The following is a 144,179-nucleotide window of genomic DNA, read 5'->3' on the forward strand; positions in this document are numbered from 1 at the left end:
CTACCTGGAGATGCCAGGAATTGAATTTTGGACTTTCTGCACCCAAAGTAGATGCTGTGCCATGGCGCTACAGCCCTTCCCCGAGAGAAACTGTGGTCTTCTGTTCTGGGTGTCTTCTGTTGGTTTGGTGTCATTGACGCCTGAAAGGGGCTCATGCCTGACAGATTCCTGATAGCAGTGTCCCCCCCCCAAAAAAAAATGTTTAGGGGTACTCTCATTTTGACTCAAGAAAATCACCATTTTATAGTTCAGATTGGGAAAAATAAATACAGTAAATGGACAAAAGTACAAAGAACATGCATTACCTCATATTACTCAGCTGACAGCTCATAGTAACTTCCATTTTCCAACTCCTACTTCACACAGTAAACACTCGCTTTCCTCTGAGATTCAGGAAACACCATGACAGTAAATGAGTTTGCTATCTGGGGTAGCAATGGAACTGATGATTCACTGGGCTAGAGAAGAAACTATTTTTTTTTTAAAAAAATTATTTTCTTCTGCCGTTAGATTCATAAAAATTTAGGGGTGTGTGTACCCCTGCACCCCCCCCAGAAAAAAGCACTGCCTGACAGAGATGTGGACTGTGAAGGATGTTAACACAAGGGCTGATAGATGTGTGCATTCCCTTGTGACAATTCTATGATCTGAACACTATCGCTGGATTTCTTTTGCTGGATCATGTTATATAGGCCTGACCTAGGACCTCAGAACCCAATGGAACACATTCCTGAGGCTCCCTGTAGGAAGTATATGTTAGCTACGTAACAATTTATAGGCACCCTACAACCTAAGTCTACTATTCTATGCATTGGCATAACGTTTTACTACCTAAATGTATCATATTTAATAAAAATGACTAATTTTTTTGGCATTTCAGCCTGTGCTGTATGTAATTGAATTGTAATTCCTCCCTCCACTGATCCTATTACTGGTGAAGTGGGAAAGCCCTTCTTCTCAAATCCATTAATAACACACTTAATTTTTTGTAAGTGCCAGAACTATGTGTTTCTTTGGCCAGCTGATCCCCCCCCCCCCCCGGGCTTATTCCAATATTAAATCTTTTAGTAAAACATCAAAGATGTGATTTCATTTAACAAGGATGATAAATTAATTACCATAGCTCTGCTTTCCATCTATGGTCTCCTGTAGCCTATAGTGAAAATGCACATATCACAAAAAGAGAGGAAGCCAATGCCCTTTCTCTCGAGGTGTTTTGACTGGATTGCTACAAGGGACTCTCCCTCTTGCCTGGGCAGCAAAATATTGTTAAAATCCTGAGGAAATTCTTTTCAGAGGTGGAGCCTTTCGGGCAAAGGATATAAGATTTCACCTTTGTTAATAATATTTGTGTGCTTACAGAACACTTTCTCCTTGGAATCTAGAAATGGATAATTTCATTTTGGCCCTTAACAGGGTATAAGAGATATTTTCATGCTGGGTTATTGACCTCCTTTTTCCTTTGCCTATTTCATCTTGTAGTCAATATTAATCAATAAGAATATGAACATGCATATTTATCTATTAAAACTTTAAGTCAAAGTGCTGAAGTCTATGCCTGTAACTCACAATAACATTTCACGGGTCTGAGGAACAAGGCTGTATTCTATGAATACCTATGCCATAAAAAAAATGTGTTCCACAAGACTTCTTGTAGCTTTTGGTGAAAATCAAGCACGAATGTGAAAAGGCAAGTTGGCTACTTCTGCAGTAAAGGTGAATCAGGTGCCTGGCAAGGGAAGGGATGGTGTATGGGGGGGGGGACATTTTCCCCTACCCTACATTCTTTGCCGCTGAACAACATCTGGATTTATCTCATTTTTCTTGGGCTGTGCACACACAGCATTTTATTTTAGAATCAATGGGAACTGAGTATTTGCTCTTTCTACATCGCCCACAAACAATCTAGATATATTGCATAAGCACTTCTTGAACAATGGGTTTCATTCTGAAAATAAAAGCTCATTGCAGACTGATTTGTCATCACCCCACAGTGTGTCTGTATGGAAACAGATGCAGGCAGTCTCAGCAATGGGTGGTTTATCTGCACCTGCCCAATGACGTTGTGGGTGGGCATAAACCAATATTACCATTTCCTTCTTTCTTCACTTGGGGCATGTTCAGAGAGGAAAAGGAAAAGGTAACCCAAGCAAGGAGAAGATTTTAAATTGTTGTCAAGTAACCACACCCACCCAAGATCAATGTGGTTCGAAAGCAGCATGTTCAGGGTGAGCAAGAATGACTCCAGACTGAGAAAAAACTACAGTTTTGTGCTAAATGGTTATAAGAGCAACACCTTAATCCTGGGCTGATTCACACATGCACATAGATAATCTCTGTTAAAAAAACAACAACACACCATACCATCATATGGGAAGATCACAGGAATGTTTGTTTTATTGCTGTGTGGAGCAGTATCTACACAACTACCCCCATACTGAATAAAAAAGAATTATAATAAAATAACTCAAACACACAGAAATGCCCCAAGATCTATGTTAAAAGGATTTCTTCTTCCAGTCCTGAAATGCCAAATATAAAGAAGAGCCATGTGAAACATCTCCTGTATTGGTCTATCCAATCATCTAGCTCTGAAATTCTTCACATACTGACCTCCTGACATAGTTCATTTTTGTGGAGAAAATTTCCTTGAATTGGGCTGGTTTTCCCCCTTTCCAAAGCCCAGTGGGTTCCCTCCCGCTTCCAACTGTCCAGTAGTAAATACATTTAAGGGATTTTGCATTTACAATGCGGTCTACCCTGTCTGAATTGTCCTAATTAATCTCAGTCCAAAATCCCATTTTAGGGCACAGCTTCAATCTAATTTATTGCCATATTTGGCTTTTTCCTTCTGAAGATGCACATTTTCTTCCTAGTGAAACAAAGCATGGTTACATCATCCACAAAGCAGTTGATTCAGAAACCTACTTTACCCTGGCTGGTTGTTAAGACAGAACAGTAAACATCTCATTTATTGTAGTGATAGCACAGAGTGATATCAAATGTCACTTTCTCAACAAAAATCCGGAAACGATACCAATAAAGTACATAATTACTCCTTCAGCTTTCTGGGTATCATAAAGAAAAAGTGTTAGAGAAGTTTCGAGAAAGAATCTGTATTGTGAAGGAGTTGGACAAGGCGTTAAAATCCAACCCTCTCTCATTTTAGAAATCAGCAGTCAGCTTATCATTGTTTCAGGCATTGAATGGGGCCTACTTTTGAGTAGACATGTATAGGATTTTCTAAGTGCAGTCTTAGGGCAAGTGTAGAATAAGTCGCGGCAGTTTTCAACCATTTTTCTCAAATGCTGCTATGCAAATTCCTGTTTTATTTCCCATGACTGCAGCACAAAAACACAGTTACATAATTACTGGTAGACTTGAGTGCCTTTGAATGTTCTCCTAGCTGTGTAGGAGTCATCTATCTGTGAGTGGATCTAAAGTGACGGGGGCTTCTTCTTCTGCAGCCTTTGGAGGTTAGGTAGGTATTACACATCCATTGTGGTTTCTGGGGTATATACCTGATACCACCATTATTATATTTCAATATTTTTAATTGCTTTCCCTGTTTTAATGTAGTGATGCTGCTGCCTCAATAATGATAGCAATGTAGGCTCAGCCATTTTTTTAAAAAAATATTTAATAAAATTAAAAATGCTATCTCTTGACAGGATTTTAAATTCTATATTGGGAGCCACCTCAAGAACTTCTCACAGTGGAAAGGTAGGGTGCAGATACTTAAAATAAGTAAATGAATAACTTGGCCATGTAAAGGACCCCTGACAGTTAAGTACAGTCACAGACGACTCTGGGGTTGTGGTGCTCATCTCGCTTTACAGGCTGAGGGAGCCGGCGTTTGTCTGCAGACAGTTTTTCCGGGTCATGTGGCCAGCATGACTAAACGACTTCTGACGCAATGGAACACCGAAACCAGAGCAGCGCACGGAAACAACGTTTACCTTCCTGCCGGAGCGGTACCTATTTATCTACTTGCACTTCTTGGGAGGCTTTCGAACTGCTAGTTTGACAGGAGCTGGGACAGAGCAACGGGAGCTCACCCCGTTGTGGGGATTCGAACCGCTGACCTTCTGATCGGCAAGCCCAAGAGGCCCAGTGGTTTAGACCACAGCGCCACCCGCGTCCCTAACTCGGCCATCAATTGCATGGGTCTTTTCCGTAGCATTGGCACCCCACTGGGAAGGCACTGCCCGTTCCATGGAGAAGAGCCACACAATTGTTTCTGTCATGGCCACTGGTCCCATCACCTCCTGGCAAATAGAAGGGGAAGAAATGGAGGCAGTGAGAGATTTCACTTTCTTGGGTTCCATGATCACTGCAGATGGTGACAGCAGTCACGAAATTAGAAGACGCCTGCTTCTTGGGAGAAAAGCAATGACAAACCTAGACAGCACCTTAAAAAGCAAAGACATCACCTTGCCGACAAAGGTCCGTATAGTTAAAGCTATGGTTTTCCCAGTAGTAATGTACGGAAGTGAGAGCTGGACCATCAAGAAGGCTGATCGCCGAAGAATTGATGCTTTTGAATTATGGTGCTGGAGGAGACTCTTGAGAGTCCCGTGGACTGCAAGAAGATCAAACCTATCCATTCTCAAGGAAATCGGCCCTGAGTGCTCACTAGAAGGACAGATCCTGAAGTTGAAGCTCCAGTACTTTGGCCACCTCATGAGAAGAGAAGACTCCCTGGAAAAGACCCTGATGTTGGGAAAGATGGAGGGCACAAGGAGAAGAGGACGACAGAGGATGAGATGGTTGGACAGTGTTCTCGAAGCTACTAACATGAGTTTGGCCAAACTGCGGGAGGCAGTGAAGGATAGGTGTGCCTTGCGTGCTCTGGTCCATGGGGTCACAAAGAGTCGGACACGACTGAACGACTGAACAACAACAACAACATGTTGGGATCATTTAGGGTGCTGTCCTATAGTCATTAAACTTTGATTAAGTGCCATGGACTCAAAGAACAGAAAAAGATTGCATTGTTAAGACTTCCCCCAGCTGTGTGGGATCTCTTGAGGGCTAAGCTGTTACCTTGTAGCTGGGAGAATGTTAAAAGGGCACCTGGAAGGATTTATGGTAAGAGTTGTGTTCCTTAATAACATGCTGTTCTATAAGGAATTTGTTATAACAAAATCCCTTATCTCTCTGGCTATTTTCTGGCAAAAGAAGAAACACCACCTTCATGAGATTCTCCCACTTTATCACCCTCTCAAAGCATGGTGCTGTAATATTGCCAGCCTAACCTGCAGAGGAAGCCCTGTTTAAAGCAGGACACTTCTTTCTCTGCGACTGTTCCAGGGCTACAGACTTCCTGGTTCAGGAAGACGACCTAATAGGTATATCACTGTTAAGTTTTCATAAGCAGCGTTGAAAGGCTGGTTTGACCTGCTGGGTATTTGGAGGTTCACGTTTTATTTGGCATATGATTTATGTGCCATGCCAACTACCGTTGTTACCATTAGGATTTCATGATTGGACTGTTGTTTTAAGATGTTTATTCTCATGTTTTATGCAGTTAGCCATTCTGAGCCTATGAATGGCAAGCTCTAGCAAACCAAGGAAAGAAACTGTCCTCTCACACCACCAGTTCACATCTTGGTTGTTTGAATGCCTTCTCTCCTGAATCCACAGTATAATTTGATCTTTGTGGCCCACCCATCCCCCCTGCTGCTTTTGTGGAAGTTGTACGCTTCTGAAATTTCACTGCAATAAAGTCAAAATAACTTATTTAAGTTATTTTGACTTTATTGCAGTGAAATTTCAGAAGCGTACAACATTTACAACCTTACTAGCTTAGACCAAGCTCTAGCTATCAAAATATTTGTTTTAGTCCTGTCTTTCTGGCAGATTCCCCAGTGCCTGAAACGGACTTATCTGTAGAAGTAGAAAATGGGGAGGATCAAGGTAATGTGGTAAATAAATAAAAAAAGCTTTTCTCCTCACTTCCTTACATGTGATGGTTCAAAGAAGGACCACTAGGAGAGAACATAAGAATATTTCTTTTTCTTTTGCCATGAAAGCACATTTCAGATGTTTTTGGAAGTTGATGTGAAACCGTGCGTGTTCCATCTTTATTTCTTTGCTGTATCATCCTCTCCTAGCCTTCTTCGGTTTCCCAGGGCAGATGGCATTTTCTGTTACCTGAGCTGCCGCTGGAAGCTTTATCTTCTCATTGGTGTGGAGGCACAACAGCAGGGCTCTGTTATTATCTGGGACTATATTGCTGTCCTTGAAGCTATTGTGAAAGCAGGCAAAATCCAGAACGGAGGCTTTCTGCACAAGCAACATAATTTCACATTTTGCCAGGCTCCTTAAAGAAATAGCACTCTGATAGTGTTTCACTTAATTCTGCATGATCAGTAGGTTTGAATTGTGCATCTGAGTGGATCCCTTTGGGGTAGAGGATGCCAGACTCCAACTCCCATCACCACTGACCACTGACCAAGCCAATGGGAGTTGTAGTTCAACACTTCTGGAGGGCACCAGGTAGTGGAAGGCTGCTGTATAGAGCAGGGCTGGGCGATATTTGGTTTTCAACTTTGTGATCCCTCACCAGCTAAACATTTCAATATACCAATATAGCACAATGTCTGAAATAAGGATGGAACCATGTAGAGCAGGGGTAGTCAACCTTCTTATACCTACCGCCCACTAATGCATCTTTCTGGATGGTAAAATTTCCTTACCTCCCACTAGTGCTTGATGGAAGGAGGATTCAGCTTGTGCCGTAGAACCCCCTACCATCCACCTAGAATCCTGAAACGCCCGCTAGTGGTCGGTAGGGACTAGGTTGACAACCCCTGGTGTAGAGGCATTGGCTGGCTTCACAGTTTTTCCCAAATAGTGATTTTTGCATAGCACACACATACACACATCATGATTCGCGGTATATTGCCAGGTCAAAAATTATGAAACTGAAAGGGTTAATTAGCTAACCTGTATATATTTATCTGAATGTATTGTTAGTCCAGAAGTATAAAAGAACTTTTTAATCTTTTCTTTATGAAACCTCTCTGTAAAGCTGTGAACTTTGATCTGCATTGCACTTCTTTCTGGCAAGCTATGACTGAGAGTCTGGAGATAACAGTAGAAGGTCGACCATGCACAGAGGTACAGAGAGGAACTGTGTAGGTCACAGATAGGATGGCCTTGCTGAAGTGCGCATGAACCAACTCAGGGCTAAATGTCCTTTTGCCTTATATGTACAACAGGAAATGTACAACAGGAAATGTTCCTTATATGGACAAGAGGAAGATCCTGGGGTGGGAAGATGAGCCAGAGAACTGTCTATAAGAACTGTCTGAAATTTGACTTTTTTTGTACTTGCTTGGCTGTCTGAACACTGCAGGTACCTCTGCATGCAGAAAATAAATCTTTCTCTCTCTGAAGCCAGCAGCCTCATGTGTCTTTTCTGCTTCCATGTTTTCTCACCGGGCGCAACCGTGGGAACCCGTAGGGGCAAATAAGGCTCCAAAACCAATACCATGATATGGACTTGAAACTGGTTTTGACAAATATCCCCCCAAAAAACCCTACACCTCATTATTCACAATATATTGCAAGGTCCAAAACTATAAAAGCCGATATCACGATATGGACTTCAAACCGGTTTTGGATGATATATTGATATATCGTCTAGCCCTAGAGTGCCTATGTTTAAACACTAGACCTAGTGAGTGAAAGCATAAACTCGTCCCTCCATCTTTGTGGTATGCTAATGCACATGTGCTAGTGTTCTCTGTATCACGATTGTATCAGTTGATGTGTATACCATTAGATATCAGATTGTTTGGATATACTCCATGTTGAACGGCTGGGACCACCACATCCCTGATTAAAAACAAAAGTTCTTGTCTCCGTTTCTTTTAAATTCAGAGCAGTGCAGTGCAGTAATGATAGCCAGATGTTTGGAGGAAGGCAAGGGCATTTCATGTGCTCCACCCTATATTGGACTGAATGAAAGGAACTATCCCAGTGGGAGTGAGCAAAAGTTAGGGCAGTACCTCTTGCAGAGCCATGAAGGCTGACTGCAGCTTTAAGAATCTGAGGTCAAGAGTGCTTTGAGGATGATAAGGGGTGCGTGCTGATTGCCATAATGTGTGACTGATGTGAGCCAATTGGGTCAATGCCCAGAGTTTGTTAATTGTCTGCCTGCATTATGCAACCTAAGAAAGGATAGTCGATTGCTCCTTAGGGATGTTTGATCTTTTAATGCACTGTCATCAGGCTTTTGTAATTCTGATAGAAAATAATAAGCAAAATACAGTTTACATTATATTCGATTCTCAGAGTACTTCTATACAGAATGTCAATAACCTTTACAGCAATTCTGCAAAGGAGGTCAGTTATTGCCTTATTACAGATTGGGAAGTGAGGCTAAAGCTACACAATGAGTTCATGGCTATGCTCAGATTTCAACTGGAGCCTTCCTGCTTATAGCTTGGCTTCTGCTCTCAAACGTTTTACTGACATGATAGAATGTCAATCATTATGAAGGAGATTGTGGGGTGGAACCTTCAAGTTGCATTCTATTATTTCTGCCACGTGTGGGGCAGAACTACTTGCCTTCAGGGAATTAATGCAGAGCTCAGTACTGACTACACCAATAGTCTCCAACCTTTACTGACTCGTGTTTAACCCAACCATGCATTTGGGGATCCAATTCTGATTCTTTTATCATCTATTTGCATGGTGGTAGTGCTCCTGCTGCGGCTCACCAGTTGATACCGATTGACAATAGCTGTCCAGAGTTCCAGATCAGGGTTTTCCCCACTCCTACCTGGCAATGCAGGAATCGAACCCGCTACCTCCTGCATGCAAAGCAGATGCTCCACCACTGATCAGGTCCAAATTAAAATTTGATTCTTCCAGTCCTGGAGATGATGGCTTGTCACTCCTTTGAGCAGAGGCGGTTCTAGGGTAGTGTGACTGGTGTGCTTGCATGAGGTGCCACACTGCCAGGGGCAACAAAACAATGCTTTATAACGGAGTGCAAGAGGCCGTGTGTTGGGGTTCCAAATTTTAATGTTGCACAGGGTGCCACTGAAATTTGAGTGCCCAAAGTCCACCACTGCTTTGAGCATCAGAGCCAGCGGTTAGAACAAATGCTTGCTGAAGACTGGACAAAGTCTGAGCACCACATAAACTTTGTGTAAGCAGATCAGGATGAATTATGAATCTTCTGGAGGAGCCCTCAGTGTGCAGAGGAGTGCAGCCTTAAGGCATGGGTGAGGGAGATTAGGGAGAACCAAAGCAGACAAGCCACCACATCCAACACCCTGCTAGCCTCTTGTGCTTGGTCCAGATGTTGCAGATAGTACAGACTTCAGCAGCTAGGGTGCTAAGTGAAGCACTCAGCAATGCACATTTTTCACCAGCACTGAAGGAACTGCATGGGCTTCAAATTAGCTAACAAATCATGTTCAAGGTTTGATGATTGATATACAGTGAAACCTTGGTTTTCAAACACCTTGGCGCTCAAACTTTTCGGCTTCTGAACTCCAAAAACCCAGAAGTGTGTGTTCTGATTTTTGAATGTTTTTCGGAACCGGAACATTCGATGCGGTTGTCAGCTATCGTTTCTGGGGCACCTGCGCCAATCGGAAGCTGCGCCTTGGTTTTCAAACGTTTCAGAAGTAGAACGGACTTACGGAATGGATTATGTTGGAGAAGCAAGGTGCCACTGTATAGGGCCCTAAGCATCTTGAGGCTTGGATATCTAGGCGACAACCTTCCCCATTATATACCTAACTGAACATCCTACTCACCATACCACCACTTGTGTATTTCTGTTTCATGATTTCATGAAAACGGGTGTTCCCTGTGGTACCACGGACCCTCCTGACCTCCTTCCTGCAGTACAGAATGATGGGCTCTAAACAACAATGGTAGTTGTCTTCTTTGACTTGGAAGACGTTTTAAAAGCATGCTGCATTGTTTTGGGTTTCTTCTTTTTTTGGTGTCATACAGTGAGCTGTGTTTTAGATGAAATATGTTTATGGTTTATGTCTTGCTTTTTTGGTTATTTTTTGTAAACCACTTAGAAGCTGTTTTGGTATTAAATGGTATATAAATACAGTGGTGCCTCGCAAGACGAAATTAATTCGTTCTGCGAGTGCTGTCGTATAGCGAATTTTTCGTCTTGCGAAGCACCAACGGGGGAATAGCGGTTTGACGGGGGGGGGGGGGGTTTCGTCTTGCGAGGCAAGCCCATTGAAAAATTCGTCTTGCGAGACAGCCTTTCGCTAGCGAATGCCTTTCGTCTAGTGAGTTTTTCGTCTAGCGAGGCATTCGTCTAGCGAGGTACCACTGTATAGTAAAACAAATAAGAAGGCAAAGCTGTCCTTTTCCATATTCAGTTGTTGAGTATGGTCTCCCCTCTTTAACAATTTCCCTCCCCATGGGAAGAGTGAGATGAAAATTCTCCTGGGCTGTTCTCAGGGGCAGACTGTGGAGAACTAGCCTCATGCCAGGTAGGGGTTAACTTTTCTGACAGTTAGAACCCTCAGGGGCGGGCTTAGCCTGAGTATAAAACACCCCTCCCAGTGGACAGTAAGGCAGTTGAAGTATGGGCAGGAGGAGTTAGAGAGTTAAGTGCGGGGAGTTGAAGTGTGAGTCAAGAGATAGAGCTGGGAGTTTAGAGTCTTAGGTGGATGTTAGCAGAGAGGATAAAGAGATTGTGAAACGCGTTGTTATTGATATTTAGTTTACTATTAGAGGTATTAGGCCGGTAACATCTAGAGGTATTAGGCCGGTATAGGACAACTGTTTTAAGCTTATTGAACAACCTTTTATTTATCAGCAACCACAAGCTTTGTACGCAATAAACATCTTTTTAGTTCACAATATCCTCGTCTGTGGTGAATGAAGTAAGCAGGATCCAGCTAGTAGTCTGAAGGGCTGCTGCTGGGAACTGTTTGTCGTTGGTGCAGCACTCATAGACCGTAAAACGTCCGGGGGTGGGCTGTACAGGGCGAAGGGCCCGCGACATTAAAGTGGTGGCAGCGTCGGGACGAAAGATAGTCATAAAGTGGTGGTCACGTTGAGATCCAAGATCTAAAGTGTTGGCAAGAAGTGCCAAGGTACAAGAAGCATTTAAGGGTGACGCATTGTGTGAAGTGTGAGGCTTAAAGAGGATTTAAGCAAACTTCAGTGAGACTCTACAATCTAGTCAGGAAGGGGATCGCATACACCTGGAAAGGGAGAAGGGGAATTCAGAGAGGAATTACCTGGCCCTAGGGTGTGGTGTGATAGCGCCTAAGACTGTGAGATTGTGAGAGAGTTACAAAGATACTTTGCGTTTGAAACTATTTCAGGCAGAAAGGTTTATAGTGAGAGGTCGGAAAAGTACGCTGGACAAAGTGCACTGAGGTAACTTTAGGCGTGACTTTGGACCTAAACTGTGGAAACTAAGCCTGGAGGAATAGTTTAACTGAAACATCCTTGATTTAAGTACAGAAATAATACCACCAAATAAATAGAAAATGCCACCTAGAAAGACTAAAACAGCTCTTAGGGACTCACAAGTAGAAAGCTCTGAAGAAGAAAATGGGGTTTCCCAGATTGAGGAAACCAGTACTGAAACAGTTAACAAAAATCCTGCTGAGGGGACGAGTTTTAAAGCCTCAGAGGAATTTGAGAAATGGAAACTAGAACAAGAATATAAACTGAAGGAATTAGAAATGAGATTGCAAGCTGAGGAAAGAGAAAAAAAATTACAAGCTGAGGCAAAAGAGAGAGAATTAAATATTGAGAGAGAGAGAGAAAGAGAGGCAATGGCACTGAAAGAGAGAGAATTAAAGTTCCAAGCTGAGGCAAAAGAGAGAGAACTGAAAGAGAAAGAAATGACCTTAGCTATTGAGAGAGAAAGAGAAAGGGAGGAAAGAGAATATTTATTAGAAATGAAAAGACTTGAATTATCAGCTGTAGATAATAGAAACAACAACAATAGTTCCACACAAAATCCTAGCAGGGTGGATTTAAAAAGATTCCCTGACTTCAGAGATAAAGACGATCCTGAAGCGTTCATCATTTCTTTTGAGAGGGCTTGCGAAGATTTTGAAGTAAAAGATGAGGAGAAAATGCAAATACTGAGAGCTCGTATTAGTGGAACATTAACAGAGATTTATTCTCAAATGCCATCTGATCAATCCAAAGATTTTGAAGCATTTAAACAGTTGGTTTATGTGAGATTCGGAATTACTGCAGAGCAACTGAGACAAAAGTTTAGAACAATAAAAAAAGTGCGTGAGGAAACATTTGCTCAACTAGGAGCTAAAACTACAAATTATTTAAACAAGTGGCTAGAACAGGAGGGGGCCGATTCTGTGGCGAAAATAAAAGAGGTGATTGCATTAGAACAATTTTATGACACGATTAATAGTCATCTGAAGTATTTAATTAAAGAAAGACGCCCTAAAACCATCCTGGAAGCTGCTAATCTGGCAGATGAAATAAATGAAATCCGAGAACACGCTTATGATGCCCCAAAATATAAGGACAAACAGTGGGAAACAAATAAGTTTAAGAGAATGCAACAGCCCACAAAGTTTACCACAGAAACTGCCAAGAAAATTTTTCCCGCCAATGCAAATGTTCCCCATAACACGCCTATGACAACGGGGGGGACTGAGGGAAAAGTAAATAAATATAGTGAGGGTAAAAGGCCTGAATTAATCTGTTGGCAATGTGGGAGAAAAGGCCATCGACAATTGGACTGTAGAACTGAACTCAGAACTAAGAGTGTAAATAATATCCCTCAGAAGCAGACATATTGTGTCCAAACTGTGGAGACAGAGCCAACTGCCAACATGGTTGCCACGACAACCGAGGCCCAGTCAGAGGCTGATGAGTTACCAGTGGCCCAAGTTGTGAGGTGCTATATAATTCAACAAGATGACATGCTATTACACAAAACAGGAGAAGAAATTTGGGTGAATGGTAAACCATATAAAGGTTTAAAAGACACAGGGTCTCAGATTAGTATTGTACATCCTGATTTATTAAAGCCAGAAGACTTTATTAAAGACAAAACAATCAGTTTAAAAGGAATATCAAAACAGCCAGAAATCTTGCCAGTCGCATTAGTTAATCTGACATATAAACAATGGTCTGGAAAATGGCAAGTAGCAGTTTCACCAGAAATCCCAGCTCCAATGTTAATCGGGTGGGATCTACTCGACCATGTACAGAGTGCATTTGTGATAACTAGGGCACAAAAACTGCGACAGTTACCTCAGGAGGAAAGGCCTGATACAATTGTTGAACTGACACAAGATACAAGTTTAGTGCCAGTTACAAATAGTCAAGCAGCTAGTTTTGCAGCCAAGCAGAAACTAGATACAGATTTACAGAAATATTTTCAAGCCACAGCCTTGAATACAGTATTAACCCCGGAAAGCCCGGAGCGGTTTATAGTCAACAATGGGTTGCTATACAGAGAGATTCTTTTAAAGCCTAATAGAGGGGGTAATGAAATCCACAGGCAACTGATGGTACCTACTGAATTTAGAACCAAGATAATACAACATGCACATGGCAGTATCTTTGGAGGTCACTTGGGAATCACCAGAACCAAACAAAGGGTGTCCCAAAATTTCTTTTGGCCTGGGATGGGCAAGCAAATAAAGTTATTTTGTCGAACGTGCCATAGTTGTCAATTACAAGGACATGGGCAAGATAAAACGAAAGCACGTGTGAGATCTTTTGAACCAGGACAAGATATTTTATTAATCAGATCAGTAAACAGTGACAAGTTACAACTGACATGGGAAGGTCCTTGTAAGAGCATTTCAAAAATGAATGATATAAACAATATAATTCAGCATGGTGAAGGGAGGCGGGTCATGCATAAGAATATGATAAACCCAACCCAGTCACTAAACCATGAACCCAATCTAGACTACAGTAGTCACGTTATTGAAAAAGCCTGTGATATTGGTAAAGGAGTGTCTACCTGCAATGTGACCAGTGACCTATCTGTGAGATCAGTTAGAACAACTAGTCAAATTTATAATAAACCATTCATCAGTTGGAAAGATAGAAAGAAAGACGTGCTAGAAGTTATAGCTGGCATGGGGTCCCATCGACTTTCTATGAAAGTGAAAGTGTTTCCTACACTAGAGATTGTGTGGTGGGAGGATAGGTACCCTGCTGCTCATGCAACACAAATAAATGCCCAAAATGAATGTAGTTACACAGCATTAACAGGGCTACCACGTCAAAGGCATACAAAAGTAATCTTAAAATTGCTCGAAGTGGGAACTAATAAATCACTACAGACCAAAGATGAACTGACAACAAGGGAGATTGCTATGAGCAATAAGCAATCAGAGCTTTTTAGCCTACTTTCATTAAGTGATCACGCTTGCCTAGAAAGCTTCAGCAAGCTGAATAAAACAGAGGATATCCACAAACTTCTGCAAATAGTTCCCAGTGCATTTAAAAGCCAGACAACCAGTGTTTATGCAGCTTATGATGACCTGGAGATGTGTGTACAAGTCTGCGAGCTTAAACATTTAACAGAGATCCTGAAGGAGGGAGAGGTTGAACTAAGAGAGCTTTTGACCCTGAGAAACAAGGACTCTACCCAGCTTGGGATCCACAATCGTTACAGACGCCTCGAGTGCAGAGATCGGAATGGGACTGTGTCATCTGGCCAGGGAAGACAGCTTACATCCCATCACGTTTGGCAGAGAAAAGACTGGTGCCCCGAGAAAGATACTTCTTGCGACGGTTAAGGACGATAAGGAGCGTGAAAGGATCCTAAACATCATCGCAGCCGCCTTATAATGAAGACCCAAAGACAAAGGTTAATGGACAGTTACGGTTTTTCTTGCAATAAAGACCTAATGCTGCATGAACTATTGTATATAATGTTCACAACTATATGTACTTTTACTGAAGATGTAACTGTTTATGCTATAGTTAGGGAAATAAGGATAGAGTTATAAAATGTATTGTTTATGTTAATGTTTAAAAATGTTGTTTGTATCAGAGGGATACTTTGGCTAGTAACTCCTCTGATACAAACCTAAAAGGAGGGAGGTATGTGGAGAACTAGCCTCATGCCAGGTAGGGGTTAACTTTTCTGACAGTTAGAACCCTCAGGGGCGGGCTTAGCCTGAGTATAAAACACCCCTCCCAGTGGACAGTAAGGCAGTTGAAGTATGGGCAGGAGGAGTTAGAGAGTTAAGTGCGGGGAGTTGAAGTGTGAGTCAAGAGATAGAGCTGGGAGTTTAGAGTCTTAGGTGGATGTTAGCAGAGAGGATAAAGAGATTGTGAAACGCGTTGTTATTGATATTTAGTTTACTATTAGAGGTATTAGGCCGGTAACATCTAGAGGTATTAGGCCGGTATAGGACAACTGTTTTAAGCTTATTGAACAACCTTTTATTTATCAGCAACCACAAGCTTTGTACGCAATAAACATCTTTTTAGTTCACAATATCCTCGTCTGTGGTGAATGAAGTAAGCAGGATCCAGCTAGTAGTCTGAAGGGCTGCTGCTGGGAACTGTTTGTCGTTGGTGCAGCACTCATAGACCGTAAAACGTCCGGGGGTGGGCTGTACAGGGCGAAGGGCCCGCGACACAGACGACCCTGGGTGCCACCCTGGGGGAGGGTGACACTTGGTATGACGCCCGTGACTCCCAAGCCTACAGCAAGCGATGGACATGACGGCCCGTCCGGGCTGCTGGCAAAGCTCTCCCCCTTTCCCCAGGCTTGCTGTAGGCTTGGGAGGCGTTGGACGCCGTTACCCCACTGCCCGGTAAAAAGCCTCGCTCCGCAGCTTGCTCACGGTTTGCCGCCGCTGCCAGCAACCCGCTACGTAGCACATGTGCGCAGCATCGCTACATAGCAACGCATGCATCGTACATAGTGACTCTGCGCATGCACGCTACGCAGCAACGCCCCGCCCCCGGGTGCACGTCATGTTTGCTGCTCCGGGTGCCCGAGCGGCTTCCTACACCTCTGGCTGTTCTAGTTTCCTTCCTTTGGATCCATGCCCTCCCCCAATCCTCTACCACCATTCAAGTTCCACTTTTGCTGAAACAAAAGCCATGGAACTCTCAATTGTGGCAGGACATAATGGAGACGGGTCTCCCTCTGGAAAGGCAGACTCCTCTCTCCACTTGAAGCAGGAGATCTCTTCTGTCCTACAGCCCCTTGGGATACCTTCCCGGAGACCACAGGATTACAGGGCGATCCTGTTGCAGATGAATTAAAAACTGTGGCTGAAAGCTGCGAGCTGGCACACCTAACTGACCCATTTTTTATTTCATTAACGAAAGCATGCTTTCCCTTCCCAAGTTAAGACATCTAAGTTTTCATAATATTTATTTTTGTTCTTGGAATCTACTCCAGGGATGTGGGTTTAAGTTATGGGTTATGGAAAAACAACCATGGAAAATCCACGCTCGAGAAGAACAGTGTGGCTTTAATGGAGCAACTCCTACTGCAGGCACATGAAATAAAGCCTTGCTTTGGCCAATGGCTAAATTAAAAGGTTAGAAAACAATAATTTTGTGAGTCTTCTGGTCCATTTGGAGTTGGAGCAGGAGAGCCATACTTTACAAACATAACTGTAGGTCATGCGGTAGCATGTTTATTTGAAGTATTTACTGTTGCAATGAACTTTTGCTAACTTTTTTTTTTTTTAGAGTGCTTTTTATCACTATCTTAGATGTACTGCAGTTTTGCAATTTTGCATGCCAAGGACGGATTAGACCAAGTAGTATAAAACTGTCTCTCTGGCTTTCGGTTAACAGTGTTGGCTGATAAATATCTACTACAACTTTAGTATAACTTCCAAAAACCTGAACATAATTAGCTTTACTTCTAAGAATCAAAACACTGAACCAGACACAATGGGATTTGCATATTTACTTCCCTTGCATAGGAAAAACTGCATATATTGACATGCCCATCACCCACTACACATCCACAAGGCAGCTCTTGAGGATGGGGGTGGGGTGGGGAATCTGATCTGGATATCGCATGCTCAGAAAGGATCGCCTGTCATGTATCTAATGCATGAGGAACCAACCCTTCAGATCCTGTTGGATTGGTGTTCCCATGCTGGCTGTGTTGGCATGGGCTGATGGGAGTTAGCATCATCTAGCACATCTTTTCTTTCCCTAGATTTTGCCCAGCCCTCCAACCCCAACCCCATTGCAGGTAGCCTAGACCTCTGCCCACTTGCCTGTATTTTACCTAAATCCAGTTCAGTCTGTCACCTTTCTCCTCCTTAGTCTCATGTTGCCCTTGCAGAACTCAGCGGGGAAGTGGGTGGGTTGTTGTTGTTCAGTCGTTCAGTCGTGTCCGACTCTTCGTGACCCCATGGACCAGAGCACGCCAGGCACGCCTATCCTTCACTGCCTCTCGCAGTTTGGCCAAACTCATGTTAGTAGCTTCGAGAACACTGTCCAACCATCTCATCCTCTGTCGTCCCCTTCTCCTTGTGCCCTCCATCTTTCCCAACATCAGGGTCTTTTATAGGGAGTCTTCTCTTCTCATGAGGTGGCCAAAGTACTGGAGCCTCAACTTCAGGATCTGTCCTTCTAGTGAGTACTCAGGGCTGATTTCTTTGAGAATGGATAGGTTTGATCTTCTTGCAGTCCATGGGACTCTCAAGAGTCTCCTCCAGCACCATAATTCAAAAGCATCAATTCTACGGCGATCAGCCTTCTTTATGGTCCAGCTCTCAGTGGGTGGGTACAAAACCTGAATTAGTTGGCTCTGTCTGCCATTGGCTCTGCTTCCACCTGCTGTTGGCCTCCTGCCCTGCCAATCACAATGGCACCACCCCCCACTAATTAGCATCCAGAAAGGGCAGGGCCTTTTCTTCACCTGGGCAGGTGGCTATTAATGGCTTTGGGCTTCAAAAACCTTTGGTTACAAGTCCCCACCCTTTTTTCTTATTGGAGCAGCATGGCAGCACACTTACCTTTCATAGTGTTTTCTCCAACTAGATTACATGCATAGTAATCCCACTGAAATTAATGGACCTAAATTGTTCATTAATTTCTACGTGTCTGCTCTGAGTTGGGCTAGCACTGGATACACCTGGCATTTTTTGAAATTGATAAAATTCTTGTAAACCAAACCACTGCTTTTAAATGACAATTCCCTGCAGCACACTTTTCCATGTTCACTTTCCTAGAAATTTTATGCTTTATGTTCAAACACAGTATATTTACAACGGTATCGAGCTCTCCCACTGACACTTCGAGAGCCAGCCATGTTTTACTGAGGATCGGCAGTAACCAAAAGCCTATGAAGAACTCTTTTTAATATTGGGGCTCCAAAATACATTGTTAATCGCAGCTCAGCACAATAAATCATTTCTTGTAAAACCATCAGGCATCAGGTGGAAAACCAAGCACTGTTCTGCTGCTTAATAAAATAATATTTTTTTAAAAATACTTCTAGGTTTTCTGTTAATACCTCCTTGTTTCCACACATTTTAATTACCTGCAGCGAGACCTAAACCAGCCTTTTCTCAATCAGTCAATTCTTCTCACTGTGCAATGAATCTGTCTCACACAGCACCAAAAAAAGGAGTCTGGTTGTAATTCCTGTCTGCAGTGGCCAATATGAAACAGATGAGGGTATTGCATTTCTTTCCTTTGATCAATTTAGCTGTGCCAGTTAGTTTAATTCCCTGCCCCCCCCAGCACAATTTGCCCCAGAGTGCTCCACACTACTGAATAAATCTGTTGTTTGCTTTAGAGTTTTCATTTAGTATGTCCTCCTAACAATTTAGACAATCTGAAACAACCCACTTCCATGATAGGAGTATGCTTTAACCTCATGTGAACTGAAATACACATAATCTAGGGCATGACCTCAATTTTAAGCCTTGGCAAATATCTAAACTGGTCACAGATATCTCTGTACACTGACATGAAAAGTCTCTAAAACAGAGGTAGCTAACAGGTTTTGGCTGCATTCATTCCTGGGCCAAAGCTCTACTGACCACCTGCCATCACTGGTTTGGCCAAAAGTGGATGAGGCCATCCTTCACTCTCACAGGCAGCTCTCCTCACGTGATCCATGGAGGGAGATTATTGATTCCTCCCTGATGGCTGAGGAGGGAGCAGTTTACATCCAGGCAGTTTACATTCTTGGTAGTGGCGCCCACCCTGTGGAACGTCCTCCCATCAGATGTCAATGAGATAAACAACTACCTGACTTTTAGGAGACACCTGAAGGCAGCCCTGTTTAGGGAAGTTTTTAATGACTGATGTTTTAATGATTTTTAATATTTTGCTGTATTTTAGACAGCATCTTAAAAAGCAAAGACATCACCTTGCCGACAAAGGTCTGTATAGTTAAAGCTATGGTTTTCCCAGTAGTAATGTACGGAAGTGAGAGCTGGACCATAAAGAAGGCTGATCGCCGTAGAATTGATGCTTTTGAATTATGGTGCTGGAGGAGACTCTTGAGAGTCCCATGGACTGCAAGAAGATCAAACCTATCCATTCTCAAAGAAATCAGCCCTGAATACTCACTAGAAGGACAGATCCTGAAGTTGAGGCTCCACTACTTTGGCCACCTCATGAGAAGACTCCCTAGAAAAGACCCTGATGTTGGGAAGATGGAGGGCACAAGGAGAAGGGGACGACAGAGGATGAGATGGTTGGACAGTGTTCTTGAAGCTACTAGCATGAGTTTGGCCAAACTGCGAGAGGCAGTGAAGGATAGGCGTGCCTGGCGTGCTCTGGTCCATGGGGTCACGAAGAGTCGGACACGACTGAACGACTGAACAACAACAACAACAATATTTTGTTGGAAGCCGCCCAGAGTGGGTGGGAAATAAATAAATAAATAATAATCCCCGTTGGCATGCTGAGCCAGGTAGATCAAGTATAAGTATATAAGGAAAGATCTCCTGGATAAATCCATAGGCCTGTCTAGTAAAGGACTCCCGTTTTCCACAGTGACTAACCAGATACCTTTGGGAAGCCCAGTTCAGAAGCTAGACTAGAGGCAATCCTCTCCTGCTGTCTCCAGCAGCTGTTATTCAGAAGCATGCTATCTCTCATCCTGGAAGTGGCAGAGAGCCATTAGGACTGGCAGCCATCAATACTTAAGCAGATAGCAAGGACATGCTAGCAGACAGGTAAGTGAAGTACAAAGTACAGAGATGATGGCTATGCCAAAATCTGTCCTTCGGTTTTCTTGCCCTGCAAACAAATCTTCTGTTTTTCTCCCTCATTTGCAGGTTACTTTAGAATTCCTTTAGCATTTTGCTGGGTGCAGTGTGGGGTTTTCCTTCTTACTGTGAGGTGGCAGGTTTTGTGTCTGTTTTAACTTCAATGTTTCCCAGTATTCTGCAGTCCAGTGGCCTTTAATTGAAGTTCAGAAAGCAATGAGGTTGGATACCCAGTGTCTGAGATCTGATGTACTTGCTAATTTGTTTAAGGGAAGTCCCTCCTTTCAATTTTCATTTGAAAAAAATTCTTTATAAGTAAAAAGACTTAAGAAAGCTATGGGGAAATGCACTGGAAAATGTGGTGTAACCATTGTTTGAGAGAACATTGTTTAAGAAGAATTTCCAGTAAGGTTAGTCATATGAGTCCCTTTTTTTTAATAGCCTGAGGACCATTAAAAATGGAGAAAATGGAAAGCCCCCCTTCACAGGGGTAAGTAGCCTTCTTGTGCAGATCTTGCTGTTTATTCTCTTCTATTTTTTTTAAAAAAGTCTAGGGCTCACCTTCTGAGTAATTTAGGATTCTCATCACCATATAACTAATAATCAACAAGAGTTGCTGACAACTGGCCATTAATTTTAATTTTCCATTGTCATAGAAGGAAAAAAAAAAAACAGTAGAATTTCAAACCCAATGGGATAATCAGGTCCAGAGGATTGAAAACAATTTGCAGGGCCTTTTCCTGTCTTCACTATAAAGACCATTTGTTCTGCCTGGCTTTTGGAATATGACTGGCAACATACCAAGTATGTCTGCTTTACAGAAAGGGAGACTTTGTTCACCAAGCTGAAGCAGTGCCCAAGAAAGGTCTGCGAGAATTTTTGCACCTCTCACTCATTCATACACAGCCGGGGTTTTATGTCACAGCTCCTAGAGTGGTTCTGCAGCAGAATATAAAGTAGAATGGCTTATCTTTGAATCTAGGTATAACTACACAGAGAGAACCAGCTGTGAGATGTTATTAAAAACAGGGTTTGTCCCAGAAGTGATCTGTGTATACCACTAACCCTCAGCAACCGTTTGATGGAGGTGAGGGAAGGGAGACTCCCATTTGAGCAGTGCATCTCTTTCCATGCATTCTCTCCATCTTTTCACATCTTCCATGGGATGGGCATATCTACCCATTAGTGTTTCAGTTTCTCATTAGTCCAGCTTTACCTTTGGCTAAGATCAATGACATCTGAAGGCAGTCCTGTTTAGGGAAGCTTTTAATGTGTGATATTTTTGTATTTGATTTTTGTTGGAAGCCGCCCAGAATGGCTGGGGAAATCCAGCCAGATGGGCGGGTTACAAATAATAAATATTATTATTATTATTATTATTATTATTATTATTATTATTATTATTATCAGCTATCCACATTTCCACAGGAGCCTTGAGGTTTTTTTTATTTGCTTTATAGCCTTTGTGAATATGCACCATTTCAATGCAATTTTTTTACCTAATATACATATTTTTGGAAAACAATTCCCCCCAATAATGCATTTTTAAACATTATTTTCACTAGTGAATTCATTTTTATTCACACTTTACCTCAAGTCTATTTTTTTTTTTTGTACAGATTACTTGCTTGGAGAGCTGCAAAAATTCAGAGAAGTGCATATTTTGAAGTACAGCAGTGTTCTGAAAAGTGCAAAGCAGGTAAGTTCACATTTAAAGGCGACTCTAATTGAATCCCACATTCTAATGTGACCAAAAGATGGAGTTTCAAGCACATGCCGCTCATCTATTATTGCTTTCTCTTCTCTCTCAACTATGAGGTGGCAAGATAAGGGCTAAGTCCTGAATTCCAGCCTTCCAAATCTGAGAGTGAAAGCATTGCCAGCATCATCCTTCTCCCCTTTCTGCATAGTAAATTCATTTCAGGAAAAACTTCTTAAAAACATCTTGAGTTGCTTAAATGCCTAGATACAACAGTGATGAAGACGCGTCTCAAAAGGCTTTCATTTCTTTACATTTTATTTTTTCGAATACTTTATATTTAAGCATTTAGAAACATTTTTTCCATGTCTTGTCAGTTAATGTTAGGGGAAGTATTAGATATTTTAAGCTCCACAACTTAAAGAACATGACTATTTCTTTATTATTCACACTATACACATATAAACTACCTGTGCTGAGGTGATGGGCATAATTCTCCAAGTGCTATTTCACCTGCAGTCCCCATTAAAAGAAATAGGGGGATGGATTGTATGGAGGTTAGTTTGGTGAATTCTGTCCCCGTCAAACCGATTGCCCAGACTGTCCAATCAGAACTATGTGATTCGCCTTAAGACATCCTGCCAAATTTATGTGATGGGTTACTCCTTTTAGCACTGTGTTCAGTGGCGGAGCAACATGCTGCAGCCCCCGGAGCAGAGAACAGGTTGGGCGTGGCTTGTGTGCGTCTTGGGGTGCATTGTGTCACCCATGGGGGCGTGGCGAGTGGCGCAGGGGCATTGCATGCGTCAGGGGTTGCGCCGCGTGTGGTGCACATCCCGGGAGGCTGCGGCGTACGGCATGCATCCAGGGGTGGCGGTTGCGATGGCACCCTTTCCCCAAATGGTGCCCTGGTTGGTGCGGTCCCCCCCCTTCGTATACCAGTGACTGTGGTAGTATCCTTTGCAACACAAGTGCAATGGGATTACATGCAAATCTGGTCATACAGTCCCTTGATGCAACCAACTTCTATGTGGCTATGTGGCAGAATGCTACAAAACCATGGATGCCATCTTTACAATCCATTCTGAGGCATTATAGGAAGTCCAGCAGGCTTTAGATGAGGCTATTGGACAGTGTTCTCGAAGCTACCAACATGAGTCTGACCAAACTGCGGGAAGCAGTGGAAGACAGGAGTGCCTGGTCCATGGGGTCATGAAGAGTCGGACACGACTAAACAACAACAATATGGCTCCTTTGACCCATGTACCGCATGGTCCATCTCTCTTCAGCAGAGACGGAGAATCTGCAGCCTTCCAAATACTGTTTGATTGCAATTCCCATCAGCCCAAACCAACCCTGTTAATGGTCGAAAATGTTGATGGGACTAAGAATCAAACAAAATCTGGAAGGTCACAGGTTTTTGGTGCATGTGTGTGTGTGTGTGTTGAACACCCAAATACCATCCCTATAGATGTCTGCATTGGAGCTGTATTGGCACTTCAATAGCCTTCTTAAAATATATATATTTTAAAGTATTAAGAGTGCTGCATTGATTTTAAAGTAATTATTTTTATACCAGGTGAAATCATTTTATACCAGGTGAAAATTGTGGGGGTTTTTTCCTTTTACCAGTGACAAGCTGTGCATTTTGTTTTTGCTCCAGATTTTAAGTCCTCACATTGGAAGGGAGGGGTAAATAAATGAATATATTCACTGGTGCATTTACATTTACAGCCACAGGTAGGTGTCACAGGTAAGCAGTACTGAAATCAGTGCACCCCAAGCAAGTTCAGAGGCACACACTGAAATGGCTCTTGAGCAGGTATTTGTGTTCCACAAGCCACTATGTCTTATTTACACATTGCTTGGAGTGTCAACTGTAGATACTACAATGGAACACATTTCTCAGTCATAACTGGTGGTGATTGGCCAGCATAGTTGCATCAATGGATTGCAGTTTTTATTTTCAACCCAGAAACTCACTGTGCATATATAAAAGGCCCAATGGAGTTCTCCTGTGCTGCCAGAAAACATTGTCCAAAACTAAATTTACTGGAGAAGCTTATGCTTTGTACATACCTAGTTTCCATAAATTCTTTAAACAGCCACACTGATTATATGTCTGAAAGCAAAATACAAGCATCTAATATGTGCTATGTCTCAAATCAGAAGAATTAATTGAAATTATTTTCCAGTTCTTCACCTCAAGTAACTTCTGCTCCCACTGTATCCAGACAGATGCTTACAGTACATTGGCGATTGTTGCTGGACTAGCCAACCAAACCAAATATTTACAGAACTAGTAACGACAAAATTGTTTCTATAGCTTCTGAGGGCTCCCTTGGTTATCTGTTATAAATGGGCTTAATCTGAGTTAAAGTCTCAGCTTCAAAAAGATGTGCAACTAATACTGGCCTTGCTTCTAACCCCAAGCAAACAAACAATTAGGAACTAGATAGAATTTACAGGTTCCAATGTACTCTTATCACAAGAGTCAATGCACATCTTGTTGGATGTGCCTTGGATAATGTTCATGATCACATGCTGTTTGCTTAACATCGTACAATTTAGGCTGATGAGAGTCTCATCACAAACATTAGGCAGAATACTGTAAATAAAGATTCAGAAGGACGTGAAGGTCTCCATATCTATAATAGGATCCAGTAGCTGAGACCAAATAATAACTGAGTTGACATAATGCCCAGGTTCATTATTATTTCTAAGTCACCAAAGCATATGAGCAAGTGTGTTTATGACAACATTTGAGCTCATCCTCCAGTTTCAATGAAGATAAATAGGAGGAGTGGAGTTCCAAGAGAGTCAAGAAACTGTTCAGCACAAACCAGTTACTCATCACTCCTTCCTTGTCTCTTGGCTGTCGCAAAAGAACTGCTCCATGTGGCAGATTTTTATAGGTATGAAACTGGGTAACAAACTAATTGGGGCCAGAAAAAGAATATACGGGACAGACTAATGACCAACACAAACCATTTATCCATCCCCATAAAGCCCATTGAAAACTAAGCGTAAGGCAAACACATATTGTTTTAAAAACAGCTATAGCTATAGCTAGAATTATTTGAATGCCAGTTGCAATATACATCTGTTCCAATCACCCTGCACAAGCCATTATTACACCAAAATCTTGAGGAACATGAAGACAAACAGTTTACTATAGTAATCTTAACAGTACTTGACTTGTAAACACAAGTTAATAAGCAGATCCCTTGCATCTGATAAGTCAGTCATTACAACAAAGAAGAGAAAGCTCTTGTGAACGTCAGGGTTATATACGTTTTGCCACTTAGTTCCATCCTTTAAAGCCACTAATTTGGCTGGAGTTAGTGTAAATATAACACTTTCATAACAAGAAAGGTAGTGAGCCCTGACAGCAAAATTAAGAATTCTGCATGTTTCTAGAGACCCTTGATTAGTTATTGTAACATGCAGTCAATCAGTAATTGAACATTGGGGGCATTGGTTTCCAGAACATGAGTTTATATCTCTCTAGAAAAAGCTAGAACATTCCATTCTCTAGATCTCACCCTGATGTGTTTGCTACCCTGTCATCATTTCCCACCTCATTTCCCAGGATAACATGATTGTAAATAGCCATAGTAGTCCAAAGCCATTATGAAGTGACTTTCTTCACTTGTCCCCCCCCTTCCCTGTGTTTTTATCCCATTAATTCAAATCTGGATGGCATCAGAAAACAAAAACTTTGGTTGGAGAAACTTCATGCCGATTAAGGATGCTTGTTTTTACTACAAGTTGTACACAGCAGGTTGGCTGTATCCAGGATGAATGGTTGGCCTGTCAACAAGGTCTCGCACTCCAGGCAGGTAAAGTGTTGCTTGTGCCAGGTGAGGCCTTCGACTCGCTGGTAGTCCTCAGAAAATATTATCTGTGGAAGTAAACAACTCCATTTATCATGTCATTTTCTTCCTAGAGCCAGCCAAGTTCTATAACTGCTTCATTATGGAAGCAACACACAAACAAAGCAGTTGACAAGCCAAACCACATATAAAACAAAGCAGTGTTTGCATCATTACTATTTAGCAACACATCAAAAGAGGATATCTCTCAACATATACTAGGGAAGTAGTTTGGCCTAGCTAATTCAAAGCTGTAGGGGATGTTTATATTCTGCTTTCAGTTTTTACAGAACCTCTGCTTATTAAAATAAAACTGAAACAAAAAAGAGCACCTTAAAAAGCTTCTGGTTTCAGTGATTTTAAATATATTTCAAACCTTCACAACAGCTCATGGTTAGCGAGGAGAGAGGTTACCTATCAGCCCATTTTCAGATAACAAGCTACGGTAAGCCAAATGCAAATCCAGAAGTCCCTGGAGCAAGAAGGATGAAGGAGGAGTAGAGTGGCTGAGATATCATCCCCAAGAGCTTGCATGTTGACATGGTCCTGGTAAGTCATAGTTTAGTTTGCCATGTTAGGCATATCAGACCACTGAGTTGAATTCAATGTGGTGCTTAGTAGTCTTTTGTGCAAGCAGAATGACTTCTGCTGTGCATTGGGACTTTCCCCTTCTCCTGACCCCTACATCTATTCTAGGGTTTCCTCCAACGCTCTGGAGCAAATCTGGGGACAGTGTGGGGCAGGAAAGCTCAGTTGTGCAAGCAGAAGTCATTCTGCTCACACTTTTTTCAAAGTTGCACACCACTCCCTATATTTCTGTGCCTGGTAACTAAGCAGGTTCCTCCTTGAGTAGTTATGGTTCCACCCCCATTCACCTGTTCCATTTTCTATTCCTCAAATCCACCAAAATCCCCACTCCCACCCCAAAAAGCACTCATATACTAGACACAAGTATTCATTTTGCAGAGGCATTCGGCCAAACGCAATTCCTCGGAGCTGATAGTTTCTTATAGGCAGAGAAATTCAGAGCTATGCAGGAGAAGAGACTTCCATTTCCCCAGTTGTCATTACCTCATCGCAGGCCGCACAGCGTGGCCTTACGCTCTCACAGTAATGGCGTCCACACCAGATGGCCCCATTGTTCCAGAAGTAGATCAGATCCACAAGCGGTTCGGTACACTTGCAGCACACAAAGCATGCAGGATGCCACTGACGATCATAGCCTCCTCTGCTGGCATATACCACAGGGGATTCTGAGGGCAGCACCTGCTTGCAGAGGTCGCAGAACTGAAGAAGAAATTAAGGGCGTAATGAATTTTCATCCACCCGTTTGCAAGGAATAATAAAGCACTGCTCAATTAATTCACAGCCAAAGGTACAATTTCATGCTTAGTTTCAGCCAGCTCCCATTCACCTTAATCTCAGGGCCAGCTTTTAGGATCTCATGCCTTAGGCCCTCCAAGTGGAAGCATTTAGATCAGCCACAGGGTCCAGGTTTGTTGTGTGCTGTAGCTCAACACACCATTCGGCAGCACTGCATGGAGACTCTTCATGGCTCTGCTGCCAGAATTGGCAAGAGAACGGGACAGCGCTGGTCCGTGGTTAAGGAGGGAGGGCAAAGCATGTTGACGTGTCCTAAGGGTATTTCAGCAAGTATTCCAATTGCAACTCAATTGCAAAACAAAAAAACCTGAACGGAGCAAAACGTAGACTACAATGAAGTCTTTCTCTCTTCTGGGTCATGTTAAGGCATCATAGAAATACATTTAAAAATAATAAAATACTAATCATTCTTTGCTGCAAGAACAATCTTCAGAAATTAGATTCATATTTGTAATATTTATTTGTTTTATTAATTCAATTGTGATCTCCCGTGATGGATTACAATGCAGATAGCAAGCTATATAGCAGACTGTCTGAATCAAAACAGTATTCTGTAGAGTTGGAAAAGGTTCTGAAAAGGGGATGATAAACAGGATGGAGCCGCTTTGAGGGAAGTTTACAACATTTGGGGCTTCTTAGCTTAGAGAAAACATGATACAAGTGTATAAAATGAGCCAGAGAAAGTGGATAGAGGAAAGCTTTTCTTTCTCTCATAATGCCAGAACTCAGGGATATCCAATGAATGTTAGAAGTTCCAGAACAAACAAAAGAAAGCATTTCTTCACCTATCGTAACTTATTTACCTATTAACTTTCTACTTGTTAATAGCTGCAAGAATGTTATTGGATTGAAAATGGAGAGTTACATATACCCTCCCTGGAAACAGTGGCTTAATAAAATTTGAGATTTGGCTAAAGCAGCGAAAATAACACCTCATTTATAAGTGCAAACGGCAAGTGAATATAGAAACAAATTCTAGAAAAATAGATGCACTTTATAGAACATGGCAAAGAAAATTGTTACTTCCTGAGAAAGGAACATTCAGATTGGGTTTTTTGTTTTTGTTTGTAAGTAACATTGTAATTTCATGTTAATATTTTGCTCCCCACAGGCACTTGGCCATCCCCTGTGAGAAGAGGATGCTTGACTAGATAGCTCTTCTATTGTTCTTATTTTAACAAAATGTTATTAGGATTTTTAATCCTGTTTCCTAGCAAATATTGCCATGTAATTTTTTAGCAGCATTCGTGAACTCTTGTATGGCTGTTGTTCAATAGGCCTTGTGTGATCACGGGAACCTCCCAAGCTAACTGTGGCCTAAGACATTCCTCACCTCTTCTCTTTAGCTCCGCATAATTATTTAATGACAGAGGTTGAAGGCTCTGGGGGAAAGATTCAGCAGGCTACAACGTTGACATTCAAATGAAGATCCTACTGATCACCTTAAATTATTACATTATTTGTTTCAGCCTTTTATAGTCTTAGGCTGCAATCTTAATTCCTGGCTAGCCATGGCAGCAAAAAAACCATTTTCGGTTTTCTATTGGCTACTGATGGGGGGACGGATGGACGCTGGTGGTGGCAGCTTTTGCCTACTCACTGCAGACTCATTGGGGTGCCCCTCACCAATGGAGCTTCCCTGCTGGTGGAACTAGACAGCTTCTACTCCACTGTAGCCCCCTCTAGCATAGCAGATTCAGGGTCTGGTTTGCTCTGCCCATTATGAAATTTCCCCCATCCTGTCATACAAACAAACAAACAACAACAACAACAATTTGTTTTTTTATCCCCACCCATCTGGCTGTGTTTCCCCTGCCACTCAAAGAACAGTACAATTAAACATTATATGGTTAAGAGTTGAGGGTGTTCTAGTTTGATCTTAGAAGGTATGCAGAAGAAAAAAATTGCCTATTTTTGATATAAGGCTAGTTTGTTTGTTTTTAAGTCTCTGCTATTGCAACCGTAAGGAAAGGCTGCTGTTGGCCTCTGAGTATCCACGGTGAGAACTTATTTTCAATATGTGACTTATCACATTGCATGCCTATGAATATTTCCTTAGTTAATACTGACAGTTTTTTATTTCCATTTCCACTGAAATAAAATAAAAACAGCTTCCCCACAGAATCCCTCCCTTAAGCACACAAACCACTCTTTTCCTGTGAAGGGAAGCTTCGGCAACAGTGGAATATTTGTGTTCCAGCCCCAAGCTGAATTTCAAGAAAAGGACTCGGAAAGCCAAGACTTGTACATGGATTTCCCTAAACTCTTTGAAGACTGCAGTCTTTAGCCTATTCCTTTATTACGAGCTTGCTATGCAAGTTGACCACGTCACTGAAGGCCTACGGAGAGATGTTTTGCACTGGTGGGGAGAGCTGAATGCAGGAGGTTTAAAACAAGACTCCAAGCGGTAGACACTGTGTGTTCAGTCTTAGACACTTACACCAAGTTGTGAGAGGTTTGGATTGAGAAGAGGCCTCCCTCTGCTTGCTTCTGGCAGCTTAGCCAATTTCCCACCAGTCAAGTGACACAGGCATCACTTCGCCAGTGCACACCTCCCCGTTTCTGTCCACTCAGTGTGCATGTGGAAAGCCTGCTTTCAGTAACCCTGCCAGTGGGGATGGGTGGAAAGCCCATTCTGAAGAAGGGAATGAGCCAAGGAAGGGGCTGAGCATCCACTGGATCTTCAGGCTGCTGTCACAGCCAGCATCGGAAATGATCACAGTGCCAGTATGGAGTTGGTGCAGTGATCAGGACACCACCAATCTCCTCCTCCTCCTCCTACTGTTGCTGCAAGTGACTAGGTTTGCCATATTTCAAAAAGTGAAATATGCCGACCTGTGCTGCCACACACCTGGATTTTCCCGGACATTTTGCCGATTTCTGCCGGATACTGCTTCCGACTGCAGAATTCTGGGTACGCCTGGGAAATTCCGTACATATGGCAACCCTACAAGGGACCAGACTGGGGATGTTGCTCTGCAGTTCCAACAGCACAAATTTTGGATTGCTCTGGCCCTAGGTTTAATTGTATAGACAGGGCCGGATTTAGGTTTGATGAGGCCCTAAGCTACTGAAGGTAATGGGGCCCTTTATATGTCTAGCTGTCCTATGTCAACAACAAATTATCGCAGTTTTTTGTGTTGAATATATGCTATATGGTAATTTGTGGACCTAATAGGTATCTAAAGCCATTTGCACATAACAAAATATGTATTTTATCAAAGTAATTGTTGAACTGAAATACAATTAAGAAGAAGTATATTAATAGTGAAATGCAATTAAGAAGAAGTATATTAATAGTGAAATAATTATTAAGCTCTAACTTAAAATGATTTTTAATTCATAACAAACTTAATAATGCATTGGCATTTGGCAATAACAAAAGTTCCTTTAGAAATGCAATTTACAAAGACTCATAACCTAGTCTCTAGAAACTTGCTATAACATGAAATAATAATAGGTGTAAATATATGATTTTGTTTTTTATTTTGGAAATGTACATCCAGTTTTTTCCCTTTTAAATTTTTTTGGGGGCCCCAAGAGAGTGGGGGGCCTAAGCTATAGCTTGTTTAGCTTTTACATAAATCTGCCACTTTGTATAGATGTCCAACAGGAATTCCCCCATGAACTGTGGCAAGTCCCCCCCCCCCACATCGGTATAAACTGTGCTAGTTCACAATTTATCTCAGATTTTAATCCTTGAAGCTTGAGCCACCAAAATTACGGAATAATAGCAAAAAGCTTCAGCATTTTTTTTTATCCCAATCCAAATGGTTTCAGTGTTTGGCACTAATACTGGTGTTCTCTAATGCCCTGAAAGCTGAAATCCTTGTGGTTGAACAAATGTGGGTACGTTTTCAGCCAGCATTTATTTGACTGGTGTTGGCTTCAAAGAATGCTCTGGAACAGAAGTGAATTCTGATTAGTAGTGGATGGAAAGCTTGTAGGTTTTTACGCTTCTGCCTCCTTTTTGCACAGTTCGTTTTCTTTAAACAGAGCCAGGGTAAAATGGGCAAAGAAGTGACTTCTCCACCAGCGCACAGAATGTTCTGTAACCATTCAAGTGAATCTTACTAATTTACTAAGATAGTATTGACTCAACAGTGCAGTTAACTTGTAACTCAAGCAACATGATTTTTTGAAATCCAAACTGTAATATGTTTTCTCAATGATTGCATTCTTAAAACCACAACAATCCTTCTATTTTGCAGAGATGCAAAAATTAGATGCATAACTATGTTGTCAAGTTCATGTGTCACAATAAAGACTGATAGATATATTTGTGGACCAGAGCTCTCAGGGGCAGGGTTTTGTATTTTTTACAAGCTGGCAGAGTTTGCGTTAAGAAACCTGTCCCATAGTTTTGCAAGGGATGCGAGAAGAGAGGCCTTCTTGGTCCTGACCTCCCTTAAGAGTTGGGAGACAAGAGAATTGTCATAACCAGTTGTCATTGCTAAGTTTGAGTTAGGCAGAGGGCTGAAAGTGATTGGGCTAGGGATGGCTAAAACCACGGCTGGATTTAGGTTTGATGAGGCCCTAAGCTACTGAAGGTAATGGGGCCCTGTATATGTCCAGCTGTCCTATGTCAACAACAAATTATCACTGTTTTTTGTGTTGAATATATGCTATATGGTAATTTGTGGACCTAATAGGTATCTAAAACAATTTGCACATAACAAAATATGTATTTTATCAAAGTAATTGTTGAACTGAAATACAATTAAGAAGAAGTATATTAATAGTGAAATACAATTAAGAAGAATTATCTTAATAGTAAAATAATGATTAAGCTCTAACTTATATTTTGGAAATGTACATCCAGTTTTCCCCCTTTAAATTGTTTGTCCCCTCCTCAGAGAGTGGGGCTATAGCTTGTTTTGTTGTTGTTCAGTCGTTCAGTCGTGTCCGACTCTTCGTGACCCCATGGACCAGAGCACGCCAGGCACGCCTATCCTTCACTGCCTCTCGCAGTTTGGCCAAACTCATGTTAGTAGCTTCGAGAACACTGACCAACCATCTCATCCTCTGTCGTCCCCTTCTCCTTGTGCCCTCCATCTTTCCCAACATCAGGGTCTTTTCTAGGGAGTCTTCTCTTCTCATGAGGTGGCCAAAGTACTAGAGCCTCAACTTCAGGATCTGTCCTTCTAGTGAGCACTCAAGGCTGATTTCTTTGAGAATGGATAGGTTTGATCTTCTTGCAGTCCATGGGACTCTCAAGAGTCTCCTCCAGCACCATAATTCAAAAGCATCAATTCTTCGGCGATCAGCCTTCTTGATGGTCCAGCTCTCACTTCCGTACATTACTACTGGGAAGACCATAGCTTTAACTATACGGACCTTTGTCGGCAAGGTGATGTCTTTGCTTTTTAAGATGCTTTTTAATCTTTGCTTTTTAAGATTAAGGTTTGTCATTGCTTTTCTCCCAAGAAGCAGGCGTCTTCTAATTTCGTGACTGCTGTCACTATCTGCAGTGATCATGGAACCCAAGAAAGTGAAATCTCTCACTGCCTCCATTTCTTCCCCTTCTATTTGCCAGGAGGTGATGGGACCAGTGGCCATGATCTTAGTTTTTTTGATGTTGAGCTTCAGACCATATCTTGCGCTTTCCTCTTTCACACTCATTAAAAGGTTCTTTAATTCCTCCTCACTTTCTGCCATCAAGGTAGTATCATCAGCATATCTGAGGTTGTTGTTATTTTTTCCGGCAATCTTAATTCCGGTTTGGGATTCATCCAGTCCAGCCTTTCGCATGATGAATTCTGCATATAAGTTAAATAAGCAGGGAGACAATATACAGCCTTGTCGTACTCCTTTCCCAATTTTGAACCAATCAATTGTTCCATATCCAGTTCTAACTGTAGCTTCTTGTCCCCCATAGAGATTTCTCAGGAGACAAATGAGGTGATCCGGCACTCCCATTTCTTTAAGAACTTGCCATAGTTTGCTGTGGTCGACACAGTCAAATGCTTTTGCGTAGTCAATGAAGCAGAAGTAGATGTTTTTCTGGAACTCTCTAGCTTTCTCCATGATCCAGCGCATGTTTGCAATTTGGTCTCTGGTTCCTCTGCCCCTTCGAAATCCAGCTTGCACTTCTGGGAGTTCTCGGTCCACATACTGCTTAAGCCTGCCTTGTAGAATTTTAAGCATAACCTTGCTAGCATGTGAAATGAGTGCAATTGTGCGGTAGTTGGAGCATTCTTTGGCACTGCCCTTCTTTGGGATTGGGATGTAGACTGATCTTCTCCAATCCTCTGGCCACTGCTGAGAAGATAGCTTGTTTAGCATATATGTAAATCCGACACTGGCTAAAACTGATTTAGTCTTAGGGTACTGCTTCTTTCTTTGAGAACCCAATGCAGAATTAGCCGTTTTGCACCTAATTATTTACAAATATGCCAGCAAATGTTTTATAGGATGCTGGAAGACTCCATCCAAACTTATCCCAGGGTTTCTCTTATCTCTCAGAGAAGTAGGGAACATGCAAGTATGTATAGCAAATAATAATAATAATAATAATAATAATTAACAGGAGGGTCAAAACCTCTGTACATGCAAAGGGAACACACTCAATGTGTCATAGAAAAGGGTTGTTATTGCAATGAAGGAAACTAGTCTATGAACAATGTTTTGTGGCTTTGCAGATTCTCACTTACTGCTTCATAATGGCAGCCTGGCACAGCAAAGTGCTGGCATATCACACATAATTCAGTTTTCCCTGAGAATTATAGAGTAGATGTGTAATTGCCATTTTTTAAAAATCAAGATAATCAGATAAAAATTATAGGGATTTCAGCAGTGATGGTACGCTTACTGCCAAGTATCTGGATGTATTCTAAACAATTTGAACATGGAAGAAGTTTTAAAAAGTAGATTATTTTTTTTTTGGAGAGAACACCAGGAACCTGCAGCTGTAAACCAAAGTGAGAAGCAGTCACTTTGCACTGTACTTTGTTTTAAATTCTACAGGATTTTATCAAGATCCTAACACTTGTTGATTGAATAGCCTGAGGACAATCTATCTAGCCACCCACCCACAGCCCTTAACACGGGTACCATTTTGCTAATCCAAACAAAAGCTTAAATGTTCCATTTTTTGGAATGTCAGAACCTTCCATGGAATTTTGCAGAGCAGCCCCATAGTTTAGCAGCCTCACTACATCTGCACAAATGGAGCTTTTGTAATTGCTTTTCAAAGAATTTAGCTTTTCCACTGGTGCCCAAAAATAAAGCATTAAATTCTTCTGGAGAATAAACACCACAGGTATGTATTTACTTGGAGGGATGAACTTGCAGTCAAAATAAACCTCCCTTGCCAAGATGGTTTTTTACAAATGCCTTTAAGCGGAAGTCTTAGCCTTCAGATAGGATGGGTGGTGTGTATTATTTTTTTCTAGAAGGGGTAACAAAAATCATTCTCAGACTGAGTCACTGCAACATGGTATAGCAGTGAACTTGCAAAGGGTTTTCACTGTTTGTAATATTCCCCCTTTTGATAGCTTGCCCTCTACAACCCCCCACCTACCCTTGCTCTAGCAAAAGTTTGAGCAGAGACTCAGACACTATCAGATATGGGGACCTTTCAGAGCCAATAGCTACATCTCACTACTGCTACAGAGCATAGGGCAAGAAAGAAAAAAGAAAGGAGCTCATACCTGCAAACCCCACCCCCAGCCCACCTTTTCGCAGTCCTCAACCCACTTCTGCCCAACCCATTCCTCAATCTGTCTCTCTCCCCCACCTCTCTCCACCTATTCAACTTACCACCTCACCCAGTTCACACATCCATGACATTGACACCAGTTTGGAAGAATGGATAATCAAGATGATGGAGCAGGCATAGGCAAACTCGGCCCTCCAGCTGTTTTGGGACTACAACTCCCATCATCCCTGACCACTGAGTCGTAGTCCCAAAACACCGGGAGGGCTGAGTTTGCCTATGCCTGTGACAGACTATGCCAAAATGGCAAAGCTTACCATGAGGATCAGGCAACAAGACGAGAAGAAATTCTTACAAGATTTGGAAAAATTTATAGAATATGTTAAAGAACACTGTAAATATGTCAAAACATTAGCAGGGTTGTTGTAACATTTACGATGTGTTAAATATGGACAATGTATTTATAATTAAGATTTGAAAATCACAGAGGAAAAATAATGATATGCAAGATGATGGAGGGCACAAGAAGAAGGAGACGACAGAGGATGAGATGGTTGGACAGTGTTCTTGAAGCGACTGGCATGAGTTTGGCCAAACTGCGGAAGGCAGTGAAAGACAGGTGTGCCTGGCGTGCTCTGGTCCATGGGGTCACAAAGAGTCGGACACGACTGAACGACAACAAAGATGATGAATGATTGAATTAGGAAGCCACGGCAAGGGGGAGGAAGGCAAACACGATGAATTTGGTGTATAATTGAATGTAAAAGTGTTGTCATTAAAAAAAAAAATATTGGAAAATATTTTTTTTTTTTTAAAAAAAAAGACATTGCCACCAGTTTGTTACAAAGGTTTTTCAGAAGAAGCTCCGAAATTAGTAAGTTTGTGAGCATGATGGCCTCGCAAACTCAAGGACTAAGATTTCCAAGATTACTTGGGGGGTCTGTACCGAAAAAATACACTTAGGTTGTTTTAAGCACTTCTGGCAGACAGATTGTTTTCTTTCATTAAACCGCATTTGGCCAAACATAGAAATATACTCCATTCCTTCCTATGCAACTCCATGTACTATGTGTTCCGATTATATGCCTCCAGGGAAGGTTTTGCATACTTACCAATTCCTGTCCTTTAGGCACGTCACCCAGGGTTCCATTGGTAGAAACAACTTCTTTACTTGCAGGAATGCCTTTATCAGGATGCTTCCCATCATCTTTGGCAGTTCCTCCATGACCTGGCAGTGCAACTTCCCCGACGCCAAGAACGCCATCTTTGTATTTCTTCACGAAGTCCTCCATCAACTTTATTTCACTCTCTGAAAGGCCCCGGCAGTGGGAAGGATCCTGGTCATAAATAGGAAGCTGTCTCATCAACCTCCTGCGACGATAATAAGCACCTTCTGTACCAGCCACTGGCTGCATTTCTTTCGAAATCAGTTCCATGTACTGGGTAGCCTGATTTACGTGGAAGAAAGAGAGAGAGGGAGAGAGAAGATAATACCTTTATTGTCAATCTACAACCTGTGTACAATGAAATTAACTGAGCCTCTCTCCCCCCCCCCCCCAGCACTCAGTCACATTGCACTCTGTGTGCTTGTCGCACAACACACCAACCCCGAAAGTCAGTTGCACTATATTATTTTCCCTTCAGCAGCCTAACAGCCCATGGATAGAAACTGTTTTTTAGCCTGTTGGTACGACTGGTTATACTTCTATATCTCCTGCCCGAGGGTAGAAGATTAAAGAGGTGCTGGGTGTGAATCGTCCCTGATAATTTTTCTCGCTCACCTAGGGCAACAATCCCTTGTGGTGTCATCTATCGGGCTCAGGGGACAGCCCATGATATCATGTACTGTGTTCACCACCCTCTGTTAAGACTTTCTGTCCGTGGCTGTCAAGCCAACGTACCACACTGTGACACAATATGAGAGGACACTTTCTATTGTGGACCAGTAGAAGGAGGTCATCAATTGTTGTTTAACATTGTTCTTTTGCAAGACTCTGAGAAAAAAAGGTCTCTGTTGGGCCTTCCTAACCACCTGAGTTATATTGTTTTTCCAATGAGGTCTTCACTAAGTTAAACTCCCAGGAATTTGAAGGAAGAGACTTTCCATACAACACCCCCTGATATACAACGGGGCAGGTTCCCCTCTCTTCCTCCAGAAGTCCAACACCATCTCCTTTGTCCTGCTATTATTTAGGTGCAAGTTATTCTCTAAGCACCATGTAGATACTTTTTGAACCTCCCCCCTGTTCATCTCCACCTGTGAATGCATCAAGTGGCATATAGACGCCAGAAGGAATGAGAATGACAAAGGCTGTCTGTCTCTGTGACTTTGTCCACCATTTTCCTAGGGAAGCCACTCTCCATGCAACACAGCAGATGACTCAGATCTTTGGGGTTTCTCCCTTGCATTCAGTAGCAAAGGTGGGGTTGGGAGGCTGCAGAGTCAGCCTGCAGACATGGGGAATGTTGGGAACTGAGTGGGCAGAGACATTGGGGTGTGACTCATGCGAACATTTGTATTCAGCTGAATGCCTGAACACAAGTCTTGTCTACATCCTTGGACCACAGAAACTGTAACCCACTCCATAAAATCAGACCAGATGATACTGTTAACATTCTCAGACACTGCTGCAAATGAGGCACCAAGGTCTAAGCAAATATATGAGCAACTTTATCTTTTAAGGTGTCTCGTAAAGTCATCACAACTGGCCCTCTGAGGGTTTTGGGATGATTCCTTGTGAGGAGGATTGGGCCTAGTCTTGAATCACTCAGAATAGATATGCAATAGATATCTCTATCTATCTCTATCCCTATCCCTATCCCTATCCCTATCCCTATCCCTATCCCTATCCCTATCCCTATCCCTATCCTAAAGTCAGGGTTTCCTTTTCACTGCTTTTGGCCTGGTGACAACATACCTTGCTCCTGCCAGATAGGGTAGGACACAGATGCCCCATCTCTGCCCCACTCCAGCCTAAGTTTGATTGACATCCCAGAAACACAACAGATTAAGAAAGAGCCCCAGCACACATTAGGTGTCACAAAAACCAAAGGCACAAGTCCAAAACTTCAATCTCCCTTAACCTTTTTGGCATCCCTAGTGTCTAGCAAATATTAAGTATGTGCCTGGAGACATGCTTCCTATTTATGAAAGATTACATTCAAGTGGTTGCCAAAATTTAGCTGGCTAAAAGCCATGGAAAGGCAAGCTTGTTAAAAGTTAACCACCAGCTGCAATGCCTAATAAACCCCCATGTAGCACACAAACAGCACTTGGGCGAGATGTTAATGATTCTAATTTAGTGCTGGGGGGGGGGCAAAAAGAAAAATTACGCAGGGTTGTATACAGTCTGGAAGGTCTTCCATTTTCCCTTCTATAAAGCCATTAGTTAACCTAAGTAAGCTAATTTATAAATCAGTACTTCGTTGAGTTTACCCCTTTGAACACCGCCCCCCTTGCAATGTCTACTGCTTTTTTGAGTGCCAAACAGGAGAGCTGGTGGCAGGGGGTGGCCACCGAGTTCAGTGGCCAGTGGCCAACTCATTTTATTACTCAAGCACACAGTCCAATGCTATTTGGGTGGAAATGAGGAAAGTCTGCACTTTATTTGGAGACCCGTGTTTCAAATCTAACACAAAGTAGTTTGTAAGTAATCGAGTTAGCCATTGGCTTGTAATTCATAGCTGGAGACAAAAGGCTGGTCTCATTCAAGATTAACATTTGAAAAAAGGATGCTGAGAACTTTCAGTGCAGTTAATCTCTATGGAACAGAGTTTAGGAGAGAGAGAGAGAGATATTCTCTGACAGGGACCTTTTCCCTCTTGTAGCGTGACTTGTTCATGGGCAGCCAACCTGGCCATTCACTGTTTTTCTTAGAGACCAGCTTTCAGGAGAGTTCAATTAATTTCCACCTTGGTCAGCACTTGCCTAATGAACAGCACAATTGTTAGGGTGTATATTAAACATCTCAGCAGGCTAAAGTATTGCTTGTATGAAACATGCAACATAACCCACTAGTCCTTTACAATAGAAGATCTGTTCCCCAAATGTTTAAACAATATGCCCAATGCAGTTACACAATGCAGTTACACAAGTCTGCCAGCGTGAGACCTCTTGTGACTGATTAAGTACAATGTTTGTATAGCACAGCTATCAACTGGCACACAAAAGGAAGGCAAGCAGGCCCATTTCATTGCATAAAACCGGGCCTCTGCAAATTCTCAGGGAGCTTTAAAGTGTGGATGTGTGCCTGAAACGCAGCACAAATGCATGTCTGGATGAGCCCTAAAATGTTAACCGTTATCTATGTTAGTTTTTTATTTTTAAAAGAAAGCTGCTTTGTCCCAAGTCAGATGGTCAACTAGCTCAACATTGTCCATGCCAGCCTTCCCCATCCGACTGGTGCCCTTCCAGTGTTTGGAATTACAATTCCACCATTGGCTACGCTGGCTGAGGTTGATGAAAGTAAGCCCTAAAGCAACTAGAGGGCACAGTGAACATGGTGAACACCGCACAAGCAGTCCTTCCTTCCTTCCTTCCTTCCTTCCTTCCTTCCTTCCCTCCCTCCCTCCCAGAAAGGAAATGCTGCAACCAGTGATAGATTAGGTATGATAGCAGTCATTCCAATCCACATTTGGGCAACTCGTGGCCTTTCCCCCTGTTTGGACAAACTGTCCATACAAACATGGATGCAAATGCTTCTAAACTGGGAATGGCTACCCAGCCATAGCTGCCAACTTTTTCCTTTTTTAAGGGAAATTCCCTTATTCCGAATAGGATTCCTCGCAAGAAAAGGGAAAAGTTGACAGCTATGTACCCAGCATGCCTCACTGAGGGTCACCATGGGTGTCTTCCTCTCAGACAGAATCCTGTCATACATCTGCTAAACCAGCAGCACAACACAATCTTCTCATAACCCCTTGACTATCATTTGCCCATCAAGTAACTGAGGAAAAATTGCGAAAGTTAAAACATATGCCGAACCAACTTTATTTTACCATATTGGGCTGGTGGGGAGAAGCTCATGAAAAGAAAAGTCTTTTCACTATTTTAGGCAATAGTTCCTTCAGTTATTTTATGAACTAATTTCCTTTTCTCCCCTCAGCATGGACTGGGATAGTGGGTGCTGTAGTCCACAAAAGGGGGGGGGCAGAGGAAGTTGAAGGTGGAGTCTGCAGCCTGTTTCACAGAGGTTATTTCCCTTTCCCAGCCCTGCAGGACCAGGAGGGCACCAAATTGGCCACCCAGAGTTTAATCCATCACCTTACATGGAGGAAATGTCCTTATTTTTTGTGTACTCTGCCTCTTAAGCTGTTGAATCGTATCACTTTCGCTTCCAAATCCCTCTTGGCATGTAGAACAGAGTTCTGGGAAACAGCTTAGAAATCAACTTAAGTCAGCTTGAAGGTGAACAAAAAAGTATTTTTTATTTAAAGTGTAGATATCACGGCACGCAGCTAAATCAAATCTCGTCGGCCAAACCTGTTCCAGATATCTTGAATGTATTTTCATGTGTTCTCACAATTGTATCAAGTCAGCCAAGTCCAAATACAGGGCATGGAAAGGAATGCTGGACCTGATTTGGGAACTTGTTAGGCTCCAGTCAGATGCTGCAGAAGATTATGCTATCAAAGCCACCAACGGTTCAATAGTAGTATTTGTTTTTCCAAGTTGCAAACAATATGGTCCCATCTGCACAATAGCTTTAAAACAGTATTATATCACTTTAAACAGTCATTCTTTAAAGGGAAGTGTAATTTGTTAAGGGTGCTGAGAGTTTGTGCTGAGACCCTATTCCCCCCACAGAGCTACCATTCTCAGAGTGGTACCTCGGGTTACATACGCTTCAGGTTACATACTCCGCTAACCCAGAAATAACGATTCAGGTTAAGAACTTTGCTTCAGGATAAGAACAGAAATCATGCTCTGGCAGTGGGATGCCCCATTAGCTAAAGTGGTGCTTCAGGTTAAGAACAGTTTCGGGTTAAGAACGGACCTCCGGAACGAATTAAGTACGTAACCAGAGGTACCACTGTAGTTCTTTAAGGGGAATGGTGGGGGGAGTTTCTTTTAAGAAACAATACTTTACTTACAATGTACTTCTTTTTTGTTATTATTGTTGTTATTATTCCATTGTAATTAAGCAACCAATTGTATCTATAAGCGGTGCACAGATAGACAAAGAAGAATTGTATATATAGAAAGGTATATTTAATTATAGACAATTTATGGACAACTGCGTAGTTAGAATTACAATATTGAGAATGGACAAGAGAAAATTAGAATGGAAAAAAGAAGCCAGAAGAAGGAAGGAAGGAAGGAAGGAAGGAAGGAAGTCAACTCGTAGGAGTCAATAGTAAACGTACAATGTAATACAATATGTATCTGAAGTATGAAATTTGAAAACTACTGAAGATTATATTAAAAAGAAAGAAAGAAAGAAAGAAAGAAAGAAAGAAAGAAAGAAAGAAAGAAAGAATACTTTACAGGATTGTTTGGGGGAGTCCATGACTGCTTCAAGTGGCACTATAGTGCTTTAAATGCAGTTGGGGGCTAGATCTGGCACATTCCTTATGAAGCATTATACTTTGGGTTACATGACATCATTCAGAAGTGCTGGATATGAAAGGTTTCATTGCTATGCATGAGGGATAGAGTAGAGCACTTGACTGAATAAATGAGACTGATTCTCTGTGTGTCAAAAGTTATTCCCTCCCATGGAAACTAAAAATATCTAAACTGTCAACAAGAACCCAAAATTTTAAGGATCACAGGAAAACATGGGAAAATGCAACCAAAACACAGATAAAACTCTAAACAAAACATGTAAACTGTAAGCATTAAATAAATGTACTCGAGTTAAAGGGCACTACTTGCTTTCACAATGATAGGATATCAAATTCCTGAGCTTCGTGTCCCTATATATAGAAGGAGAATAACAAAGGTATTTATTGTGGTCACAGAAACTTTATTGAGGGCTTAAATAACTTCGTCAACTCAAATAAGTAATTAAAACTTGTTCCTAGTAACATGAAGAAAACCTCAGTGCTGTATTCAACTAAATTGCTGTGCTAGTGGAAGCCTTTGGAAGAATTCCTGCTACCTTAATAGGACTTTTCCAGTCTCCTCCTCTTCCTGTACATGCCCTGCACCAGCTCCGAATCTGCTCTGGAGGGCTGGGGGAACCCCCATTACACATTTAGGGGGTGCATGAGAAAAATTCTTGCACTGACAGAACCTCAGTCTTAAAGGTAAAGGTAAAGGGACCCCTGACAGTTAAGTCCAGTTGCGATTGACTCTGGGGTTGCGGCGCTCATCTCACTTTACTGGCCGAGGGAGCCGGTGTACAGCTTCCGGGTTATGTGGCCTGCATGACTAAGCTGCTTCTGGCGAACCAGAGCAGTGCACGGAAACGCCGTTTACCTTCCTGGTACTATTTATCTACTTGCATTTTGACGTGCTTTCGAACTGCTAGGTTGGCAGGAGCAGGGACTGAGCAACGGGAGCTCACCCTGTCATGGGGATTCGAACTGCCGACCTTCTGATCGGCAAGCCCTAGGCTCTGTGGTTTAACCCACAGCGCCACCCGCGTCCCTAAGGGTGGCAGCCAACTAAGTTCTACTTAGAGTAGAATTAATGTACCTAAGTCAGCTATGTCCGTTAACTTCAATGGGTCTACTCTGAGGAGAACTAGCATTAGCTCCAATCCTAAGTCTTAGCCACTGACACTGCCCCCCCCACTTGAGGAAGGACTGGAGAGCGGGTTCGAAATGACGATGTGCAAACATGCCAAATGACAAGGGAAGAGAAGTAGTGAAGTAGTGACTCTGTGCCTGTGATCCATCGAAATGTTGAAGAATGCAAGACTAGCCCTTGTTCATTTTTAGAAACATATATAAATCCATACCCATACCTGAGGATGCATGCCAGTGTTGTAGCAATCCATATTACGAACCTTCAAAGTAGAATTCTTATCCCAAACTCTCTAAGTCCATCCAACTGTGCTACAGAGAAACGTAAACTGTTTGTGCATTTGGAAACCGAGGGTTGGGTCAAAACTGAAGGGGTTTTAGAACGTGAGAGCGGCCCTGCTAGATCAGGCCAAGGGCTCATCTAGCCAAGCAGTTCGTTCTCACAGCGGCCAACCAGGTGCCCATGAGAAGCTTAAAGGCAGAACCTGAAAAACAGGTTCACATCTGCAGTATTTGGGGAAATAATCTTTTACTTTCCACCTCACAGAACTAGCCACCAATTACCCCAAATAAGATTTGCAGAGACCTTCACATAATATGCAATGAGTAAGCCTACTGCCAGGTGGGGGACATTTGTGATTTATTATTCTAGATTCTTGGGCTACCTAACTCAGCTGTCATTATCTCCTGAACCATCTTACGCATTACACAGTCAGTCCCAGAGTACCGTATTGGTTACCAAGAGGACTGGGCCAATCCCAGACCACTTTGTCCGTGTGTCTTGCCCTCTTTTCAAGAGCAACAGATATATTTTGGGACTGAGGCATGCTGCAGGAGATTGACAGCTTTCCCAAGAATTCCAGTTTCATTCCTTTCATGTGACAAAGAACTTTTACAAACAGGGAGGTTTGAGGTGAACTGTAACTTTAGAAGGTCACCCAAGGCAACTCTAGGATACTTGCTTACATAAGGCACTTCTTATTGCCCTCTGTCTGTTCTTGAGCATCTCCATCTCTTCATGCTAGTCAAGGATAGACAACATACTGGGCCATGGTGAAAATGTCTGGCCTTGGAAGTCCGGCCATTTATATGAATGGTTTAGCAGAGAAAACAACTAATGTCCTATAAACTTCTAGGTGTAAAGATTGATAAACGTCTACTCTGTTATATATGCAGTAGTTAGATTGTCAGACCAGAACCTAGGAGACCAGGGTTCAAATTCCCACTTGGCCATGAAGCTGACTGGCTGACCTTGGGCCTCTCAACCTAGCCTACATGACAGGATTGTTGTGGGGATTAAATGAGATGGGGCGGGGGAGAACAATCTACACCACACTGAGCTCCTTGGAGGAAACAGTGAGATATAAATGCCATAAATAAATGTTATGTATCTTACTATATAATAAAACTGTAAAGCTGTCATCAAGCTGCGGTTAATGTGGCCACCTACTGGACAGCAGGTGGGCAGTGCAGTCAGGCAAGTGAGTGATCGGACAGCCTGGCCTGTTCCTCTGCAAGCTGCCTCAGGCATGGTTTGGCTGGGCTGTAAGTGGAGGAAGGTTTGGTTGAGCAGGTGAGCAAACGAGCCACCAAAGCTGGTGAGAAAGAGGTAAAATGGAGGTGGACGGAGCTGGGCAGGATCGGACCAGTGTGGTGTGGACTTTTCAACCTGTCCTGTGCTTCTCCTGTTGCCGCCTCCACTGGCATAGGTATGGGGAATGAAGGGGAGAAAATATTTCTCCTCTTTATCCACCACCCCATCTCCCACTGCTACTGGAGAAAATACCGGTAGCCTACTTTTTCTGGCTTCCCACAGCAGTGGCAGTGCAGTGGAGCTTAAGGAGGGCAAGAAACATGGGGTTTGGGTGATCTGCAAGGCGAAGCGCGATCCCTCTCCTCCTCTTCCAAGGTGTGATTTTGTGGGGTCTTCTGACCTTCCAGAGCCAGCGTGGGGCATGTGCAGGAGGAGAGGGAAGAATGCCCCATTGTGTCAGCAGAAGCAGCAAGTTAGTTGAATTCAGCTCTTAGTATTTACTCCCAAACTCTTGAAAACTAGACCACTGAAGGGGAAAACTCCTCCTCTTGTATCTTATGCCCTCAAATAGCCAGCTGAACCAAACATCACATATTAATCACATGGGCTTTGAAATTAATACAGTACTGAATTCCGTGTTGTTCAGCAGATTAATTCGGGAGGGAAAATTCAAAGGCCTCGCACCATATATAAAGAGGAAAAGCACACCGTTCTTCAAATCCCCCCCCCCCCAATGCACAACATACATAGCCAATAAAGAGCCATTCATTCCTACTAGATTTTTCAGCACTAAACATTTCAAGCAAATGTGCTGCCTCAACATTATTTACTAATCAAGAAACACCTGTAATCAAGAAACCTGTAATCAAGAAACAAGTAGCAGACATATATTTCTGGTAAAAAAAATAACTATTTGGTGCTTTTTCAAGTTTTCCCTCCTTCACAACAGCAGAAATGGTCCCAGGAGACAAGAAAAATAAATTGCTTAGGTGAGATATTGCAACTCATCCTCTATGCAGGAGATTTTGAAATACCAAAGATCTGATACTAGATATGAGCTTCTAGTTCCATGTATGAACTGCGATTAAAAACAGTCCAAGACAAGGATCTTCAGGTCTTGATTCAAAATTCATCTGTCTTCAAGTTTCTCACAGCAGCTGGTTCAAAAGTCTTGGTTATGACCTACAAAACCCTATACTGGTCCTGGCTATCTGAAGGACCATCTCTCGCTATATGAGGCTGCCTGGGCTTTGAGATCTTCTAGGGAGGCCTTTCTCTCAGTCCCACCACCTTAACAGGCATATTCGGTGAGAAAATGAGAGTGCCTTCTAGGTGGCTTCTCCCAGATAATGGAATTACCACAGAAGGCTAGGCTGACCTCCTCTCTTGCTTTCCTTTCACTGACAAGCAAATATTTTTTGTTCTGACAGCCTTTGGCCACTGACTGACTGTTGTGGCAGGGTCTTTTGAGGGTGGGTATTGCACTGTGTGTGTGTGTGTGTGTGTGTGTGTGTGTGTGTGTGTGATGGTTTTAAGCATTTTCAGTGCTGTTTTAATAGGGTTACCTGCATGGTATGTTTTTAGGTGTATCTGTTTTAATGTAGGCGGCAACCCACCTTGTGTGCTGCACTGAGAGAAAAGCAGGATATAAAATAAATAAGTTAAGAGGATGTGAGAAAGGGGGTTCAGGGTCAGAGGAAAGGGACACACAGTGGATCCTTTAGCAGCTATTGAAACCCTGTGTGTTTTGGAAAGTTTCAAGTAGTCCTTACATACAATTAGGTGAGTGATCTTACCAGCTTCTGAGTCAGTCCAGGTGGAGCCCATTCGTATGTAATAGTGTTAAACGTCGGATCTTTCCGAGACACGATATGATTAGTGATAATCATACGGTTCCTTTTATAGATGCGAACGCCATCACCTCCTTTCACCCGGGCAGTTAGCGAAGAATATTTCGAATCGGAGAGCAAGCGGCCAATTTTCCGATCATCTTCTGCATCGGAGCTCAGACTGTGATCTTCCTGGCTGCATTTACATGACTTGCATATTTTCCTGTGGGAGACAAAATGAGGTCACCCTTTGATATATGCTGAACCCCAAATAGGCATGTGCTCTTTTGGAGGCTCAGGAATGAACTTTGAAAAACACTGAAGGTTAAATATTGAAATGGATCATGGTGTAGGACAAAAGACCTTTGTTGGCAAGAACTCAATTTGTAAGCTGCAGACTAATGGAATTTGCCATGGTGTGGAATATAAAACTGTAAAAAACCCACACTGCAGAGACCCTGGAGAATAAGCCTCAGGGCACAAAGACCATGTGTTACTTCTAAGCTGCTGTGAATGCAGCTAGTAAGTTACACGATTTTGGAAAGAATCACCTGAGAGATGAGGACATGAGTCTCACCGCTTTGTTTATTTAATGCATTTATATCCTCCCTTTCTTCCAAATTGGAAAAGAACACCCGAGTCTTCAATATCCATGTACAAACCCAGTGTTATCACGCAAGGTACATTATTTTCTAATATTTTATATAAGAACACATTTTTTTCCTGCCCCGATTCCAAAGCCAAACATATGATTTCAAGGTATTTGGATTCAAGCAGCAAAGTCGTTTTTGAGTGCACTGCCTTGGCAGCTAGGTTTAAAGGCATCTGATATATGTAAATAGCTTATTGCAGAGTTGCATAGGAAATGCGGATGTAAGATTCTTTGAAGTCAAGACATGAAATAAAATAAAACAATAATTAAAAGATTGTGGAAATTTCAGTTTATAAGATGGGGTGGTGGAAACAGAACATACGAGAGTCTTGGCTGCAAATTGATAAGATTAAGCTGTAAATTACTAATTGAGGAAAATATAATAGTATTGTTACCCTGCTCTTAAATATTTCTCCTCCTTTACTGGAAGACTACAATGGGGGAATGGTGGTAGTTCAGAGCTCTATGCCATGGGTCTGCAACCTTTAAGACAAAAAGAGCCACTTGGACCCGTTTCTGAAGGGAAAAAAAGAAACTGGGAGCCGCAAAATCACTGCGACATTTAAAACAAATATAACACTGCATTTTATTTTTTAAAAATCCGATTTAAATTTAAAAAAATCCGATTTAAATAAAAAAAATCCATTTTTTTTATTATTTTTTTTAAATCATTCATTTTTATCCAACCTGGGGACCACTACCAGGTCACAGCCTGATCCAAGGTGGGTTGCAACAGCATACAAATATTTGATTTGTTGTTTTTTTAAAAAATGAGTCCTCAACTGCACACTTGTGTTAAATGTTTGTCCCATGTCTAATTGAAGACTGCTGGCTTTTACAATAATCTTAGTGTCTTTTACCCTTAATATTCCAGACCAGAGGCTATGCTCACCTCTTCCAACCTCCTCTCTTGCTAAATAAAGCACAGAATTGCACCAGAGAAGCCTGTGATGTTTGTGCTGACTTGCATACAGGTGGCTGTAGTAGTTCATAGTGTTCAAACCTTTTTAGGCGAGTTCCCTGCCCCCTTAATGACAACGGCGATAGATTTTGCACATGAACACAGATCCAAGTTAGGACTCCTCTCTTCCACGCCAACAAGTGCTTTGTCAAGGCTCCCCTAACACACACTCAGGACAGAGGAAAAACTGCAACCTTTTGGGGCGTCATTCTCCTACCCATGTCTCTGTGAGAACCAGCCCTTTATTCTGCCTCCCGTAGTACATCCTCCCCCTTCAAGAAATCATTTCCTTTGGACTTTCGGCCCATCTCCACCCCTATTACTCCTTGCCCTCGCGAAGGAAGCATTTTCACAAGTTTTCTTTTTGGTGGGCTGTCCGTGCTTCCAAACACCTGGAAGTCACGACAGGGGCTTCTCCCCCACCTAGTAAATTCTGCCTCTGCATAAGTTACTCAGGTTTGGTTTTCTTTACCAGCCCACCCAACCACCCACCAACCCCGGTCGAAGCAGAGCAATAAGTCATTTACCTCAGCAGGGGACAAGCTCAGCTCCAATAATGAAACCCTTCCAAGGAGCGGGGGGGGGGGGTGTCAAAACTTGTGACAAGCAGGTAGGTGGTTGGAGAGCAGCATCGGAGGGGGAGGGGGGAAGGAAGCGAGAGAAAGCTTTCCCAGTTTTTACACAAGCCGGAGCCTGAAAAGTTGCCAGAGCGCGTGCGGCAAGGAGACTAAAGAAGTGCTATTGTGGGTCGAGTGACCTAGAACTGGGAGAAAAGAAAGCGCGGGAGAACAAGCCCCTCTTTCAGCCACCGAGGAGGAATCTCCCGGATCTCCTCCAGCCACAGGCTGCCCAACCAAACCGGGGCAAAGCCAAGGCGCCGCTCTTTGCACCGCGCGTTTGGAGAGGCCACAGCCGGAGGGCGCGGCGCAGGCGGCCAACTTGCGCTCCCGTGCTCCCCCCGGCAGCCTAAGCAACACACCTGAGGAAGCAGCGGCAGAGGACTCCCCCTCCCCAGTCCCAGTCCCCCACCCCAAGGGACTCGTTGGGGGGTTGCAAAGCCCCCCGCCCACGGCAGGCAGAGAGCTCAACGGTGGTTTCTGCCCAGCCAGCCCAGCTTTGCGCCCTGGAAGGCGGGGGCGACGTGACTAACCTTGCCTGGTGAGGTCCGGCGGCGGCTCCACTCGACGCTGCTGCGGAAGAACGCACAACTGCCTTTTCCTCCATGCAGCCTTTTGAAGCAGCCACGTCCCTGCTGTGCGTGCTCGGGCTCCTAGGAGCCTCCAAGCCCCCTCGCGACACATGCACCCATTGGCTCCTGAGACGCGGGTCCCGGGCAAGGGCGTGTCCCGGCCTTGCTCCGGGGCAGAGAGAGACGCGCGCCCGCGAGAGCGCGGTCTGAGGCTGCGAGCGGAACCAGGAGTGAAGGAGGCAGCGGCAGGGAAACAGGCGCAGCTTCCTCGACCATTTTTAAAAGGAGGGCTTCCCCCCTCGCCCTCGCCCACCACCCGCCGCCCCTGGCCCAGCCCACAGCTGCCTACCTCGTCGTCGCCTCGATGCAGCAGCCAGCAGCAGCTCCACACCAGCAGCAGCAGCCACACCTCTGGAGGGAAGCTGCTGCTGGCTGCTGCTGCGCCTGCGCTGGCAGAAACGAGGCACGACGCATGAGCAGAGCAGCACAGCAGCAGCACCCTCAGCCTCCGGAGGGCGGGCCACCGGCCAGCTGGAGGGCGGCCGCTGCCACTGGCCAGCTGGAGAAGTGGACAGGCGTATCCGCCCTGGAGCCCCGGAGCCGCGGCAAAGGTGTAAAAGAGCCGCATGCGGCTCCGGAGCCGCAGGTTGCAGACCCCCGCTCTATGCCATGAATGGGTTTGTCATTCTGCAACACATCCTAGGATGAGGTAAGATCAAAACATACAGACTTGAATGTTTACTCAGTGTAGATTATGTCAAACAAAGGACCCCCCCCCCCCAATACACCCTGTTCTGATATCTATCGGCCTCTCAAGTCTCTGTGCTACTTCCCCCTGCCCCAGCTTCTTAAGAATCTAAAGCATGAAAATTGTTATATTTGGGAGTAGGGTTATATTTGGGAGTGTTCACATGGCAACTGACCCTATTGGATAGAACTCTTATTTGTTCCAACAGGCCTTTGGGGCACAATAAGAGGAACATCACAGACTTCCCTTGATCTATGTGACTGGGCCTTGTACTGTTGGTCCACTGTATGCAGCTTAGAATCTTTGAAAGCATGAAGTGGCTTAGAAAAACTTTTAAATAAAAAAATTAACCCACTTGCTTTTGTACGTGCATTTCTATAATTTAATGCCTGCTGTGCTTTGCTACCATGCCTTAACTTTGCTTTTAAGGCTGTATATTTGTTCTTAGCTGCTCTGGGCTCTTGTGAGATGAAGGGTAGGACAGAAGAAATAAAAACAGCAAGGTGTTTGCATTCACAGTACACGGCTGATTCTAAAACAGAGGCAAATGCTCTGCAAAATCTGGGCAATGAATCACATATATTAAAAGCATGTCACAGGTCTGCCACCAATAGACCGTCTCCGTTTTAAGTTAGTTCCCGTCTCTGCGATAGCAGCATTTCTGATCCCTCACAGTGATGTGGTCACATAAATAAGTTTGCCTGCTCCTTATCATTGGCTGACACTGGAAGCGGCTGAGCAATATGCCATAGTGAGTGAGGTCACACAGTGAGGTCACAAGGCTAGCAACACTACACATTGTGGAGAAAGGAGAACCTTGATACGGGAATGCAGTTTGGGGCATCAGCTCCACAAGATGCATTGTGTGTTCCTTCCTCTTTACAGTGAGGCAGTTTAGCTAGAATCTCTCAGTTGCCTTGACAGGAGCGCTTTTAGTACAGTAACACACATATCCTCTTTCTGCACTTCTGGCATTGTATTAAAAGTCGGTGTCTTCGTTTTATTTCCCTCTTCTTCTTCTTCTTCTTCTTCTTCCCCTGGTAAAGCAGTACCAGTCTGCTGCTGTAGGGTTGGAGGACCTATTCAGATGGTCCAACCCCAGAGACCTATGGGGTCTAAGGGATTCTGAAAGCTCTGGGGGTGGGGTGGGGGTGGGAATACACTCCGTGGGTGTCTTTGCATCCGCGATTATTTGTATCTGGTTAATGTCAATAATATGCACTACTTAACGTATTCTTCCGACTAAAAGCGAAAGTGAAAGCAGGACTCAGTAGGCGTCTTGCCACTGAGATCCCTCCGCTTAGACTTTTTGGCTCCAAAGGTTTAAACTTGTTAATGGTCAGTTAATCTGCTTCCCGCCCTTTTCAAGGGCAGCAACAGTGTTCTGACTGGTAAAAGTATTGATCATGACGTTGCTTGTTCATTGTCAATAAAAGGCTGCGGCTCCCCGTTTTGGGCAGATAGTCAGGATTCATCAGTCGTTCAGGTAGTCGGGGTTTTTGGGGGAACGGGTTGGTTGGGTTGGAAGCGCGTGCAGGAGGTAGAGAGGTTAGCTTGCGGAAGAACTGGCGGTAAAGGTTTAGCTAGCTTTAGCGTTAGCATAGGTTAGCATTGCGGAAGATTTGGCGGTAAAGACTTAGCTAGCTTAGCACTGCGGAAGAATTGGCGGTACAGGGTATGCTAGTTTAGGAAAGCTTAGAATAGTCGAGGCATAGAGAAAAGTAGAAGCCCATGCGGGTTAGCCAAAGCCATCAAAAGAACTAATGGTCGTCTGTCTTTATTTCGTCTTAATTTAAATTTTTCATAGCTTACTAGCTTTCTTGCTTGGCCGTAGCTTTGGCCATCATTTATTTGTGTATGTTACTTAAGGGAACAGCTTAGGACATGGGTCTGCAAACTTTAAGACAAAAAGAGCCACTTGGACCCGTTTCTGAAGGGAAAAAAGAAACTGGGAGCCGCAAAATCACTGCGACATTTAAAACAAATATAACACTGCATTTTATTTTTTAAAAATCCGATTTAAATTTAAAAAAATCCGATTTAAATAAAAAAAATCCATTTTTTTTATTATTATTTTTAAATCATTCATTTTTATCCAACCTGGGGACCACTACCAGGTCACAGCCTGATCCAAGGTGGGTTGCAACAGCATACAAATATTTGATTTGTTGTTTTTTTAAAAAAGGAGTCCTCAACTGCACACTTGTGTTAAATGTTTGTCCCATGTCTAATTGAAGACTGCTGGCTTTTACAATAATCTTAGTGTCTTTTACCCTTAATATTCCAGACCAGAGGCTATGCTCACCTCTTCCAACCTCCTCTCTTGCTAAATAAAGCACAGAATTGCACCAGAGAAGCCTGTGATGTTTGTGCTGACTTGCATACAGGTGGCTGTAGTAGTTCATAGTGTTCAAACCTTTTTAGGCGAGTTCCCTGCCCCCTTAATGACAACGGCGATAGATTTTGCACATGAACACAGATCCAAGTTAGGACTCCTCTCTTCCACGCCAACAAGTGCTTTGTCAAGGCTCCCCTAACACACACTCAGGACAGAGGAAAAACTGCAACCTTTTGGGGCGTCATTCTCCTACCCATGTCTCTGTGAGAACCAGCCCTTTATTCTGCCTCCCGTAGTACATCCTCCCCCTTCAAGAAATCATTTCCTTTGGACTTTCGGCCCATCTCCACCCCTATTACTCCTTGCCCTCGCGAAGGAAGCATTTTCACAAGTTTTCTTTTTGGTGGGCTGTCCGTGCTTCCAAACACCTGGAAGTCACGACAGGGGCTTCTCCCCCACCTAGTAAATTCTGCCTCTGCATAAGTTACTCAGGTTTGGTTTTCTTTACCAGCCCACCCAACCACCCACCAACCCCGGTCGAAGCAGAGCAATAAGTCATTTACCTCAGCAGGGGACAAGCTCAGCTCCAATAATGAAACCCTTCCAAGGAGCGGGGGGGGGGGTGTCAAAACTTGTGACAAGCAGGTAGGTGGTTGGAGAGCAGCATCGGAGGGGGAGGGGGGAAGGAAATGAGAGGGGGAGGGGGGAAGGAAGCGAGAGAAAGCTTTCCCAGTTTTTACACAAGCCGGAGCCTGAAAAGTTGCCAGAGCGCGTGCGGCAAGGAGACTAAAGAAGTGCTATTGTGGGTCGAGTGACCTAGAACTGGGAGAAAAGAAAGCGCGGGAGAACAAGCCCCTCTTTCAGCCACCGAGGAGGAATCTCCCGGATCTCCTCCAGCCACAGGCTGCCCAACCAAACCGGGGCAAAGCCAAGGCGCCGCTCTTTGCACCGCGCGTTTGGAGAGGCCACAGCCGGAGGGCGCGGCGCAGGCGGCCAACTTGCGCTCCCGTGCTCCCCCCGGCAGCCTAAGCAACACACCTGAGGAAGCAGCGGCAGAGGACTCCCCCTCCCCAGTCCCAGTCCCCCACCCCAAGGGACTCGTTGGGGGGTTGCAAAGCCCCCCGCCCACGGCAGGCAGAGAGCTCAACGGTGGTTTCTGCCCAGCCAGCCCAGCTTTGCGCCCTGGAAGGCGGGGGCGACGTGACTAACCTTGCCTGGTGAGGTCCGGCGGCGGCTCCACTCGACGCTGCTGCGGAAGAACGCACAACTGCCTTTTCCTCCATGCAGCCTTTTGAAGCAGCCACGTCCCTGCTGTGCGTGCTCGGGCTCCTAGGAGCCTCCAAGCCCCCTCGCGACACATGCACCCATTGGCTCCTGAGACGCGGGTCCCGGGCAAGGGCGTGTCCCGGCCTTGCTCCGGGGCAGAGAGAGACGCGCGCCCGCGAGAGCGCGGTCTGAGGCTGCGAGCGGAACCAGGAGTGAAGGAGGCAGCGGCAGGGAAACAGGCGCAGCTTCCTCGACCATTTTTAAAAGGAGGGCTTCCCCCCTCGCCCTCGCCCACCACCCGCCGCCCCTGGCCCAGCCCACAGCTGCCTACCTTGTCGTCGCCTCGATGCAGCAGCCAGCAGCAGCTCCACACCAGCAGCAGCAGCCACACCTCTGGAGGGAAGCTGCTGCTGGCTGCTGCTGCGCCTGCGCTGGCAGAAACGAGGCACGACGCATGAGCAGAGCAGCACAGCAGCAGCACCCTCAGCCTCCGGAGGGCGGGCCACCGGCCAGCTGGAGGGCGGCCGCTGCCACTGGCCAGCTGGAGAAGTGGACAGGCGTATCCGCCCTGGAGCCCCGGAGCCGCGGCAAAGGTGTAAAAGAGCCGCATGCGGCTCCGGAGCCGCAGGTTGCAGACCCCCGGCTTAGGAGGTCGCAAGTGCTTGCAGGTACTTTCACGAGGCATTCTTCATCCGAACTACTCACGCACCCTTCAGATTTAGCCTGGCGGACAACGGCGCGGTGTGAGTTTAAGCTCCGGAATTATCGGCCGTCCCGTCCGCAGGCTTGGCCGGCGCCCGTGCAAGGACGCACGTGAGACGCTGGCCGCAGATCCCCAGCAACTGGTATCCCGTGTGCAGTTGACCTCGTCCTGCACACGGGAGGCTCCAGCAAAGAATCCCCGCGGGGGGGGGGGGGTTGCCAATAGCCAGTGCTGATAATTCTGAGGCCCGAATCTTCTTATGGAATAGAGAAGCATAGTGGGGCCATTGACACAATTGTACCCAAGTGCTCCCCTTTGGTTCCTTGAAGCTTAAGCAATCCCCTCATTTACTAGGGAGCTCCGGGCAATGAAACAGGTAGGGAAGCAGCTGGAATGCAAAGTGGTAGGAAGGGTGAGTGAAGACACATACCGGTAATAGCACATAAACATATATTCAATCAGACAGAAGGATCGACAGGGGCAGCAGATCTTGATGTCAGTCTTTATTCCCCACTTGTTCATGGTGTAGTTCTTCACTCGACCCTTATTCCCTGGTGGGGGAGGCATCATTTTGGGGGGTTTCCTGCGGCCCCAAAAAGTATTGGGCCAGCCCTGCCGCCTACTTTTTATAAGCATCCATTTCTCCCTTTGGAATTATACAAACCAAGGTCATTCTAGCCTCTAGAGGAACATTTACAGTTGATGTCCACAATTATCCACTAGTGAGTTAGCTGCAATGTTCCGGGATGGAGTCCATTTGAAGAGATTCTTCAAAGGCTATGCTTTGTGTGGAACCACAGTAAGAATATGAACCCAGCTCAGATTTCAAACAAAATAGTCAGTGAACACACAAATAGATTTTTGACACTGATAAAAGAGTAATTTTCGGGAAATAATTTCAAGAGGCTTTCCAGAGCCAAACAACAAATGACATTGCTGTGCCCAATAGGAGGAAAGTGAATGGAACATACTTAATAGTTCACTAAATAGTCCCCATCTTGATAGCAAATAAGGAGAACAGGGTTTATTAAACTGTGTTGAAATAATTAGATCTGGAAGCCAGTCTCTCGCAGATGTAGGGAAAGGTATTACAGTGCATAAATCCACATGCAGCGTAAAAGGATGCTGGATGGTAAGTCAAGTATAATTACTTTGGCATCCTGCCCTCTTCCCCCTGTTGTGCACATAAAAACCAGTCATGTGGTTGCTCTTCTCCAATTGGCTGATGCCACAGAAGAATGTCTGTTTTCAACCGGCCTTCAATTCAGAAGGAATACTAGGATGACAGAGTGAGGGCAAATGCTTTCTTTTAAGGATCCCTGATCTCTTCTACTCCCCAAGGTGCATTAAGTCAGTGTGATTACATGTCATTTATGAAAAAAAGACAGAAAGTATTTTAAATTATAAAAGGCATGCGGAGGCTTGGGTGAGGGGGAACCACTGCAGAGAACTGAGAAACTATTTCAATGTCTTTCTACAAATTCCAGTCTACGAAAGTCATTCTTTGTCCGAAATAGGTTCTTTAAAAAGGCAAAGAGTGTGAGGCAGACTGTTTAATAGCACAGATATCGCTATCTGCAGGAACCTCTCCCTGGAAATTGTTGTCTCCAGTTTTGACCTTAGCAGAGCAGTACATGAAAAAAATGAACAGGGCTGGTGCTGCTGTTATTTGCCAAGGTAGGGATATGGAAGGGTGAAAGGGTGACAAGCTTAGAGGAACTCCAGATCTGTGGTGGCATGATGCAGGTGCCTCTGGAGCTTCCATGACCACACTGCCATCTTGCCTTGTCCCATTGTCATCCTGGCAAGTAGCAGGGGAAGGAAGTGCTGATGCTTCACCACCAACCAACTTACTGGACCTCACTAAAATCAATCTGCTTGAGGAGTTGGGCTCTTTTCCTTCCACAATGTCTCTAGAAATGCACGGACCTAAATATTGAGATGTCATTTAATGCACAGCCTGTCATACTGGTGGCAATCATTTTGAAGCTTAGCTAACAGATTACAGGACCAGATCTTACAGAATACAGTACTGCAAATATTATAGGATCTAGGCCAGTGATCTCTAACCTGACTGGCAGTGGTCTCAGGCTGGGTTCTTTGTGAGCCTATTGGTTAGAGAGCGCTTTCATGTATTGGTTGTATAGATTGCTAGCTTTGTATATTGATCTGTGTATTTTAATAGCTTGCCTTGGAAACCCTTGGGTCAAAGGGTGGAATGGATCGCAGGAAATGCCAGGGACTGACCCCTGGGAACCTTGCGCATGTGTCCTCCCACTCTGCCCTAGTCACAATACTATGATTATCCCCAAGTAGCTAAAGTGTTTGGGAAGAAAAGATGCAACCCAGACAGCAGGAGATTTATAGCATACTTGGCATGGGAACTTGAATCCAAGCAGTCTTAAAATTTTATATTCCTTTGCTTCGCAGATCATAAGCCAGAGACTATATTCTTTCAGATTTTATATATTTGCAGACCATTGCATTAACAGCAGGTAACAACATCATGGTTCTTAAAAAGTGTTTCCTGGCTCCACAGTATCCTTAATGTAAGGGAAGCAGAGCATGTGTTTTTGTGTTGGTTGGATGATATATTGGCACTATTGCTTGTAGCAAATGGAACCAATATCCCAACAGCTCTAATCCAGATCTCTCCTTTTAAAAGCTTTTTTGAAACCACATCTCAAAAGTAGTACTCATGGTTAAAAAAAATATTTTTGATTAAATGAAGTTCATTCCCCCCCCCCCCCAGTGATATATCACTTGTAGGTCATGCAAATATCTGGCACTGAATCTTCTATGGTTTCTTGCGCAGAGCAGAATTTGGAGGAAGCTATACTCAAGGAAGCCTGAGTAGATGCTAAAGGGAAAAGCCAGAGAAGACTAGCATCTTGAAAACCTCTCTGTATTATGATGCTCTATCATACTAAAAGGTGAAGGTGAAGGACCCCTGGGCGGTTAAGTACAGTCAAAGGTGACTATGGGGTTGCGGCGCTTTCAGGCCAAGGGAGCCAGCGTTTGTCCACAGAAGCTTTCTGGGTCATGTGGCCAGCATGATTAAACCGCTTCTGCTGCAACGGAACACCATGACAGAAACCAGAGTGCATGGAAACGCCATTTACCTACCAGCCACAGCGGTATCTATTTATCTACTTCCACTGGCTGCAGTACAGAATAATCAGATTACTCCCCACCCAGAAGAGTGGAATGTGGTTGACAGTACTTAAAAGAGGACCAAAATAAATACCATATTTACTCAAGTCTAATGAGCCATCGAATCTAATGTGCACCTCAGTTTTCAGAACCTTGAAATAAAAAATGGATTTCCTGGCGAATGTAAATGTGCCACGGAATCTAACGTGCACCTTAATTTTTGCAACTTAATTTGGCCAAAAAAGATGAGAATTAGATATGAGTAAATATGGTAAATAAAAGTCCCTGGATATCTTTGATGTGAGGAGAAGGAATACTCTCCCAGCTCTTGGCCTTAGTGGTGAACTGGAAGTGTGAGTTCAAGACATGAATATATATAGTGCAATAATAATATTAAAAAATGGGGAAGAAGGGGGGAAATCCAGCAATTTTTTTGCATAAACAAGAAATACAATGCACAGATGGAGGAATTGTAAAGTGGGTCCAGATTTGAGCAATGCTTTCATTGCTAGCCTGCTGCAAAAAGATGTCTTGATTGTGGGAGAAAGCCTATCTGCGACTGAGTAAGATTAAAAAACAGGCAGGAAGGGCTGCTGCCTTTTTATGTGTGTCTTGGATCACTGGTCTGAAAATGTTTTCCCACCAAAACCAAAACAGACCAGATTCACTACATGCCTGATAGCTTATGCGAATGCTGGCCGAGCAGATATATCAAAAAGCCTGACTATTTGCATTCAAACGGGTCACTTGAGTCTTTCCAAACTGTTCCCTTATGAGTGGAGACTTCAAGGAATGTGGCATTTTTAAAAGATGACATCACCGCTGAAAGAATGGTGTCCTTTGACTGGAATGGAAGGGCCAAGAGAGTCAGGGACACAATTATATAGGCTGACCTTTTGATGGGGAACAAAAGCAGCAAGCTCAAGATTAACCAGCTGAGACTCTGAATCCTACACGTCTGAAAAATTGAAGGAACTTTGGTGTAACTCATTTTAACAGCTGAGCAATATTTGCACAGTCTACTCAGTTGAGTTTTAATTTGGTGCCAGCAATGGCTTACTAAAGGTCAATAAAGATTTTCTTCCCGCAAAAGAGGGCTTTCTAAGCAGGCTTGCTTCTTGAAGAAGAAGAAGAAGAAGAAGAGTTTGGATTTGATATCCCGCTTTATCACTACCCTAAGGAGTCTCAAAGCGGCTAACATTCTCCTTTCCCTTCCTCCCCCACAACAAACACTCTGAAGTGAGTGAGGCTGAGAGACTTCAGAGAAGTGTGACTAGCCCAAGGTCACCCAGCAGCTGCATGTGGAGGAGCGACTGCTTTCTAACATCCTAACTCCATCATCTATATAGGAAGTGAACAGTGCTGGGCTACCTTTTGTAAGAATTACTGAGTGTATGCAAAAGTCTCTTGAGTGCTTGTGAAATGAAAGTCTGGCTGCTTTTGAGTACTTCGGGAAAAAGTGCTTTGCATCTTTTTTGTATCCATGGCAACCTCCATGTTAATGTAACTGTAAAATCACAATGAAAATCAGTAACGAAACCATTATTGATCTTATTGGATGCAGGTCTTCCTATCTACTGCAAAGCACCAAAGGCATTTAGTCTGTTCACAGCTGCACAAAATCAGAAGCCAAGTCAGAAAAATGAACAACAACAAAAGTGGAAAAGCAGAACCAAGTATTCAAGGCATTACCTCCAAGAATGTGGCTCAAAGCCACTGCACAGCCCTCTACATCTTAAACATGGCACACCTCTTCCTGATGGTTGCTGGCTGATGGACACCTGAAAAGCAAAGAAGATGCTGTTATTTTCATTGCTGATTCCAGGGTTGTGTACAAGTACTGTATAACAGTTCAAGTAGCATAAAATCAATGGATAAGAAAATGAGCCTGAGGCCAGGCAGTCCCCATTTCTTCAATGCACTGGTTCCATGAAGAGCAAAGAATGGAGCAAACATTAAGAAGGTCATATCACTCCATACTTTTTGAGGCTACAGCAACCAAAATTCATGCAACAAAACCAGAGCAGACTTAACTACCGTATTTGTCTTTCTTGACCTGCACCCTTGTGCAAATCAATTGAAACAAACAATGTAGTTTATTGTACAAAACTCACATTAGTAACAGATATGACCTCCACAATTTTTAAGCAGCATTTGAACACGGTTTGGCATGGTCTACTAGTTTCGAACAGTCACTGTTGATTTTCGGATCCCTGTACCACACTTGAATCGGCTTCTCCATACAGCACGGAGACGACTTTTGCATATAGCCCACAAATTCTCAGTGGGATTTACGTCCGGGGAATTCCCTGGCCAATCAAGTACCTGTATTTGCTGCTCTGTCATGAATTTTGATGTGTGACAGGGGATAAAACTTTTTTCCATTAGGGCCATGCATTGAAATATTTGGCAGAATGCCACTGAGTACAAGGCAGATGTTTACATGTCACAAATGGAAAGAGATGGACTATCCCCCAGCATAGCATTCTGTAGCTCAGCTCTGCATTTGCAAGGTCCCAGGTTCAATCCCTGGCATTTCCAGATAGGGGTGAGAGAAACCCCTGCCTGAAATCACAGAGAAGTGACGTCAGTCGATAATCCTGTGTTAGGTAGGCCAATGGTCTGATTCAGTATAAGGCAGCTTCCTATGCTACTGTTCTATAGACTTTGCCAGATTGAATGTGCAGAAAAGGAAACACAGATATACAGAATGCAGAGGCTCAAAGTGAGTAGCTTGTGTTAAGGTTTTAATCCTGCATTGCTCATGCCATATGTCTTCACAGAGTTATGGGCGCAGAGGCCCAGATTTTCTTGGAAGTCATGCTTTGCGATTTGAACATCTCTTCCAAAACATGTGGGCAAGTGCTAGGAAAGGGAAGGTGCTCTTCATTTGCTATTAATAAAAACAACACCACTTGTTTCAAGCATTGAAAATAGATCCCAGAGACTAAGCCCTGTATCATATTAAGCTCTGTAACCACATGAATGTGTTAATCTTGGCAAACCAGTGATCACAGCTCCATAGAATGAGAAGCAGCTAGGATGGTCAACCAACAAGGAACAACTCAGTTATGATAATGGCAAACACCAGGGATTATTCCAGAAGAGGAATGGCATTAAGAATGCTGATTGGTGTTCTCTAAACAATGGCCAGCACTTTTCCTAGATTTCCTCATACCCATGTTCTCATTTCTGGTTCTAAAATGTAAAGATTAATTGGATAGATCAAGACTGTAAGCTAGCCAAGTGTCCAAAGCGCATTTATACTTAGAAAGGAACTGAGCAGCCATCTTTCACTGTGATAAGATACTTGCTTAAAGTATGCGATGATAAATGACACATTGAAAGCTATAATATATTGGTAAGAGGTTAAGATAAAGAAACATAGTGCTGTCTTAGTTCTGGTTGTTGAAAAATTTGTTTTGCTGCAAGATAAACAAGGAAACAAACTGAGCATTCGTGAGATTGCAATACACTGGTGACTTGATCATCCAAGCTCATTTTTATAGGCGCTCTGTACCCAGAAAGACCTAAGAGTTATTTTGAGAATGTGGTCCTAGTTTCCACATCTTTGCTGCTATACTTTGTAGATGGTTTCCATGGTGAAAAATAAAAAGTGCCCTAGGAGGAAGGAAGGTGGGGGGAGAGATTGCTTCAATCTTGCTCTGCTGTTCATTCATGAGAGGGCAGGCCTATTGAGAAAAGGACCTATAAAAATTAATTCAAATGTAATGTTGGTCTTTTAAAAAGGTGAAGAACAGAGAACATTTACAAGTTTACGTGGCACAAATACTCCAATAATTGTGCTCAAAAACGTAACAAATTCCTGCCTTTAATCTTCAGAAAATGATCCAGTGTGACTCTGTATTTAAAGAAGGGGAAAAATGTACTGGTGGAGCCAAAAATGAAGTTGTCCTAAAAGGAAATATTCTAGAGAAATGGATACCGTGGAATGCCGACTTTATAATCAGCCTTGTCATTGTCCCTCTCCCCCACCCCCAAGGAATTTTTCCAGGCTCCAAAATCCATTTCCTCAGACCTGGCAGAAATTCTTCTGCATGTCAAAGATTATACACAGAGGTGCCAGTCTGCCCTTGAAAGCAGTGCAGCCTTTTCTCTCCCCACCTCCTTTAACAGGAAACATATTTGTGTATGGATGTGTAGTAGGAGCAAGCTCTTATGTGGCAGAAGTACAGTGCATTTTGGTACAGACATCGCACAGCCCTTCCGTATTCAAGCATCTTATTCGCTCTCATTCCTGCTGACCCTCACACCTTGCTATCAATACAAAACCTGAAAGTGTGGGGGAATGGGACAGGCGATGGGCAGGACCTTCTGTATCAACTCCCCAAGCATTTTTGAACCCTGCTCCTTCAGGGTCCTACATACACATATGCAACATATTCCTTGCTTCAGATCTTTCCAGCACATGGGTGGTGGGGCTGGGGGTGGGGTGGGTGGGAAGAGAAGGGGCTACCCTGCTCTCTCCCTCGTACAATATCAATTACGCAAGCTAATCCTCACTAGCGAATGCCAGGCCACCCATTGCTTCAGTTTTGCTTTGATGCCACAGCAACAAGTTGCATTTAATGTTCCCCTTTCCTTTGCGAAAGCTTTAAATCTCATCTGCTCCTTTGCAATGCCACTCTCTTTGATGTAGCTCCCTGCTTATGGAAGGCTCTCACCTGGCACCATCATTACATATCTTTAGGCACCAGGCAAAAAACATCCCTTTGGTTTTTAATTATCTATGGCCTTCTTATGTGGGGTGTTTTAATCTAGTTTTTAAAATTAGAGTTTTAAAATTCTGGTTTTAATGCATGTTTGTGCTTTATTTGGTTAAAATAATTGCAGATAGAATATATAAACAAACTAACTAACTAACTAACATAAAAATAGCACAACAAAAGCAGAACAAACATAAACCAGAACATTTGTGGTATAAAACCCTCGAGAGATCCAGAAGGTGGCAACACGAGAATGGGCCTTCTCTGTAGTGGCTCCCCATCTGTGGAATGCTCTCCCCAGGGAAGTTCACTTGGCGCCTTCATTATACACCTTTAGGCGCAAGGTAAAATGTTCCTTTTTAACTAGGCCTTGAGTTGATTTGATTGACATCCCATGCCCTTTTAAAATACGGGGTTTTGGGGGAGGTGGGAGGTTATTTGGTTGTTTTTATTTTGATTATATATTCTGTGGTTTTTATATTTTGATTTTGTTCTGTGAACTGCCCTGAGATCTCCAGGTATAGGGCAGTATATACATTCAACAAACAAACAAACAAACAAGTTAGTTATGGTATTCCAGCAGGTCGTTATGGGATATGCACTGATCGGAAAAATAAGCAGTGTGAGTACCCCAAAACTTTTGCAGGAGCCAACAGTACTGAAAGCTGGATTAAGTGTGACCGCCACAGCAATGCACACAAAAAAAGATCTCTGGGGGTCCCTCAATCTCCCTATAAAATAATACAGCATTTTATGGTTCTCTAGAGCTTAGGGTTGCCAACTAACCAAGAAAAACTTTGTCCCTGTGCCTTTTCACTGATCAACCATTATCACTTATCTCCTTCGAATGCCAGCACAAAAAAAGGCATAGCTAGAGAGGCTGGTTAAAAGCTGGCAACAATTGCAAGCCTTAGATTATAGAACATCACTCGTAATGGCCCTGCCAAAAATGATTCTCTGTGTGACAAGATTTTCACTGTACTTAAAAAACAACAACCCAACAACAACCCTTAACAGAGCCTTCTATCCAGAAATATGGGTCTATTTAGTTCGTGTTCCAAAGTCTCATAATAGTTGCTGGCAAGCTTTGGGAAAATTAGGGAGTAACTGAAAAAGACAAATCAGGCACAGGGGAAAGCACATTGCGGGAGATAAATAAGGAAGAAGCCTGGATTGTTATCCTGGTTTGAGTTTCTCCAGCTCCACCCATGTGCAAATGTTTCTTGAAAGAATGATGCAGTGAAATATGAGGTGAAGTTTCATAGGCTGAAAATGAGAGATGACTGTAAAAAGGCATAATCCTGGTAGATAAATTTAGATGTCTGGGTGTCTGGTGGATAAAACAGAAGAAAAATAAGCTCTACTTATCCGGATGAGAGATAACATTTATTTTTTAAGATCTTTTCTTAGAAATTCATATTTGAAATGGTACTTGACAACGTAGCGGTGACTGGCTTCACAAGAGGAGAAGAGGGCCAAGACAATTTGTTCCAAGGAAGACTGGTCTAGGGGGTGGCAACCTCAGCTGGCAATCATCACCACAATCCTAAAGCAGGACACAGAAGGGAGCGGAAAACTGCCTTCTCTCATGGTGTATGCATTCAACCGGTAAGGTTCGCGTGATGGTGCTTCACGAGTAAAGAAGCAAGAGCCCCAAAAGTCTTTTGCAGTTTTATTCTGCAAACTATTTACAGTGCAGAGCTACAAAAAGCATGTCTGTCTCAGTCGCTGGCAGAATCCGGGAGTGGCCCCTTCAAGCTCCTTCCCCAGCATAAGAACTTCGGCACCCCAAATCTCCTCCTGTCCTCCTTACGTTTCACTCTTCTGCGCAACTGGGGCGCCGGAAATGGCGTGCTTCCCTCCTGACCAGCCAAATGAGGTGAGGTGCTAGGGCTCTTTGCAGCATCTCCAAGCCCTCTCCTCTCCCGGCTGGCCCCTTCCCCTTTCTCCCCACTGGAGGTGTGGCTGCTCTTCGCGCTGGAAGGGGTGCTGCTGCTCAATTGACGTCGGGGCTCTCTGTATGCTAGCGGACTCTCCATTCCCTTCAGCGGGCCAGGAGGCAGTTCCCTGACATCCCTTTTTGTCCATTTTTGGCTCCGAGCCAAATGGGTTTTGCTGGTTTTGGAAATAAATAATAATAAAAGGTGGTCTTCCTTCCTTCATCTTTGACACTATAGGCACAAGCTACTTCTGTAGCACAAAGTAGTTTTCACTAGCTGGTATGTTAGGACAGAGAAAGCTTGGCCTCATTTGCTCTGGGAACTTCCAAGTTGGACTACTGCAATGGGAGTGCCTTTGAAGGCTGTTACCAATGGTTACTGAAGGATGCAGAAACTATTAAGATCATAGCCTTTGCCATGCTGATTGCATTGGATCTGCACTGCAGAGAGTTGGACTATATGGCCCCTTCCAACCATACAATTCAAAAGTTCTGGTTTTAACCTTTTCAGGTCTTTCACAGCTAAGATTGTAGTACTTGAAATACCACCTATATCTCCATACGTACAGTCTAGCAGCAGCTAGACTGATGACTGGGAGTGGCTGCCAAGACCACATAACACTGGTCCTGAAAGACCTGCATTGGCTCCCAGTACGTTTCCGAGCACAATTCAAAGTGTTGGTGCTGACCTTTAAAGCCCTAAACGTCCTCAGTCCAGTAAACCTGAAGGGGCATCTTTCAGCCCGGACACTGAGGTCCAGCTCCAAGGGCCTTCTGGCGATTTCCTCACTGCAAGAAGTGAAGCTGCAGGGAACCAGGCAGAGGGCCTTCTCAGTAGTGGCGCCCACCCTTGGAACACCCTCCCATCAGATGTCAAGGAAATAAACAATATCTGACTTTTAGAAGACATCTTAAGGCAGCCCTGTTTAGGGAAATTTTCAATGTTTGATGTTTTATCATGTTTTTAATATTCTGTTGGGAGCTGTCCAGAGTGGCTGGGGAAACCCAGACAGATGGGCGGGGTGTAAATAAATCATCATCATCATCATCATGAATAACTTCAGTGGAGGACGTCCTGCAGGTATTCCTACCATCTGAAGTGGGGCAGTCATCACAGGGGCCTTCTCAATACCTATCAGCATTGGTCAGCATGGCTAATGGTCAGGAATGATGGGAGTTTTACCAGGACACCAGGTTGGGCAAGACTAGTTTTATCAATGTAGGTTTTTCATTTAAGAGACAAATGGATGTCGCTCAGGAGGAGAGAATCGGCTTTGCATGGAGATTCCATGTTCCGTCTTGATATCTGCAGCTGGGGCTGGGAGAGACCCCTGCCTGAAACCCTGGAGAGAGTCACTGCCCGTCAGTATTGCCAATACTGAGCTAGATGCACCTGCTTGGTAGAAGGTCACTTCCTAGTTACATGTGGGGAATGCGAAAAGAATCAGCTGACTTGGTAAGTCTTGCTTGTCAAAACAGCCTTTGAGTGACTGCATCTAGCCTCAACATGCCTTTTGGGAATGTGGCAACACTTTTTTTCACCCCTAGGTACAAGCACCTTGGTCTGCGATGTTGTGTTGTGGTGCAGCTGTTATTACTTTGAATCCATCGTGCTTAGTTGCTAGCACAGCAAATCCAGAATTGGCTGCCACTTTTAGAAGCGGTGTTAAGAACAATTGAGTTAACTTTTGGAGGACGAGGAGGGAAATGGCCAAGCAGATAGAGTTACAGGCAGATCAACCGAGTATTCTGAACTCTGGCACCTCCCGCTGCTGAACACATGTACTAACCGGAGCCAACAAGGACCCCTCCGAGAAAGCTATTCCACCCTTACGGGGAATCAGAATGAACTGAGACATTCTTCCCAATATTAAGCAGTTGTCTTGAAATGGATTCGATGCTAGTTACTAGTCAGGATCTTGTGGTGTGGTATGCATGCACCCAGCAGAGTATTCTGTTGATGAATGGCTCCAAGACACTGCCAGATTCAATCACTGACCCTGTCGACTGCAGAGATCCCATGCAAATGGTGGCTAGCAAGCGCTACAGACTGTGCGCCTTAGCCAATGGTTTATTTCAGCAGTCATGATACAAATGGATGCACTGCCCTTCCCAAATATCCTGAAGACATACTAAGAGGGGGTAGGCATAAAATACAAAGAAGGGCATAGGGGAATAATTGAAAGTGAATTCTCTATAGCAGTGGTGGCCCGTGTGGCAAAGTGGAACTGCAAAGCTGTCCTCTTGACCCCAGGGTCACTGCAGCATACCTGGATGGGGCTGGCCAGGGTGGCAGAAGCGCCCCTGCAAAGCCAACCTGGAAGCTTGCTGAAGCACTTGGAACAGCCCCGAGTGGGAAGACAGACAGATCTGGATCTACTGGTGTCTGGCAAGGGTTCCCAGCCCCTAGCTGTTTAACCATGGCAGCAACGAAAAGACCTCTCCTTAATTATCTTGTGAATGAAGAAATGGAAAAGAAGAAATATTGGGAGGAAACAATAATGATTTGGGGCCTCATAATGTCTGGGCTTATGTCTTTTGCACCAGCCTCTGGATGGTTGGCCTTCAAGTTATCATTAAAAACAAAACAAAACCAAAAAGCAGATCCTGCAAGCCAATCTGTCCACTCAAGTCCCACCTTCGTCTACGAGGGAAGAGAAACACAGCTCTGTGGAAACGTGCAAGAAATGGACAGTCATATATTGGCAGTGATTTAGAATCCAGGCAGATCTACACTACTGCCCTCTGTCTAATTCTGAGTTTATTCAAGGTGTCCCTTTGGCTATCAGCTGTACTTTGTTCATTATATCATGAGTTTATTGTGTCATTGAGTTTATCCTCATGCACACCAGTTTCCGACCAACTGTGCTAGATAGCAGAAACATTTATAAAGATTTTTGAGTTGATTTTGAAGCAATTCTACAGCATTAGAAGATGAATCCCGTTAGCAGGAAGTCACACAATGACATCATTCAGTTTAATCTTTCTCTTGTCCCTTTAGTATCATGCTCCTAGCTGCTGCCGCCGCTGCCATAACACTTACACACACACACACACACACTTGCTTCGTTCAGGAAGTTTTTTTAGAAGTGCTTAGTTCATAGAAAGCTGAATGGGTCTCACCCCTTAGTATAAAAATCTCAACCACATCACAGCAGTCCCTATACAGACCAAAAATATTCTGTCTGGCAATCATTAGTGCAATGCAGCTGGAGCTCAGGGTTTCCAAGTGGAGTTAAAGGCAGCCTACACATGAGTCAGTCAAGGCACCATCAGCTGCCAAACTTCCTAGGGAGTGATTCTAGTCCCTTGAGAACAAGTGACGTCCAGAAGACATAGTCATTATTGTCGTGCACTCCCCACTCATCCTTAATGGTTTGCAAAGCAAGTTGCTTCCATTGATTATTACATATAACAAGTTGTACTAGAGGTCTAGCGTTGCTTTGCTTCTCACCTAGGACGATGAAGAGCACCAGAGAACTCAAAAGTTTTTGTGCTATTTTGCCACAGTTTGGTTGGCGGAATAAAATATATTGTTCCTATGTGGGTTGGGGCATTTCCAAGTTTCAGGTGTATATAGGGCTGGGGATTCTAAGAAACATGTTATGTTTGTATAATGTTTTGATAAGACACTGTCCTAAAAGGAAGAAGAAGCTTTAAGACAGTGACTACAGTTACCAGCAAGCAAAACAAACAGACAAACATGGAAGAAGAAGAAGAAGAAGAAGAAGAAGAAGAAGAAGAAGAAGAAGAAGAAGAAGAAGAAGGAGGAGGAGGAGGAGGAGGAGGAGGAGTTTGGATTTGATATCCCGCTTTTCACTACCTGAAGGAGTCTCAAAGCGGCTAACATTCTCCTTTCCCTTCCTCCCCCACAACAAACACTCTGTGAGGTGAGTGGGGCTGAGAGACTTCAGAGAAGTGTGACTAGACCAAGGTCACCCAGCAGCTGCATGTGGAGGAGCGGAGACGCGAACCCGGTTCACCAGATTACGAGTCTACTGCTCTTAACCACTACACCACGCTGGAAAGAAAGGTTGACAATAAAGAAGCTGAAAATTAAGAGGCTTTAGAAGCACAATAATGGCATAGAACTATAATCCACCCAAGCCATGTTATTTCCAACGATCTGGAAAGTCAATTAAAGCACCTGTTTTTAAAAGGTATATATATTTGCAGATATACAACACAGGGAACCTTTTGGCCATTGAGATGGGCTAAGAAATATTACTCAGCCAGGACTCAGGAGCAGTAGCCCAAGAGAAAACTGACTTCACATTTTTACAGAATAATATTTTGGGCAAGAGACTACTGCACAGGCAGGGGGAGGCAGGTGTGTGGTATTTTCAGATATGGACTGTATCACCAGCACCCAGTTATTGCTGTTCTTGGAGCTATTTTTCTAGAAAAAAGAGGTGCCAGAACTCAACTTGTTTCCTTAGAATGGCAATGACACCTACCTGAGATGTGCCAGAACTGAGTTCTGGCGAGTTCTGGTTGGGGGAAAAAAAACCACCCTGGTTGTTCTATTTTAAGCTGCAAGTGGAATAGCAGCTCTGATGCCAGATTTTGGGAATCCAAATAACATTCTGCAGCAGGTGGGCAGTCCACCTAGCCACAAATGCTTTGCGGTGGGAGATAAAGGTAATTTTCATTGGGACTGTGGTGTTTTGAGACCCGGAAATTCAATACTTCCTCCCCCACCCTTGCTGTACTCCCAATAATTGCCCCGTTGTAATTTAAGGGGAAGAAAATAGACGTACAAAGACACAATTAATGTGATACAATGTTCATAGAAAGCAACAATGGACCGTAAAGAATAAAATGGCTGCCACAGTCTATATAGGCAATGGCCGGCCAGAAAAGCTTTGTGACAAATCATCTACTGCTGGAGAAATTGTGCAGCTGTTCCACTGCATTCAGAAAAAGAAGAAATGATTGTAGAAACCTGGGCTCCCCTGGGAGGAAGGGTGGGGTATAAATTTAATAAATACAATAAGCAGGTTATTAAGAGGCTTATCCATCATTATATACCAGCTGTAATATATTAAACAAAAGTAGTTTCCAGGATTCTTTCAACATTCACCTTCAGAGTTGCTACATTATGTGGACAAAAGAGTCTTTTGCAGGCATCTAAAATAATGAACTCTCTCTCTTTACTACAGAATCACTCTGAGGCATCAAAGATAAACAAAGCCTTGCTTTTTGGCTCAGTTCCACACTGTTGGATAGGGTTGTTACAACTTGGGGAGGTGGAGGAAGGAGGCAGAAAAATAATCTTTCAAGCAGAGAGCTATCAAGTGTTTGTGCATAAATGTAAACAAGGCAGCATCCCTGTTGTAAAAGCCGCAGTGGGTTGCATTTGGCAACCATTAGTAGCCTTAATGTTTGTTTTCTCTATAGTGGATCAGTTACATTCATACAGAACACTGATGAGTTGGCAGGACTAGGAGGCTTGCCAAGCCCAAATCTATTGGGCGGGGGGGGGGGCGGGGGGCGGGAAGCAGGCAAATGAAGTTGCTAGACTTGCCCTTAATCCAATACAAATCAGGACATTCCTGTCAGGACTGTGTCCGCTGCCTTCTACAAACAACAGGAGAACCTTGTCTACAGAGGTTTTTTTTTATCCTTGTTTGAACTTCTGCACGTATTTATTCATGAATGCAAAGAGTGTGCTGTACTGAAGTTTACTTTGAGTCTAAGGTGACAAGTATGGCAAAAACAGTCTGGGTAAAATAACCAAGGACTAGGTTCAAGGCTTCACCCACTCCTAGGAACAAAACCAAGGCAAATATTTGAGGTTCAAATTGTTTCAATGCATAATAATCCCATTCACTCCTGTATTTCCTCATCTGGGCCAAGACTGGGGATATTGTGAGAAGAGCTAAAAACACTGCCAGAATTCATTTAAGCCACTACTAAAGGATTCGTCTTCAGTGTGCAAGCCAACAGGTTCCTGCCCCGAGAACTTTTAGATTGTAAAGTTATAACATTCCCCCCCACCACCACCCCCCGTCTCTCTCCATGCTTCTGGGGTTGTGTGAAAGATGCAGGACTGGTTCCATCCTGTGTCAATATGTGGGGTGACTCAACACCCATTTGGGAGTTTCCAGGACCTATGGAAAAGCTATCCATGCAGTGCAATCCTACCAAGGTTTGCTCAGGCACAGAGGCACCAAGTTGCCCCCAAGACTGAGGGGGCCCAGAGTGTGTGTGTGTGTGGGGGGGACATCACACATGTGGAAATCACTTCATTTGGAGGAGGCTAAGCTCTCTGGAGCTGGCATGCCTGCTCAGGTGTAGGGATGTGTGAATTTGTCAATTTCGGTTTCCAATTTTTCCAGTCCGAAATTCAGTTCTCCGCATCAGTTTGCAATGTTTTCTAAACAGTCCTCATGAAAATTCTTCAGCATTGTACTGTAGTGTGAATTTTTGGAAAGCTATTTCCTCATATATATATACTGCATTCCTGTATGTCATTTTCACCAATGCCTGCATTTTCAGCCACACTTTCCCCTAGTACAGTATATGCATTGTACACAGTGCCTGGCCACAGAACTGAGCTGCAAAATTTGAAGAAGTGCAATTTTCAAAGGACGCCTGTGTCTCGGTTCAAATATTATTTCAGGAAGTGTGAATCAGGACAGATTCACCTTTAAATGTGAACCAGATCAAATTTATTGCCCATTCCTACTCAGAAGTAAGCTTAGAAATGCCAGCTGCTTCTGAAAAACACCCTAATTGCTCAGTAGCTTTATTTCCACATGTCAGCATTGTTTGCAACAGGGTTCAACATTTTGCAGCATGTGACAGGAGCAGACAACATCGGCTAGGATTCAATAGGTACCGGTAAGTAAATTCTGTTGCACGTTCATGTTCTACTAACAAGCAAATCCACAGATATGGATTTCAGAAACGGTCACGAGATTCTGTCAAAAGTTTTGAGGTTAAACTTCAGGACATTAATATCCAAAATTTTGAAACTGAAAATTTGCTGGGCTTTTTTAAAAAAAACAACAACACACAAAACAAAACTTTTGAAATAGCATTCAAGCACCACAAATATTCATTGCAAGCAGTGTAAAACAAATCCTATCCAGGCCAAAAATTAGCATGCTATTACTATGTCCAGACACAACAAGGGTCTTGGTGGGCCTTTGCAAATCTCCAGGGTGTTTTGACCTTTGTGGACAGGGCAACAAATTGCAATGGATTAAAAACTCAGGGTTACTATTATTACTATTATGGAATGCATTGGATGCAGGGCAGTTTTATTCTAAGTTACAGCGCATTTACATTCTCTCTCTTTGCACTTCACTGCTGTAGAGAGCCTTCTTGGGAGAAAACGAGTTGCTAAATGCTCTGCAGTGGGCAGAATTCAAAGCCTGAAGGAATTAGAGCTTGCATCCTATATTCCACTAGGCAAACCCCAGAAGAGCCCAACAGTTATGAGTATACAAAATAAACACAGAATGGGTTTTCAGGTTCTCTCCTCATTGCTTCAAAGAGAATATAAATATTCCCACGGTTTCTTGTATATAATATTTCTTTAAAGGGGGAAACAAGTGTGTATCAGATTGCATTGTTTATCAGGGCTCTCCTTGTTATGACTAGTGAGCAATTGTCAGGTCATTCAGCATTTCCGCACCCAACCGTGTGTCCGTACTAGCAACTGAAGCTCCCCTTCTTCTAAAAGCAGAGATAGGAGCTGCTGGTGAACTATGTAGGGATCAACACCCTCAGACACATGACGTCCAGTCTCTTTCCCCCTCCAAACAAGTATTGCAAGTGATTGACCTTTGCAGTCATAAGGTTGACAGGCATCAGCTAGAATTAGTGGCCAATCCAGATTAACACTATACCACTCGTAATGTTGCACTGCTCCAATATGGAGCCAGGGGCAGTATTCCACTAAAAGATTAGTGCTAGCACAATACAGCTTTCACTGCCCTGTCCCCCACAAAAAACAACACCCCCAAATCTGGTCTCAAGGATAGGGGAAACCCCTGGAAGAGATTTAGGAGGTGCATGGGGAAGAATGAGAGAGGGAGAACATTCTGTTGCGCAAGAAAATCCTTGCGCCAACGTAAAGTTCGCCCACATCCGACCAACATACTATCTTGTTCATGCACCATTTCTTATTCTTCTCTTATGCAAGAGATTTCTATTCCAATTTCCCATGAATTTTTTAAAAAGGAAAAAATTGGAAATTTCATTGGAGAGTGGGGGAAAACTGGAAAAGGCATGCAAAGGCAGCAAGTTTACAAAATGGTAAGACATTATTGTAGGAGATGGGGTAGGCTAGGGATGTTTTCCACCTGGTCTCTCACCTGGTCTCGCACCAGGTGAGGTTGTGCCGGCCCACAATGACACCACACCTTTGAAGGTAAGCAGACAAATCAAATTCAAAACTGATTTCTTGTTCAGCCAGAAATAATTGACTGCTCATTGATCAGTACCCCCCCAGCAAGCACTCTCTTTAAGAGAAACTCAAGAATTAGAGATGGCAGATTTGATTGTAAATTTTTTAAAACTCCCAAACCTAGAGCAAGGTTCAGTGGCATCAGAATTATTTGCCAAAGAAACACTTATTTTGGCTATAGGCACACCCAGACATGCACCAATGTCCAAGAAAATATAATCCAAGTGTATCTGCCAGATTTCAGCATCCCTTCAGTGTGACCAAGATATAACAGTGCAAAAGTCTCTGCAAATATCATGCCCTTCGAAGCGCAAATACTTGGCAGGATTCTTTTTGCAGGCAACAATGTGTGAATTCATGATAAGCAGGGGGGAAAGGGCAGGCTTTTAAAAATAGAGTAGAAAGATCTCCGCCCCCCCCCCCCCCAACCCTGTATTAATTGGATTTAAAACTGGTATTTCAAAAAAGAAAAAGAAATGGACCTGGACTCCAAAAAGAGAACGAGAGAGGGATAGGTGGCAATTTGCTTGCAGCAGAATTCAATGATACTCTAAATACAGAAAAATACAATGGCAATGGGTACCCAGAGTCTCTAAACTTAATCTCAGAAGAGGAAATTGGACACTCAAGGATACTGTTGGACTAGGGAAACCCCCTCTGTTATTTGCTTGCTGGGAACTTTAAGAACAATGATTGTACCAAACTAAATTCTACTCAAGAATAGACCCACTGAAATGGTTAACCAGGGCCACCAATTTTAATGGGTCTACTTTGAGCAGGACTAACATCAGGTGCAACCTCAAGTCATTTGCCTTTGAAGTGAGCTCGGCGCCTTCACTGAGGCAGGTTTCCAAATGCTCCATGAAGACTTGCCTTTTGAGATCAAGTTTGAGTTTCTGCCTTGAAAACCTTTCCAATGTCTGGAGCCCTCGACTGATTAGAACAATTATTCCCAACTTTCCTCCACCCCGCCCTACGGACCACTGGAAAATTGCCGGTGGTCTTGATGGACCACTTAGTGGTTTTTCTGCCTGCTGTAGCAATTGCACCATGCCAAATGCTGGATATTTTTAGCTATAATTTTATTGCTTCTCCCCTCCCGACATACTATATTTTATTGTACTACAGTTTGAAATCCATAAAATTGTAATACCATATAACTTAACATTAATATGAATATTTAATGTCCCAACCTAACCACAAATCCACAGACACACCGCCGAACTACCTGAATGAAGCTCACAGGCTACTGATTAGAAGGCTAAAGGAAGAATTGTGATCTACTGTTGTATTAGCTTCTGGGTGGCCAGTTGGGTCAGGAGCAGATCGGGGTAGGGAAGAGCAGTGCTGTGACACAAAATCAGTAGACTAAATCAAGAGGATGCCCCAGGCTGCCACTTTTCAAGCCCCACTCAGATCTGGCACATAGCAGGTTTCCAACAACAGAATCCATGGCACAGAATCCAGTAGTTTAAATAGCAGTTGAGTAGCTTTGCTTTTCTAGTGGTAAAGCCATGCTTGGTTCTCAAACTAACGGAAATCTGCGCTCCTCAGAAATCCTCTGTGTGTACACGCAAATATTTCAGTCAGAATCAAGATGCATAAATAGCATTACAGACGTACCTTGGAAGTCGAACGGAATCTGTTCTGGAAGTCTGTTTGACTTCCAAAACGTTTGACTTCCAAAGCAAAGCTTCTGACTGGCTGCTGGAGCATCCTTCCTGCAGCCAATCGGAAGCAGCGGGAGCCGCTCTGGATGTTTGGCTTCCGGAAATCATTCGAAAACTGGAACAATCACCTCTGGTTTTCGATCGTTCGGTAGCTGAAACGTTCAAGTTTACAGGCGTTCGGCTTCCAAGGTCCACTGCAGGTTGTTAAGAGTAAAGTAAATCTACCGGTAATTTAAGGGTTCTGTATAGGAAGCCCTGTATAGAAAGACACATCCTCGAATGCTAGCACCAAGAAACACGTCTGGCTCTAAGCCAAACAGTGCCCCAGGCAAGTCAAACCATTGACACCCCACTTGTCCATATTTTTTTTACTGCATTTGGAACCCACTTGTACATGACTGACCCCCATCATCCAGTTTTCCTCAGTGGATCAGCTTGCATCCATTCACAATCTATCCAAATGCACACTGTTGAAAAATGGAGCCTAGAGTCTTAACTTTTCCCATGCATCAAAACAAAACGTGGAGAAGGAACTGTTTGTACTGTTTGTTTCAGCTGCCGAGTAGAAGCCTTGCGACAGGCAGGCCCAAGCTTGCCCCCACCCCTGCTTCCCAGGTGATTCACCTACGGCTTAATCTAGCCCTGCCTACTTGAAGGTGCTGCCCAGAAACAGGCTTACCATCCTAATGTGAAATAGGCGTAAGGTTTTTAGGAAGATCTTTCAGCTGGTCTCCTCAAAGGTTTCAACATTTAAATTCAGCAACTAGTTTACTTGAAGTGTCAGATGGAGAATGGGGTGAGGTGAGGAATGCTGTTATCACGTTCCATCGCCACAACTGCTGGTTGTCCCCACACCTCCCTTTCAGCCCAGGTTGGCAGCTAGAAAACCAGACAGGACTTCTCACTGGGGCCAAATTTGGCCCAGGAATCTCCATTGGCTGTGCTGCAGAAGCAGGCTGTGGAACCAATAGCTTTCCATATCACAGAGCAACCCTAACCATAGCAACTCAGAAGTTAAGCCCACTTGAATTCAATGGCTCTGACTCCCAAGTAAGTGTGGTTAGGATTGTAGCTTTAGCAGTAGTATTAGGAGAGGTTTTCAGATCATGGTAAGGGATAAACTCATGCTGTATGGATCAGGAGCCAAGCACACAATTCTATAGTTTTTTTAAAAGTCTATGATGTCACTGCAAGCACATTCCATGTTATAGAGGCACAGGAGTGACTCTATAGTTAAGAGGAATAGCAAAGAGAAGCCTCGTTATTCTAAGCTTCAAAAATTGATGGCTTATAAAAGTGGGACCTGCTGAGTTTAATACCTTGAAACTTGGCATAATGCTACACCTAATGAGCCAACCATCAAACTAATCCGATATATAATACCACAGGTAGAGCATTAAAAGCACTGAAATCGACACTTCTGACCCCCCTTTCCCCTCCAGCTTGTATGCAGACATGCTGCATTGCCCCTTTTTCTTTTGCAGAAACTACCAATGCACTTTATTTAGGCTTGTGAAGGAGCATGTTTGCATTGGGATTGGTGAAATTCTACGCAGCGTTTCACACATTATGTTTTCCGTGCCCCATTAAAGTCTATGGAATGGCAGGTACTGGCAGACAGTGCTAGGGCTGTTCATCATGGACCTACCTGTGGCCCTGATCTGTGCCCCCTCCCAGATGAAGCCTTGTGCTCCCCCCAGGGGCCACCCACCCCAGATATGACCCCGAAACAATTTGGGAGAAGAGCTAAGGGCTTTTAAAACCCTAATTTAACATACAGTTCAATAAGGCTTGAAAATATGGACAGGAGGAGATCTTGTGCAATGGCTTCACTGATCTCAAGGCCTTTCCTTGTGCATCTACTATCCATTCTATGGTAGCCAATAGCACAGGTTGCAGTGTGTGTGTGTGTGTGATGCCCATCGCAGCTTCTCCTCAGGTGTACAAATGTTTGCTGGCAACCCCTGCCCTGCACAGAACTAGAGCAGTACTAAAGGAAGAAAAAAAGTCAGCTCTCCCCAAGTTCAGTTTTGAGAATGACACTTGGAACATATTTTATTCGCACTAGTTTTCTATTGAAGGAGTTGTTGTTTCAATTCAGCAGGAGTGGGTTGTATTAGATTACATCTCCATCTTGGCGCCAAATGTTTCCAATAACGTTCAAAAGGTGGAAGCCATCAAGCTCCATTCCAGTTTCGACTTAAGGTTCTTCATTTCAGATTTCTCAAGTTAAGCTCTTCCAGCTTTGAAATGGCTGCCCTACCCACTGCCTCTCTTTTTACTAATGGGATGCCGCTTAAGGCATCAACAATAATTAAGCCCCAAAGTGAGTGAACAATCAACATTGCAGGACCCTGAAATGAGCCATAATGGATGCCAGATTCTGTAGTCACAGACTTGCATGCGCTGGCTGCATGGCATTGCTAAGCCAAGCTCTAAACTGACAGCAGTTTGCCCAGAAAAAGAGGCTTTCCCCCAATTGGAGAAAAAGGGAGGGAGGGAGGGAGGGAGGGAGAGGGAGAGAGAGAGAGAGAGAGAGAGAGAGAGAGAGGAGTCATGCCACCATAATGATGCCTAGGCACGCCTTGGGCATCATAGTGTTATTCAAGGTCTTTATTTTGACTAGGCAACAACATTTCTGTTCTGAAGTGTGGTCTAGCTACACGACTGTTTTCTTTCTGGTCAGCCAGTGTTGTACTTGGTTCCAGTTCAGGTGTCAGGCAGCTTGGAATGTTACTCCACTGCAGTACAGGCCTCACACGCCATCTATGGTGCTGATATTTCTTGCTCAAGATGGCACCATTTCAAAAGAAAAGGAGGGGAGTGCAGATTTCATACCTGAAGAAAGCTAATACTCAGAAGCTGTAGCCGGACCTCTCATGTTGATGGCTGGGCACCTGATGAAGGTCAAGGAGATCAGAAAGGCCCATTGTTGACCCATCTGAACCACTCTTCAGTGTTTCTCCCCACCCCCAGAGCTACGACACAGGACAGTGGCTATTGCCAGTCACTCACAACTCCTTCCACCCCCCCTGGTGGGTGAGTGATGGAAGCAACACTTTTATATGGGGGTTGTCAGTAGGATCTATGGAAACCCCCTGCCATGTTGGGTTACCCCAAATGCAATGCTTGACCCCAATGTCAACACCAGGGGGAGCATTTCATTCTGGTAAAACTTGGGCTAGTGCTGAGGAGGGGGCTTAAGCACAAGTCCTAGTTCGGACAACATGCTAAGCCATAAAAAGGACCAAGGAAGAGCAAAGTGGCCTCCAAGTCCTCTCCCACAGCCTGTATGTCCATACCAACATCTGGGTTACTGTGTCGCATGAACCAAACATCCTATTTGCACTGTATTGGGTTTTCCATCACTGAAAAGCCTTTTTACTACTTCAAGCTAGCATGAAGCATTTTTGTCCTAGCATTTTTACGTTCAGGTGTACACTGGGATTAGAGGTCCTAATGCATGCCTGAGAAAGTCATTGGGTGTAGAAAGAACTCTAGATGCCTCTTGGAAGCCTAAATCCCTTTCGTCCTTTTACCAAAGGCACACAAGCTCCATCTTTTAACTGGACACCATTCTCAAGTTCACCAGCTGCTACCTGTTATGAGAAGATGCCCCACGATGTTTTGGTTAACTGACAAGGAGCTGTGTGCTAGCCATTTAAATGCTTTACCACATGGAAGTTGTAATAAAGGTAGCCTTCTGTTGCATCCAGCAACACAGATAAAGCCAGCTTTAGCATTTTAGCACCTCACGTATCCTTTACCCAACAGCATCACTAGAAGCTAGATTCACCAATGACAGCATTCCCATATTATTGATGCAGTGAACATTTAAGATGCCACCACATAATTTCTAGTCACCCACAGGTGCAAAGGGGAAATTAAATATGAAAGCCGTATTATGTTCTTAGACAAGATGGACAGCAAGAGAAGATTTGAGGGAGGGTTTTTGACACACTTTGCTATTGTAGCAGCATGCAGCACTCTTTGTGCTGGATGCACCCATGAAGTTATACTGGCATGGGGACTTTGTCTTAGCCACATATTTGGTCCATTCTACATGGTTCCCTGAAAGCAGACACTGGGTTGAATCCACACTTGTTCCTGTGAGAATGGAGGGGTTCCTTCAGTGTGTGCAGGAAACTAGGATTCAGTGGAGGCTCACCACTGAAGGAAGAGAGCAAGGCCGCAATTTCACAAGTGCCACCTTCCATGCTTTCCTTCCAAAACTGTTTGGGTGCGTGCTCCCAAGGGAGAAACAGGACTCCAAGGACAATCAGCAAAAATTACTACCTGAACCCCTTTCCTCTAGTACCGGCAGAGCACCACTGCGTACAAGTCAGGACCCAGCCTATTACCAGAGCAGTGTGGAATGGCAGTCCCACCACCACTGAAATGAAAGATCAAGTCCCAAGTTAAAGCTGGCATGAAGAAGACATAAATGTTGCAATGTTCTCAGGAGTGGAGCATGCAGGATTGAAAACCGTAAGTAAAGGCAAGAGTGAGTAGTCAGTTACGATAAAGTGATGAATATTCATTTATTGAAATACTTATAATCCAGACTTTTATAAAAGTTTATCAAGGTGGTATACAACATACGGTACAAGATTTTAATAAAATCAGTAAAAGCATCAGTAAAAATCATCAATACATACTGGTTGGTTAGAATGGTGGAAACAAATCACATCCCAAAGGCTGAACCACAAGGGCACAGGGAACCACCAGAAGTGCCCCTTCAGAGGATCTCAGTGAGATGGAACATAAGGGATCCCAGATTTTTGGGCCCAGAAGAAAGTGACGGAGGAAACTAAGGACCGAACTCTGGGGTGCACTAACATAAAGGGGGGTGGGTGGAGAGAGAAGTATAGAAAAGTAATGAATACAGTATGCATAGATTCAGTCATAGCTACACAGAGAGTTTAAAGGGAGAGAGATAACCAACTGTGCCAATGTTACTGAAGAGAATAGAAGTTGCTTGGCAGAGCAGCTGGAGGTCAGTGGTGGCTTTTTCATTTTGTTAGAATAGAAAGTTCAAAAAAAGCAAACTTTAAAAAAAAATCAGTTGAAAACTTCATATTCAAGTAAACTGAGAACAGAGGGCAGGAGAGATATTAAATTATCATTGGAGAGACAAGAAGAGTTAAGCAATAAGCTAGAAATGGACCCTTTGTTTTGAACAAGTCAGTTCCTGGATTTGTTGGTATGCATACAACAACCATCCCATGCCAATTGTGGAAAGGGTTCTGCAACATAAGCATGTTGAGGCTGAATGGTACAATGCTGGCTTTTAAAGCCCCTGCACCTAGTTTATTGGGATGACCATTTCCATGCTTCACAGTGCTGTGGTCCAGGTTATTTTAACCCTTGGCAAATAACACTGCCACTACTTCATTTTCTGACTATCAAACAGTTTCGTATGTAAGTAAGCCTGCACACCTATTATATTACACACTAGACAAAGTGTCTTACAGCATAATCACCATCTGTTAGGAAATAGATGAAGTCCAAGACCATGAGTCCTATATTTTCTGCTCCAACAACATCTAACTGCCCCCCTTCTGAACTTCAAGATATATAAAGCTTTCACCCTCCCAGTCCCCAAGTTATGGCTTCAAAATGCATAAAGCCAATCTGAACAAGGAAGGGATGGGGAATGAAATCAATATTCTTATAGTTAAGAACAAAGGACATGCAATCCTATTATATGCTATGCCAAGTGAAAGGCCTTCTTTCAGGGCACCAGATTCCCAGAAATTCTTCTAAACTGCATCGGGGAATTGAAGACATTCTTATTTGTGACCCACCCTTTGATCATTCCCCTGCATCTACTTCAACATAACCTCCCAATTCCACACAGGTCCAGACACTCAGTGCAAACAAGTCCAGTGATTGACCCACAAATTATTCAATACTTTTTTTTTAGCATTTCCCAATACACAACATGCTGCAGAGAACTTCCCCTCACGAGCCTGACCTTAAACCCTCTTACTCGGAAATAAATTCCATTGATTTCAGTAGGGTTTACTTCTAAAACAGTATGCTTAGGAATGATATCCTGGTCATTTAACCAGGGAATAACCCCCAGGGAGAATTATGTCTACAAGCGGAAGGTATGATTGGATATTGACCCACAGTTTACAGGTCCATTTGCAGGGAAATCAATTACACCCATGAAATCCTGCCCCCAATGGCAGAGTCTTAAACTTTATTACATAAAGAAAACTGCACAAGGAGTAGCAATAGCTTCATGGCTACTTTTCCATATGCTTTGTGAAAGAAAGTGATTTGTATTCACGCTGCTGGAGCAACTGAAACTCTTCTCCTTTTTGTTTTGTGTGACCTGTAACATCCAGCACGTTATATGCACACACTTAGAGAGCCTGGGCATCAGGCCAACAGACCAGGTTTGCAGCCTGAGAAGCAAAGGCTACAAACCTTATACTTAGCCTGTGGCTACTGCTTTTCAGCACATGAAGAAGTTTATAGACCAGCTGAATTTCTTTCCTTTCCTACAGTTACTGAAGTTGACTTTGAAAGTGAAAAAGAGCGCACAAAGTTTCCAGCCACTAATTTCTTAGAATAAAATCCAGAACAGTAGTAGAACAGTCTGTGCAAAACTGGATTCTCCTTATCACATTAGTATTGAGTATACTTTTTAGACTCTCCAAGTCTAGAGTTTGTTCCCCATAAAACACCCACTGGAATCTATCAGCGATAAGATTAAGGCGGCAGCAGCGCGTCCCTTCAACACGGTTGCAGTGCCATCCTATGAATGTTTCAGTCAAACAATAATTCCCATTGAACTTCCCAGGCTAGGTGTGTACAAAGGTGTGTACAAAGGTCTATTTAAAGGGAAGCCCCGGTGACTTCAGTGAAGCTTACTCGCAGGTAAAGTCTTTGTTTGCTGTGGTCCGCTGGAAAGCCACAGCTGTTGAGAGAGAAACTAAAACTAACCTCGAATATTCCTCAGCAATAACTAAGGAAGCAAGAGGAAGTAAAGCGGAAGAAATATCGCAATTTACCTTTTGGATTCCTGAACTCAGATCCATTCTTCAGCTTGCCTTCCCCGCTTCGCGCTTCCTCCTATTTGAATCTGCCTGAGGCGTGCAAATATTTATTGCTGTAATTCTTTAGCTGGGACAACAGCCTTGGAGTGAGTAAAAATCGCAAACTGCTGTAGGTACCGAGGAGCCCCGGGAGCTATTAGCAAATCCCACGTTCCAGTCCCCAGCGTTTATTCACAAGCCGCCTGCACGGAACCCCTTTAATTGGAGCTCACAACTCCTCTAAACACCCTGCCAGCCAATCCGAGGAGGGCTTCAAACTTTTCCAGCCAATGCGAAGTGAGGCTTTAATCCTCAAGGTTCTTCGGCTCGCTTTTTAACCCCCAGAGGGAAAGGATGGAGCGAGCAGAGCCGCGCCGTTTTCCAGCTGTGGAGGCAGCGCTCGCCCAGCTGCTTCGCGCGAGGAGACTGCAATGATCCCGCCCCGGGATCTCGCGTCTCCTGCTTTCCCTTTTAAAGGATGAAGGGGGAAGCCTTGCTCTTAAGCAAGCCAGTTCATTCACAGAAAGAGGAAGTGAGTGTGTTGGCGGGGGTGGGGGACCTGGGATATTATTAGCTCATTAAATCCAAAAATAATTTCTGATCTAAACTGTGGTCCTCTCCGTCGTTGCGCTAATCAGACATTTTATTTAAGCCAAATGCATATTTTAAAGCCATGGCAACGTTTGTTTGTTACTGGTGTCTGCAGCTGGAAAAAAAAGAGGGCAGTGCCTGCAAAAAGGGTGGTGTAACTCAATGCCATTTTAAATACTTGCTTTTCCTCTGCCAGACTTAGGATGGCCCAGCCAGCAGCAGTTTAGATCTGGGATAACTTTATGCCGGTTTAATTTGTACCTCCTTGTTGTACACCAGGTTCTTGTGTATAGGGTCGCTTCCTTAACGTGATGGATGCTGCGTTAACTTTGGCTGCCAGAAATAAAATGAGTAAAAAGATACACATATAAAGTGAGACTGAAAATTAAGAGGTGCCAGTCCTGAACACCTCAGATGACTGACAAAGTACAAGATTCTATTTGGGCAAAGAAAATGTATTTCTGTTCCGCAGTTGTGTTGTGTTTTTAATTTATATATTGACTTTTGGGATCTCATTTTGGAAACAAGTGAGGGGGTGGAATCTTTCCCTGGACTTTGGGGGCAATTGAAGTTTTGTGGCTTAGATAAAGCACAAGAGATGTTGTGAATTAAGATGTTCAAGGGCTTGAGCAACATGAGAGTCTTTTGCATTTTTTTTTTAAAAAAACCTGGTTTATTACAGGATTATTGATTTTCAATTTCTTTTAATAAACACCACCCCCACAAAAAAAGATCTTTTAGCAGGAGAAAAAAAGATATCAAATCTAGCGATAAAATCCTTTATTGCAAAGTCCAAAGATATCTTACATCTGCTTTGTTTCCATTTCTTGCAGTTGCCTTAAACCTAACAAAGGATGTGTGTGTGTGTGTGCGCGCACACACACACACACACACACAAAACACTAAAATGAGAGATCCAATCCAAATTGTAAAGAGCAAGGCTCTCTGCTTGTTCAGGAGACTCAAAACACACTTTTCCAAAAGTTTTAAAGGAGGGTTTTCAAACTTATTTTCCTATTTTCTAGCCTGGATGTTAACTACGTCTCTATGAAGTGGCCCTAAACCAAAACCTGCCATTTCCCATTTTTAACACACTGTTATGTCTTACTCAAATTTCTTCCACATGTTCATGAGGAAGAAATAGGAAAACAACTTTGGTTTCTTAGTTCAATAATGTAAATGGAAATAGGTTCTTAAAAGATGCAGTTTTGTTCCTTGGGCTGCAATTCTGAACATATTCACAAACCAGTAAGGCTGCAAACCAGTAAGGATAGGGGTGCCTGGCATGCTCTGGTCCATGGGGTCACGAAGAGTTGGACATGACTGAACGACCGAACAACATGGAGTAAGCCCGGTTGAATACAGTTGTTTATACAGTTTTTGTTGTTTATACTTGGGCTGCATACACATTACTGTTTCCTCTGACCCCAGCATGCTGTCACCGCTGGTGTTGGAAGGCTGCTTGGACGAGTGAAACCGACCACCTGTCTCCTAGATCCTTGCCCATCCTGGCTTATAAAAGCTAGCCGGGAAGGGCTGGGCGATGGGCTCTGCGCGGTGGTGAATGCTTCCCTCTGCGAGGGAATCTTTCCAGACCCACTGAAAGAGGCGGTCATTAAACCGCTTCTTAAAAAAAACATCTCTAGACCCGGCCAATATGGCCAACTATCGCCCAGTCTCAAATTTACCATTCTTGGGCAAGGTGATTGAGTGGGTGGTTGCTGAACAACTCCAAGCACGCCTGGAAGATGCGGACCATTTGGATCCCTTACAATCAGGATTCAGGCCTCATCATGGGACTGAAACTGCCTTGGTCGCGCTGGTTGATGATCTCCGGCGGGCTAGGGACAAAGGTGAGAGCTGTTTCCTGGTTCTGCTGGATCTCTCAGCGGCCTTTGACACCATCGACCATAACATCCTTCTGGACCGGCTAGAGGGGTTGGGAGCTGGGGGCACTGTTATACAGTGGTTCCGCTCTTTCCTCCTGGGCCGTGTTCAGAAAGTGGTGGTGGGGGATGAGTGTTCAGACCCCTGGGCTCTCACTTGTGGGGTGCCTCAGGGTTCTGTCCTCTCCCCCATGCTTTTTAATATCTATATGAAGCCGCTGGGAGAGATCATCAGGGGGTTTGGGTTGGGTGTTCATCAATATGCAGATGACACCCAGCTCTACCTCTCTTTTAAATCAGAACCAGTGAAGGCGGTGAAGGTCCTGTGTGAGTGCCTGGAGGCTGTTGGAAGATGGATGGCAGCTAACAGATTGAGGTTGAATCCTGACAAGACAGAAGTACTGTTTTTGGGGGACAGGAGGCGGGCGGGTGTGGGGGATTCCCTGGTCCTGAATGGGGTAACTGTGCCCCTGAAGGACCAGGTGCGCAGCCTGGGAGTCATTTTGGACTCACAGCTGTCCATGGAAGCGCAGGTTAATTCTGTGTCCAGGGCGGCTGTCTACCAGCTCCATCTGGTACGCAGGCTGAGACCCTACCTGCCCGCAGACTGTCTTGTCAGAGTGGTGCATGCTCTGGTTATCTCCCGCTTGGACTACTGCAATGCGCTCTACGTGGGGCTACCTTTGAAGGTGACCCGGAAACTGCAATTAATCCAGAATGCGGCAGCTAGACTGGTGACTGGGAGTGGCCGCCGGGACCACATAACACCGGTCCTGAGAGATCTGCATTGGCTCCCAGTACGTTTCCGAGCACAATTCAAAGTGTTGGTGTTGACCTTTAAAGCCCTAAACGGCCTCGGTCCTGTATACCTGAAGGAGCGTCTCCACCCCCATCATTCAGCCCGGACACTGAGATCCAGCGCCGAGGGCCTTCTGGCGGTTCCCTCACTGCGAGAAGCAAAACTACAGGGAACCAGGCAGAGGGCCTTCTCGGTAGTGGCGCCTGCCCTGTGGAACACCCTCCCGTCAGAAGTCAAGGGAATAAACAACTACCTGACATTCAGAAAACACCTAAAGGCAGCCCTGTTTAGAGAAGTTTTTAATTTGTGACTCTGTATTGTATTTTGATATTTGTTGGAGGCCGCCCAGAGTGGCTGGGGAGACCCGGCCAGATGGGCGGGGTATAAATAATAAATTATTATTATTATTATTATTATTATTATTATTTATTATAAGGCACATCATGCACACGTATCCTGCAGCTTCATGAGAAATACTCCTGCTTGATGCATTTCCCCACAAACCAGCTTCCAACTGATTAGAAAATAGAAGCCACAGTTAAGCAGAAGTGTGCACATTGGAGGCATCCATTGTGCATATGCAGATGACATCCTAAGTGAATCGGAGTTCAGCACAGAGGAACAAGTCAGTCAATGTGCATTGGCGTGTACAGCAAGACAAGAAAGTGACTTGAAATGCAGCGGCGAGAGGGAGACACAACCTTGCTGTGTTTCAAGCAGGGTCTTTATGCTGCAGTCCTACACCCATTTATGTACTTTTATGATTTTGTGGCTTTAAGACCTATGCCACCTGAAAGCTAAGTGATACAAGGAAACAGAATTTTGAATTGTAAACAAAATTGCATCTGGGCTGTAAGGGTAACACCTGGTGACAGAGTAAGTCAGGTTTCCTCAAACTGGGCCCTCCGGATGTTTTTTGGCCCACAACTCCCATGATCCCTAGCTAGCAGGTCCAGTGGTGAGGGATGATGGGAATTGTAGTCTCAAAACATCTGGAGGGCCGAGATTGAGGAAGGCAGATCTAAGTCCATCTGCCATGAATCAACTTTATTATTTTTATTATTTTTAAATTACATTGCATATCTCCCTTCATCCATAGATCCCAGGATGGTTCGCAGCCCATGTGTTGACAACTTCAAAGGCTCAAACATGTTGCATCCAGAGCTTTTGTGGCAAGTGTGGAGAACTTTTGGGCCTCTGCATGTTGCTGAACTACAACTCCCATCAGCCCCTGCAAGCATGGCCTATGGAGTATGGGAGTTGTACTGAGAGCAACATAAGGCAGGCCAAAGGTTCTCCACACCTCTTCTATGGGAACAACATGATCTTCAGTTATGCTCATTTGTATTACTAATGGATTGAGTTTCAGATCCTTCTTAAATTCTTTTTTTATCTAATTTTGCCTAAGCAGATAGCAGCCACACCTGTACTGAGCTTCAGATCTTTGACGAGAACCAAATAGCATATAGAGAGGATTGCTGGAGTCATCTCACACATTGTATCTGCCGCTGAATTTATGCTCAACATGGTGTGCCTTCATGAAAGAAGGTTGCAATCATATTTGCTACATTCACACACATTATTAGGTGTTTGCGTAAAACATCTTACATAATAAGATGCACACCATTAAAAAAAATCTAATATGAAAAGCAGCCCATAGCATCAGCTCCACATGAAACAATAAAATACTGAGCAAGGGATGTTTACAAATACATTTTGAGTTTGGGGTGTGCTTCAAGATAGTTCCTCAAGAGTTATCTGCGGCTGCTTTGTGTTTATCATGGAACACAAATTTAAGTATCCCAAAGCTTACAAATAAACAAACAAAAATACATGAAATGGTCTGGAATCAGCTGTAAGCAGGTCAGCTTAACTGGTAGAATTCTAGTCCCTTGGGGTTTTTCCTATACTTTCCCATTCCCCATTTTGGCTTGAGAAGATTTGCTTCATTGAAACTTATATTTGTCTCTGGTCACATTTTAAAACCCCATCAAAAAAAGGAAATGGGTGTTCTGAACATTAATGAAACATAGGAGACAGCAATAGCCAGACATGACTATTCAACTTCGAAAGGGCATTTGAGCACCAAACAAGCTGAGTAATGAAAGCATTTGGGTTAGAAACAAGGGGGAAATAAACAGAAAGTTCTGAAGGACATTATCATGGAAGACGCTGAGATGCTCAGGCAGTGTGTTGTCTGGGCAGGGTTCCAAAAAAATATTTTCTCTGACTGCCTCTGACGTAACACATCTGTCTTATGCCTGTCTGCTTGTTATGAAGAAACTAAATCATTTTCTGACTAAATGTAGATTAAATCTCTGTAACGGTCATACTCTGGGAACTGACGTGACAGGCTGATGAAGGAGGAAATGGTCTTCATTATTGGAAAGTGTGCGGCATGGGAGATCACCATCTTCCTGTGTATTTCGCAAGTCTGATGCATCCTGAGGTGTATTCATGGGTGAGTGGTCCTTGAAAGCAGCCTACAGTGACAAAAGGAAAAGAATGGTTGCAATTTTGTAAATCAGTAGTAACTTGGAATTAGCGTGATGTCTTAACTAAACAGAATTCCTTTCTTATTCTGACAAGATGTTAAGGAAAGAAAAGCCTAGACTTCATGTCTCCTTTTACTTCCTTTTATAGTTGTTTAAATTAGATTGCTGAAGTAAAAAGATGTGATAGGATACGTAGCCTCTCACTTTTATATATTTACAACGTTTTTGATCGAGGTGCAAAAAGTCATCGATGGATCAATCTCATGTGTTACCTCACACATTACAGATTAAGAAGACATAGACACATAAAACTGGTGTTTGTGTTAGAATGTAACTTTTTATGGTACTTGTGGAGGAAGGAAGGAAGGAAGATCAAAAAAAGGAATTAAACCAAAGGCAGAGCAAACTGCTCCGGTACCCAGAGCGGTGCTTGTCCCAGGGGGCGTGTCCTGTGTCCCAGGGGGCGTGGTGTGCCACCCTTGGGGGGCATGGCGCGCATCCCGGGGTGTGTGTGGCGAGTGGCACACGCCCTGGGAGGTGCCGCCGACCAGGGGTCGGCATTTTGTTGCTCCCTTCCCTTTGGAATGGCACCTGGGCCATGCCACCCCCGCCCCCACCTCAGAACGCCCCTGAATTAAACAATACCTACATAAATGTGGCATGTGTACCATCGTTTAATGCTCAGAACCATACTTAAAAGTGCTGGTTTTGACCTTTGAATGGCTGACCCTCAGTCAGGACAGGGGACTGGTGCTGGTGGTGAAGTATGCCACACAGTTTGCCCTTTGCCCCCTAGAAACAGAGGACAGTATCTTGCCACCAATGTTGAAATAAGATGCAACTGGCAGTCTGGCCACTTTCAATATATGGAAGGAAGTTGCCATGTTTTCTACCTCAGATAGCATAATGTCTTAAGGTAGACTTGACTTTTAAAGCCCTTGGGACCAGTCCAAGATACCTGAATAATTTCCCACTTCTGCGTGTACCTACCTGGACCTTAAGAACTTCTTTGGAGACCCTTCAGCAGGTGCCGTCACCACCAGGCAAAGTGCAGAGAAGGCCCACGGACCTGTCATTTTAGTGTGATTTACACTAAAGCATTTACATTTTTCCAGTCTTTATCCCTTCCACATAAGCTTGGGTACTTATGTCATTGACAGATACTGTCCCTGTAAGCCAATTTTCTGTAGTTTAGCAAACCTGTGTCTACCTCACATGAGAATGGAATGGGAGTAGGAAGGAAGTCTATTTCCACTCTGAAGAAGGGTAGGGTTCTTTTAAGTTATGAAATAAATTAATAATATGGACATGAACCTTGTTTGTGTCTTGGATCCATACAGAGAAATCCACACATGGTATCAATTGTGCTTATATTTAATGTTCTAAAATAAAAGAAAATTGCCAAGATGACTACTGCTAAATATATATTTTCACACTGCTTTTGACTCATCAGGTTTTTGTATTGCTCTTTTCTTGGGCAAAATTCAGGGCTTTCTTTTGATAAGACTATGAACTAATCACTAGCATAGAGGAGTGGGGCCTGGGGAGATGAACACTTCTACAGAGTTGTGTTTTTTTTCCTTTTCCTTTTTTGGTGATATATTTTTTAATCTACTCTTTTGAAATGAGGAATAACAATACTGAGAATCATTGACAGAGAGGTCAATATTCTCCACAGATAATCTAATCCTGCAGACTCTAAAATAAATGAAAATGAACTTGAGAAATGACTGGAAGAAGAGTGTGAAATGAAAAAAGGGGGGGAGGCACACAATTAAATCCAGGCATCAGCTTTCATATTGATTGCCGGTAAAACAAAGGAAGACGTTTCTGTATGTCAATTTTAGCTGTGATTATTTGTCCATAATTATATACTTTGGTGGAAAGGCAATATTGCTCTTGTTCTGGTCTGAGAGATATTTTGTGGCAATGAATTTTGGGCTTCCCCCCTCCCAACATTGGATGCTACTAAGTAACTGAGCGAATTTGATCTCATAATTTCAACATAAAGGTGCATGCCATGGTTGTGAAGATAAGTCATCTTGCCCATTTCCAAATTTTGTTATGTTACACATAAGAGAATCGGAATGCTAACCCTACTCTCATGGACAATACTTGCTCAACAGGATTAATTCAACAAAGTTACATTGAAGAGGCATACATCTTCTCTGGAGTCATGTACTTTTCACTTGTTCAAATAACGATGTACCAGTGTACCGTACTGTAGGCTATTTTGTCCATGTGGCAAGACTGACATGATCTCTGTGGGTATAAACAGGGTCACCAGTGGACTCACGACATACAAGCAGCACATGAGAATAAATCCCTTCAAACATGTAGTGTATCAGTAGCCACATGTTTTAAGCCTCTTTATGGATGCCCCCATTGCCAGAGGAACTGGGGTATCTGTATCTATGCAACCCACATGGGAGCACAACATATAAATAGACACACTGCTTGGTCCCAGTCAGGCTGTGAGGTCAGTATTAATCCCATGCATTCCAGAAGCATTTATGTGTAGGCCATCAAAGTCTGTTTAGGGAAAGCAAAGGTACATCTGCATTTGACCTAGGCAAATTTTCCCCACCACTCATATCCTTTCTTGAAACAAGCTAGAGTGAATCACCAAAAAAAGTCTCCTTTAGAAGGTCTCAGAAATCCAGACCTCTGACCAGAGAACAAGTCAGAACCCATAAAGTAGGCCAAATCTCTGCCTTACTATGTGTTATAAATGGCAAGAATCATACCTATAACAAGGTGTTGTAAGCTATTTCGCAAGGAGCTGATCATTGCCTTGCCCAGCAAATAATCTTTTTTATTTACTTATTTTGCCTGAGAAGCTTTTCAGCTTTGGATTTCAAATGGGTCCTATAGCATCCAAACCATTGCTTTTGTAAAAACTTTGTTGTATTGCCTCAGTTATTCATATATCCCAGCTTCTTCTTGGCTGACAGTAGGTATTCTTTTTTTTTTTAATTAATGGTGTATTGCTTAAGTGCCACCACTTAAACTGCCATTTGCATCAGCAATAAATATTAATCAGCATCTATGAAAAAGAAAAGTGCCATTGTTGGAAATGTAAGCAATTTTGGTGCTACCTACAGCTCCCTTACTTCTCCACAGACATGAGAACAAATGGTGCTTACACGCTGTGGTATTTCAGCAGACAAATACTCCAGGGTCTCGGTAAATCTCTCTCGCTTAAGTGCTTGCTTGTAAGATCAAGAAAACAATTATAGGTTTAGAAGAAAGTGGCTTAATCTTCAGAGTTTTGCATCAGTTTACAAAATCATCTTGGTTAAGATGAAAACATGGCTTACTTCAAATTGAACATGATAGGATGCTGCTCCTTTTCCTCTCGCTTTCAAGCCGGATAAAATGACAAATCTATTTATTTTCTCATTTTCTCAATACAAGATTGAGAGAGAGAGAGAGAGAGAGAGAGAGAGAGAGAGGGCGCGCAATCCAGTTTAAAAGGCCATTGGATCAAGACCATCATTTCTAAGTGTCAAATCTGAGCTCCGATTAAAATCACAAATGGCAAGAAAAACAATGTTTGTAACAGGAGCACTGACAGGGCCAGTCAAGTGGGAGTAGCACCACTATAATCATGTTTAAACTGATTCATGCTTTCACACAGTTAATTACAATGATCGGCTCAGAACTGTAAAGCTACATTAACTAGCAGAGGTTTGGAGTGTGTGGGAGGGGAGAGATCTGTAGCTGCAGAACATCTTACAATTTATTCCTTTATGGTCCCTTATACACTATGGAAAAATCATACATTGGGACACCCCCCCACCCCCGCGATGGCTATGAAAAATCAGCACAGGTTGACCTCATAGCTCCCATAGTTGTACAAACAGAGGAAAGAATTGCTAGTGCTGGTTGACACATGGCTCATGAAGCAGGAGCACGGCTCAGGTCAATGAGGAGTTGTGTCTTCAGTTTTGTCGACTCAGTGGAACTCCCTCCCATTAGAAATCGTGCAGGCAATTTCACATGCCGAGTTAAAATGGTTTTATTTCAGGATGCCAATTGCACAGTGAATTTTGCTCTGATGGTTTTATTCTCCAATGCTTTGAAATGCAATGAATTTGGTTGGATGTTTTATTCTCAAAAACTTTAATTTGTGTTTTAAATGTTGTCTATTGTATGTTTTCTTGTTTGTAAACAGGTTTGAGACCCAGATGTGCATAAAAGCAAGGTAAATAAATAAAACCCTTTAAGTATGTTTTACTGATTCGAGTGATTGGGAGAAGAGTATTTGAGAGAGCAAGTATCTGTAGTGGTTAGAGCAGGAGTAGGGGAGCCCAAGTTCAAGTCTCCACTTAGTCCTGAAGCTCTTGCCTTCAGTTGTACTGTGGAACTCAGCTTAACTGTTGTTCTACCTCCTAGGACCTTGACTCTGAAATCTGTAGGAAAGTATATGCAAAGCTCGTGCATAAAGAGCAAGAATGTGGCAGTGTGTGCATGATGACCTCCACTTAAACTAACCAGCAGGAGGGATTTTCATCAGTGTTGCAAATACTCTGTTTCAGAGGCACTACACAATAAACACATTGACACCCATTAGAATCCATCAAGTGGAGGGACCTCCACTGAGACCCCTTCTCACACACCTGCAGGGGCGTAGGAAGGCAGGGGTGGAGGGGGCGGTCCGCCCCGGGTTCCACTCTGGGAGGGGTGACAAGTTGGCCCCTGCCTCCCCCCAGCTGTAGAGCGGCTGAGGGCACGTGCTGTACCAGCTACTGCTCTTGTGCGCCATCTGTGGCAGCCTGTACGGTTGTTGTGCGAGCGGCAGCCTGTATGGACACTGTGCAAGCAGCAGCCCATACAGAGTGCGCATGTGCGGCATTCCGTATGGAGTGCGTATGCGCAGGATGCCGCATATGCACAGTCCATACGGGCTGTGCTGTCCAGGGTGCCAGAGAGGGTTCCTCCGCCACTGATTGCCTGTAGCCTGAAAACCTAGGTAAGTGCAACAAATTCCAGTGTATCCCTTAGGTATCACGTATCCCTTAGGTATCACGTATCCCTTAGGTAATTGAGCTGTCCTCTTCTAAACCTCACTGTTCAGTCCCAGTCTATTTAATCCTGATTTGAAACAAAATAGAAAATTCTTTCCAGTAGCACCTTAGAGACCAACTGAGTTTGTTCTTGGTATGAGCTTTCGTGTGCATGCACACTTCTTCAGATACACTGAAACAGAAGTCACCAGATCCTTAAATATAGTGAGGGAGTGGGGAGGGGTATTACTCAGAGGGTGGTGGGAATGGGTGATCAGCTGATAGGTGTGGAAAACCTGTTGACGACTCTTAACGGCTGCAATTAGTCTTGCAGGGAAAGGCAAGGGGTGAGATAAGAATCCAATGTCTTTGTTCAGACCAGGTTTCTCCATGGTTCTAAGTTTGGTGATTAGTTGCAATTCAGCCACTTCTCTTTCCAGTCTAAAGAGAAGTGGAGAAGTCTAAAGAGAAGTGGCTGAATTGCAACTAATCACCAAACTTAGAACCATGGAGAAACCTGGTCTGAACAAAGACATTGGATTCTTATCTCATTATACTTAACAAAGCTATCTTTAGCCATCTCACCCCTTGCCTTTCCCTGCAAGACTAATTGCAGCCGTTAAGAGTCGTCAACAGGTTTTCCACACCTATCAGCTGATCACCCATTCCCACCACTCTCTGAGTAATACCCCTCCCCACTCCCTCACTATATTTAAGGATCTGGTGACTTCTGTTTCAGTGTATCTGAAGAAGTGTGCATGCACACGAAAGCTCATACCAAGAACAAACTCAGTTGGTCTCTAAGGTGCTACTGGAAAGAATTTTCTATTTTGTTTCGACTATGGCAGACCAGCACGGCTACCCACCTGTAACTAATCCTGATTTGTCTTAGTTGCCCTGCTCCTAGCTAGCTTGAGCCCGCATATCAAGCCAGCTGTTTAGGGAAGTTTTTAATGTTTGATGTTTTATTGTGTTTTTAATATTCTGTTGGGAGCCACCCAGAGTGGCTGGGGAAACCCAGCCAGATGGGTGAGGTATGTATGTATGTATGTATGTATGTATGTATGTATGTATGTATGTATGTATAAATATCACATCACATATGGGCAATATCCAACGTCACACCAATGGACACAAAGGAACTTGCCCTTCCTTTCCTTGCCACTGCATCTCACCGTGACCCCCCCCTCATCTGTATCAGACATTTTCCAGACCCCCCACAGCAGACTTTTTGGCCACATAGGGGTGCTGCAGGGGTGAGGAGAGGAAGGGGAACTTTTATTTCATAGAATCGTAGAATTGCAGAGTTGGAAGGGATCCCGAGGGTCGTCTGTAATGCAATTCTGCCCACAGCCATCCCTGAGTGGGCTTGAACCACCAACCTGGTTAACAGCCAGACACACTGACCCAATGCACCACCCCAGGGATTTGCCTGAGTGGAAGCCCTTTGCACAAGCAGGCCGGCACCATTGAATGTTTTACAATTGTATTTGATTGTTGTTTAATTTTTGTAAGTTTCTTAAAAAGCTGGTGCTTGAAAACAGGTCAGACTCCCAAGAAAGAAACTATGCCACTGTTGTAATGTGCTAGATTGGCCTCAGATTAATTTACTCTGATCTGAATATTATTAAATAACATATTGCACTTGGCTTGTATCTCTTTAAAGCCTATTATCATTGGTTTGCATGTTAGCACCCAGGTAAAAGGTACCTAATGTTCATTGGTCTGTATTGCAAAGCATGGAACAAAACAAATTAGTTCATACTGTACTTTTCTACACAAGCAACCATAATGTGAATTTGGTCTTTGAAAACAAGAGCTTTCTTATTGATTTTAATTCAGGGCAGGATCTGTTGTTAATGATGTGGTCGTGGATATAATCATAGATATGTCATATTGTATCTTGTGCCAAGATTTCTGCCTGACGTCTGTTTGAAAGATCCCTGTGGAAATTTTACAGCAGAAATCCTAGCTCCAGTGGTATTAGTGACAGGGCTCCTGCAGTCTTTAACAGGCCCTGTATTTCACCTTGTGGATTTATCTCTGTTCATCCATTTAGCTTAATGCTGAACTTGTTCATTACCTTGTTGTTGCTCTTTTTTCCCTTTAAAAAAAAAATCCCAGCAGCCCATTAATCTTACAGAGGCTCCCACTCAGAACCTGTCTGCTAATTTGATTTAGGACACCATAACTCTTTAGTCCTGTCACTAGAAAATATATCCTCTCTTTGTTCAACCATGCTTAGAGAAGCACTCAGTCTGAACTGGCATCAGGATGGAGGGATTATGACGACACATCCTTTTGGCTGGAAGACATCTGAGGATAACACTACACTTGCCGGCCTAAATGTTTGGCTTCTACAAATACAATCAGGGATATCAGTCTGAAAGTTAACCAGTTGGAATGGACACCTACTAATCAATAGGACCCCCTTCTTATGGTGTGTTAATCTTAGGCACGTTCTGGGGAGAGGGAAGTCGCTGGCATGAGTGTGCTATAAACTGCTGTGCTCCCAGACGGTAGCTAAGTGCAGGAATTCTGTGAAGTTTTTTAACAGCAGAAAAAACAGTTTTACTGGGCCAAAGCAGCAGGCAATGTATCCCATTATCCTTTCTGCAAACAAATCCTAGATGCTATAATGAGCTTCTCTGATTTCCTAAGAAGGGTTTCCTAAGAAGGGTTTCCCAAAGAGGAAGCTCAGGGACACGTGCATGGGCAGGGCCGTCTTAGGGAGATCGGCCACCGTGGTGTGGCGATCCCTCCGGCGCCCCCGGTGTGCCACCTCTCCGCTGCCTCCCTCCCGCGCTTGCCGCCCCTCGGGAGGGGGAGTGTGCGAGCGGGGGATGAGGGGCGTGGTGCTGGAGTGGCGCGGGGCTCTGCGTGCCCTTCCAGTGTTTCCGGGACAGGAGGTGAGAGCAGCCAGCTCGCAGGCAAAGCCTGGGACCGGCATGGGCAGCAGCGGCTGCGCCGCCGGCACACAAGCGCCCAGCCGACAGCCCACCCGTGGGGGCGGGGGCGAGTTGGGGAGGGGGTGCCCGTTATGCCGGCGGGCTCGTGGGACGCCCCTGGGGGGCTGGCGCCCTGGCGCGGTACGCCACTAGCCCCTATGGATGAGACGGCCCTGTGCATGGGCCCTCAATCCGTTTTGCTAGCGTCCTATTGGTCTGATTACACCCAGCATCGAGGGACCTGCCAATAGGGTGTTGTGGCTATCCAAACATTCCCACCCACAATACAAGGGTTTGGTTGCCAGGTCGCACCGCAACACGTGCCCTCTTAGAGGGAGGACCCGATTAACTGGCATATTAAGTCAAACTCTGTTGTACCATCAGGAGTTGCCATACAGGGCTGTTATTGGTAATTGCAATGTAACAGATACAGTATATGAAGTGAAGGGTTATCCTCAAATCAAAGTTGGTACCAAAGAGAATTAACCAACAGGATGGATGCTGCTGGATGGGGTGGATTTAACTGAACGCAGTGAGGACTTAAGCAACCCGTGCACAGGATTGCAGCCAGTATTAGTGGTTCCTGTTTTATGGGTAGACAACTGTTTGAGTGAAACAAAAGTATACTCTGCACTAAGTTAGAGCTGCCTGGGGATTGTAGTCTGCAGTTTTATGTGCCCATTTCCTTCAAGCAGTCCATAAAAATAGCAATTTCTATAGAAACTGCCTCTTCGTCACTTACACAGAGAGACATAATGCACTGTTTACAGATACTATTGCCAATTAGACACCATATTTACCAGGAATCCCTTGGTGAGGATCTATTAAATCATAGAATCAGAACTGTAGAGTTGGAAGGGATCCTGAGGGTCATCAAGTCCAACCCCCCACATTGCAGGAATCTCAGCTAAAGCATCCATGACAGATGGCCATCCAACCTCTGCTTAAAAACCTCCAAAGAGGGAGTCTGTTCTACCGTCAAACAGCTCTTACTGTCAGAAAGTTCTTCCTCATGTTAATTATAATCTTTTTTCTTGCAACTCAGAGTCATTGGTTTAGTAACTCAAAGTCTCCTACTCTCCAGAGTATGAGAAAACAGGTTTGCTCCATCTTCCATGTGACAGCCCTTGAGATATTTGAAGATGACCATCATGTCTCCTCTTTTTCCAGGCTAAACATCCCCAACTCCCTCAACTGTTCCTCACAAGGCTTTGTTTCCAAACCCTTGATCAGATGAGTCACCCTCCTCTGCACATTCCCAGCTTGTCAATATCCTTCTTAAATGTTGGGTGCAGAATTGGACACAGTATTCCAAGGGTGGTCTGACCAAGGCAGAATAGAGTGGTACTATTACTTCCCTTGATCTGGACGCTATACTTCTGTTGATGCAGCCTAGAATAGAATTAGCTTTTTTGCTGCTGCATCACACTGTGGACTCATGTTAAGCTTATGGTCTGCTAAGACTGCCTAGGTCCTTTTCACATCTAGGGCTGAAGCCTGGGATTTATTCAAATGAGATAACTTGATGCTGAAGAGCAACATCTCTCTCTCTCTCCCTCTCCCTCTCCCTCCCAATTAAACAAATCAATACTCCTGATCCTAATGCTCTACTGGATCCCGAATCAACAACAAAAATGCTGCTTATCCTTCAGATGGAGTATTGGATAGCCTGTGTCAACTGAATGTTTTTCTGTATGTCTGCATAACTCATTACAGTAAAAGCGAGTAATCAGAATAATATATTAAAATGCCACTATCTCTATTATATGGTGCATTATGAATGTTTGGAAAAGCTATTTTTAGAATTAATAGTACTGTGTAAACCTACATCAGGCCACTTTTCAACTGAAAAATATTCATTTCAAAAATACGATGTGAAGTTTAGGAACATACCAGTTTAGTGATTCAGTGCTTTAGTGCATACCCTGGATAAGCTGTCATTGCTGAGAATCTAGTACTCTCACCCGCTAAATCACTGTGGTACATTGCATTATGACAGTCACTCTCTTGCAAGTGTATGTGTGTGTGTGTGTAACTCTTTGTTTTCTCTTTTGCTGGAATAGGTGGTTCAGTATTAAAAATGTACCTTCTAAATCAAGCAGTTACCCCCACCCCCAGGCAACTCCTGAATGCGCAAAATGTTCAGCCAACCAGAAGCATGGATATATGGAGGTGTGTTTTTTTCTGTACAGGTATCAAGTGCTGGTCAGAACTACAGGTTGTATTCATTTTCTCCCATATTACTGGATGCCTTGAATGGGTTGCAGTGGAGATGGGGGAGTAATTACTACTGCATCTAAAGTAGTATTTCTGCACAGTTTAAATCAGGCTTCCTCAACCTCAGCCCTCCAGGTGTATTTGGCCTACAACTCCCATGATCCCTAGCTAGCAGGACCAGTGGTCAGGGATGATGGGAATTGTAGTCTCAAAACATCTGGAGGGGCGAGTTTGAGGAAGCCTGGTTTAAATGTTTGATCAAACAAGGGTTGATAGTGGAATTATATTGCTTTCCCCCTCCTTTTCCATGTCTTCTTAAACAGCTTAAGACAGCTTATCTCTCTCTCCCCTCCCCCCCGGCATGTTTATTAATATTCTTGTCTTTTTTGGTAGTGACACCCTGATATTGGAATACCAGGCTCTTTAGGTCCTTTTGATAGCTCATCAATACCATCTTATTGCATGCCAAGGCCCCAAGAACCTGTTGCTCCCGTAGCAATGAATAACCAGACAAGGACAACAATTGGGATCAAATGGGTCACGACTTTATTGATTATAGATGTGCATGATTTGGCTTAGGCATTGGGTATTACCATTTTTCACTCCGGCCCACCTGCTGGGAGTGCATCTAAGGGTGGACCAAATTTGATGGGGGGACCCCATCAAATAGGGGTACCATGAGGGCCCCCCCACTTGAGGAGTGCTATGGCCCCCCAGGGACGTCCTGTGCCTGAGCCTGCCTGCAATTGGTCCATCTGCAGGCAGGTTTCCGTCCCCACCAGTCAACGGCCTCAGGTTGCGGCCACAACTGTGGCCAGGCTGCAATGCTGCCTGATAGCCTAAGGAAAGCAGACATCTCCAAAACTTTTTAGCTGCAGCTGACTCCTTCATTTTTACCACAGTCTTACTATTATTATTATTGTTATATGTTGACACTGTGACACTGTGTCCTTAGACTGAGCCAACTGACATCGTGTACTTAGATTTTCAGAAAGCTTTCGACAAAGGTACCTCAGCGCTTGACGTTTTTCATAAGCTGTCACCATTGAAAAGGCTTTTGTGTTTGAGGTGTGCTTGCCATTCTGCACATTTATTTATTTATTTCATCAAATATATATATAGCGTTTGCTTGTTTAAAAAGCCTCAAAGCCGTTTACAAAAAGAATGAAAGAATAAAATTATCGGTAAAAACCATTTAAACAACTATTTAAAACATTCCAGAAAATAAATAAAACCAGCAGTAAACTAAAAAAAAAACCACACATTAGCATTCTAGGTAACCGGTAGGATTGTTGAAGCAAAAGTTTTTAGCAGGCACTGAAAAGAGTAGAGTGATGGACCCCGCTCGATATCATATTGATTTCTAACATATTGATTTCTTACAAATGTGGACTGGACATTATGTGGCCCCCCAGAACAATGCCATTCTGCAGATTGAAGAGGCTGAGTGGGCAAATGAACATTCAGTGTGGCGTTCATCAAGTGACAAACATGCATGTGTGAACTCATCAAGAGGGCCAGTGGCAGACATCACAAATGCTGCCTGACACGAACATTCTTCCCCTCAAGATCCCCGAGCTGACGTAAGACGGATGCTCACATTGCTGTCCCCAAATGCTTTCTGCCACCTCCGTTTTGTGTGGGAAAGAATATCAGGATGTCTTCCCGTGGTGTCATTTCTCACAACAGCAAAATGGTGTGCCTTGCCACCACAAATCGAAGCTTTTCAGTTATCGAGAGAAACGGAATGGTCTTCATTCAGGAATACTGCTAATTTAAGTGTTGAAAATAAACTTTTGAGTACTTCATTGCTCCTAAGTTAGTTTACACAGTGTGATGGTCACACTCAAATTGATTTCTTGTCCTGCCAGAAGGAAGGAATAAAAGATACTCAGTGCTGCTTAACAAAGCCTGTAACATAAATATGCCTGAGAGAAACTATCAAAATTATTAATGGTGTTTTTCTAACCTGTGTAATGAGGAGATACTCACTTCAGACAAAACTGGTATCCCTGGGTATGTGAGATTTTGGTCTGTCTCCTCCTCTAGGTGATTTAATTGAGCTAGTTATAAATAGTGTATCAGTAAACAAGACCTATTGGGCCTGTGAATCATGCCTAAAATATTTGAGAGCCCTCCACAATTTGTCTGCTGGTAAAGACTGTGCTCATTAGGCCAGTCCAGATGTATTCAGTGATCCAGTGAGAGTCTAATTCCACCATCCAATAAATCATTGGAGCAGTAATGCTCTTGTTTGCTGACAGCTAGTGCAACAAGACTGAAAGAGCAGCCTGCTGAACTGTGGAAGGTATGTCTCTGTTAGAGCTGGGCTGATGCTGGCACTTTCATCAAGCCAGACTTTTGACAAGGCGCAATTATTATTATTTTCCTGGTGCTTCAATTTTTCCTTCAATTAGTACTGAGAATTTCAAAGGGCAAGGTGGTTGAGGCAGTCTACCGTACTTCTGTGACCCCTCTCCCATCCATCTGGATGCATACAGATATAATAGGATTGGATCAGGAATCAAAGAAGAAAGCCCTTTGTCCTCCACAGCCCATTTGGTACAAAATGGCTGCCATTTCTCCCTGTCAAACATTTTAGACTGTGGCAAAGATTCAGTCTTTTGCAGTCAGGGCGATGTTAACAATGTTTTGCTCCAGAAGGACAGGGTTCAAAATAGCATTGGTCTTGTGGTCTTTTGGCTTCTGGTGAAAATGTCAAACTTGGATGCAGATTCCCTAGTCAGTAGTCCTTATCTGAAAATACTTCTTTTCTGGGAAGGCTCTTGAGCAAGTGGTTTCCCAAAAGACAATTCAAAGCGTGTGAAATTTCTCTGGAATTTAGCATTGACGTGCCATTGTGAACTGACTGGGATGATGACCATCAAGCTGGCTGTCAATCAGGGCAAGATGTTACAGGCCAGTAATGAGATTACGGGGAATGGAGGATGTTCTACTCAATGATCAGAATTCCGTGATCTATGACTGCTGCTTCTCCCTTTTCTGCAGCCTTCCTAAAAAAAATCTTCTTGCAGCACCAACTGTAATGTTCTGCCATTCTTTCAGGTAGTTCTGCTGCGTCCCGATCCCGGTTCTGACACCATGTAATGTTCTGTTGTGGATGTTGTGGAGGAAGGAGCACACATATCCACTGCGACTGCAGAGGATGGTTATCAACTAAGTTTTTAATTAGAACAGACCCACTGAAATTAATGAATGTGACTAAGTTAAATGTTTTTGAATTTTTATCTGTAGTCTCATTGATTCCCTGTCTGGCAAAAAGGCAGGATACAAATTAATAATATAATAATAATTAATTAATTTCCTTAGGTCTGCTCTTAGTTGAATACCACCCTGAGTAAGCGCAACAAAGAGCATTTTACTTTGTTTGATACATCTTCCATAACTCTATGATCACTTGTGCCAACTAGTGACATTAACTGTAACTACACTTATTTTACAACTACCAAATCCATATAATGTATGGGGAAAAGGGGTCTTTCTAGTGGCACTTGGTAGGTAAAGATATCTTTCCAATGCGACTTGCCAGGCACTATTGTTATTAAGTTTTAGACACAGTTCAATGTTGTGTTGAGGGTTCAGGAAGGAAACCATACATAAGCCTTCAGACAAAACCTAGCTTTATTGCAGCATAACTAGACTAAGGGGAAAGTTCCATCAAGAAGCTAGAACTGGAAGAGAACTTACAGGAGCCTAATGAGGCAAGACACCCCACTAACTTAACTCATTAGCAACACCCCTCCTGTTAGGTTATGTAGTTCAAAGCTTCAGTTGTTGCAGCAGATGCTTAAGGTGGAACCAAGGTTGTCCTTTCACAGTGCTGTCTCTTGACATCACTGCCAGTTAGCCATCTGCAGTGCCTGTAGTTCACAGCAGTGTGTTGGTAAGGAAGAATCATTGCTCTCGTCAATGTGCTCTTCTGATAAGTCCACAGGTAGTGTGGCAGGAAGAGCTTCTACTGGTTGCTCTAAAGGGGATACTTCTAATGGTTCCGCTGATGTCACGTCACTTTGAGAGGAGCACCTTCTCAATTGATGTCATTCTTGACTACCAGCACGCTAGGCCTAGTGAGATGCCTGTCCGATGACCATGATAATGGAAGGAAGCACCTGGATCTAGACCCCTATTTCCTTGCAAAAATGCTGTTCACAAGAATGAACAAAGGATACATGCTGACAGAGCAGCATCCTAGGCTCATTTGCTAGTCTTCAGCTAAGTCATGATGAAGATGGACAAGGTACGTTTTAAGCAGATGTCCCAAGAGTAGCTTGGTGGGACTGACTCCTGTTGCTGGAAGTGGAGCGACCTGTTGAGTAATGAGAAACCTGCTAAGTCTGGTTGTCCAGTTTCTACCAACAATCTGCTTTAGGGCATCCTTTGTTTTTTTCTGCACCTTCTGTTCACTCTGTCAGTTTGCTTAGGGGTGACGAGGTGCAATGGTGACAGCTCAGATAAGATTTCTGTTTGTAAATTCCTTAAACTCCATTGATGGTAAATGCTTAGCCATTGTCAGAAACTATTTTATCAGGCAACCCATGTGTCACATATAATTTGTGCAGAGCTGCAATTGCTGCAGTAGAAGCTCATGATGGGACCAAGACCACCTCAAGCCATTTTGAGTAGGAGTCTGCCACAATCAAAAAGTTATTTCCCTGGAAGGGACTTGCAAAGTCAATGTGGATTCCTTGACCAAGGAGTGGCGACCTTGTAGTTTGCAAATCAGGCTGTGAAGTTACAGGGGCTTTTAGCTCACCCTACTCTAAGATAATTATTATGGCGTAGGCTAGAGAATCAGGCCTGATGTTCCCTAGCTACAAGCTTTGTGAGACAGCCAGGATACACCCTGATTCAGCAGTGTACAAAGCACAGACATAATTTCCAGAAATTCCAAGCATTACAGTACCACAAAGCAAAGTATGCACCTGTTAATGTGTGTCCTGAGTAGATGTGAAGATACATAGCACTGAGAACAAAAGGCCAGAACAATGCCCTGAAGTTGAATACATTATAATAACATCAAAGATCTGGAACTGGGAGCCGATGGGTCATGTATCATTTAAATCTCCCTGGTGTTCTAGGACATGTGAAGAACAGACAGATAAAAATCAAAGACAGTGCAGTCAAAAGATTTTGCACATCAAACCCGACCAAAGCAGATAATAATCTCAAAGATGACCTGCCTTTGAAGGCAAATTATACTGTTTAAATGCAAACCAGTAGACTGTGCGTGGCTAAGTGGCAATGGATATTTCATACTAATAACCCCAGCAATGAATGAAACAAATCAATGCAGTGAATGCTTCAAAGAATTTGGCTCTTGATCCAGAAGAGCTGCATGTCATGCACAAGTAATCTGAATGTGCAGTTTGGATCATCTTTTGGACTGTTTCTTTCCAGGTACCATGCTTTGCTTTTAAACATCTAAGAGTGTAATCCTACTGATGTATACTCAGAAGTGAGTCCTATTGAATGCAGTAGGCTGTATTCCTAAACATAGCTAAATGCAGATATTGACTGTGATCCAGCAAAATGAAATCTGATCACATGATCACACGTGCATGGACCACACATGCCCTCCCCATCCCATAGTTGTTTCTGCAGGCACCCATCTATCAGGCTTTCACTTGGACTTTTGAAAATTCACCTCTGCATTGGAAATGAATGCAAAACATTTTGAATGGAGAGATTACTAGCTGAATTTTTTTTTTTACAAGCATTGAGTAAAAACGTTATGAGTGATTCATCCATTTCTAATCAAAACGTAGCCTTTAACCATCCGTCAAATATTTGAAACCGAGAAAAACACTTCAAACTAATATTTCTGATATTATAAATGCCATATACTATAAAACTGTATTATATCTGGTGTGCTTGAAACTGAAGACATAATTTCAGTTTGGGTGGCTTGATCAAGGCAAGGATAATGCAGACTTAGATAATTACAAGGAATGGTTTTGGAGGTTACCAGCAGTGACAAGTAGGTGTGATCCTGTCATGGAAAAACCCATAGTTTACAGATGTATTTAGAAGTTGTCAGGTTAAATCAGGGGTCATCAAACTTCTTCAGCAGGGGGCCGGTCCACTGTCCCTCAGATATAGTCCTCAGGGGGCGGACTATATTTTTGGGGAAGAAATAATGAATGATTTCCTATGCCCGACAAATAACCCATAGATGCATTTTAAATAAAAGGACACATTTTACTCATGTAAAAACATGCTGATTCCCAGACCATCTGCGGGCCGGATTTAGAAGGTGATTGGACCAGATCTCCAGGCCTTAGTTTGCCTACCCATGGGTTAAATCTCGACACCTTTAGTTATTTATTATTCATTATTATTAAAAAGGATTTCAAGTACTGGGGCTAGGAATGGCCTCTGCATGACTTCATGGGTTTATGGGTAAATTTGAATCTACTTTGAAGTTCATGAGTGACAGTAGTACCCAGGACTGTCAGTCATTCTTGGTTGAAGATTGCTGGGTACAAGCTGTAATCTTGAGCATGTTGCTTTAAGAGTGCTCTCCAGGCTGCAGCTTCCACCAGGCTTATCTAACATAGCCAATACTTGGGGATGATGGAAGTTGGAGTCCAACAACGTCTGGAGAGCCCCATGTTGGATACCTAGAGCTTAGGTACCATGGATTGTCAGTAGGTACAATACAATACAATACTATTATTGTTATTCCTGTCATGTTCATTTTCTTCAGCTTGCTTCTGGTGTCTAGAGCATGTTAATTAATAGAGGCCACAAGATCATCTTGTTTTGGTTTCATGCCAGTTAGCTGGATCTTATTTTATAGGTTTCAGTAAGAGTGTAACCAGAAACTACTTTTGGGAATAAATGCATCCTATGGAATAATGAATGATATCCCTTCCCTGACACTCTGATGGGAAGCGTGACTCTTTCAGGGTATCAAAATATTTATGCAATGTGATATTAAGCTGCAGTGCTCCTTTCACGGCTTGCTTCAGTCTGAGTAAAACTGCCAATAATTAAATTGTCACTGCTTTACAAATTGCACCAATTATCCTTCCATTTCATTCCATTGCTGCTGTTAAGACCACCCCATTATTAATGATATCCCAAATGTTCCATTTCTAAATGGAGTAAAGAATATCTTTACAACTGAGGTCATTCCAATCTGTCAGATTTCATTAATTTTAATTAAATGTGCTTTGCTGGCAGGCTATGGTATTCCGAGTTTGGGGAATATGTGTTGTGGCTGGAGATGCAACAGCAGTATAATGAAGTCTAAGAAATTCTGAGATTGTACAGGATAGATTTCCTTTGAGACAATCCTGGCTAAGCAGTGAGTATGCCCATTACTGATGATCCCCCATGTGAATATTTGATTACTTGATTAGATTATTTAATTTCTGTACTGCTTAATATATTAAAAATATCTCTAAGCAGTGTACAAAAAACTGAAGCAACAACAGATAGCTTAAACAAAAATATTACAAAAATACAGTTACATATAAAAATGTTACATTCATACAAAGATGATAGATGATAGATACTGTAGATAGATAGATAGATAGATAGATAGATAGATAGATGATTAAAAATATTCAGTTTCCTTCTGACACATTCATTTCCATTTCCTTCCTCTTAGCCTCCAAGTTCTCACCCAGGTTCCTAAAAAAAAAACAAAAAAAAACACTCAGCTTACCCATAAAAGCATAGCTGTCAACTTTTCCCTTTTCTTGTGAGGAATCCTATTCGGAATAAGGGAATTTCCCTTAAAAAAAGGGAAAAGTTGACAGCTATGCATAAAAGTCTCAAAATGAGAAAAGTTCCTGGAAACAGCAGCCATCACCATAGTCTCCCACTCTAGACTTGCTTCTTATGGGAAGGCCCTTAGGCACCCCACAGCTGTTTCCCATTCAGCTGCTATCTCCACATCCTGTTCCAGGTATAGCAGATCTGTTGAGTTTCCCATGAGCTCCAGAGGATGGAGAAAGCACCCCCTTCTCCTGCACTCACACCTCTTATGCATACTTTGTCCCAAGTCCTTCATAGTTTAAACATGGACATTCCCCCAATAGATATTTCAAGCATTTGGTATCTTGCTCTTTCACAGAAATAAAAGAAAACACCTTTCCTCAGGCTGTCTTACCATGTAACACAAAATTCAAAAATTATGCTCATTATTTTTCTTTTAGCATTTTTACAGCACGGTCTCACTACAAAAACAAACCAGCTAGGATTGGAGATCACAAATTAACATGGAGCAGACAGTGAATGTGGAGCAATTTAAGAGACCAATCCTCACAAGCTAAGATTACGCTATGCACTTGATCATAAGGAAACACTCAGAAGGTCTGGCTTCTTGGTAGTATCGAAGATGCATAGAGAGCCCTCTGCTTGCCATATGTGAACTACACACTTTGTTTCTAGGTCCCGGAAACCTGTTTGTAAAGAGAGCATAAGCTCTGTGCTCCAATCTGCTGCTCAGAAAAGTGTGGTGTCAGGGCTTGTCCACACTGGAGGAAAATGTGGACCTCATCCAGTGTTGCCCTGGACCTTTCCCACTTTAAATCTGGTTTTGTTCTGATTTTGGTGTTCCAAGGGTGAAAACTCCCCACATTTAAAGGCGGAAAGTTTCCCAACAATGCTGGGATGTGGATGCTCCAGCTTTCATGGGGTGACACAGGATTGTGAATCCACGTTCTCCTCCAGTGTGGACAAGTCCCAAGAAACCTTGAATGACCAAAGAAGTCACATGGCTTGTATACCACTTTGATATCAGGCTATAGAACCATAGCTGAAACTGGTTCTGTAGCCAGGGAATTCTTCCTTAACTTCTAGCTAATCCACTGTTAACTCCTTAATGGACAGATCTTTTGAACCTATAATCTTAATGTATAGGTATACGTATAGTCAATGTGCTAGGTATGCACATTGGCAAATCAGGTAAATCAGGGAGATAGGGGGGAGGTGTCTCCCCACTCCTGAGTCAAAGCATGATGTCAGTAACTTCCCTAAGTCAGATATGTCCCACCACAAAACTTGGGTTGCCTTGTCATTATGTTTCTTTACTTTTCTGAGCATTGTTCTTTAGTTGTGGTTCCTGCATTGTAGAGGGCTAGACTACATGACCCTTGGAGTCCCTTCCAACTCTACAATTCTGTGATCCTATATTTTCCTATACTGTACAGTACATCTCTATGTTTCTCTAGGTTCATGTGTTTTGTAAGAAGGGTGGTTTATCCTATGACAGCTGAAAACAAACGAAATAAAAAAACAGAGTGAATGCTTCTCGAGAAAAATCAATGGTACGGATTGATTAATAATAGTATATTAACTTGGCACTCTAATTTTATTATGCCGTAGCCGTTGTGTGCTCTGTTGTTGCGCAGAGCTGGCTTTCTTCTTCTTCAGTCATTGCCTTCCCCTTGCCCAGGTACTGAAGCCCTTTGCAATGAATTGTTCTTTTTTGTTCAGCGGTCTTAAAGTTGGCTGCAACAGGGGATCTAGACATTGTTCTCTAGGGGTGTCTGTGTGTAATATATTGCACACAAATAACTTGTTTGTGATTTCTGAAAACAACAACAAATGAAAATGGGCATTACCTACGCCCCTAACAAAAACAAAACCCCACAACTCTCCCGTCCACTTTTCACTTTGTGAAACATCACTAACTAGTGGTTGGTAAAAATGTGCTCTTCCTATTTTGCACCCTTCCCATGGGGATTTGTTTTTAAGATGAATGTGCACAGGTACAGATGCAGTGATTGAGGGGAAGGAAGAGAAAACAGCACCAGCAAGGACCACTAACGAGTGTAGACGGGTTACCTTTTTAAAAAACCCAGTTTGTAGATAGTAGCATGCCAATTGTGCACCCAGAAAAGATGGATCAGAATCACACACACACACACACACACAGTTTAATAAAAAACATATAATTCAATGAAGTACAAAAATAAAAAGCAAAAATAAACAATTCAATTCAATTAACACCCCCCCCCCAATGGATCATGTTACTCACAATCCCTGGGAATAATAACTATGATTTTTTTATGTTGGAGGGTGATAACATTTTATTTTATTTTTTAAAAAAGATTTGCAAAATAAACAATGACCCATTTATAACATAAAAGCCCCATCTGGAAGCACCCTAAGGGACATTGGCATGAACTGGAACAGAGGCCTTCTGTTGACTCTGAACACATTGATTTAATGAACTCCCGTAATTGATTCTAATTTAATTCAAATTGTGCTATTGTTTAGACTATGATCTTTATGGGACAGATGAAAACGCATTGTAAGGCCCCTTTTATCTAGGTCCACAAAAATCTAAACGTGGCTCCATGAACGTATGGTAATTGGCCATAACACACTGATGTGAAATTGAGCATTCCGTAATTGATTTTGGATCTGTGAACCAGCGCCATCTGTATCATTAGGATTTTGTATCTCAGCCTTAGAAACACATTGCTGTAGGAAGATTGTGTGAGGAAATGCAGTGTTCGCTTCCTGAAGTTCAGCCAGTAGCCAGGCAGTTCAAGAGCAGCAGTACAGTAAAGCAATCTCTTGCATTCTGTCCATAATCATCTTATTCTTTGAAATGGAAACCTCTCAAGGGAAAGTGCAGAATGTTTCTTTGGTTGAAATACTGGAATTTAAAACATTCTGGCAATGGGTAAGCTATATGCTTATCTATAATACAGAGGCATATACACAGTCATTTGCCTTGGCTGCATAACTACAGTATCCTTTAACACAACAGAAGTCCTTCTGGATGAGACCAAAAGTCTGTCAAGTCTTGCCTCTGCAGTGGGCAACCAAATATCTGTGGGAAGTGCTTTTTTCTGGGGGCACTCAAGGGTATGCAGTACAGACCCCCCCCCCCATGTGTGGCACTTACTGTAACAACTTCATGGTGAGTACTGGCACCTTTTTTCTATTAAAAAAAAAGCACCGTGAAACACCTAAGGGCAACATCACTCTTCCCAATTGATTCCCAGCAACTGACACTTAGAAACATTTGTGCCACGGCGGAAAATACAGTAAAGGTAAAGTAAGGTAAAGGACCCCTGGACTGTTAAATCCAGTCAAAGGTGACTATGGGGTGTGGTGCTCATCTCACGTCAGGCCAAGGGAGCTGGCGATTGTCTACAGACAGCTTTCCGGGTCATGTGGCCAGCATGACTAAACCGCTTCTGGTGCAACGGGACGCTGTAACGAGTGCCAGAGCACACAGAAATGCTGTTTACCTTCCTGCCACAGTGGTACCTATTTATCTACTTGCACTGGCATGCTTTTGAACTGCTAGGTTGGCAGGAGCTGGGACAGAACAACGGGAGCTCACCCCGTCACGGAGACTTGAACTGCTGACCTTCTGATCAGCAAGCCCAAGAGGCTCAGTGGTTTAGACCACAGCGCCACCTGCGTCTGAATTTGTCCAAAGCCCTTTAAAAGCCAGGCGTGCCAACTTGAATAAGCCCCACCCCACATAATCAATCACATGACACAGGGTGTGCCCATCAACTTTGTGGGGCGGCCCCCTCAAATATTGGAATCAAATGGGATGGTGGTGTGGAGCTCACCACATGGATTCCCAGTAGCTCAAGTGATACACCAAGAAAGGCAAGCAGCAGGGAGCCCAAATTATAGTATTAAAGACAATAAAGGAATCCTGGTCAACATAAATTTTAGGAGCACAGCTGGGAGGAAACTCAGTGTTGAGTAGGCAGATGATATGTCTTTGGAAATTTTGCAAGGATCTTGGGAAGCCACCGCCAGTCAGTGCAGATGAGATACTTGGAATAATTGTGTGATGATGATGATGATGATGATAATGATGATGATGATGATTAGTACCTTGGCTCCCAAACGCCTTGGGAGTCAAATGTTTCGGCTCCCAAATGATCAAAAACCAGAAGTGAGTGTTTCGGTTTTCAAACATTCTTTTGGAAGCCGAATGTCCGATGGGGCTTCCGTGGCTTCTGATTGGCTGCAGGAGCTTCCTGCAGCCAATCGGAGGCCACACTTTGGTTTCCAAATGCTTCAGAAGTTGAACAGACTTCCAGAATGGATTCCGTTCAGCTTCCGAGGTATGACTGTATTATTATTATTTATTGAATTTATACACCACCGTATACCCAGAGGTCTCAGAGTGGCTTGGTATGTTTATAGAGTACCCTCATGACTAACGTCCAGGTGAGCTGGATTGTGCAACTGGTCAAAATTGCTCCATTTAAACATACTTTGAATGACCATACAATTGTTTCTTTTATGTCTCAGACAGATGGAATGTGGTCAAAATTGTTCACTCATGAATTCTGGCTAACACAAGCTATACTGAATAACAAGCAGGTGAAGAACATATGACAAGCCCTGCTGGACTTTTCTAGTCCAGTATCATATAGATACCTCTGAAAGTTCACAAGCAGGACATGAATACAGCAGCGCTCCCATTCTGTCATTCCTCAACAAGCCGCATTCAGAAGCATTGTTCCTCTGAACCCAGAGGTAAGATACTAGTAATATGCTATATGCCTGGAGATAATATACTAGTAGTATAGTATACTACTGGTTTCATGACTAGTAGCCATTGGTAGCCCTATCCTCCATGAAGTTGTGTGTCTGAATTGTGGCCCTTACCCATGAAAAAACATTGTTTTTTCCATGTTGCAATGGTTCTCTATGAAAGCACTCTTGGGGGATTCAAATTTTAGCTATGACAACCCAGTCATAGAATCATAGAATCATAGAGTTGGAAGAGACCACAAAGGCCATCCAGTCCAACCCCTTGCCAAGCAGGAAACACAATCAAAGCATTCCTGACAGATGGCTGTCAAGCCTCTGCTTAAAGACCTCCAAAGAAGGAGACTCCACCACACTCCTTGGTAGCAAATTCCACTGCCGAACAGCTCTCACTGTCAGGAAGTTCTTCCTAATGTTTAGGTGGAATCTTCTTTCTTGTAGTTTGAATCCATTGCTCCATGTCCGCTTCTCTGGAGCAGCAGAAAACAACCTTTCACCCTCCTCTATATGACATCCTGTTATATATTTGAACATGGCTATCATATCACCCCTTAACCTCCTCTTCTCCAGGCTAAACATACCCAGCTCCCTAAGCCATGCCTCATAAGGCATTGTTTCCAGGCCTTTGACCATTTTGGTTGCCCTCTTCTGGACAGTCTTTCCCCCATGGAACAAAGGGGAAACCCATTTCCCACCTTATTTTGTGTGTTAGTGGCACAATCATTTCAGAAGATGAATAAAAAGGTTTTGTGATCCAGGCAGAGCTTTATATAAAGAGACCATAGTTTCCTGGCCCCACCCCCTAGGGTTCTGCTTACATCTTTTCCAGTGTAGTAACACGGGCATGCCATGACATTTTGAAGCTCCTCACAGCTATCAGCCAACTGTGAGTTTAAAAAATAATAATAATAAACAAACCAACCCTAAGTTGTCACACAGGATTCCCTTAGGAGATGAATGCAATGGCATCTGGAAGCAGCGAAGGAGTTTAAGTGAATACAAGGAGTCTGATTCATTAGGTAGCTGGCTTGCCAGGCAGTGCTGTTAAGTGCAGCTGAAATCTCTTTGTTGTCTGTTGCTCTGAAAAGTGACCTGTGGGACTGATAAAACCTTGCTGAGATTGCAGCTTCGGCTTGGCAGCACCATAGAATCAACACAGCAGTGTCAGGATACGACAAACAAATGAATAAATAAGCCCCACATAGAAATAACGCAGGACCTGGTGTGTGCAACCCTGCCAGAATGCTGGAGAAGAGCTTACCAGATCAGGCGTAGGAAGAATCAAAGACTAGCAGTGCATGGCTGCAGTGATGGGATATTTAAATGACTGCAGTGCTTTGGAACAGGCAGGGGTGGCCCTACTATTACGCAGAGTGGGACAATGGCCTCAGGAGGCAGATATTGGGTGAGGATGGAGTGGCGGCAGCCTACATTGGTTCTTTGTCCAGAAACCCCATCCTCAGTTGTGTGTGCGCCAAACGACCTGCCTGTGTCACCTAAACTAACCACCTGCCCTCAGGTGTGCTAGAAGATGCCATCTGGTTGTCAGTATTGAAATAAGATTCAACTGCCAATCAGTTGCCTTCTGTATGTGGAAGGGGAGGTACCACCTTCCCATGTGCCTCAGGCTTCAAAATGTCTTGGGCCATCCCCAAGAGCAGAGTGGGGGGTCTTTTTCTGTTGAGGTCCACATGCTGCAGATATTCTATTGGGAGAGTCATGTTGGTGGCTGGTGAGGCCATAGCCTAAAGAACCCCCCCTCTCTCCTTCCTCTCCCTCTCCCACATTTTGACACTTGTATGTAATTAGGCTGAGGACTCCGTGTAAAGGTGGTTGATTTTGTACAATGAACATAAGAATCGCTCTGTTGAACCACAGCAAGGTCCAACTCGTTCCAGAATTTTTGTCTCCAAGAATGCATATTTTAATTTAATGTTACTTATAAGATTTCTTACCTTCTCATCACCATAAGGGACCAGGGGTGGGTTACTACAAAATAATATGCAATGATAAAACCAAGGGAAAGGGTTTAATGTCACTTGAGATCCTGCTGGTTTTTATCACTGCAAGGAATGGACAAAAGAAATTGAGCTGTAACATTATTACAGGATTTTACGATGAGATTTAAGAATGTTTTTGTTTTATGTACCCAATACCAAATGAAATTCACATCTCATTTAACCAAACCTGGAGATATCAAAACAGAATCAGAGTTGGAAGCCTTTTTATCTAGTAAATGGAGATTACAATAGAATGGTGATTGTTTTTATACCTGAATCAAAAATTTTAAAAGTGACATACTTATCTCTGGATTGGAGGTTGTTGGTGGTGTTATTTGTTGATACTATTACTGGTATTATTATTATTATTATTATTCTCTTAATTATTCTGGGGATTAATATTTGAGGCAGGAAAATTAAATCTTCTCAGGAACCTGCAACCTGAAGGGACTTGCATTGTTTTGGATGAGACCAGCCCTAGAAGTAGAGAAGTAAGAGGGCATCATTTTCCATTCTGCTCCTTATTTGTTGCATGCAGGAATGTTTCCATTCTGCTATAGTTTAAAAAAGGTAAAGGACCCCTGACAGTTAAGTCCAGTTGCGAATGACTCTGGGGTTGCGGCACCCATCTTGCTTTACTGGCCGAGGGAGACGGCGTTCATCCGCGGACAAACTATAGTGTCTGCTATAGTTTATCTTCTGCCAAAAACTACATTATTCACCTCGCTGTCTGTTGTGGAGAAATTACATAACTTTAACAGAACAAGGCACCTGTTCTTGTATGACATCTCCCAGTCTCCTCTTCCATTTCAGCCAGGAAACTGCTATTCATATGTGTAACTTTATTTCCCCCGCCCCCCCAGTAAACAAAGTGCTCATGTTTCATTCATTCCCAGAGCAAACCTGTGAAGTCAGCCTCTTATATTTTCATTTGGCAGCTAAAGAGCAGAGGCTGAGAGACCATTACTTGCTCAGTGTCTTGGGTTGAGTAAGGTTACTCTCCAGCTCTCTGTTGACTGCACCACAGCCACTCACAATAAATAATTCACTTTTTTAAAAAAATCTTTTCCGCTGCATTGCTCAACTTTTCTTTTCCATGTTGATTTACATTCCTCGTAGAATGGAACCAGACCATTAGAGGTTACAACTTTGTAGCCTATGGCAAGGTATGTTCCCTCCTCTCAAAACCAGTCAACAGCTTTGCAAACGGTATTCTGAACCAACTAAAGCAGGTACGGAGAACCCTAGGTCCTCCAGATGTTGCCACCAGCCTCAGCAAGCATGGTCAATGCTGTGGATTAAGGGAGTTGTACTGCAGCCACATCTGGAGGGCCACACCTGAACTAAAGTTCCCAAACTGTGTTTGCAGGCAGCTTCATTTTTTAGCACTTTACAGTAATCCAGCTTTGATGTTGCCTGAGCATAGATAACTGTATCTAGATGATGGTCACATTTTATCGTTATGCAGGGTACCATCTGACTGCCTGAGGCAGCAGATTCTGGGTTACAATTAAAGAGCAGCAAATTGTCAATTGTTTCATTTTTATACTTTTATTGAAACCACCTTTGGGAAGGCTGCATGGATTTTATGTGCAAGGCACCAAAATGTCTTGGTTTTCATAGTCTCATAGTGTAAGGAACAGCCCATGTCCGTTGCACTTGGGTCTTGTTTATGGGCTTTGCCCAAGCATCTGGTTGGCCACTGTGAGAACAGGATACTACACTAAATGGGCCTTTCAACCAACCCAGTGGAGTTTTTCTTATGCTCTTATATATCTGTTCTCTTTTTGCACGCCTTATAAAGTGACTTTCCTTAACACATCTTCATTTCCATTGTATTGGATTTCATTGTGTGCAGCCTAATATAAGGCCATGGGCTGCTGAAAAAAAGTGAATTAGTTTATGCTTATTAGTTTGTGCTTCTTTCCATTTCTTTAATGCTCTGTATCACACAGAGAGGTTTGCTTGCAAAAGAGTTAACTGCAGTACATTGCCTGATTCCATTGCAGCAAAGCCGGTATGCCAAAGTGCTTGGAGAGTTGGACCATGACCTAGAAGAGCTGGGTTCAAATCACCAGTCAGCCATGAATCCCATTGGTGTCTTTCTCTCAGCTTCATATACTTCATAGGATTGTTGTGAAGACTAACTGGGAATGGGAGGGAGAGCTCTATATGTCACCTCAAGCTCCTTTGAGGAAAGGCAGGACATAAATGTGATAAATAACATAATATAATTTATGTAATAAACAACACAAGCTCCATAGGAGAAAAGTACACCAGGTAAATAAATAAATAAAAAGAGCAGTCTGCTCAAATTCACTTAGAGGAAGTTTATGGAATATATAATGGATGTAAAGGGCAACATAAACACTAGCAAAATGGTAAATAAAATGGTCCCTGCGCTCTCAGGAGAGCATGTGTCTGTTTGCAGCATCTTGAGAGGAACAAAGATACCTAAACTATAATGATCTCATAAAATGGGTCACATTGTGAGTGACAGAATAGGGTCAGAACAGGCTCTAATGAGAAGGAAATTGGAATCCCTCAAGCGTAAGTGAGCTATTCCATGTTCTGTAATCAAGGTGATTGTGATTCCTTATCTGGGGGTCCGTTATCCCAGAACTGACATTTTAGACAGGCTGCACAATGAAAGATACTTCCCTCTTCCTGTGCTCACCCACCCTTTCAATCTCTGTGTCATGCAGTCGCCGGCCACCTTGTAGGCAAACTCAGTCACTGGTCAGTATTGTGTGTGTGTGCTTACAAGATTTAGGACTGATTGCCACTGTTTGGCTGCTTGTGGCAGCATCATTGCCACTTGGCCAACTTTGAAGCCAGTTTGAGGATTCCCAGTTGGGTTAACCATCTGAGCGGCAGTTGTACGGTCCAGGCAAATGTATAGTCCTCTGATTCATTTGCCAGGAGCAGAGCTTGACATTTTGCCTCCTGCGGTCAACCTTGCCAACGCGGTGTGAACGGTGTGTGGCCTTGCCAAAGCAGCGGGGGAGATTTGTGGGGGCTGAGTGCAACAATCCATTTGTCAAGACAGGGGCCTGGTACAGGCTGTGCAGAAAGCAGAGGCCACAAGCAGCGTGTATACACGAGCTGGCCTTAAACTGGAAGGCTGAACAATGACTATGGAGAAATCAGCCCACACATGGACAAGACTGAACCTTATGAGTTGTTTTGAACACTCTTCTTTCTGATGTATTGCTGTCAGCGCACAGGACTGTGCCATGCTGGGAAAGGGCTGTGACTCAATGGCTTTGCATTCAGAAGGTCCCACATAGAATTGGGCGTGTCCCCTGTCCAGCAATATTGAGAGTCACTGCTAGTCAGTGCTGAACTAGGTGGACCAGTGGTTTGATTCAAGAGAAGGTGTTGTAAGCCAAAAATGGCTTATCTTCTGAGTTACGCCAATAAAACTCAGAGGCAAGAGGAGTTAGGAGTCCATTGTTGTTTACTGCAAAGCAATAGGTTACAGTCGAATCTTTTTGCAAAACTGCAACCCCGCCCAAAGGTCCAGGCAGGGGTATTTATAACATTTCAAACAAAGGATTTCAATTTAACCAATCATGTACATCATTACCTCATTCTATTTTAATACGCATGCGCAATAACCATTGCTAACTAAACTTTGATTCTCACCGTGATCTGTTACATTGTGTTAGTATGCATGCTAGGAACCTGTGTTAGTGTAACCCTTTGTACCATGTATCAACTTATGTTCCAGCTTATGAGCTGCATCTTTGTGACTACCGTATTTGCTGTCTTTCTATCCCAGTGGGGATGGCCTCTGCCAAATCATCAGTTTCTTAAAGCAACAGTCAAAACAAAATAAAAAATAAAAAATATTCCTTCCAGTAGCACCTTAGAGACCAACGAAGTTTGTTCTTGGTATGAGCTTTCGTGTGCATGCACACTTCTTCAGATAAAGCAACAGGTTACCATAACTCTTCTATTAGAAGCATATTCAAGGATTTATAGGGGCTCACATTATCACATTCATTGTGGCCCTTTGGGCCACTGCCACAAAGGCAGCTTCCTATTTTTGTGGGATGAAAGCTTCCACAATACTAAAGGTAAAGAACCCCTGACAGTTAAATTCAGTCACGAACGACTCTGGGGTTGTGGCGCTCATCTCACTTCACTGGCTGAGGGAGCCGACGTTTGTCTGCAGACAGTTTTTCCAGGTCATGTGGCCAGCATGACTAAGCCGCTTCTGGTGAAACCAGAGCAGCGCACGGAAACGCCATTTACCTTCCCACTGGAGTGGTACCTATTTATCTACTTGCACTTTGACGTGCTTTTCGAACTGCTAGGCGCTGCTCTGGTTTGCCAGAAGCGGCTTTGTCATGCTGGCCACATGACTCGGAAGCTGTACACTGGCTCCCTCGGCCAGTAACATGAGATAAGCGCCGCAACCCCAGAGTCAGACACGACTGGACCTAATGGTCAGGGGTACCTTTACCTTTTATATGCTGCTGGACTCTAGTTCCCATCAGCCCCAGCTAACTTGACCAGAGTTCAGGGATTATGGAACTTGTAGTCCAACAACATCTGGAGGACACCAGGTTCCTCACCCCTGCTCTACAAGATACAGAAAGCAAACCCCAGTATGTTACAAATCAGTGGTACTTCTTAGCAAAGCCGCCTGCAGTTCGAGAAGAAGAAGAATTGCCGCAATTATTCAGCTCTCTGTTTTACCTGAAAAAAAGAGGAGCTTGCAGACACAGTAACTTCCAAAACAGTCCCTCTTTTTAAATATTCCAGAGTGATGTAACCTAGTCTGACAAACTCACTGACAGGTGAAGCACGAAAGGACAAACTGTCAGCTGGGAAATGTTAAAGGGACTCACAGTTGCAGCCGCTGAGCATCTGAAAATGTTAAGTGCTCTTCCAGTGTACAGTAGAACATCTGTTATCTGGTACTTGGTCTGCAAAAAGGGAGAGTATAGGAAAAAAAGACAGCATAAGGCTGTGTGCACTCTTGCTCACATGGGTGTGTGTAGAGTATGTGTGCATATACACCCATCCACACATATAGTACACACATCCCCTTGGGCAAAGTGCACACATCATTCGGTTGTGTGTGTGCACAAAATGTGGGGGAAATGATAAAAATGTGTCCAACTTACATAAATGTATTCATTTATTTAGTGGCTACATTTATGCCACATCTGTCCTCAGGAGCTGACGGTTGTATCCCCCCCCCCCCCATTTTATCCTCACCACAGCACTCTGAGACAGTCCCAAAGTAACCCAGTTAGCTTGATCTGAACGTAGGTCTTACCTGTCTTACTTCAGTACTAAGAGTATGACCATCTATATATTACTGGATGTTGTTAGACAACACAGGGGTTGTGTTTCGTATTGATAAGCCGGAGCAACGAGTTCTGCTCCATTTCCCTAGAGAAGCAGCTAAAACAAAAACAAACCCCTCAGCTCTGCGGAAACTCATGCCATGCAGAGACTGCCAATGATGGTTGTCAAAACCTAGCAAGCACTATCTTTCTGCTTGTCACGCTTCCCATCTATATGAGTCATTATTTTAAACAACTCTTTTTAATTGGCTACTTCGGGACTTTCCCGATAGTGAAATTCTTAGTGAAATAAATGTCGTCGTTATCTAGTTTGCTCTTTCCCTCAAGGCTTTGCTTCTCTTCCTGGGGGGTTAACACTGGGATCCGCATATATTTGAAATGCAATAAACACCCAGGATGTTGGGATGTGACTGCGCAAGCGTCACAGACAACTGGTGTGAGCAATATATCTGCTCCCCCAATTCCATTTTTATTTTCTTAAAAATCTTGTTTCCAGCTGAATATTACAGTATATGAAGAAAATAACTAGAGCTTGTGCAGAGAGGGGCCTTCCACACAGGAGATCAATTTCCATGGCCCCGGACATATATTTCTCTGTGGCAGCCCCTAAATTGTGGAGTTCACGCCTCACAGAGGTGCCCTTGGCTTCGTCACTATACAGCTTTCAGCAAATGCTGAATACACAGTTTTAGTTTACCCTGACATTTGACACCTGAGTTATGTGTTTTCCAGGCCCCCCTCCCCCATTCCAGTGATTATAATCTGCTTTACCTGTTAACAATGCTTTAAATTGCTGTAATTCACTTTGGGACCTGCTGGTGAAGGGTGTCACCTACAAAGCATAGTGTTGCATGAAGCAGGGGGGTGGGATATGATTACCCTAACACTGTCTTTCTCAAGCCTGAAACGCTGGAAATGTCAGTGCTGGGACAATTGTGCTGGACATGTCTGAAATGCAAACACTAACGAAATGTTTTGTGCTCACAAAAGCGTGCGACTGTAACCAGTTGCCAACCCACTCCAGGCTCCTTAATATTTTCAGTCTTGCCTCTGCAAAGTAATTATGATAATTGCTTGCCTCTTATCCACATTTCTTGAGACTGTTTGCTTGGTAATGATTATTTGCTTGCTTCAGACGTGGTTTTCTCAGGTCACGAACAAAAGCAGCTAATTAAGCACTTGGGAAACAAAAGCAAACAAGTTTGAGTCCCCAGTTTTCTTGCTTTGTGACAAAGCAATTTAATTTTTTTTTGGCACAACAAAGGATTTGAAGATAGCAAGAAATGCTGTCCTTTTTGTGGATATATCCTTGGCACTGTGAACTCTGCTGACTTGCCTGAACAAACAAATGCAGGGGCAGGGGGAGGCCCTGGAAAGGGATGAGATGTTTAGGAACCACCAATATGGTGGGACTAAAAGTCATTGGATGAGTTTGGTATATTTGAATGCTTAGTAGTCATATTTCATATAACTCAAACCTTTGTCTCAACTCTGTGATTAATAACACACCAGTCAATGCTGGATCCAAGACCAAGCTCCCTTTAAGTTAACCGGTTTCTATGTGGAGGAAAACCACATCTTAATAAGCTGTTGAAACTAGAAGCCAGCTTACAGGTAACCTCAAAAATATTTTGCCCATTATCTTCAACTTGGCAGATAATTTTCTGCTGAGTCTTGGACATATTTCCTCACTTTTTTCTTTTCCTAGTATTTCACCGATTCCTTCTGGCACTTTTCCCTGTGCCATTTGCATATCATATTTTCCCTCCTGCTGCTCTTAGACATTAGCTGTACTGATAAAAGCAGCACTGTCTCCTCAGACTTCCCAGACATCAAGCCACAAATGTCCCGAGGGACCGTGTTTCTGTTTTCTTCCGAACACCATTAACTCCCCACTCGTCTTTACCCATCTAGAATCACCATGTGTTCTTTGTTAAGCTCTCCACAAGGTGGCAATGTGGTAATATGTTTAATTTTAACCAAATCCTTCCTCAAACAATCCCCTAAGTGGCAGCACTGCATGTACAAATGCCAAATGTAAGCCATCCCGATAGTCCTTAAAAATTGTTTTGCATTTATGGGAAGGATATTGATCTTTAAGGTGATGTTGTCTAATGTAAAAATCATATATTTCCATTTAGCATCTTTGCCCAATATGGCATCATGGAAAAAGCATGCCTTTTAATTAAGGGATCATCCATGGGACCAGCCCAGGAAACACTGCCATCTCTTATTTCCCATCAGCATGCAATCAAACCTGATTGGCTATGTAGCACTGTGATGTCATCCTATTGGTGTTCCCTGATTAGCTGGGAGCCCTGTACATAGGTCGAAGCAGCACTAACTAAGGAGGGAAAATGGCCCTGAAGCAACAGCAGACTTATGGAACAGAAGCTGCAAAGCTGCAAACTAGATTGAATGTTCTTACCAGTAGACTTGTTTTTTCAGGAAATATTTTGCATGCCCCCAGCAAACATTACTTTCACCCCGACCACCAGCAACTGACAGCAATTCAAATTTCTGCTGCAATTTCTTCTGAATAAAATCAGAGCATTTTAGTAAATGCCCTGCTTTGAGCTAACGTAGCAATAATTTGTGCAGCTATAGCAAAGGCTGAGCTGGCATAGACACTGATGGTGCAGTGTGTGTTATTAGTGCTTTTAACGACATTCAGTCAAACTGATCCTGGTTCAGAAAGCAACCTCTTGAAATGAACCCCTTTAGTAAAAGATCAAATCCAACAGTACCTCCCTTGTGTATTATCAAAGATAAGTCAACAGCAATATATTATACCACTGATGGGAATGTCTTCTTTATTAAAGCATGGCCCTACTTAAGATTACTGAGATGCCTTCTACTGCCTTTGGAGAAGGTTCAGAAACTTCGGTTAGCACAGAAATTTGATGTCATCTTGTGTTCCTTTCTGGAGTGTTTTGACTACCAGAATGCTGTCCTAAGAACAGCATGTTGGGACCTGATGACCTGACTGCTTGTTTATACAAACATTTGGTATGGAGGGAGGACCAAGAAATTGGGGGGTGGGGACAGAGGAGAACATGATTCTTGTTAAATAAATTATATACTCTGTTTTTTAAATGTCCTACACCTGTGTCACCTAACCTGAACCTACAAGGACAGGCCAGGTTAAGAGTTTTTATTTCATTTTTATCACTGATGTTCTGTGATGTGTTTTTCATGTTGTACACATGCTGTATACAAGGGAAGTATATAAACTGAATTCATAATAATAATAATAATAATAATAATAATAATAATAATAATAATTGGTGTCAACACATGAATAAGGAGTGCACTGTCTCATCTCGCAGCTAACAAACACATCAGGTTGTAATTCAAGTGGACCTATTGTAGGACTAGAAAGACCCCAAAATCCCTAATTACACATGAAGTTTGCTGAGTAGCCTTTGGAAATTCTGCTGCCTTTTCAGCCCAACCTCACTGCACTCTTATGAAAATAGATTTGGAAAGCATCTTATCTTCCTCTTCTCTGGCGATCACTTGTATCTGAGTAAGATTGTCTTCCAAAACAGGGGTTTAGCAGTGAGTCTGTAAGTTACTGCAGAGGCGAGTTCTGGATCCACACGTCCTTCCACAGTGGGGACATAGGTTTCCGGGTGGGAGTTGATCATGGTGAGGGTTTGCCAAGTGTGCCTTCCTCTTAGCATGTTTCTCCCTTTTGTCCTGAGTTCGAGCGTCTTCAAAGCCCATGACACCTTTGGCAAAGGCTGTTCTCCAACTGGAGCGCTCGCAGGCAAGTGTTTCCCAGTTGTTGATGTTTATACTACATTTTTTAAGATTTGCCTTGAGACAGTCTTTAGACCTCTTTTGTTGACCACCAGCATTACACTTTCCATTTTTAAGTTAGGAATAGAGTAGCTGCTTTGGAAGAAGATAATCGGACATTTGCACAACATGACCAGTCCAACCAAGTTATAGACTACCCTGGAAAGACTGGACTGCCATGAAGCCTTACAACGAATTGTTTTCAGTAAGTTCTTAGAAGGCTTATAGCTGAGATGCACTGTGGATCAGTGCTGCCTGGATGCCACATCTATTCTTCTAAAAGTGCCGTATCCTAATCTGAGAAAATGGTTTGATGCCTAAGGTTATTCAGAAATTGTTCTTTGTACATGTTCAGAGGAGCTCTGCTATTTGGATGTTCCAGGGCAAAACCCCAAAAGAATTGCTGCGCTTACTGAAATCCCTGGATTCTTAACTGAAATTGGCACATTGCAGGCAACACTGACAGCTGCCTCTTCTGCGGGAGTGAATTTATTTTCTGATGAATGGATCCCTGCCGAGGCTTGAAGAGCAGAGCTGGAATAAGGCAGTGCATCTGACCGCTGCCTGTCTACTTCATGATTTCACCCCTTATTCATTTTTGTTTCAGCTTGACAAGGCTCTGAGAACACTTTGTTCCAGACTAGTGGCCTATATCAGGCTGGGCTGGGGGCAGTGTGGGGTGGGAAGAGACAAGGCTTCATCAAAATACGAAATGCACACAGAGAAGTGTGGAAAATTGAAACAGAAAGGTTGGGCTGCTAACTTAGGTGTGGTCATTCCAAGACAGGAGCACTGAGCTGACCGGCAGAAGATATACTGATAGAATTTGCAGCTCTGCAAATGATGATGATGATGATGAACTCTAGTTTTCTGAAAGGTAGATTCAAGAAAATCCAAGGAGATCAGTACTTTTGCATATGCGGTAGCACCTTTTACTCTTTAGTCCCTTGGTAGAGAACACAATGCACTATATCAGGGGTAGGCAACTAAGGCCCGGGGGCCAGATGCGGCCCAATTGTCTTCTCAATCTAGCCCACAAACCATCTGGGAGTCAGCGTGTTTTTACAAGAGTAGAATGTATCATTTTATTTAAAATTCATTTCTGGGTTATTTGTGGGGCATAGGAATTCATTCATTTTTCTTTCTTTCCAAAATATAGTCTGGCCCACCACATGGACTGAGGGCCGATGGACCGGCCAATGGCTGAAAAAGGTTGCTGACCCCTGCACTATATGCTATACTGTAAACTGTATGAAACACTGAAGCAAAAATATTTAGAGAAATCTCCAGCAGTGGTTCCTACCCTCCATGGTATGGATAAAATGAAGGATCTGTTGTCTGGTTCAGACAGGTGTGTAAAGCAGGTCTGTAAATTTGCCCTTGAGATTTAAGATCCTGTTTTTCATGTATGTTGTATGTATTCTATAGGTCAAGGTATTTCTGTCTGACCTATGGTATGTCCACACCATTCTGTTTGGCTACAACCTGCATTTGGTTGCCTTATTTTTTAAAAATAAGCATTTGACTTCATAGCGGCCCCCCTCCAATCCTTACACTGTTTCCTTGGCCTTTCCCCCCCTTTTCTTCTGTCTCTGATTTCTTTTCCTGTCCTTGGAATCAAACTTAGGAAGGTCTGAGATGCAGAGAAGGAAGGAAAAAGAGAGGGAGAGAAGCAACCAGCCACTGAGTTTCTGTTTGGTATGTTGGCGCAGGCTCTGCAAGTCAATTCTTCACCTTCAGGCTTCTTGTTCTCTTGGATGACTGTCTGGCAGTAAATCAGATGGTGCCCTGAAACAGAGATTATCTTTGTAAACCAATTCCCATTTATCGCCACATGACGCTTGGGGCTTATTTCGGTGCACTTTGTTTAACAGCAGTTAAGTAGTTTATTACAAAGTGGAGGCAGACTCTTTGCAAAAAGACCCTGCATCCTCTAGAATCAGAGGGATGGACTCTGCTTTTTGTGTAGAGCACAGCAGATCGATACCAAAGAGTCCCTGCTACCCCCAGGCTATTGCTCAGGTCCCTTTCATCCTAGATAAGTTTTGTTTCGAGTCCTGAGTCACTCCGACTTCCAAAAGGAAGGATTGCCAGGAAGGAGCACAAGTGTGTGGTCAGCAGATAGTCAGAACCAAGACTATCACAAAGAATTAGGTTTCGTTCACTCATGTTTATTCATTGCAAAAGCCCTGGGAGAAAGCTGCTGGTTACTAAGTGGTTCGTGCGGGGAGGCAAAATGCCCACCTGACACCAATGTTGCTGTGGATGACCTCAACAGAGCTGGAACAGGCTGGTAGGGTTGGGAATACCATGACCAATCAAGTGCTCCCATTGGTGCACCATTGGTGCAATTAAGTGGCCTCAACCTTGACACCACCCTGCTCTGGTTTCATCCTTACCCTAGTACAGGCAACCCCCCCATTTACATGTATGTATCACATACATTGCGCCAAATGTGGAAGTGACCTGAAAACGTCACAAAAAGGGGTGGATTTGGACATGGCAGAGACATAATAGGGTGTTTGCAGGCTTTTTCAATGGTGTTTCAAATGTATGTGATTTCACGCGAACACATGGTGCCTTGGAACATAACCCCCGTGTAAATTGGGGGTTGCCTGCATATGCATTTTGTACACTTGGCTGGAGAACTGGACTGCAAATTTCAGAGAAGGCTGAATTTCAAAGGATGGCTGTGTTGTGGTTTGTTTATTGTTTCAGAAACTGCATATTTGGTACCTTTAAATGTGATCTGAATCACATTTATCCATGGTCCCTACTCTCTGTGTGTGGGCATTAGATAGGCACCCTCACAATATTGCTTTAGGCACCTGCTAAAATTTATTTAGCAACCTGTTCAGGTTGAACACTGTATATCCCGGATCATGTAGGGCCATGCATGCTAGTGCAGTGATATTCCATCCAAGCTGCCCTGATCCACCCTCACGTTCCCACATTGGCCAAGAAGGTCTGAAGAGGGATTGTAAGAATATTCTGCTTAATTGTTCTTGTGATTTGGATCCCTACATCACTGGAGTTCCTGATTGCACAGGGCTTAGGAGTGCAGCTGGCCAAATGTCTTTCCTTCCTGCTCTCAGTGCAGGAACGGCTCTGGCAGCGATGGGGATAGTGGAGTCAGGGATTGCATGCATGATCTTATGATTGTCTTCACACATTCTTAGCAAACACTTTAAGAGGGTTCATAATGCTAGTCAATATGCAAATGCCGATCAGCTCATTAACACCATGGAAAATACTGCTCATATCAGATTGTGGATTTGCCAGGTAAGAATATTCATGGAAGCACTCTTGTGAGTGGAGATCTTTACATTCCCAGCATGCTCTGCTCACAGAACCAAAGCCCCCCCCCACGTTCCATCAACATTCTTATCTGATGTTGTGGTTCATGCAAGTAGATGACTGATGCAAACTGGGGTTATTTGCAGGGGTTAACTGGCTATCAAAAGATGTGAACCAGTTCTAACCACTGACCATATATAATCAAAAAAGTTTTTGACTTCTTAAAAAAAAAGTCATTTTCCCCACTGGGACAGAAAGCATTTGAAATGTGCAAGTGTTAAAAGTGAACATGACAAATGTGGCTTTTAGACAGAATGTTTTCTGCATTTCTTGTTTGAAAGTGTTAGAGACCACTGGGGAATTATGTGACAGCAAATGGCACTTTAGATGGTTTGCCTGCGCTAGCACCATGGTTAAGATAACTCTGAATTCATCTTCCCTCTGCCCTTTTACATACCTGAGATTGTGGCTCTCCAAAGCCCATTAATTCAATATGAGCTTTTTATAGTCTCTCTCCTGTCAATGGTGAAGTTCACCTTTACCTTAGACAATTCCCCGCGTTGTGACAAAGGGAGAATAAAGAAGATGTAGCCACTTAACGCTAGGCTGGAAGATGGAAGATAACGAACAAAATTCTGGGACAGTTCAAGAACCGCAGAGAGGCTGGTAATCTCTACATTTGTGCCGAGCGAATTCTGCTTCCTTTCTTGGACGTCATCGAAACACATATTCCTTATATAAGGAATATGCATGTTTTCCAAACAGATTGAAAAGGGGGGGGAGTACGGGGATGTGCTGCTTTGTACTGCCCATTCTGTTAAGTTCATTGGGACCCACTTGAAGGAAATGTGCATAGCATTGCCTAATGAAGAATAGCAGAAGAGCTAAATGAGAAGTCAATGTTCTACTGCAGTGTGATTCTGAATACTGGATGCTGGGGACAAATAATGAAGGAAGGCTGTTGCTGTTGTGCTTTACTTGAGAATTTTCCAGAATCTTGTGGCTGGCACTGTTTGAGGAAGGACACAGGATCCATCAGATCTTGGTCCTGTTCAGTATTGACTTACGTTCTTATCCATTTAAATGACTTTACAATGGATTAGACAAATTGAGAACATGTGGACACACAAAGAGATCTTGCCAGAAATATACTGGATGCTCTGATCAGTTCCTTGCCACTCTGTTGCTCCTTGAATAAAAAATCCTGTTATAACCTACAAGGTGGCCAAATTTTGTGCAACAGCAATCAAAATATGTCTTATACAGTAATGATTAGCACATAGGCTCTGGTCCATGGGGTCACAAAGAGTCGGACACGACTAAACTACAAAACAACAGCAACAACATAATATAATATATCAACCGATGGACACTTCTTGGTCAGAAGGGTTTCCTTTCTGACAGATAAATGACCGCCCAGAATTGCTTCTTAAAAAAATGTATATGTGATTATATATAATTTAATCTTGTTTTGAGCTTTTAAATTTTGTAATTGGTGTTTTTGTCTTGTTACTGGTCATTGTCCATAATAAAACCGCTTGTACTTGTACATGAAGAGATATTTTGCATTGGACAAAGACCCACTTAGGCTGACCAGAGGCCCCTGGGAAATCCATAAACAGGATAGGACAGCAATAGCCTTTCTCTACTGTTGTTCCCCAGAAATTGGTGTTCAAGGGCATATTGCCTTTGACAGTGGAGATAGAACATAGTCATCATAACAAGTAACCATTGATAGCTTTATCCTCTATGAATAAGCAGGTGATCGGATTGGCAATGTTGACCTGGTTTGCCTACTCTTTGCAAGTAACTAAAATGTATTTCACCCAACACATGATCAAGGGGAAAATGTCCTTATCGCTGTTTGTAAATTTCTGGTTGGCACTTTCTTTATCCAGGAACAATGGCTTGATGAGGAAGCCATTGCTACATTTGACAGCCTGTGAATGGAATCTTGACAATGTTACTGCAGGTGGGAGAGACAAACCATTCAGTGTCTATGAAGCCACAAGCCAGTCATGGCACAAAGCTCTTTTCCCAGGGAATCTGTCATCTCAAGGATGAGAGTATAGCACTTTCAAGTTCAAAAAAGAGGGAGCACCATAGAGAGTTGCCCTCAAGGGTGTTTCTGCACTTGATTGTTTGCACTGGCTTTGCTTTATGCTGTCACTTCAGACATCAAGGGGTTGGACTGCAGCGTCTATTTATTTTTGAGTTAGTTTTACTGGACATGTAACTCTGCAGTGGCCAGGAGTGCATTTACACAGTTGAAGAAACTTCAAGTGGCTCGAAGAGGTACAGCCAGGTTGTTGTCTAGGGCTGGTTATAGGGAGCATGCAACTCCCTTGCTACAACAGCTCTACTGGCTTCCAGCCTGTTTCCAGTCATAATTCAAAGTGGTGGTAATGACCTATACACAGCTTAAGCCCAAGCTACCTGAAATACTTGTATTCCCTCATACCAACCTGCCCGAGTTTTGAAATCTTCAGGGGAGGCCCTTCTCTCACTCCTGCTACCCTCAGAGGCATGCTTGGTGGGGATGCAGGAGAGGGCCTTCTCGGTGGCTGCTCCCAGACTTTGGCAATCCCTCCCTGAAGAAGCTAGACTGCCCCCCTCCTTGTTCTCCTTCCACTGGCAGATGAAGAGCATCTTGTTCCAACTGGCTTTTGGGAATTGGCTGGTGGAGTGCTGTTTTTATTGGCATGCTTTAAGCATATTTTATATGTATATAGTTTTAATTCTATTAAAGTTTAATTTCTTTATTAATTGTTTTTTTCTTTTCTTCTTTAGCCATTCTTGTTTCTATCTGTTATCTGCATAAGAAGAAAAGGTGAGGTATAAATTAACAACAACAATTTTACTAAACATTGATTCAAAGGAGCATTAAGACGGGGGGGGGGGGGTTCAATTGCATCTGAGAATGGTATTTACAGCATATCCAGTGCTGAAGAGGCAAACAGTGTGTCATGAACACACAGTAGTGTCTGCCCAAAGTAAAGAAGTGCAGCATGAGTTAGAAAGCAGCCAGAAACAGAGAGGCTTGCATTTCTCTCAGGCAGCTGGAAGCAGTCGTCTGACAACTTCTTGACACTGAAAGGATGTAGATAAGTCGTTAGCAGAGGATGGGCTGGAGAGAAGCTAACTCTCTCAAGAAGCACAGGCAGGATCGGAAGGCAGGAGGGGGTGCATTTCCTCACCGAAAGAGGAGGCAGTTAACCCCAAGAGCCCCAGGAGTAGACGAATGGAAAAGGTATTAAACAGAAAACAAAACCAGAAACGTAAGGGTCATAGGTTCAGGATGTTCTGCAGAAGCCGGAAACATTCCTTAGAGGGGTCAACTGAATCGTAAGACATGGACGCTTGGCTAGAGCGTCAGAGGCTAATTGTTTTGCAATAAATCTTCAAGCTAATTACGCCTTGTGTGCTGTGATATTAAGACGGTAGTCTGGGCTCCTGACACTGTGCTTGTGGTTCACTCCAGCTCATAGGGAGGTATCCAATGAAGCAATTATAACACAAAAACTTTGGGCTGTGCAATGGAACTTCCCCTCCTTCTCCTCTCCCCATGTGGCTTGAGTGTCTATCCCTCCCCAAATCTGTTCTGGGTTTCCCTCCAACCCTCTGGAGCAGATTTGGGGAAAGAACTGGGGGCAAATGAGGGGAAGTTATGTTGCGCAAGTGGAAATCTTTGCTCTAGCTGAAGTACCGGTATGTTCCTCCTCCTTCCTGATCTTGGAGTTAAATAGGAGAGGAAAAGTCAAAGAACCCAAAAAGCATTTGCTTGATTTAAATGTTTTGCTACATCTGCAGAAAAAAAACCCTTTCCCCCACTATAATCCACCTAAAACACACAGCGAGACTTTTTGCAGATAGAAGTGTGATGGGGAAATGTAGGAAAAAGTGTGGGGTAATTTATTGACTGATTGGCGCCATGCAGGCAAATCAGTATGAATGTTCATTGCTGCATAAACTCCCCACAAACCAGAATGAATGTACACTTAAGGGTGGGAGTAATAGGAAACTATGTGAAAGGTTTCTGCAAACAAATCAGGATGGATACTCAATGAACAGGTCATCTGGGAGGGGCCTAAAAAAGAAATTCAGATCAGGGTCCCATTCTAGTAACTAACTGGGCACATAAGAGCAGAGATATATAGCGCTGAGTCCATTAGTTGTCCTGTGTCTCAAAAGGCTAATGACTAACTGATCTAGTCAGGCCTTTAAGGGTGAGCAATTAGGCTCTATAACTACAGTTTTGAAGTTCACTGTGCCTTTCCTTGTTATAAATCTGGTCACTGTGCTTGATGCAGTGCATCCAGAAACTCTATCGGGCCCGTGGAAGCTGGTGGCAAACAGCCTCCTCCATAATTTGGGCAAGTCATACAAACTCTTCATGTGCAGAAATGTATTTCAACTCCATCCCAACACAGACTTCTTACCGCCATCCCCCAGGGAGCCTTTTCGTTCGGATCCTTTGCTCAGTCTGGACTCTGCACTGCTATTATTGGGGAAACCTGAATTGTCAGCACATTGGGAGTTTTCATATGCACATGTCGAAGACACACAGCTCTACTTTGCTTTCAAACCTTCTCTCCCTGAGGTGCTGTCTGACTGCCTGTCTGATATTTGTGGCTGAGCGAATGGAATTTTCTATAGCTCAGTGCAGCGGGGGGGGGGGGGGAAGTCGTGGGAGATATTTTCTTGGCTGGATGGAAGCAACTGTCCAAACCAGGTCTAGGGCTAACATTTGAGTTTGAACACAAAAGGGAGTTGGGTAGTTTTCTTCTGTCATCTCACCCTCATCATCAGTTTATTTGTATGCCGCCTTTCCATAGCTGAAACCATGCTCAAGGCGGCTTACAACATGACAAGATTTACACAGTTACACAGTTATAACAAAAGTCATAAAAAATAAATAAAACACATCAAAAAGTACACAACCAAACGGAAATAATTTCCACATAAACCATATCCAGCTAAATGAATACTATGGAAGGTCATGGAATTGCCAGCAGATAGGCACAAAACTATGGTGGGGGGAAAAGCAGCAAAACTGTGTGTATGTAGGAAATTGTGCCATCACGTAACTGACATCTTGCACACACACCCCATTATGTGTATCCCATCAGTCCCTGGAATTTTTAGATCTTTTGCTCCTATGGATAAGCTTCCATGCATTTCACACACAAGCAAGCCAGAGAACTCAGCTGATCAGCACCTCTCAGACTAATGTGTGGATTAGGAGTTAATTATCCACTTCTCAGATGTTCTGACACAGTGCCGAGCTCTACAAAGTATCAAAGGTATGTTTAAAATGCATATTTGGGGAGAAACTATATTTAAAACTAGACATTTATGCATGTGTAATTAAATGTGTTATTTGTGTGAATGCACTTCTTTTCAAAACCACAGATTTCTGGAGAAACGGAACAAAACCACTCAAGGGTGAATGCATGCAAAAATGAAACAGACAAGATTCACCCATACCTATGAACATACAAAGAAACCAAACTTTGTAGGTGAACATTTTTATACATTCACAGAAGCAATGTAGAAGCCATGGTAGAAGCCAGCAAATCACCTTTGTTCAAGTACACTGGACTCACCCATCATGAAACTACCAAATCCATTTGTGCGTACAACAGACTACTGTTTTGCAAATACTTAATACTGCCCATGTACAGAACATAGGCATGACGTAGTCCTAGCTTAAAACATTTCAATAGCAGGTGACAATCACTTCTAGAAATCTGCTACCAGGGGAGGGAGTTAGTAATCTGTATAAAATGCATCAGGTTTGTTAGCTGTATTTTGTCTTGGGTTACATATTCTTGGGCTGGTCCCAGAAACAATCATTCCTGAAAATACATTAGTTTCATTTTTCTTGAAATACCATAAACATAAACCATCACAGCCATTGTGTATGTTGGACCTGATGAATTGCTCTGCTTTAATGACACTCCATCAATTTCTAGCGGTATATTAAGCTACTGGATGTTCCTAAGATTTTTTTCTGTTTACAAAATGTATTTTAGATTGTAATACAATCACTCAGATATATTCTGAACATCTACTCAAACCAACTCCTCTAAAACTGGAAATCCTTCCAGTGGATCACTCCATGGCTTACAAAATTTTGCAGGGCTTTTTGTATATAAATAGCATATTATTTCTCCCAAAGAATCCTGGAAACAGTTTTTTTTTTTAAAGGATGTTGGGAATTATGGCTCCACAAGGCAATACCCAGGATTCTTGGGAGGGGGTGCGAGAGTCATGTGATTTAAATCTGTGATACATGTGCCTTAACTGTGTGCAAGTGCCCCCAAAACTCTAAATTCCAGAAGTTGGGATCACTCCTGATATATGCCTCGCTCAACACTTTGCCCAAGGGGGAAAAAAACCTACCAGTGTATATTGCTATTCTGTCTGCTCAGACACAAACAACTGAGGTTGTTCCACTTATTTGTATTTGTTTTATGTTTATATACTCAGAGGTAGATTTGTGGTAATTCAGGATGGCTGAGTGATGTGCACATTCTTCCAATACATCTTATCAAATGTCCCTGAGGTGATCAGATGCCCTGCTCTGGGAAACCACAGTCAAAAAGGGCTGGAAGAAATCCAAAAGATTTCATTTATTTTCTTCTGATTAAGGGGAACACTACTAGTTTACTTGGAAATGTAGTGGCCACACACTGACTGGGTCCCATTGACTTTGAGCTGTAAGTATTTTAGCAGAATAATTGGTTGTCATTGTGATTGGCTTGTAAACGGCACTTTCCTTTAATTGTTTCAGGTGAGGAAATATTTTTTCCCTACATGGAAGTTGCAGTTGGCAAAAAAAAGGCAGGAAACCATAACAAATTGATGGCTTCTAGGACAATACCAACGGCAGGCATGTTTGATGAAAGACAACCCCCTGGTTATTTTTCTCAGGAATGATCTTCCAATTTGCAAGGGGACAGGTGAAAATTTATCAACTGATTGATAGGTAACACACTTGGGAATTAATTTCCCAACAGTGTCACTGAGATTACTACAGCTGGGTTTTCCTACATGTGCTCAATGGACTGCAGCACACCGTAAATGGCAGCGACACCTGGAATGCTATTTGTTGCCATTGCTGATGGGTGAGTTTGGAACTTTTGTTGCCTGGAGGAAATGGAACACACAGAGGGAATGAAGTGCAAAGTCTCACCTTCTCTGCTCTTGCATCTCCATGCACTCAAATCTGCTCTTCTTTTTTGTGGAGGTCTTTGTGCACCCTTCCCTGTTGCTTGTAGTTCTCTCCAAACTTCTGTTGGATCCCCCCCTCCTCTGTCTTCTTGTACATTTTTGAATGTGTCGGTGAATTAATTAAGGCAATGTATTCTGGGGGGGAAAGGGGATGCAGTTGGCGCTGTGGGTTAAACCACAGAGCCTAGGGCTTGCTGATCAGAATGTCGGCGGTTCGAATCCCCGCGATGGGGTGAGCTCCCGTTGCTCAGTCCCAGCTCCTGCCCACCTAGCAGTTTGAAAGCACGTCAAAGTGCAAGTAGATAAATAGGTCCCGCTCTGGCAGGAAGGTAAACGGTGTTTCTGTGTGCTGCTCTGGTTCGCCAGAAGCGGTTTAGTCATGCCGGCCACATGACCCGGAAGCTGTACGCCGGCTCCCTCGGCAAGTAACACGAGATGAGCTCCGCAACCCCGGAGTTGGACACGACTGGACCAAATAGTCAGGGGTATCTTTACCTTTACCTATTCTGGGGGAAAAAATGGGTCATGGTATTTCGGTGGAAGATGCCCAGGATGAAAGCTTACTATTGTTCAAGAAAGCTAGCCTACCAGGTCTTTGGGTGCATGGGTGGCAGCATCTACATTTTGCATGGATAAATGACTTCATTATCAACCCAGACAATGCCAAGATAACATCCTCCCTTGATCTATGAAATGTCATTCTGGGAGAAAAATAGGACAGAATTATAGAAAATTAGTTTGGCTCTGTCCAATTATTTCTGCCATGAGCTGTATTGATTCTACTCATTTCTCATCTAGGCATTGAACAGACCAGTTCAACAAACCCAAATCCATGTCATAGATCAGTGGTCAGCAAACTAAGGTCCATGGGCCGGATCAGGCCCAATTGCCTTCAGGATCTGGCCAGTGGATTGTCTGTGGATTGGCATGGGGATTCTGTTCTGTCGGGCTGCACCATTCCCCCCCATGCAATTCCATCCCCCCTCCCTCACACACACCATGGCTCCTCCCCCTCCCTCCTCCTGACATCTCCCTGCCCTGCCTAGAGGAGGAAGGGGGCTGGGCTGAGCTGCCTGAGCGCCATTTTAAGCAGCCCCTATCTGGAGCCAGCCTTTTTGTGCCGCTCATCTTCCCTACTTGCCCTCCTCACCTCTTCTTCAAGCTTCCCCCCTCCAGTGCCACTTCTCCGGCCTGCCACAAGGTCTGAGGGAAAGTGGACCGGCCCGTGGCTAATTTTTTTTGCCAACCCCTGTCTAGATAGATAGATAGATAGATAGATAGATAGATAGATAGATAGAGTGTGTACCAGGCATCAGCATCAGGGCACATCTACATAAGTTTGAGACCTATTTCAGGGGTCAGCAAACTTTTTCAGCAGGGGGCTGGTCCACTGTCCCTCAGACCTTGTCAGGGGCCGGACAATAATTTTTTTTAAAAAAATGAATGAATTCCTATGCCCCACAAATAACCCAGAGATGCATTTTAAATAAAAGCACACTTTCTACTCATGTAAAAACACCAGGCAGGCCCCACAAATATCTCAGAGATTAAATAAAATAAATATTTTAAATAAAAGAATGCATTCTACTCATGTAAAAACACGCTGATTCCCGGACCATCCATGGGCCAGATTTAGAAGGCGATTGGGCTGCATCCGGCCCCTGGGCTTTAGTTTGGGGACTCCTGACCTATTTGGTTAATTTGTTTCCATGACATTCATATAGGTAAAATACCCAGCATACAACCTGCTATGTGGACTATTCTGAGTGCCTATATTTCAAATACATTCATGCCTCTGAGATTTGGATCTCTCATTAGGAAAGAAAAAGAAATGGAAAATGCTATCGTGTTATGTAACCCTGCCAAGGGCTAAGCTATTGGTTATTAACTATTCATAAGTGACATAAAAAATAAAGAAACTAATGAGGTATATCACAAATGCAGAAGATATTGACCAACCTGTTGTTTTGGCTCTTATTATCTCTAGTATTACCTGTCTTGGTAAATAGGTAGGTCAGCAAAGAAGATTCCTGGGGCGAATCTCTATGTACTGTATGATTGACTCAAACACTCCCTCCTTTTCCTATTATAGAAAGCAGGTCATGTTTTTTTTTGTCTTCCCAATCAAGTCCTTAGCTAGAGGGCAGGAACAACTACGCATTTCTTTCTTCTCTAATGAATTCTTAGAGGAACGGAAAGTTCTAGAAATTTAGGGACCTGTGGTGGAGACAGCTCAAGAGTCATTTCAGGTCCTTTCAGTAGGATGGGCAACTCTTTAACCTAGCTTGGTGCCAGACTTTCTTGGGTAGTCTAGCTGGCAAAACTAAATTAAAGACAAAGCACTACGACCAATGTATGGTTCATTCTCTAGAAATGCTTAATAATAATAATAATAATAATAATAATAATAATAATAATAATACATGTCTGTTAAAAACTAATGTTAATTTATCTCTCCCTTCACCAAAGGGAGAGAGAGAGATACAGATGTATGTATTTTCCCAATATTTTTCAGAGAATTGGCAGTTTTATGGGTAGAATAATGCATATTCTACTGCAGTGCCTGTCAATCCTGTTAACCGAAAGCCAGTGCCAGCGGGAACCACTTATTTCTGGCTGGCCAAAAGGAAATCTAATTTGCAGCATACCTAATTAGTTTAGCCTGAATGCTAAAATAGGCTCAGTTTGCCTAATGAAGAGCTCTGTGTTACTTTCAGCTTCCTTGTAAATGTGGCAAGTTGGACCAACCTGGAATATAAGCTGGGCGGTGCTTCAAAGTGCTGATCAGAAAACTTTCTATATAACACCATCTTAATAGAGACAACTCCAGCCCAAGTGAGATAAAAAATGTGGCCTTAGCTGATGAATTTTGATTCTGGAGAAGCAGAAAGCATCTCAGTATAAAATATCCTCATTAGAATTAGAAGGGAGATGGCCACAAGATTCTGATAGCATTGGAGTACAGATGTTTGGGCTTAAAGTTCAGTGTACTTGACTAGTACAGTGCATTTCTCATATATATGTTTTCAAAAGCCACCCGAGTTTCCAAAATCAGATGGATTTCCCCTTTAGTGACAGAACAAGGATAGTCAACATGGTGTCCCCAGATGTGGTTAGACCCCAATCAGCTGTAGCCTGCATGACTGGTGATCAGGGATGCTGTAAGTCCAAAAACATGTGGCAGGCATAACTGCGGCTGAAAAAGAGAATTATCAGAAAATTATATTTTTTGGTAATTTTTGGCTTATCAGGGAATGGAACTATAGCGTTAGTTCATACTGCTGGTTGAAGGAAGCAATGGGTTCAGAGAGGAGGGACAGAAGGAGCAGGGAACAAGCCCATTGCTTTCTTGAACAATATTAAAACATTTAAGCAATCATTAAAACTGGACCCACAGCTGCATCACCTTCGTCACAAGCAGAGAAGCTTAGTGGGCATTTCACAAAATATTCTCCTCAAGGGCCTGGCAGTAGAACCTGCAATTGACTAGTCCTCCCACTCTCCCAGGTGTGTCTCTGGTAGGGTCTGATAGTGGAAGGGTCTCAGAGACGTAATGTGCATCTTGCTAGGGAAAGCAGTGGCACTGTATACAATTTAAAACATAACTTTATTATTGTACAGCTGGCAACTTGTTCCTTTTCATTTCTGCTAGTTATTAAAAGCTGCCCAGAGTGGCTGGGGAAACCCAGCCAGATGGGCGGGTTAGAAATAAATTATTATTATTATTATTATTATTATTATTATTATTATTATTATTATTATTATTATTATTATTATTATTAGACATTTTCAAAAATCTATAAGAAAATTATTTTCTGAGAAATTTCAGCCCAACCCTGATATTTAGGCTTTATCAGATGAAACAGAAGGGACAATTTATTTTCCTTGTGCCAGATGTTGCTTCTGGGAAACTCTGGACACTTTATACCTTTCATTTATTCGGAAGTTTTATAAACAGCTTGCTTGAAGAGCTCTCTAAGCAGTGTGAATAAATAAATCAAATTGTGGATAATTATCTACAAACAGGATTGCACATACAATTGCAGATTTATGTTGTCCTCTGCATGTACTGTCAATGCACAGAAGGGTATCTTTATAGCTGCTATGCGGAAACCCATATTCTTTTGAGACAAGGCTTAGTGCAGTCATTAATTCAGGCCTGCACAACTTATGACTCACCAAGCTCAGGGTAGCCCACTGCTTATGATAATGAATTTTCTGACGTAACTCTCATCTTTGCTACTTGCTGATGGCTGCAAAAATGCAAGGGGTGTGTGTGTGTGTGTGTGTTTGTGTGTGTAGCATCCAGCAGGCCACAATATGTGGTTGATCGCAAATTGTGCAGATCTGGTTTAATATTGAAAATATTGTCTGACTTGAATGCTCTTCACCTTATTTCCAGACCTGCTTGTTGTCCCCCAGTAGTGAAAAGAAAAGACACTCTGGAAAATTTCAGAGGCTTTTACCTATTTACTGGTACTAAATATTTTCCTGCATTTTGACCTGGCCCCCAAAGTGTTGTTTGTGAAGTGTTTCGTGAACTGAAATACAGCGATGGGGAAAGAGTTACCTGGTTAATTTGTGTTTGTCAGGATGCTTTTAGGAGGAAGACTGATAAAACTGTCTATGCTCGAGAATGATTGTTTTGTTTCAGGACTGCACCTTCCACTGAAACAAGGTCCTTGGGCTTACACACAGAGTGATCACATGGGAATGCTTGAACAAGTATTATTTTCTTTTTTAAAAAAATCACTCCAGGAAGATATGAGAAGTCCTGTCCCATGTTGTACTCGGCAACTAGGATGACACAGGGCCCTCATCCCCCCAGGAGTTTAATCTTTCATCTGAGGGAAGTTAACAGTTTGAGAGACAGCAGTGCCATTTGGTTTCTAGATCCCAGCTCACACCCACTGCCTGCTGCCAGGGTACTGCTGCTCCTGAAGCTCATTAGAGGATTAGTTAGGCCCTGCAGTTGATCAACTGGCTTCAGAAACTGATCTAATTAAGAAGTTTAGATAAAGGACGAGAGAGAGCAGGAGAAGATTGGAAAATAGAAAAAGTATACCGGTACTTTAGCTTGAGAGAGAGAGAGAGAGGGCAGAATGTGTAAACACATTACATACGCATGAAGTATTTTACTTTCTAATTGGTCCCCTTGAGAAAGTGTTTTGCCACTGGGGTCCTTGTCCTAGATCTGCATTCAAATCCGACCTTGTCGAAAGCACCCTGTCTGGCTTCTGCTCTTCATATGCTAATTGTGAAGTTGGACAGTTCCCTCTGAGCAGTTGGATGTTCGGGAAGGCTTCTTAATTGGTACATCTTTTTACGTACAAATCGAAAAGAGAGGCTTCCAAGTGGTTAAGGAGAAGCAGGGAAACTGGCAGCGGTCTTAAAGATACAAACGGTTCTCATTTTATTTTTAAAACCTCTCCTCCCTGATGTCACAATACTTAGCAGTCCCATTTCTTAAACTCCCTCTGCTGCAACCAAGCTTAATGATGGGTTACACAGGATCATAGAAGCTGCAGCAATATTTTTCTTATTATTATTAAGTTGCGTTATCTTTTTCCTTCTCATGGCTAGCCTGTGAGGCAGGGTGATAACTATTCTGATTCTACAGATGGGAAGAAACTTAAGCTGAATCACTCCCCCCCCCCGAGGGCCATGATTGGGCTAGACTGCATCTCCAGCCTCCCAGGTGTGATGGCACACTACACCACATATCACTCCTGTAATGTTATATGCTAATCTGTGTTCATTTGTGATCTAAAAGAATCAATGTGTCAGGATGCTGTCAGTGGCTCCCAGCTGGTTGCCCAGGAAAGTATGAAGACAAGGAAAGGATTCTTACCGTCCTGTTTAATTTCAATATTTACACAGAGAGGCTATAGAACCCAGCCTCCTGGATAATGGCGTTGTCCCAAGTGAATCTCCACCCCCGTCTCTCCCACTTCCTCATTTGTCACTTCTACAGGTGCTGCTAAGTGCCCTCTGTCTTTGAGCTCTCTACTCTCCTACTTTCAAGGCCTGCCGGGTTCTGGGAGATGGAGGGTCTGGGATGCTGCTACGCTTCTGCCTCCTCCTCTCCCATTATTTCCCAACTTTCCCCCTCATCTGCCTCTGAGCTGTGACCCCTGTTGTAAATCTATACTGTCTTCCTCTTCCTCCTCAGGATGGGGAGGCAATCTCCACCATTCCTCCTCTGCCCAGTCCCTGACACAATGCATATTAGATGGTATGCACTGCATTCTCCCCTTTATTTCTCTTTCACATTTGAAGGCAAGTAGTAACTGGTGGGGCTGTGAGGGTGGGACTGTATTGCTCTCCTATTTTCCTGATGCCGTCTATTGCTGTGCTCACCAAAAGGGAGAGGGGCAAGGCAGCGGGAGCTCAGTGTCAGGAAGGTAGGCTTATGTGTTTATTGCATTTCTATCCCACCTTTCTCTACAAATTGCTCAAGGTGGTGTCCATGGTTCTCAGTGCTGTCAAGTATCCCGTTTTCCCCGGGATTCTCCCTTATTTCAAGCAGTTTCCCGCTGCTCTCCCTTATTTTTTATTTCCCTTAAATTTCCCATTTTTAATGGAAGCAGCTCCTCCCCTGCTGGCCAGGGACTGGGTGGGAAGACCTCACCTACTTGGAGAGAAAAGCCTCAGCCCTCATAGCAAGTGGGAGCCGTTTCCCGTGCTTACAGGGGGGTGTATTCCTCCCCCTGCATCAGCCCCTATCCGTTGCCGCTGAGCCCCTCAGCCGGCAAATAGGGTTAGCTGGAGGGCGGAGCCTGGCTGCCCTTGAGCAGCTGCTGCTTCCTGTCCTGTTTTGGTGGGATCAGACAAGAAGACAACGGGGCTCCATTGCGCAGAGCACATGGCTGCCCTCCTCTTTGCTGGCTGCCCTCCTATTTGCTCCGCTCCGATCCCAAGGCCGCTTGGAGTTTACATTGCTGCTCCGCCCACTTTTGCTTCTGGCTCCACCCACCACTGACACGTGACTGTCCCCGGGATAGGTGAGACTGCTGATCCCTTATTTTCAAATCCGAAACTTGACAGCTATGAGGTTCTACCCCTCTTCATTTAATCCTCACAACAGAGCTGGGAGGTAGGTTGGGCACAGAGACAGGGACTAGCCCAAGGTTGCATCCGGTGGGCTACATGACCAAGCAGGGATTTGAACCCTGGTCTCCCAGGTCCTAGTTCGACACTCTAACCACTCTGCCACTGCACTCATGCCATGCTCACTCTGCTTTGCCTCTCTCCCTCCGAGGAAGTGGTAGCGACACACAGCATTGGGAAGATAGGAGAGCAATGTGTCCCCACCCACAAATCATAAGTGAAACATTTTTTTGTTAAAATCCTAAATTTAGGAAAAAATTGTATATTTCTGTAATTTTGTGAAATGCGTGTTTAAAAAACAACCCTATGAGCGATACCTTTGTCCATTGTACTCATTAGCTTAGTCATAACAATAAAAGCAGTAAACAATCCAATAATAACTACTCAGTCATACAGATGAAGTGAGGAATGAGAACATTGCTAATATGATTAGGTAATTCAATCCAGAAATTGAAAAGGAGGCTGAATGGTTGTGTGGTTGTCAAACTAGTAAAAAATGTACCATTTTCTTGATAAAAGAGAGTAAGGCTACAATCCTATACTGTACATACTTGCTGTTGAATTAGTTCCATTGAACTGAATAGGTGACATGCAGCCAAGTCGTGCACAGAATGGACCCAGTGAAATCAATGGCTGTTATCCAACTAACTTGTACCATCAGCACAAAGATTTCCACTTGTACAATCGAACGTCTCCCCTCCTTTTCCCACAGGGTTGGAGGAAACTCCAAAACAGATTTAGGAGGCAGGCAGGGGAAGAGACGGTGGAAGAAAGCGGAGGTCTCTCCTGCAAGAGGAAATCCTTGCACTGGGAGCTGGATACTTCCCAATGACTTCAACTGGTCTCCTTTGAGCATCACTGACATTGGATATCACCCATCAGACAATGTAGACTGGCTATGTTTTTCATGTCTGTCGGAATACGTTTCACGGATCCGCCATGGATTCATAATTAATTGGTTATTTTATGGGTTTTTTAAGGTCTACTTTTGGTATAATTGCGCGCAAAAGTGAAAGTGAAAGCATGAATGAATAGTGTGATTCACTTACAAGATTAATCCGCCTTTATTTTGTAGATCCGGTCATGTTCAAAGTTGTTAATGAGCGTTAAACTTGCTTCCCGCCCTTTTGGAGGGCAGCAACAGTGATTTTATTGGTTAAAGTACTAATGATGATGTCACGTTTGTTCCCTAATAAAAGGCAGAGGCACCCCGCTTAGGCAAAGAGGTAGCACGAGACCGCACGTTCTTCTTATGTTCTTTTAGTTGGGTTTTAGTTGAAGTCAAGTTTAGTTTAAGGGGCTAGGAGTGGGCTGGACGGGTTGGATGGGTTTTTCTTTAGTTAGAGTTAGATCGCGGAAGATCATTCGGTTTAGCCTTAGTTAGGTTTTCTTTAGGTTTAGCTTAGGGCTAGAATTGCGGAAGATATTTCGGTTTTAGTTTATTTAGTTAGCCTTGCGGAAGATTGGGCGCGCAGGGTCTTTAAGCTTAGGAGAACTTAGCTTAGGGGACGAGCCTATGCGGGTTCTGCCGAAGCCACTAAAGATACAACCGGTGTCTGTCTTCCTTTGGGGTTAAAGGGGGGAGTAAAGTAAAATTTTTATTTTCTGTAAATTGGTCCGTCTATTCAGAGTCAGGGTATATATTTTATTTCACGAGGCAACTGTTCATTAAAGAAGGCAATTAGGAACTCACACTTCATCGGAGTCGTCAATTGGCTTACTCATCATCCTTCAGACTGTGAGGCTTGGCCGGCGACCGTGCTCAAAAGCACGCGGAACGCTGGCCACTTTCCCCGCAACTGGTACCTCGTGCATAACCAATCCAAGGCCGTGCACGAGGAGCTCCAGCACCCAAACCCCGACAAGTGGTGCCCCGTGTGAGGCAAAGCGTAGTCAAAAATCGCTTCCACGAAGACTCCGGTTAAAGGCAACATATCGGAAGTGGCTCGGAAACAGACATTGAGAGGTGAGGTATAACGGCCCGGTTTATCCAGGATTTCGCTGCAGTAGCGCGAATCCACCGCTTGCCCAAAGTAGTGTAAATAGAAGTCGCGCGCGTATATTTTGCCCCAAGGGGTCCCCGGGTAGAGCGGCAAGGAGTTTAGTGTAAGCCTACGGGCAGAGTAAGGTCTTCCCTAAAGCCTACGGGTGGGAAGGGTTCTGGCAAAAGCCTACGGGTGCCAGGGTCTGGCAAAAGCCTACGGGTGCCAGGGTTTTCGGTCAAAGCCTACGGGTAGGGCCGGTGTCTCCCGAAAAAGCCTACGGGTGGGAGGGAAAGGTTTTCTGGCTAAAGCCTACGGGTGCCAGGTTTTTCGGTCAAAGCCTACGGGTAGGGCCGGTAGCCCCTAGTAGAAGCCCACGGGTGGGGGCGGAGGTTTTCTGGCTAAAGCCTACGGGTGCCAGGTTTTTCGGTTAAAGCCTACGGGTAGAACCGGTGTCCCCTAGTAGAAGCCTACGGGTGGGGGAGGAAAAGTTTTGGAAAAGTGTTTAAAAAATGGGCTCCTCACTCTCAACTGCTCAAGTAAAATTTTGTGAAGATTTATTGTACCTTTTGAAAAGAAATGGTCACCCTGTCTCTGAATCAGAAGTAGAGCTTTTAGTTAAAACCATTGGGGAAATTTGTCCCTGGGTCCCTAAGGAGGGAGCGAAAGATTTAGCCTCATGGGAAAGGATCGGGTTAGAATTTATGGCCAACCCGAAAATCGGAATTCCTGTACAATTAGTATGGAGCAAAGTAAGAAACTGCTTTCAACAAATCGCTCCAAGAAATGTTTTGCTTAATGGAACAGTGAATTTAGGAAATACTGCTTTTAACAGTGCCCCTGTGCTGCCGCTTGCGGTTGTGCCATTTTCGGCCCCCTCGCAGCAGCCAGTTCAGGCCCCGTTGTCATACACGCACTCGCCCTTGTCCAATTTGTCATTGCCAGATTCATTGCCGCCTGTGCCGGTGCAGCAGACGCCGTCGGCCTTTCAAGCCCCGCCGCGGACTGCCCCACCGCCAGTCGCTCAGCAGTCATCGCAGGCCTTTTACCAGCCAGCGATTTCAAGTCAGCAGCAGCCGCGGACCTCGCTCCAAGCAACGGTCCCGCTTCCTTCATCGCAAGCCGCGCTTTTGCCAGCGATCCAGCAGCAGCAGCAGCAAGCAGCCTTTTTGCCAGCAAACCCTGCTGCCCTGCAGGCCGCGCTCAAGCCAGCAGCTCCAGTTTTGCAGCAAGCTGATTTCCAATCAACAGCAATCCAAGCTTCAATGCAAGCAGCACAACAGCAATTTACCAACCCTTCAGCACCTCCAATGCCAATGCAGATTCCAAGACAAGAGCAAAGCCAAACAATGATGATCCAGATGCCAGGACTTGCAGTACAGAGCCAACAACCTTATGCTCCAACTTCAAGTCAGCCATCTTGTCTTCATCCAACTTCAAGTCAGCCATCTTGTCTTCATCCAACTTCAAGTCAGCCATCTTGTCTTCATAGTCAGCCATCTTCAAGGCATCCAGATGTCAAAGACTCTTTAGCACCATCTAGTGGCTCATCATTTGGAAAGCATCAAGAAGATTTAAACTCACTGATGCCACCTACAGATCCAACAGCAATGCAACCCATCTGCAGAACCCAAGCTTTGGAAGCAGCTTTGGGACAAATAGACTTTAGTGCTGATCCAATGCACATCTTTCCAGTGATTCGTGCTAATGGAGGACAACCTGCAAGATATCAAGCCATTCCTTTTGAAACACTACGTGAACTGCGAAAAGCCATACGCGAAAATGGACTTCAAGCTCCTTATACTAGAAGTTTACTTGAAGGACTGTCCACTAGTAGACTTCTGCCATCTGATTGGAAGTTGATTCTTCGCACCTTCCTGTCGCCTACAGATGCTCTTCTGTGCCTGCAAGAGTGGAAAGAAGTAGCAGCCAGACGTGCAACGCCACTTGCCACAGAAGATATGCTCACAGGATCAGGACATTACTCCAATCTCAATCAACAGCTAGCCATACCTGATGCTGCACTTGTCACCATAGCAGACATTGTAGTCAAAGCTTGGCGCAGACTACCCAATCGCACAGATGCTAGCTCAGTATCAGGATTCGCTGCAGTTAGGCAAGGTCCAAAAGAACCTTATGGGGACTTCGTGGATCGCCTGATTGTTGCAGTGGAACGCCAGATAGAAGATCGTCATGCCAGAAACATGCTGACAAAACAACTTGCCTTTGAAAATGCCAATGATGACTGCAAGAATGCCCTAACAGCAGTTGCAGCTCGTCCAGATGCCACATTGACTGAGATGCTACGCGTCTGCCAGAATGTCGGTACCCACTCCTACAAAGCACAGCTCTTGGCAGCTGCGGTACAGATGCCACGTCAAGACAGCTCTACGCCAGTCAAGAAGTGCTATGGGTGTGGAGGCGATGGGCATTTCCGGTCGCAGTGCACAACAACGCCAAGGCCTTCTGCCAAGCCGCCAGAGAGATGTCCCATCTGTCAGAAAGGATTTCATTGGGCGAATGATTGTCGCTTGAATCCACAAAACACATCACCTACCTCATCTCCAGTTCAGGGAAACGGTTCTGCGGGCCGCGCCCCGGCCCCGGTAAAACAATAGGGTGCAAGTTCAAGAACATCATGAAGGTCAACCATCCCAGAAAGGTGAACAACGCTACTCCTTATCCAGGTCATCAGGAAAAAAGAGTGATCCAGAGAGATATCTACTCTTCAGATGTCCAGAGAAAAGATGTGACCTCATCAAGCATTCAGGTTCCAGAGGTTTCATCATCTGCCTTACCTATTCAAAGGGTTCCAGTAGAGAACACAGCATTCAGTTCACCTTCTGCTGACCGCCCTTCAGTTCCTGCTGATGTTGATCCTGCTTCACAGCAAGCAATCACAGTCAAGCCTCTGATCGCAGAATTGCCTTCAACGTTGAGAAGACATCCTACTGAGATCAATCTCGCAACTCCTGAGCTTTATTCATCTTCAAATCAAGGTCAATCTGTCATTGAAGGACATTTGCCCTTGATGAAACAGCAGTGTTCAAGTTGCAACCCAGCTGATGATCACTTTCCATGTGGCCAAAGAATGCAAGTGAGTGAGCCAGCTCCCTCTTGTGGAAGCTTAAGCATCACTCCAGTTAACAATGTCCACACCTTTGTGTCACCTCCAGCTTTTAAGCTCAGCCCGCCACAACCAAACAACTATCAGGAACAACAACTTCTACTGCCTCGTGTCAAAGAAGAAGTTCCATCCTGCCAGTTTGATGCACAACTGACTGAATGCCAACAGGTTCAACAGCATCAGCAACTTTTACCAACAGAGGAACCTCAAGTTTGCCAACTCAACGCCAAGCAGCTTCAGAGTTGCCAACTTCAGCAGTGCAAAAAACCCGAAGCCAAAAAGATATCTTCAAACACTGCCAACGAAGAACAAGAAGAATCTTCTGTCCCAGGTATACCACTCTTCTTAACAGAGGACTGTTACTTTTCAAATCCATGGTTTGCTCAGCAATTGCCAACATCCATTCGTGGTCCATTCCCAGACACCTCGATTTGCCTTATCCTGCCTAGGATGGATCGCCTCCCTGCCACAGTCACACTGACTGCAGGCCTAGTTCGAATCACAGATTCATCGCAGTTGCTGATTCCAGGATTTTCAACTGTTCCTTGTGTCCTAACAAAAGGTTTGGAAATTGCCAGACTCTATTTGCTTACTTCTACGCCTACAGCTCCTGTAGACTCTTTGCCTCCTCAGACAGCAATGGCGCTAATCAAGATTACAGAAGAACGCCCTCATCTCGTCTTAGAGATGGGTGGACGAAAGATCAAGGGTCTTCTTGATACAGGCGCAGATGTCACAGTGATCGCCAGAAAGGATTGGCCTGACCAGTGGGCAACGACTGTCACCCAGGAAGTCTTCGGAGTCGGAGGTTTCGAACCCGCCCACCAGAGTGTGCATCCGATTACCTTCCAGTCAGACTCAGGCTCCATGGTGCAGCTCCGTCCACTTGTTATGGATGTGCCTATCACCCTTTGGGGTAGAGACTTATTGTCTAAAGCAAGAACTGTTGTCCATACACATTTTTGATGTGGGCCTTTGCATCAGCGCCAGTACATGCTCTTCCACTCACATGGAAGGAAGGACCCCCTGTATGGGTCGACCAATGGGCGCTGACGTCAGAAAAGCTCGCTGCAGCAGAGGCCCTAATCAAAGAGCTGCTACACCAGGATCGTGTGCAACCCTCTAATAGCCCTTGGAACACTCCAATTTTCGTCATCAAGAAGAAAAGTGGAAAATGGCGTTTGCTT

The 144,179-nt window shown here is 43.5% G+C and overlaps 1 protein-coding gene across 1 annotated transcript; it reads right to left on the reverse strand.

Moving 5' to 3' along the window:
* Window positions 1–23,792: 23,792 nt before the first annotated feature.
* LMCD1 (LIM and cysteine rich domains 1) lies at window positions 23,793–81,081 on the reverse strand. The gene is made up of 6 exons (XM_033141168.1): window positions 80,631–81,081; window positions 58,543–58,631; window positions 45,808–46,063; window positions 35,898–36,233; window positions 26,817–27,032; window positions 23,793–25,774 (listed from the first exon to the last, which is right to left on the reverse strand). Exons 1-6 carry the CDS (start codon window positions 80,655–80,657, stop codon window positions 25,616–25,618), a joined length of 1,083 nt encoding a protein of 360 aa, XP_032997059.1. The 5' UTR covers window positions 80,658–81,081; the 3' UTR covers window positions 23,793–25,615.
* Between the last annotated feature and the right edge of the window lie 63,098 nt (window positions 81,082–144,179).

Source organism: Lacerta agilis, chromosome 2, assembly GCF_009819535.1.
Source record: "Lacerta agilis isolate rLacAgi1 chromosome 2, rLacAgi1.pri, whole genome shotgun sequence".
NCBI lineage: Eukaryota > Metazoa > Chordata > Lepidosauria > Squamata > Lacertidae > Lacerta > Lacerta agilis.

Bases quoted from the DNA above. Each gene is read 5' to 3' on its own strand.
- LMCD1 (XM_033141168.1), bottom strand. From the start codon at position 80,657: ATGGATCTGAGTTCAGGAATCCAAAAG. The intron at 36,234-45,807 runs GTAAGATCACTC...CACGTAAATCAG, and splicing joins CTGGACTGACTCAGAAGCTG to GCTACCCAGTACATGGAACT. The intron at 25,775-26,816 runs GTAATGACAACT...TTACTTCCACAG, and splicing joins GCTGTGCGGCCTGCGATGAG to ATAATATTTTCTGAGGACTA.